This window comes from Acomys russatus, chromosome 29 (genome assembly GCF_903995435.1).
Source record: "Acomys russatus chromosome 29, mAcoRus1.1, whole genome shotgun sequence".
Classification (NCBI taxonomy): domain Eukaryota; kingdom Metazoa; phylum Chordata; class Mammalia; order Rodentia; family Muridae; genus Acomys; species Acomys russatus.
This window is the reverse complement of record NC_067165.1, coordinates 16445794-16557722: the sequence shown is the minus strand read 5'-3', so window position 1 is coordinate 16557722 and position 111929 is coordinate 16445794. Positions and strand designations below refer to the sequence as shown.

General features: G+C 44.7%; 1 protein-coding gene across 4 annotated transcripts; it reads left to right on the top strand.

Moving 5' to 3' along the window:
- The first annotated feature begins 29567 nt into the window (after positions 1–29567).
- Nfyc (nuclear transcription factor Y subunit gamma) lies at positions 29568–101159 on the top strand. 4 transcript variants are annotated; one of them, XM_051171584.1, is made up of 10 exons: positions 29568–29752; positions 66568–66680; positions 77166–77237; positions 79181–79294; positions 84094–84189; positions 89100–89273; positions 92646–92804; positions 96660–96767; positions 99279–99338; positions 100348–101159. In XM_051171584.1, exons 2-10 carry the CDS (start codon positions 66576–66578, stop codon positions 100465–100467), a joined length of 1008 nt encoding a protein of 335 aa, XP_051027541.1. In that variant the 5' UTR covers positions 29568–29752; positions 66568–66575; the 3' UTR covers positions 100468–101159. The 4 variants fall into 4 exon arrangements, with proteins under 4 accessions (XP_051027541.1, XP_051027544.1, XP_051027542.1 ...); XM_051171585.1 differs by lacking the exon at positions 29568–29752 and adding an exon at positions 40958–41076; XM_051171586.1 differs by lacking the exon at positions 29568–29752 and adding an exon at positions 44415–44550.
- Positions 101160–111929: the final 10770 nt, after the last annotated feature.

Genomic DNA, 111929 nt, shown 5'->3' with positions numbered 1-111929 from the left:
CTTGGTCCACAAAGCGAGTCTAGGACAGCCCAAGGATACACAGAGAAACCCTGTCTCGAAAAACCAAAACCAAAACCAAAACAGGTTATAAAGTCCATGTGGATAACACAGTATGGTAGCAAAGCAGGACTAGTCAGATCCATGAAACAAAACGGAAGACAGAAACGGAAGCACTGATGACTATAGTCACAGGGAAATGAAGTATTTCCTAAATCTCTAGAAGAGAGAAACTTGAGGTCTCCAAACACAAAGCAATGCTAAAGAGATGGAAATGTTAAGCGCCCTGACTTACCCAGGACCTACCGTACACGTGCTGAGCTAGCACACTGTCCTACATAAATAGACACAATTAGTGTGTGCTAACAAAATGTTTTTAATGTTTAATGGAGAGGGAAATGCTAACTACCCTAATCTGATCACCACACACTGTTTACATGTATTGAATTATGGCTCTCTGCCCCATAAATTTGTAGGATAACTAAATGAAAGAAATAGGCCCAGCCACACTGGGGAAATTCATTCGCCAAAGATGGGGCCTCAGATAAACTGGGGAACGGGGCTGGGATGGGCAAGGTGGGTCAAGCTTGTAATCTCAGCACCTGGGAGGCTGAGAGGGAAGGGACCGGGGAGTTGGACGGTAGCCTGAGCTACATAGAAAGACCTGTCTCAAGAAAACAACGGTGGAGAAATAGAGGGGAGGAAATCGCTCTTTCATCACATGGGGAAACAGAAGAAAGCAGCGTCACACGGGCAGGGAAAGAAACTCCAAACGGAGCACGTTACTTAAATGATAGTAACACATATTACATCTGAAGAAAAACACGGGAGGATATTTTGATTATCTGGAGATCAGAGACTTTCCATAAGCTGAGAAGTTGTAACTGAAAACAGAGACATTCGACTTCCTTGCCTACCAAAGAAATGACCATAATAGCAAATGCCCTCCACTCTGCCGCTCTGGCCTAAGCCTAGAGAGAATACACAGGAGAACCTGTGAAAGTCCAGACCAAGCGCGTTGAGGAGACTCTTCCTAAGGCATCCCGGCCAGCGCCCACCTGTTCCAGGATAGGGAAGGCCTGGAAACCCCAGCTCTGCCATCTGGGTCCTCTGCAGGTGACAAGGCTGAGCCAGAGTCCGCCAGCACGCTGCTCACCACTTCCCTCACGTGGCTATTATGGGAACTGCTAATTCAGTTCAAGCTACTTCACTTCTATCTTTTCTTGGCCTCACTATGTAGTCCGGGCTGTTATGAAACTCGCTTTGTATGCCAAGATGGCTTTGAACTCACAGAGATCCGTCTGCTTCTGCCTCCTGAGTGTTGGCATTAAAGGTGTGACCCACCGTGCTCAGCCAGAGAGGAGAAGCTTTTGTTGTTGTTGTTTTAGATTTATTTATTTACTTTGTATAGTGTTCTGCCTGCATGTACACCTGGCGACCAGAAGAGGGCATCAGAGCACGTTATAGAGGGTTGTGAACCACCGTGTGGTTGCTGGGAATTCAACTCAGGACCTCTGGAAGAGCCATCAGTGCTTTTAACCTCTGAGCCATCTCTCCAATCCCGCGAAACTTTTTTTTTTTAAGCTAACAGTCTTTTCCACCCTTAAGAGAGCGAAGTATTGGCTTTCATATGGTTGTGCTCTCTCTCTCGCTCTCTCTCTCTCTCTCTCTCTCTCTCTCTCTCTCTCTTCTCTCTTCTCTCTCTCTCGCTCTCTCGCTCTGTGTGTGTGTGTGTGTGTGTGTGTGTGTGCGCGCGCGTGCAGGTCAGAGGAAAGTCCTATGATGTCAGTTTCTCTTTCCATCTTTGTGTAAGTTCCAGGGATTGAACTCAGATGGTCAGGCTTGTAGAGCAAACACCTTCACACTGCTGAGTCATCTCTTGTACCCCATGGTTTCAAAACAAAAATTCACTTACTGTGTGTGATGTCTGTGTCTGTGTCTGTGTCTGTGGGGTGGCATCAAAAGCCATTGGTTTCTACCTACCATGTAGGTCCTGGGGATTGAACTCAGGTCAGATGTGGCTGCACGTGGCTTTACCCCCTGAGGCTTCTCATTGATTTTCGTTCTCAAGCAATGGCTTTATTTTTAAGTGACCCGACAAAACTTCCTTATGAAAATGCCTGGGTCCTAAGCACAGCACACTGAGAACAGGGGAAACTTAAATATGAGTTCACTGGAAGAAATGCCCTCCAAGGGGATCCTATGAGCACTCCTTCCTCTTTGTCTCTTCTTCTTGCTGGCCTTGGAATAAGCAGTTTTGAGGTACTGTGTGGCCCATGATGTGCCTCCCTGAGCCAAATAACCATGGACTGTGACTGAGGCAAAATGAGCCTTTGTAATTTTTTTTGGTTTTGTTTGTTTGTTGTCCAAGACAGGGTTTCTCTGTGTAGCCTTGGCTCTCCTGGACTCACTTTGTAGACCAAGCTGGCCTCTAACTCCCAGTGATTCCCCTGCCTTTGCCTCCTGAGTGCTGGGATTAAAGGCATGCGCCACCACTGTCTGGTGAGCCTTTTTAATTTTTAAATTTAGTATGTGTGTGTGTGTGCGTGTGCGTGTGCGTGTGCGTGTGCGTGTGCGTGTGTGTGTGTGTGTGTATGAGAGAGAGAGAGAGAGAGAGAGAGAGAGAGAGAGAGAGAGAGAGAGATGTGTGGGAGTGCCAGTGTGCACATGCCAAAAGTGTTTGGAAGTCAAAGGACTATTTTCAGAAATCAATTCTCTCTCTACCATGGGTTCAGAGAATTCTCCTGGATACTTGCCCCGCCCCCAAAAGACAAGGTGTGGGGGGGGGGGCGGTACTGGAAAGAGAGATCAACAGTTAAAAGCACTTGTTGCTCTTGCAGAGGACCCAGGTTTGATTCCCAGTACCCACACGACAGCACATGACTGTTATTCCAGCTCCAGGAGATCTGACAGGCTCTTCTGTCCCTCGCAGGCACCAGGCAAGCTGTGCTACATATGCACACATGCAGGCAAACCATTCACACACACACACACACACACACACACACACACACACACACGTGCAAATAGTAAAATAAATTTCAGAAATTAAAAAGAAACAAAACTATGATACATGGGACAGGAGGGCTATGTGGCCTAAAGCGCTTGTCAGAAACCCCTTGGAGGCCACCTGTCACTCTTTCATCGCGCAGCTTGTAAGAGCCATGCACTCTGGAACACGGAAGAGTGAATAAGACCCAGCGTGGCCCTCCTGAAATTCACAGCCTAGAATAGATGTGGGGAAGCGCTCTAAAGCAGGCCTGGAAGTCGGGCAGAGTAGCACTTTCCCTCTACGCTTCCTCTGGCCTCGGGCTCACATTTTTTCCCCTAGGGGTAGAGACCCTCGCTGAGGGTTGTGAAGCATGCTGGGAGCTCAGCTCACACAGGTGGCTCCCTCTGGTTACAGTGTTCCCCTATCCTACCTCTGGCCCAGTGAGCTCTTGCTCAGTCTCAGCCCAGATGCCACCTCCCCTGGAAGGCCCCTGCTCTCTTGTCATCCCTGGCCAAGATGGCCCTCAGCGCGTGTACTTCAGGGTACAGGCTGCAAAACGCAGTATGAGCAGAGCAGGCTTTGGCAGCAGAGTCGCCCCGCTGTGCTGTTTATTTTCTGGGAACCGCTCTCTGAGTCTGTTTCCTTCAGCATGTGTGAAATGTGCTGCGGGCTCCAGAGGGGAGTTGTAAAGACGAGCAAGCAGATGCACACAAGCCGTGGCGATCAGGACCCAGTGCTGCTGAATAACAAGGAAAAGAAATGGTAACTCCACGGGGGAAAGTTCTAGACAAGAGCTTTGGACCCTTGAGCTCCAATCATGATCCTAGCAATGGTGTCATTTCTGCATGACTCAAGTGCACCCTGAGGAAAGCCACCCACTTTCAGTATCATCTCACGCATCCTGAGAGTCCATTCCAGGACCAAAGGCAGAGAGCTCCTAGAGATGCGGGCGTGCGCGCGCCAGCAGGAGGAGGATGCTGCCGACTGCCACCAACTGCCTCCTGTGTCTCCTTCTACTTCCATCTCCGGGACGAAACATGAGAATGAGACCAGAGGACCAGGGGGAGCACGTGGGGACTCCTCTGAGGCAAGAAGTGCTATTTCCAATATGAACTGCTGACATCTAACTGATGGCTTCACACAGGCCGCCTACAGTGTCCCTAGGATCAAAGAACAGGAGGAAGTTTTCAGGTGGCAGAGGAAAGCGAAGTAGAGAGGCCAAGTGGCTCTTTGTTCTATTTTATTTTTGGTTTTTTGAGACAGGGTCTCTCTGTGTTGTTTTGGCTGTCCGGGACTCATTTTGTAGACCAGGCTGGCTTCGAACTCACAGTGATCCACCAGCCTCTGCCTCCCGAGTGCTGGGATTAAAGACATGCACTACCACCCCTGGCTTTTTTTTTTTTTTTTTTTAAGATTTATTTATTTATTATTATGTATACACTGCTCTGCTTGCATGTACTCCTGCAAGTCAGAAGAGGGCGCCATACCACATTACAGATGGTTATGAGCCACAGTGTGGTTGCAGGAAATTGAACTCAGGCCCTTTGGGAGAGCAGGCGGCGCTCTTAACCACTGAGCCATCTCTCCAGTCCCCAAGTGGCTCTTGCGCAGTTGAGCCTCCTGCAAGCCAAGGTTAAGAGGCGGCAAGCACACTCTGGCAGCAGGGAGACCGCAGCATCCATTCATCCCTTTCTGTCTTAAAATTTAAAAAGAGGAGGAAGAGGAGGAGCAGGACCGGAAGTCAAATGAAAGTAGAAGGCTGCCCAGTAGAGGTACAGGGCAGAGGGGGCGATCTTGTCCTGAGATGGATCTGGAGAAGTGGATGGGGCAAGAAGAAAGTACGGTTAGAACGGAGTTAGACCTGCCTCCTGCCGGTCAGCTCCAGTTCTTAGGAGATGCTCCCGGTATGTGGGCCCACGGCTCCTGTCTTTTGCCGCTCAATCAGCCCTATTCCACTGTCATCTGGGCGGGGGGCCATCCCTCTTTAGAACTTGGTTTACCAAACTATCTACACAGTCTTCTCCAGATCAACGCTGTGTTTGAACACTGCGTAGAGGCAACGGGGTCTGCCGCTGGTAAATGAGACGAGGTTTACAACCCTGACACTCCAGCTCCCAAAATAGCTTGGTGGCTGGTTAGCGGATCCAGCACACACCTGGCTTTGAACCTCAGCCCCATTGCCCATTGATAGAATCGGCCTCCCGCTTCCATCATATCCTTTGTTGGATTACAAAGGAGAGGAAGAGCTCCGTGGTGTTCTTGGCAGCATCTTCCGGCTGCTAAATGCCCTACCTGCCCCCTTAACACCTCCCTGGACCTGCTTTAGGCTCTCCGACAACTTCAGTGCCAGGTTTGTTCCAAAGAAAGTGCCACTCCAGGAAGAATTTAAGACAAAGAAAGTTTTCTTCTTCAGTGTTGACGTTTCCTGCCTTCCAGCTGCTTGGCTCTCGGCCTGTGCCCTGCCTTCCTCCTTGGCTAGGAACCGCGGTGTTGGTGACATGTCCTTGCTTTTCTATGGTGCTTTGTACTTCTCAGAGACTTTTCACAGGCACCGTCTTATTTGCTAATCACAGAAACCCAGGGGAGGGCAAGAGAGAATAGAGGGCACCACTCCCCATCCCCCACCTTTCCTCTCCACTTAGAACTATATTTATTTATGGGCTTTAGAGAGTGTCTTATGTAGACCATGCTAGCCTTGAATTTAATAGGTAGCTGAGGTTGTAACTTTTGAGTGCCTGATCCTCCAGTTTCCATCTCCCAAGGGCTGCAATTATAGGTGTGTGACACTATGCCAGAAAAACAACTGACTTTAAAAAAACGTGGTTTTTTTTCGTACTTTTTCTGATGTGTCTAGGCTGGTCTCTAACTTATTATCCTCCTATCTCATCCTCCTTCATAGTGGGGTTACAGGCACGCAATGCCGTGCCTGGCTGTTTAAAAAAAAAAAAAAAACATACTGGTTTTCCAAGACAGGGTTTCTCCGTGTAGCCCTGGCTGTCCTGGAACTCAATCTGTAGACCAGGCTGACTTCTACCTGCCTCTGCCTCTAGAGTGCTGTGATTTAAAGCATGTGCACCACTGCCTAGCTTAAAAATAATTTTTATTATCCCTATGCTACCCTTAGAACAGGCACGGTGGCACATTCCTAATCTTAACAGTTAGGAGACAGAGGCAAGCAAATCTCTGTGAGTCCCAGGCCAGCCTGGTCTACACAATGAGTTCCAGGCCAGCCTGGTCTACACAATGAGTTCCAGGCCAGGCGGAGCTACATAGCTGCATACCCTCCCTCAAACAAACAAACAAATCAACCAATGAAAATATGGAAATTGAGTTTCTTTCTTTCTTTCTTTTTGTTTTGTTTTCTTTTCTAGACAGGGTTTCTCTGTGTATCCTTGGCTGTCCTAGACTCGCTTTGTAGACCAGGCTGGCCTCAAACTCACAGCGATCCTCCTGCCTCTGCTTCCCGAGTGCTGGGATTAAAGACATGCACCACTACGCCCGACTGAAATTGAGTTTCTTTCTTTCTTTCTTTCTTTTTTTCTTTCTTTTTTTTGGTTTTTCGAGACAGGGTTTCTCTGTGTAGCCTTGGCCATCCTGGACTCACTTTGTAGACCAGTGTTTCTTAATGACTTGTCCACGATCGCACAGCAAGTGAATGGCTCAGTAGAATCGAGGTGGTTTCCAGTCAAGGGTCACACTTAAATGTAGTTATCTTCTCAGCATTCGCCTGAGCCCAGCTTGCACAATGGCACTGACGTGGCAACGCCACTATGAGATGCAGCATTCCTGTGGCTGCTGGGTCGGGGTCCTGACTACCCCATGATGACCGGGGGAGCACCAAGAGATCACAGAAGAAATCTGAGTTGGATGCAACTCAGGGTTTTGGAACAGCTCCACCGGTGTTGGCAAGGATAAATGCTGCTGAGACACTTATTGTCCTGATGGCAGAGAACAGCAGTGAGAGGTAAAACAACATTGAGAAGGCCTCTAGTCTGCCCCTCTGTCAACACTGCAGGAAACAAACAAACAAACAAACAAAAACCCCAAAACAAGCAAATGTAATAGTCTTTGACTCCCCTCTCTCCCTAAACTCTACTTTGTGACAAACACACACTTTCCTGTCCTCTCTGTTTTGGGATCTCCTGTTAATTGTGTCCAGGGGTCTATCTGGTCATTTTTGGAGCCCATTGAAGCTGCCACAGCAGAGTCAAATTATCTCACGAGGCAAGCCTAGAACTTCCCATAAGACAGTCCTAGGGTGGGTGTGTAGCTCAGGTGATAGAGCAATTATCTGGGATGCACAAAGCCCTAGTTTGATCCCCAGCATAGAAGAAATCTAGCATAGAGTCACATGCCTACAACCCCAGCACTTACAAGGTGGGAAGAGGCAGGAGGACCAGAAATTCAAGGTCGTCCTTGACAATGTAGCAAATCTGAGATATGCCTAGACTACCAGAGACCCTGTCTCAAGCAAAGCAAAATGAAAGGACAGTTCCCATGGCAGAGGGGAGGGGAGGGCTCACTTAGAAGGGAGGAGGCAGTTCCCCAGTACTTGTTGGGGGGTCTGCCCTCACTTCTTTCCGGTGCTCAATGCGCCCCTCTGACAGCATTACCCAGTTCCACAGCGGTCAGGCCTCACTGCCAGGGAGGTGGCCATTTCTGTCAGTTTTTTTTTTTTTTTCATACAGGAAGCCACTGACCGACTGTGACAGTGGTCCACCTCCAACCCTTCCAGAGTCTCCAAGGTCTTCACACCCTAAGCACTAGCTGCTGCCAGAAGCAACCGCAGCTGCAGAGAGAATAAGAGCTTTGCTTTTCTAACCTCCAGCCCCTCTTCAGGCATACAGGTTCCCACCGGAACTTTCTATTTGTCAACATGACAAGAAGCCAGGTGGCAGGAGGAATCTGGGAAATGTTATTTTGTTGGGGGTGTGAGGGGTGTGTGTGTGTGTGTGTGTGTGTTCAGCATCCTTCAGTACAAAGCAGTGTAGGGTGGCTTGTGTGAAGCTAACGGCAAACAGATGAATAATACTATTCATAAATACTATTGAAACTTTCAACTCATTTTGGCATCATTCTTAGAGTCTGTAATGTACTGGAAGTGGGGTGATGCTAGGGATCAAACTAGGAGTTTTCACAAGCTAAATAAGTGTTCTACTTTTGAGCTACACCTTTGCTATGTATTATGTATTGGCTAATCTATCTATCTATCTATCTATCTATCTATCTATCTATCTATGTGTGTTGTTGTTGTTGTTTGAAATAGGGTCTTGCTCTGTAGCCCAGGCTGGAATTCTCTCCAGTGCTGAACTTGCAGGTATGAGCTACAATGCCCCCAACCACACTTTTCCCTTTCCACTGGCCCCTCAAGACCTTTCCAGGACCTGCGTATTATTAGGAGGCTTGTTCCATCTGATAGAACCGGTTCAAATCAATCAGAGCACTCAATACTTCTTCTGGCTGCAGTGATTAACCAATTGGGCATATGAACTGAGGCGGTCCTATCAGAGTGAATCTCTGAAGATGGTTTGCTAGGGAGTCTGGCCGAAAGACTCTCTTCCTTGCTACTTGTAAATGGAAATGTGTCACATTTAGAACTATGGATGGGTGTCTTGGGCCAACACGGAGAGTGGAAACCAAGAAGGTAGAATAACCCTGAAGACTAGGGGATGGTGATGATAGTGGTGGTAGTGGTGGTGGTGATGGTGGGGGTGGGGGTGATGATGATGATGATGGTGGTGGTAGTGGTGGATTTGTGTGTGATTCACTGTAGCCACCAGAGGGAATTCCAGCATAGTGGGCCAGGGTCATGCATCATATAGTGTTTCATCAGTTGTTGAGTATGAGCAAGCAGCTGGGCGTGGTAGCATGTGGAGAGCTGCGAAGTGCCGTGCCCTGACACGGCACCGGTTTCCGCCTTCCGCCTTCCCGCTGGCGAGTGCTCTCCAGGATAAACAAGTCCTCATATGGTGAAGGGCTGTGCAGGGGTAACGGACAATCTTGTGACGAGCGGCCTTGCTCTGACTTTGACCTATGAGGAGTTAGCACCTGGCAAAAGCTGATTGGTACTTGGTTGTTACTTAAGCTCTGTCCTTCCCTCCTTCGGGGCCATTCCTGCTTAGCAAAATCCTGAGTAAAGATCTAGAGAAGAAGTCTGGTTGTCGGTGTCTTATTTCCGCTGGACGGTGCGGCGCCGACAGTAGCACACGCCTTTAATCCCAGCACTTGGGAGGCAGAGGCAAGTGAATCTCTGTGAGTTCAAGGCCAGCCTGGTCTTCAAAGGGAGTCCAGGACAGCCAAGACTACACAGAGAAACCCTGTCTTGAGAAACTAAATAAATAAATAAATAGGGATCTGGAGAGATGGCTCAGAGGTTAAGAGCTCTGGCTGCTCCTTCAAAGGTCCTGAGTTCAATTCTCAGCAACCACACGGTGGCTTACAACCATCTATAATGACATCTAGTGCCCTCTTCTGGCATGCATGAGTACATGCAGGCAAAAAAAACATTGTATATATAATAAATAAATCTTAAAAACAAAGAAACAAATAAGGGCTAGAGAGGGTTCAGTTTTCAGCACCCACATGGCAGCTCACAACTGTCTGTTAACTTCAGCTCCAGAGGATTATACATGCACACATGCAGGTAGAACACCAATACACATAACATAAAAATAAACAATAAATCACTAAATAAATTACATTGTGACCGGTGCTACTCTATGCTATCCTTTTCCATCTTTTAAAATAAAAGCTGGCTCAACCACCTCAATGATTTCATGATCTATTAATATCTTGTGACCTGCAACTTGAACCATATCCTCCTATACGTTGCCAACATCAAGTGCTTCAAATTTTAACTCTTCTCTCTCTCTCTCTCTCTCTCTCTCTCTCTCTCTCTCTCTCTCTCTCTCTCTCTCTCTTCCTCTCCCTCTCTCAGTCTTTTTTGGGGCAGAATCCTGCTATGCAGGCCCAACTGATCTAGAACCAAATTGGTCACAATTCTGTGGCAATCTTCCTGCCTCGGTCTCCCAAGTGCTGTGATTACAAGCATGTGCCACCATACCCAACCAAAACCTGGATTTTGGGTATTCTAAACTTTACCAACTGTTCTGCGTCTCACATATTCTCCGTTATTATTTACTCCACTGCTGTGTCCCAGCTCCTATCAGAGATGAACCTCTCCCATGACCTATGCTCAGGGCCTCAAGATCCTACCCTTACCTCTGTGGGATGCTTGACCTCACTAGTTCCACCCCCCTCAATTTTTCAGCACTCACTCAGGAAGCAGAAGGCAGGTGGATCTTTTTGAGTTTGAGGCCAGGCTGATCTACAAAGTGAATTCCAGGACAGCCAGAGCTACATAGTGAGACCTTGTCTCATGAAAATAAATAAATAGGCGATGATAGCTAACTAGAACACTTATTTTATTTTTAATTATGTATATGTATGTCTCTGTGTGGATGTACACACAGGAGTGCAGGTGTCTAAGAAGTGTTTGTGAACCTCCTAACATGGGTGCTGGGAACTGAGCTCAAGTCTTGCAAGAAGAGCAAGTGTTCTTAACCACTGAGCCATCTGTGCAGCCCTGTAGCTTTCCCCTTACATTGCCAATTACCCCTTGGCTGCCATAATATTTAGCCTGCTCACCTGCTCTAGACCCTCTAAAAAAGCAAAAATAAATCAACAAAAAGCCCTTAAGATGTGGTCGAATGAAGCAGGGATGGGGTAGATCAGCAGGAGGGATAGAGCAGGACCAGCGGTAGAAAGCAAGAGTGAATTTTGATCCCAGAGTAGCCTTCCTTAAGCTCTCCTTTCGGGACAGTCCGCTCTCTAGCTCCCACCCTTTAGTTCCCCAAGGCTGATGTCTGGAGTCAGGTAAGCTTACATTCAACACCACTCCTGTCATTTCTGAGTGGAAGGACTTTGGATAAATTCCATCTCTTCTTTATACCTGTCAACTTAACCTAACAAAACCCATCCTGCTTGGAATAGTGGTGCAGCCGTGTAATCATAGCATTTTGGAGGCAGACGCAGCAGGACCGGGAATTCTCAGCTACCTAGTGAGCTCAAGGCGAGCTGAAGCTTCAGGAAGCTCTGTCTCAGCCAGAAAAACCAAACAGCAAAATCATCTCATTAAGTTGGTTTAGGGATAAAATGACAGCAGTTCATGCCAACTCTCGCTATTGTCCCCGCCCCCCCATCCCCTCAGCTCCCCCCCCACCCCGCTAATATTAATTACCACAGCGATTGCTTGTTGATCAAGTCCTCCGTGCCAGGCAACATTCTAAGGACCTCAGACAGAAAGGGTTTTCAAGCCCAGGATTTCTAAGTACTCTCTCTGATAACCTAATTAGCATTAACTACTGGAGTATGTGCCACATAACCGAGAGTGGGTTGGTTTTACTTACATCAAATGGATGCTAATCACCACTAATATGTCAGATACTTACAAGGTCTGGCGTTCCCAAGGTGCTCTTAGTCCTCGGCTTCAAAGGGCTCATGACCTGGCTGGCACGGTGAGAGCTATGTAACAGGAATGGGCTATGAGATCTTTTCCCGTACGTACGTCCTTGTTACCCCTGTTTTAGTTATAGACCTTCCAACTGACAGTGCTTTGGCTTCTCTTTTTCAGTGTTTACCTTTGAGTCCTACCTTCACGTGCCTTTGAATTTTGTGACCAATAAGATTAGGAGAGAATTTTTGCATTCCCAATAGGCTTCCAAACTGAATTTAGCACGGACAAAAATAAATAAATAAATAAATAAAATAAAGAGATACCTGGAATGGATTTTGTTTGTTTGGAGCCGGGCGTGGTGGTGCACGCCTTTAATCCCAGCACTCGGGAGGCAGAGGCAGGCGGATCGCTGTGAGTTCGAGGCCAGCCTGGTCTACAATGCGAGTCCAGGATGGCCAAGGCTACACAGAGAAACCCTGTCTCAAAAAAACCAAAAAAAAAAAAAAAAAAAAAAGATTTTGTTTGTTTGTTTGTTTGTTTGGGTTTTGTTGTTGTTTCCAGACAGTTTCTCTGTGTATCCCTGGCTGTCCTGGAACTCACTCTGTAGACCAGGCTGGCCTCAAACTCACATAGATCCATGTACCTCTGCCTCCCAAGTGCTGGGACTAAAGGCGTATGCCACCATACCTGGCTAAGGCCACACCTCTTAATCCCTCCCACAGAGTTCTACTAACTGGGGACCAAGTACTGAAACATAAGAGCCCATGGAACCTGTTCTATTTGAGACCACGACGTTGCCAAACCCAGTGAAGTAGTCGTGTGTGGGGCACGTGGGAGCTTAGAGGGGGGTCATGTCCAAACTCTGCAAATCTAATCTTAAGATTGGCAGGAGAGAGACGGCTCAGAGGTTAAGAGCACTGTCTGCTTTTCCAAAGGACCTGAGTTCAATTCCCAGCAACCACATACATGGTGGCTCACAACCATCTGTAATGAGATCTGGTGGCCTCTTCTGGTGTACAGGTGTACATGCAAGAAGAATACTGTTTGTGTGTGTGTGTGTGTGTGTGTGTGTGTGTGTGTGTGTGTGTGTACACATATATAAAACAAAAAGATTGGCAGGAGTAAGGGCCGCTCCCTCCCTGTTCTGTGCCTGTGACTACCACAGGATTCTTGAGGAAGTCACACAGTCCAGCACCTAAATTCCCCTCCACACAGATGAAGCATTCCCAGCACCTCATCCCCAGTCAGTGGAGTTCAAAAACTCCTACCCACTTCCCCAAGGTTTATATAGCCCTCACCCCCACCTCCCCCAATAAAGAGAGCTGTGTCACTGGAAGAGCTGTGTAGTGAAAGGGCTGTAACACCAGTCTAGCATGCATCGCACCTGGACACCCTGAAGGGAAGAAGCAGACCCCGGGCTCTGGACCGACAGCCATCCTGCTGTAGACCTTCCATCCTTTCTCCCCCTGTGGTACAGCATGCCACTGGGCAACTGCTGTTTGCATCTCTCAGTTCTCTAGCTCAGGGAAGTAAATGGAGCTGAGGCTCAAAACCAAATCAGACTGACTCCAAGTCACATTCTGTAACTAATACTCCCTTATACCTCCTGACATAAATCAAAAGTCTGAGCGCTCTCCACTGTGCTCTCTACCATATGCAGCTCTTTAAGTTTTCTAAGGGTCTTGGACATCCTAAGCAAGTGGTAAGCAAGTGCTCTACCATTGCGCTTTTTTTTTTTTTTTTTTTTTAAAGATAAGTCCTTATCATGCAGCTCAGGTTGCTCTTAAAATTATGATCCTCCCACTTTCACCTCTGGCATGCTGGGATTACAGATGTATACCACAGTCTAGGCTAAATCGAAATTAAGTTAGATTAAAATTTCCGTTTCTTAGTGTGATGGCTGGCCTTGGTTGTCAACTTGACTGCATCTGTAATTAAAGCCTGAGTAGCTGGCCACACCTGAGAGTGATTCATTCCTGATGGGGTCATTTGAGGTTGGAAGACCCACCCTAAACTGGGCCATACTTGGTGGCTGCCTATAAAGAGGACATGGAAGAGGGGAGCAGAGTGGGGAAGGGAAGGACGGAGGGAGGGAGGGAGAAAGGGAGGGGGGAGAGGGGGGGAGAGAGGGGGAGAGGGGGGGAGAGAGGGGGAGAGAGAGAGAGAGAGAGAGAGAGAGAGAGAGAGAGAGAGAGAGAGAGAGAGAGACATCAGCAGTTAAGAGACCTGCTTGCTTTCATTCTCATTGCTAAGTTTACTGGCATTAGAGCCCATTTCTTTGGGATTCCAATGTATACTGAAGACTAGTTGAGACATCCAGACTCCTAGACTGAACAACCGCTGGATTCTTGGAGCTTCTGTTGGTAGACAGCCATTGTTGGGCAAGCCAGACCACAGCCTGTAAGCTGCTATAATACATCCCACATATTCAGTCATTCTGTCAGCTCTGTTCCTCAAGAGAAGCCTGACTAACACACTCAGGCGCATCATCCCTCAAGTCCTCACTAATGGCCACTGTGTTGGACAAAGCAGATAGAAAGTATTTCTGCCCTCACATGAAGCTCAATTCATAGCATTTTATTTTCATTATTTATTGAAATTTTTTATTGCATTTTAGTGTGTGTCAGAGGCCATCTTGTGGGAGTTAGTTCTTGTCTTTCACCATTTGGGTCCCTGAGATCCAACTCAGGTCATCAGACTCTGCGTCTTTACTACCCACTGAGCCATGTTGACAGCTCCCACTGCGAGATTCAGGAGGATGATTATTGTAGCTATATCTCTGTGTGTGTCATTTCATATGATATGATATATATGACATGAGTATATATACACATCATGCACACACAGGAGAGAGAGAAAGAGAGAGACTCACACTGTATCCCAGGGTGACCCAGGATTTGCTATGTAGCCCATGTTGGCTACATTGATCTTGTTTGTCAACTTGACTGGATCTAGGTCAATGGAGAGACAGTCATCAGACAGGGCTGTGAGGGTATTTCCTGGAAGGATTAACTGAAGGACAAAGACCCTCCCTAACACCAGGCAGCACTTTTTGGAGGCCCAGACATAAAGGGGTCTGGGGGAAAAGCAGGCCTCCCTTTGCCTGCCTGCTTTTCCTTCCTGCTGGTGAGTGCATCTAGTCTGTTGTTGCTGATGCTGTGGCTGGAAACCTTTGCTGACATTGGAATTCAGCTTCCCCAGCCTTCCAGTGTGGGCAGAAAACCAACAGTTCTCCAGGAATCCTCTGGGCTTTCAGAGGCAGACTGGGGACTGCTGAGGTACCTACCTCTCTGCACTGAGCAGCTACTGGCATCTCAGTATCTCACATTGCTCACAGCCATTGTTAGATGTAGAGACAAATTTGGAATTTTAGTTTTAAAAATACCCACGGAGATGTTGTAAGGATTTGACCATGTTTTAATCCCAAGTGTGAGGACATGGGGCTGTTTCCCAGCAGCTGACTACAATTTGCCTCATGCCCTAGCAGAGGTGTGGTTTTGCCAACTGCAGAATATTTCTCTGATTGTGTGATGTTTGGGATTCTGGGGACTTTTTAGAGGCTGTATAAATGCTAGGACCCCGAGAGAGGCAGGGTATGTTGTTGGTTCCTGTTGGTTGTGGTTTGTTAAGTAGTCATGTTGAATAAAGAAACAACAAGAGGAAGAAATTAGATATCCTGACGGTGAAAAACAAACTTACCCCAAGGATGTCAGTGCCCGTAAGCAGCAGGGTGGGTAGTCTAACCACAGCGTTTGTCCCCTTTCCGACCCCTGACTTTATCCAGGGATTCTTTTCTGTCCTCTCTATCCTCTCTTCTCTCTTATCTAGTGTTAGGGAGTTGAAAGGGTAGAAGAAAAGGGCTGGAGAAGGGTGGAAGAAAGAAGAAACACAAAGTAGAAAAGACCGGTTATGGTTTGACCGTAAGCCAATATAATAAATCGTGTGTGTGTGTGTGTGTGTGTGTGTGTGTGTGTGTGTGTTCGCTCTACTGGTTCTGTCCCTTTCTGTATTTTTTGAGACAGGGTTTCTCTGTGTAGTGTTGACTGTTTTAGATTCGCTTTGTAGACTAGGCTGGCCTCAAACTCACAACCTGTGGGTTGTGACCCTTTGGGTATCTGATATCCTGTAAACCAGACATTTACATTATAATTCATAATAGTAGCAAAATTATAGTTATAAAGTAGCAACCTGTATGTTGGACATTTATGCTATAATTCATAATAGTAGCAAAGTGACAGCTATAAAGTAGCAACAAAATTAATTTTTTGTTTTGTTGAGACAAGGTTTCTCGGTGTCGCTCTGGCTGTCCTAGACTCACTCCTTAGGTCAGGCTGGCCTAAAACTCACAGCTATCCACTTTAATCCCAAGTGCTGGGATTAAAGGCTTGCGCCACCGCCGCCCAGCTCAACAACATAATCTTCTGATGTGAGGGAGTGTGCTACCAGGGTAGGGACGTTTCAGAAGAAGACCAAGATAGACTGTCTGTGTTTGTCCCACGGTGGCCTCGGACAGCAAGCACAAGTAGCTCTGCTCACTTTGTCGCTTTTGCCTTTGGCAGAGGTGGATCAAGTGGCTAGTGGCTTGGAAACCAAATGATGCTGAGGTTCTGAAGAAGCACCGGACTAAAATGTGGCTCAATCAATATGTTTGGTCAGGTAGAGCATAGGAGAGCAACTCCAGAAGGAAGCCTCTTCTCATGTCAGTGCACATCCTCAGAAAGCCAGAAACCAAGACAGCAGCATAATGCAAGAAACTCATCAACAGCCGGGCGGTGGTGGCGCACGCCTTTAATCCCAGCACTCGGGAGGCAGAGGCAGGCGGATCTCTGTGAGTTCGAGGCCAGCCTGGTCTACAAAGTGAGTCCAGGATGGCCAAGGCTACACAGAGAAACCCTGTCTCGAAAAAACAAAAAAAAAAAAAAAAAAACCCTCATCAAAACAAGCAAGCAAACAAAGCATCTATGAGAGAAAATGGGCACGAAGTAGGAAAGACTAGGGGAGCTGGGGAAGGCAGTGATGCAGGAGGATTAACACTGAGTGAAGGACAGAGGAAGGAAGAAGTTCAGAGGGAACCATCTAGAGAGCAGTGTGGTTGTTGAAAAAGGCTGGTGAGGGCACAGAGGTATCCTTGAGTCAAGGTAATCCATCAGAAAAGCACTGCTTATTCTGTCTTCCCTAAAACGCTTGTCTGTGTCCTTAGCTGGGAGCAGCCTGTGTGGAGGAAGGCCTCAGAGTAAGGGACAATGGATTTCAGAGCTCTGTAGCTGCCAGTTGATTAATGACGATTCCCCTGGCCAGAGATCTGAGAGTTACACTCATGTGGCTTTATGCTCTCTGAGGCTGGAACACACAGAGGTGAAGGATGGCTCTACATCCTAAAAAGGGTGGAGGTAGGGGGAGTAGAGTGTGATTAACCACGTGAAGGAGTGCATCGAAAGTTCCAGGCCAGCCTGGGCTACATGTAACCCCCGTCTCAAAAAAGGAAAGGAAACAGTTGTGTTACCAGTTGGAAGGGTGAAGGGATATCAGTTGTGCCTTGAGACAGGAGGTGTCTAACCCACAAGCTGCTTGTAATTGAAATGTCACATGCCAAGTTTTACGAACTTAGCCTCCGTCTGCAGCAAACCTATCATTGTTCCAGATGTGAAATCTGAGGGTCATACCAACACCCTTGTCTTCTGTCCCCTCAATGGTCATCAACAGCCAATTCCTTTTAATTCCACCTCGGTGATAACCCTCTTTGCATCCATATCCTCTTCCTGGATTCTCGCTGCTGTCCTCATTCAGGTCCGCATTACGTCTTGTTCAAACTATTGTAGGATTCCCAACTGACCACACTGCAATGTTAGTCCATTTGACTCTGGTTTCTGGATTGTCTTTAAACACGGTTTTGACCATACCACACTCATCTTTAGAAAATCTTCCATTAGCAGGCTGGAGTGAAGCATGCCTTTAATCCCAGCACTCCAGGAGGCAGAGGTAGGTGGATCGCTGTGAGTTTGAGGCCAGCAAAGTGAGTCCAGGACACAAAGAAATTCTGTCTCAAAGAATGAGAGAGAGAGAGAGAGAGAGAGAGGGAGGGAGGGAGGGAGGGAGGGAGAGAGGGAGAGAGAGAGAGAGAGAGAGAGAGAGAGAGAGAGAGAGAGAGAGAGAGAGAGAGAGAGAGAGAGAGAGAGGAGAACCTTTTCTGCTGGGAATGTTAAATAGTTTAGACACTAGAAATAATGGCTTACCATATAACTCACAAAGTCACTTGTAGATATGGACCCCAAGAGAGCTGAAAGAACTCCAAAACACACTACATCAAGTTTTGTTGTGGTTGTCTTGAAACAGGGTCTCATTCTGTAGCCCACACTAGCCTTGAACTCACAGAACTTCTGTCTCAGCTTCCCAAGTATGAACTACCACACTCTACTTGTACACTGCTACTCACACTGCGTGATTCACAGCGTCCAAAAGGTGAGAATAACTCAATTGTCCTTCACTGGATAAACTGATAAACAAAACTGTACTATATTCACACATTAAATAAATATTAATAGACAAGAGAAACATGGTTACCAGGCGTGGTGGCACACTTTCATTCCAGCACTCAGGAGAGAGAGGCATGCAGATCTCTGAGTTCTAGTCAGTTCTGTTCAGGCCGTTCAGTTGAGAGTGAGTTGAGAGGCGGTGCAGTGGAGATGAGTTCATAGCAGTTCAGTTCATGGAGTTTGAAGGCAGTTTCGCCAGGACAGCTTTACAGAGAGAGGTTGAACAGAGAACAAGTTAGACGCAGGTGAAGACAGAATGAGCCAGAGAATGAGAAGGAGCCGGAAGATTAGAACATGTTGCCAAAGTTAGTATGAGACCAAGATGGTCAGTTCAGTCAGAGGCTGAGAGAGAAGCCAGATTGAAATCAGTCAGCTTGGTGAGGGTTTTGAACCAGAATAGTTAAGATGAACCAGCCAGCAGGAGTTCAGAAAGAACTAGAAAGGGTGAGCTTATTCAGCAATAAGTCTCTAAAGCTAAAAACATCCTAAGCCTAGATTATATCATATGGAAGCTAGAAACTTCCAGGCCTAGGCCTAGGTTAGTAGATGGAGGCAGTAAGCCTCAGCGATGACAATTAGATCAGGCAAATAAAAGATACCATTATGCTGATGACTCGGTGGATACAATTCTTTCAGTGTGTGATGGTTGGTTTTAATGTCAACTTGCCCCAAATTAGCATCACCCAAGTAGGGAGCTGTGCATCTCCTTGCCTTAATTGATGTGGGAAGACCCAGCAGGTGTATATAGGAGGCACCCTCTGGGAGCAGCCCTGACTTAAAAGGGGTACAACCGAGGAAGGAAGGTTTGTTTGTCTTTTGCTTTCAGGGCTTTCCCTCTTGCCTGGTTAGCTTGCCTTTTGGCTACTGAGTTGATTTATCCTATTGTTGCTGATATCAGAACCAACATTTCCAGCTCTCCATTATTGACTAACAGCCAGTGGCTCTCCAGGAACCTTCCAGGTTTCCAGCACCAGATTGGGACTGCTTAGGCATCCACTGAATTGGGTTGTCAGCCTGTGCAGTGAGACAGCCACTATGGGACTAATCCAACTAAATGAGGCACCCACCATTAAAGAACGAGCAGCTGCTGGGCTCTCAGCCTCTCAGGAGTGAGACAGCTCCTACTACTCAAACAGAAGGAAATGTGATGCATTCTTTTACTATTTATAATGTACATATTATGTATATATGTGTGTGTGTGTGTGTGTGTGTGTGTATATATACACACACACACACATACACATATACATGCACACACAGCCATAGGTATGCATGCAAACATACATTTCACATACAGAGATACACCAGAAAAATATAAAAAACAAACTACCCCCAAATTAAAAAAAAAAAAAATCTTATTTGTTATGCTCCTCTAGAGAACCCTGGCTAATTCACTGTGGAAGCATAAGGGCCAGCATTCCCCCCAGCACTCACAGAAACACTGGGAGGGTATGGCAGTCCACCTGTAATTCCAACCGTTGGAAGGCAGAAAATCCCTGAGAAAAGCCAACTAGCCTTACTCGCCATTTCAGTGCACTCTGGGTTTAGTCGAGGGACCCTACCTCAGTGAATAATATGGAGAGAGAACGAAGAACTTGTCTAATGTCAGCTTTGGACCTCCACACGTATATGTACACACATGCAAACACAGCTATATACACACATGCAAACATATATTTCACAAACAACCCCTACATCAAAACAAAACCAACCAACTAAATAATAAAATGAATTTAAAAAAAAAGCAAAACCAGAAATAACTTGAAACAAAACAAAACCTAACCAACCAAAATCTCCCACCAGCTCTCCCTAGCAGGAACTAACCCTCAAGAGCCTCAATTTGAGCCGGGCGTGGTGGCGCACACCTTTAATCCCAGCACTCGGGAGGCAGAGGCAGGTGGATCGCTGTGAGTTCGAGGCCAGCCTGGTCTACAAAGTGAGTCCAGGACAGCCAAGGCTACACAGAGAAACCCTGTCTCGAAAAACCAAAAAAAAAAAAAAAAAAAGAGCCTCAATTTGACCCTTTCCTTTTTCAAGATCTAGTTCAATGTCACATCCTTGCTAGTCTTGCCCAAGTTCCCTCCAGTATTTCATATCAGGTGACTGTAATCTCTCTCTCTGTCTCTCTCTTTCCCAACAGCATATCACCTCTTCCTCTCAAATCAAAAACAGCACACCCTGAAGAGAAGTGGTTTCAGAAACCCAGCTGGTCTTCTTCCAGACAGACCTCTCTGGAGTGCTTAGGAAACTTACCGTGGCCTGAGCTGATCTTTAACTTTTCAAACTCACAAGCCTGATCTTTACAGTGAGCAGAGAGTGAGTGTGTAGAACCAAATATTGGGGAGCTTTGATGGCCACGTGCTCACAGAAACTCTGTGTGTGTGTGTGTGTGTGTGTGTGTGTGTGTGTGTGTGTGTGTGTGTGTGTGTATCGGAATCTGATTAATTTATGAAGAACAGCTCAAGGAGTTTTGGCTTTAGTGGCACATACCTGCAGTCCTAGCTACTAAGGAGGCTGAGGTGGAGGGTGTTTTGAGCCCAGGCATTTGAAGACCAGCCCCAGCATGTTGGCTCTGTTTCTTAACAATTAAACTTTATTATACAACCCAACTAGCTTACACAAAAGGGAAAAAAGGTTAAAGGAAAACAAGAGTGAACCTTCCGGTATTTGTTCCACGGACAGGTCCCTAGGTGTCTCTGGCCTGCGCGCTGATCCGACCTGTTCACTGATCCTCTTCCCAATCCACATGGGCTCAAGACTAGTCTGAACCTGCTGCTCCTCTCTGTCCTCCCCACCTGCCTGTCTCTCACGTGCAAGGGGCGGTCTCCATCTGTCATTGAGGGTCAATTAGAAACACAATATCCAGGTGGAGTCCCCTTCCTGAATTCCAGGCCAGGATGGCTCCACCCAGACTATCTCAAGGTTAATCTCAGGGAGTATCCATGGTGTGTCCAAGGGCAAAGCCCGCCAAGACTGCTTTCACCTGTGGCAAAGCTTACACTCCTTCCCACACCAGAAAGACATTATCTGTTAAAGAAACTTTTACTCACCTGTTACAATTGTTTCAGAGAAGTACTGTCTCCTTCTGCTCACCTAGGCCTAGTCCTAGTCCTGGAAGCTTCTAGCCTCTGTACCTCTAACCTAGACCTAGAGTATTTTCAGCCTCTGAGACTTCAGCTTAGTAAAAGTAAACTCACCCTTTCTTGTTCTTTCTGAAATCTGGGCTGGCTGGTTCAACTCAACTGCTCTGGCTCAAACTCCTCTCTCAGCTGATTTATTCAATCTGGCTTTTCTCTTGGCTTCCAAATTGCTTGGCCTCAAACTAACTTCAACAGTCTGCTCTCTAATCTCCTGACTCCTTCTCATTCTCTGGCTCATTCTGTCTTCACCTGAGTTGTCTCTCTGCAACCTGTCTCTCTATTACTGTCCTGGTAAAACTGCCACTTCTCTCTCTGCATTTCCCCTAAGTAGCTTTCCTTTCCTCTCTCTTCTCATGAGAGTTGAGCATATTCTAGTCTGTCAAAACCTTTTCTGATTTGTCATTTTCCTTTTCTGCCACTCAATTAGACATCATTTTCAAACATGAGTGCTTCCTTCTACAAACTAACTTTTATCTTCATTGCTTGGGATTAAAGGCATGTACCGTATGCCTGGACCATCTAAACTTTACCTGATATTTGCTCTATACTAGGCTGGCCTTGAATTCAGATCCATGTGCCTCCATCTCCTGGATTAAAGGCCTGTTTGTTTGTATTCCAGCCAGATCACATAGACCTATAAGGTCTTTGGATATGATCTCTTGCCAGAACAGCCATGTTCTGAATTTAAATTCCTCTACAACTACCTCTAATAGACGTTTGCTGGGTCAACATGCAATCACATCAGGAAAGCACGTGTAATGACTTTTTTTTTTTTTTTTTTTTTTTGGTTTTTCGAGACAGGGTTTCTCTGTGTAGTGATTATTCTTGGTTGTCATCTTGGCTACATCTGGAATTAACTAAAACCCAAGTGGCTCAGTATACCTGTAAGGGATTAAAAAAAAAAAAATCTTTTGAGATGGGAAATCTGTTATCCCAAAGACCAACAGGAGTCCAAAGCCCTATGCAAAAGCAAAGATCTTTTATTTCTGCAGAAGTCCAGCATGTAGGGGTCACCTTGAGGTGAGCTTGCAGGCTTTTTTTTTTTTTTTTTTTTTTAAAGGGAGGGGTTAGCATCCTTGAACATGATTGGAGCATTCAAACTGAAAAAGCGAAGGCCGACTAAAAAGGTACGGCCAACCTTAATCAGTGGTCATGAGTTAGTCATAAGACAAGATATTTCCAGACCAGGAGTAGTAAACTGACATTAAGAAATCTTATCTTCCCCGGGCCAGGTGGCTAGGCTGTCCCTGATTGGCTACTGTTTTCTGTAACCGCTGACCTCATTTCTTGCTCAAAGCTAACAAGACTGAAGCCTGTCATGGGTTGGCTAGACTTACTTAACCAGGCCTCCTCAGACCAACCCTACATCCAGATCTTTTTCTTTCTTTTTTTTTGGGTGGGGGTTTCGAGACAGGGTTTCTCTGTGTAGTCTTGGCCATCCTGGACTCACTTTGTAGACCAGGCTGGCCTCGAACTTACAGCGATCCGCCTGCCTCTGCCTCCCGAGTGCTGGGATTAAAGGCGTGCGCCACCACGCCCGGCTACATCCAGATCTTTTGAGGTGGGGTGATTCACCTTAAATCTGGGCCACAGCTTCTGGTGGCAGTCTGTGCAAAGGAAGCTTTTGGTCTTTGCCTGGTTGTTGTCGGCTGGTCACTGGTATTAGATCTCACTAGATTTGGATCCTATTAGATTTGGACTTAGACTGAAGGTCCGCTGAGCCACCCAGCCTTGTGGGTTACTGGCTTCTTTCCGTTGGGACACAGCCATTGTTGGACTAGCCGGACTACACAGCCTGTAAGCCACTCTAATAAGTTATACATATTAATATATACATATATGTGTATATATATATACACATACATATATACTGACTAATAAACAAATACAACATGGGAATCCTTCCCCCATCCCCTTTCTTTCTCTATTAATCAGGGATAATTCTTTACTCTTTGGAGCAGTTGAGACAACCTGGCATAAGCACAAAGAGAAATGTTTGTGGCTTATGTAGCTGGGAAGGGTAGAGGTAAGGCTTCCTTATGTACAGCTTGACGCCCAGGACTGGAGGACAGTCTAGCCATCTGTTTTCCCTTACAACTCTGCGCCATCTGACTCCTTCCCAGGCTTGGTTTCTGCTCTCAATTCATTACGTTGGGGAAAGACGTGGCAGCAGGTTTGGGACAGGGGCCAGAAACAAGAAGCTGGCTGGTCACATTGTTGCTTGCTGATCTTCAAATTAAGAAAAATAAATTTATTCACAGGTTTGCATGTGTGCCTGTGTGAATGTATGGCACATGTGTGCAGGTCCCCCACAGAGTTCAGAAGAAGGTCTCAGATCTCCTGGAGCTGAGGTTATAGGTACTTCTGAGCCAACTGACTTGAGTGCTGGGAACCAAACTCAGGTCCTCAGGAAGAGCAGCAATGGCTCTTAACCACTGAACCATCTCTCCAGCCCCCCGCATGCTGATCTTAAGAGACGCTTCTTAGCAAAGGCTGCTTGAGATACTTATCTGTCACGTGGGTAACACTGGGTGCAAAATTCCCAGTGTTCAATGTGCAGTGTCCAATGCTAATGTTACATCCTGGGTCTACCTTGATTTAGGATGCCATGGTTGATCAAGCCCTTCAGTTCAAAGTATCTCTCCTACCAGAGTATAGTTGGACCTCTCTCTGTTTTTGTTTGTGTTTTTGTTTTTTTGAGACACAGTTTCTCTGTGTAATAGTCCTAGCTGTCCTGGAACTCTTTGTAAACCAGGCTGACCTCAAACTCACAGAGATCCACTTGCCTCTGCCTTCTGAGTCCTGGGATTAAAGGTGTGCACCACCACACCTGGCTATAATTGGACCTCTTGACAAAATCATAAGCTTCTGTTTCTTTTTTGTTTTTGTTTTTGTTTTTCGAGACAGGGTTTCTCTGTGTAGCCATGGCTGTCCTGGACTCCCTTTGTAGACTAGGCTGGCCTCGAACTCACAGCGATCCGCCTGCCTCTGCCTTCCAAGTGCTGGGATTAAAGGCGTGCGCCACCACGCCTGGCTAAGCTTCTGTTTCTTTTTTTTTTTTTTTTTTTTTTTTTTTGGTTTTTTGAGACAGGGTTTCTCTGTGTAGCCTTGGCCATCCTGGACTCACTTTGTAGACCAGGCTGGCCTCGAACTCACAGCGATCTGCCTGCCTCTGCCTCCCGAGTGCTGGGATTAAAGGTGTGCACCACCACGCCCGGCTAAGCTTCTGTTTCTTAAAGTATGCTCACACTTGCGGTCTTTAAGATTCTTCGCATCTAACTTGACCAGAGTTTGTCTTGTCTTGTGATTGTATTTGTAGATAAGCTCTTGGCTTACCCCCAGAGAGAGCTGTGCTTTGTAAGAACAAAGATTTATTTCTTACTCAAATGATGTTACATATCATATGTGTTAGCTGTGCACACCTTTATTCTTGGAGAAGCAGCAGCTTTAATTTGGCAGAGGAAAAATAATAAGGCAGGAGCATAGACAGTTCATACATTTCTGCTTGGAAGTGTTTCAAGCCAGCAGTCGGGAGGCAGAAGTAGGAGGGTCTGAAGTTCAAGGTTATCTTTGACAATTTAGCAAATTCTGGTTAATCTGAGCTGCATGAAGCCCCATCTTTAAAAACAAACTAAAAAATACAGTTAGTGCTCCGTGCCCCCACGCTGACTCCTACTACTGGGCCAAGGCCCTGTGCATGCTGGGAAAGAACTAGGCTAACACTGTGCTACCAGTTGTATCCCTGGTCTTCTATTCATGTTTCCTTGATCAAAACAAGGCTGGGCCAAGGTTGTTGTCACACGCCTAGCACTAGAGAAGTGGAGGCAAAGGAGTTCCGACCTTGTTTCAAACAAAACCAAACTAAGCCAGGTACCACATCTCAAGCACATGATCTAAGCAGGCCGGAAGTAGAAACAGGAAGATCAGGAGCTCATCTTCAGCTACATAGCAAGTTAGGTACCAGCCCGGGCTACTTGAGACCCTGTTTAAACAGAGATCCAGGCTGTGGACATGTTGGGTGGGTAACGTGCTTGCCTTGCGATCATGGAGACCTGAGTTTGAATTCTCGGCACCCTAGTAGAGATCAGATGTCAGTCATCCAGTGTAGGAGGGGCAGAGAGAGGCCCACCTCCGGAGCTTTCTCGCCAGCCTTTCTAGCCCAAACTGATGACTGCTTCAAGGAGTGAGATGAAGAACAATTTAGGAAGGCACACTCTGGCTTCCACAGGGCATGGAAATAGGTACACATGTGTACATGTTACAAAGACACAAATAAAACATTTTAACTAAAGATAAACTAAAACCAACCAACCAATGGAAAAAAAATCCAATCAACCGATGAGCTAAACTTCAAAACAAGGCCTTTCTTACTGAGAATAGGGTCTGAAGTTCAGTTCCTTAGAGGCCTGCCACACAGGAAGAGTTTTAGAAAGGGAGGCACAGAGATTGTGGACAGTCCACAGCAAGGCCTCATGTTTATCTCAGATATCAGTTGTACCACTGACCATTAAATCACTGAAATACTTTAGTATTGGCAAATAGCTACTGTCTCATGCCCCTTCCTGTGATCCCCTGGGAAACAGTATTCAGAAACCAGCAAGAGAAGGGTTAAGAAGTAGCATAGGAGCCGGGCATGGTAGTGCAAGCCTTTAATCCCAGCACTTGGGAGGCAGAGGCAGGCAGATCGCTGTGAGTTCGAGGCCCAGCCTGGTCTACAAAGTGAGTCCAGGATGGCCAAGGCTACACAGAGAGACCCTGTCTCGAAAAACAAAACAAAAAAAGAAGTAGCATAAGGCCGGGTATGGTTACTGGTTATGATGGCCTTTAATCCCAGCACTCAGGAGGCAGAGGCAGGCAGATCTCTGTGAGTTCGAGGCCAGCGTGGTCTACAAAGAGAGTTTAGGACAGCCAAGGCTACATAGGGAAACCCTGTCTCACAAAACAAAAGAAGAAGAAGAAGAAGAAGAAGAAGAAGAAGAAGAAGAAGAAGAAGAAGAAGAAGAAGAGGAGGAAGAGGAAGAGGAGGAGGAGGAGGAGGAGGAGGAAGAAGAAGAAGAAGAAGAAGAAGAAGAAGAAGAAGAAGAAGAAGAAGAAGAAGAAGAAGAAAGAAGTAACGTAGGATACTTTTAGGACCCTAAATGGACTCTCTCTTTTCTTCCTCCTAGTATTCCTGTGGTGGGGATCCACCTGAAGCTGCTGTGCACAGGCTGCATGCTCTATCATGGAACTACATGCCCAGTCCTCTAAGTGGGCTTCTTTTTATTATTTTCAGTTGATGTGTCTGTGCGTGGGTATGTACAGGTAAGCTGTGGAGTTCAGAAGAGGGAGTTGGATCCCCCAGAGCCATAGTTACAAGTGGTCGGGCACTCACCCATTGGGTGCTGGGAACTGAACTCAGGTCCTTTGCAAAAGCAGCCCACAGTCTTAATGGCTGAGCCATCTTGACAGGCCCTCTAAATGGATTTCTTGGTTGCTTGGACAGTGTTCCAGCATGGTTTCTTTTCTTTTTTTTCTTTTTCTTTTTTTTCCCCCAAGACAGGTTTTTCCTGTGTAGCCTTGCCTGTCCTGTAGACCAGGCTGGCCTTGAATTCACAGAGATCTGCCTACCTCTGGCTCCCTCAGTGCTGGGATTAAAGGTGTGTGTCACCACGCCCGGCTCCAAGTGTTATTTCTTAAGTAGGTAGTTGTTGGCTAATTTCCTCTACTATGTAGATGTGCATTTAATTTAATCCTAAGAGTAACCTAACTTTCAGACTCCACAGGGAAAAAAATATGTAGCCTCTGCATATTGTCCATATTTGATTACAGTATAATGCTCATAATTTGGGCTGTTTTATACAATATTCACACTTTTCATAAACATGATTTTCCTTCTTTCTTCTTCTTTTTTTCTTTCTCAAGACAGGGTTTCTCTAGCCAGGTGTGGTGGTGGACACCTTTAATCCCAGCACTCCAGAGGCAGAGGCAGGTGGATTTCTGTGAGTTCAAGGCCAGCCTGGTGTACAAAGTGAGTCCAGGACAGCTAAGGCTACACAGAGAAACCCTGTCTAGAAAAAACAACCAACCAAACAAACAAAAAAAGACTCTCTGTTGTAGCCTTGGCTGTCCTGGACTCCCTTTGCAGACCAGGCTGTCCTTGAACTCACATCGACTCACCTGCCTCTCGAGAGCTGGGATTAAAAGTGTGTGCCACCACGCCCAGCTTACAAACGTAATTTTCTAATAAATGTTTGCAGACTTACCAAGTTCTTTTCTCTAAATCAACCTCCTATCCCTTAAATATAGCAGAGGATTACCTTGACTAACATTTTTTCCTCATTATGTGTGTGTGTGTGTGTGTGTGTGTGTGTGTGTGTGTGTGTGACACAGTGTAGTTGTGGAAGAAGAGCTGTATGAGTCTGGTCTTTCCTTCTACCACTTGGGCCTCAGGTACTGATTTCAAATTATCTGGCTTGGAGGTAAGTGTCTTTACTGGCTGAACCATTTAATTAACTACCTTGATTTTGAGTCCCGTCCCCACCCCCTGCCCCTCCCAGTTTTTCTCTGTGTAGCCCTGGCTGTCCTAGAACTCACTCTGTAGACCAGGCTAACTTTGAACTCGAGATCTGTCTCTACATCCCGAGGGTCATGTGCCACCACATCGATATTTTGAACTTTTTTTTCCCCCAGGCAAGACAGAGTTTCTTTGTGTAGGCTTAGTTGTCCTGGATTCCCTTTGTAGACCAGGCTGGTCTCAAACTCACAGCGATCCACCTGCCTCTGCCTCTTGAGTGCTGGGATTAAAGGCGTGTGCCTTTGAACTTCTTTTTAGGATTAAAGGCATTTAACCAGCTACCCCACATTTTATGTCATGCTGAGGTCCGAGCCCAGTGCTTCCATACCAGGCTAGCACTCTGCCGCTGCACCCCATCCTCAGGCCTGGCTCCTTCCTTCAGTTTCTGCTGCTGGAGCTTGACCCCAGGGTCTGAAGCATTTTAATTATTCACTTTACCCCTCAGCTATATCTACAGCTCAACCAAAATACAATTTCTTATTTGGGGTCTGTTATATTTAAAGAATAATGCAGTAAGATATAAGGCGATAAGGTATAAGAAGGTACCAGGCAGCGGATATTATGTTGTAGAGGAGTTTATTAAATGAGCACAGGGAATGGGGGGGGGGGGAGGAAAAAAGGGAGGGGTACGGGGGGGGGAGAGAAAGTAAGTGGGTAGAGCAGGCAGATGGGGTCGAGAGAGAAGAGGAAGTAGAAAGAGAGAGTGAGAGAGACTTCGTAGTTTATGCCTATAATCCCAGGCTCCTGGGGGCTAAGCAAGATAGTTTGCTGCGTTTAAGGTCAGCATGGACTACAGAATGAGCACCAAAGCAAGCAGTTATAGCAAGAGCCTGTGAAATATTGCACCCTCCACCCCCGCCAAATGGCTGGCTTCCATAGTCAGCTTCCTGGGTGGTGGGATTAGAGGTGTGTTTCTCCATACCTCGCCCTACATTCTGCGTTAGTGTACGTGCATCGGTATGCGTGTGCCATAGAAGGCAACATCTCCATGTCTTCAATGGCAACTTCACTTTTTTTTTTTTTTTTTTTTTTTTTTTTGGACACAGGATTTCCCTGTGTTAACTCTGGCAGCCCTGGAACTCGATTCCTAGACAAGGCTAGCCTCGAACTCAGAGAGTTCCTCTTGCTTCTGCCTCCCAGGTGCTGGGATTAAAGGTGTATACCACCATGCCAGGCCCCAACCTGTTTTTATAGACTGGGCCTCTCACTGACACGGGAGTTTGCGGAGTCCGCTAGGCTGGCTGGTTTCCTTTCAAGCCCTGCAATTATGGGAGGATCTTATATGGTGTTGTGGGGATCTAACCCAGGTCTTCATGCTTGTGGGAAGCATTTTAGTGAACCACCTCCCAACCCCATCTTTAATCTGTCATGCCAATTCTCACGTTTGAAAACGGCATCACCTTTTTGGTCCTGTTTTAAAATTATATTTATCTACTTATTGGTGTGTGAGCGTGCACCGCGTCACTCGTATTATAGGACACCTTTCAGGAGTCCGTTCTTCCTGTCCATCATGGGTTCTATGGATCGAATTCAGGTAGACAGGTTTGCTGAGCCTTTTTGCCGGTCCCTGGCAGGTTTTTAAGCTTGGCATGTTGGCAAAGTCCTTCTTACCCTACCATTCATTTTCTTTAAAAACAAATCACGGAACACTATTTCCTAAGATTCAGAATCAAGTGCATGAAATCTGAAATCTTCAAGGCTAGAACGTCCTCGGAGGAAACGCCTCCCGAGGCCCTGAAAAGGGGAGGGGTGAGAAGAGTCTCAGCTCTCACTATTCCGTTTTGCCCCCGCAGTCGGGCCTTCTCAATTCTCGCGAGACTTCAGGCGGCTAAACTGCGCGCTACGCGGCGCGGGGAGTCAAGGCGCGGAGGGGGGGGATGGGGTTGGGGGGGGGGAAGAGAGACGGTACAAACGGCGCGGCCGCCATCTTGTTTGCGCCCCCGCTCCGCGCGCGCGCTCCGTTTTCCGTGACGCACGCTTCCCCCTCCCCTCCCCTCCGCAGCGCCCGGGCCTCTGCATTGCCCGACGGCGCAGTAGCGCGGGGGCGGCTGGTTTCTTCGCTGGACTCCGGAGCAGAGGCTTGTGAGTGTTATGGGACCTTGGGCGACGAGAGTGGAGAGGGCGGCGGCGGCCAGCAGTGGGGGGGGGGCGGTGCTTCCCGCATCTGGCGAAGATCTCACTTCCCTCTGCGGCCGCCGCTGCACTTCGGTCGGCCTCCCCGCCGCCATGTTATGTCTTCGCCGGGCCCGCCGCTGTCGCCGCGGCTGCGCTCGCGGGGTCCGTGCGCCTGGGCCCGCGGGCTTTCTCCCATTGGCGGAAGGCGACTGCGGGGGGGCTCGCTCGTGATTGGTCGGCAGCGGGGAGGCCGCGGACCTGGCACCTTATTGGTCACGCCGGCTCCGGCCTTGGCGGGGGGGGGGGGCCGGGGGGCGGGCGGGGGTGATGAAGGAATTGGCTTTTGGGAGGGATGTAAGCTGCTCGGGCTCTAGAGACCGGGGCGACGATTCCGCTAATGCCAGCGTGGCGAGGAGACTCCGGGACGAAGCCGGAGGCCCTAAGGAGAAAGAGAGAGAGTGGTGGCCTGGCTTGTGGCCTGCAAAAGGGTGTACTCGTAATCCCAGAGGCACTCAGCCAACTACAAGATGGGGGCCTTTGAGCTCTAGGGGTACTGAACTTGGAGCGTGAACCAGCTTGGGAATGACCCACAATAGGAGTCTTGAGTGCATGGTATGGGAGTAGAGGGAGTGAGGACCCGAAGCACAGAATCAGATTAGGGATTCTGCTGTTAAATTCGGGTTTTCAAACCTGGAGGGTTTGGGTGGAACTCCAGAGGCCAGTCTTGGGTCCTGTAATGGGGTGTAAGAAACAGATAAACAGAAAGAGGGATCCTATTGGACAGGTGTGCCGAGTTTTAGAAACTGAACTCCAAATTCAGCATTACATTAAATAGTATCAGAAAGTCAGTTCTAGAAGATAGCTCTAGAAGATAGGCGTATGGTTTTGAAGTTACGGGTTACAGGATTTGGGATCATGGCGAGTTTTGAGATGTTAGCATACGAAATTTTCCTGCTTTAAGAATACAAGGCCAGAGCTTTGTGCATGCTAGATACTCTACCAGCCGAGCTACACCCCGCCCCCCCTTCCCCAAAATTGCTCTTGTTTCTTTTGGTTCAAAGGTAGGGAATCACTAAGGGTCCGGGAATCAAACTCAGGACTAATAGACCACTTACTACTTCGCATTGAGTGCTTACATTGTACCAGCTGGGGTATGCGTGCATTTTACATATCACATAGATAATAGCAGTACCACTCTCATTCTCTGAGGACACAAGAGTTCAGTAATTTGCTGGAGCCAGGTGCCCTTGCCCCAGTGTGCAGGCGAAGGTGGGAGGGTTGCTTGAGCCCAGGAATTTGAGGTCAGCCTGTAAGAGATGGTGAGACTTCCTAAAAACAAAACTTCCCTTCTCCATCTTCTTGTCGCTTCCTCCTCTCCCTTTAGCTCTTCTTTTGAGGTAAGCACGTGTGCTCTAGGCTGCTCTTGAGCTCACTCTATAGCTGGTAATGATCTTTCATTTTTCATTCTTCTGGCTCCACCTCCTAACCAATGAGGTTACCTACGCTTGCATCTTGGAGCTCTTGATTCTTTTTAATTTTGAAATTACGATGTTTTAATTTATTACATACGTGTGGGTATGTGAGCCAGGGCATGGTTGAGGTCAGAGGACAGCTTGTGGGTGTATGTTACATCTACTACAGTGTGAAACCAACATACTGCCTTCCAGTCCTCAGGCTTTGTGGCAAGAGCTCTTATCAGGGGAGCCATCTTGCCAACCTGGAGCTTTGTTTTGTTTTGTTTTGAGACAGGGTTTCTCTGTTAGCCCTGGCTGTCTTGGACTCACTTTGTAGACCAGGCTGGCGTCAAACTCACAGGGATCTGCCTGCCTCTGCCTCCCAAGTGCTGGGACTAAAGGCGTGCGATACCGCGCTCAACTGGACCCCTTATTTTTAAACTATATTACCTTGATACTATAGACTGTTGTGGGAGCAGAAAAACCCTTGTGTCTTAGTTCAGAAACTTACCTTCAGCTGTTTCTAGGCATGTTCTTTGTGCTGAGGTCCTAAAGAAAGGACTGTGTCAAAGTCACTTAGCTTTGCAAACATAAGCCATGTTTATCCTCAGTCAGTGGATAGCATTGCCTCACCTATGGAAGTGTTGACTTATTGGTAGGGAATGCCCTTTAAAGGCCGGCATTTGGGCTGGGGATGTACCTCAGTTGGTAGGGTATGAGCCTAGCGTGGACTAAGCCTCGGATTTGCTGCATACTTGTAATCCCAGCACCTAGGAGGTAGGGAAGTAGGGTCAGGAGATGGAGGCCAGCTTAGAATATATGAGACTCTATCTCTAAATTAACTAATTAAAATGAAATAAAAAGAGGCAGAGTCGTCCTAGGTAGCTGGAGCTATCATCTAACTTGGGATTCTCTTGAATATTGAAGCTACAGGGTATGAGTTGACTTTTCTTTAACCCCTTTGGTACAGTGCCCAGAGTCACATGTCAGGAAAGTGCACTACCACGTGATTCTAGTGATGACTTTAAGTAATAAGTCCAAGTTTGCCTCATTCATTGGAAGGAGGATGGCAGAGGATATACTTAGGGTCACAAATGACTTTGAATTTTACTCCAGTCTCATATTACAATCTTTTAATTTAAAAAAAAAACCTTTTTTGTTTTGTTTTGGTTTTTCGAGACAGAGTTTCTCTGTGTAATAGCCCTGGCTGACCTGGAACTCTCTTTGTAGACCAGGTGGGCCTTGAACTCACAGAGATCCACCTGCCTCTGCCTCCCTGAGTACTGGGATTAAAGCTGTGCACCACCATGCCTGGCAACATTTTTGTCTTTTTGTTTTTGGTTTTTCGAGGCAGGGTTTCTCTGTGTAGCCTTGGCCATCCTGGACTCACTTTGTAGACCAGGCTAGCCTCGAACTCACAGCGATCCGCCTGCCTCTGCCTCCCGAGTGCTGGGATTAAAGGCATGCGCCGCCACGCCCAGCTCATTTTTGTTTTTTGAGATAGAGTTTCTCAGTGTAGCCTTGGCTGTCTGGACTCATAGACTCTGCTGCTTCTGTCTCTCTTGAGTGCCGGGATTAAAAGTGTACCACCACGCCCAGCTCAGATATTACAGAGTAGGGACATTCCTTAGCTAGCAGGTTGTTCTTTTCCATTCTACTTGTTTCCGAGGAAATTAGTTGTGAGTTATCTGATGTTTTATAGTCCCTCTTTTGTTTACTCAGTTTTTCATGCATAGACTGTGACAAGTTAGTTCATTTTAGTATTTTCCCTGCAGAGACTTAAAGCACCCAACATATTTTAAGTGGGTCATTTGAAGGAGGAAATGGATTCCGTCTTTGACCACAAAGTGCCTGTGGGAAGGTGCTGTAAAGCAGCTGATTTTGAATTTGGACCTAGGAAAGAATTGTGTCTCTGCAGTTTCTTCAGTCTCTCCTTTGTGTGCTGGAGTAGTCTTGACGGAGTTTTAGTGGGTTTTTTCCCCCTCTCCTTTTCTTTGTAAAGTAGTAGTTATAAGAAATGAGTGTAATAGCATATGAGAAGATAATATTGTCAACCTTAATAAATGAGAGAACTCATTATTTTCTTCTTGGAACAGCATAAAATGTGCCATTCTAGCTGACATTCAGTTAAAGCCTCATCAACAAGGAGGTCTTTTAGAGCTTTCTCCTCCATTGTGTGCAGCAGGATTGCACACTGAGGAGCAACCACTTGAAAGGAAAGAGAAACCTAAGTCCTTTGGGCTGTTGTGGCTTAGAAGCTGATTTTCCACTGGCAAGTGTAAAGTCAGCCTTAAACTTCTACATGCTCAAAGTGGTTGGGTAATTTGTTTCAGGGAAAAGTTGTCTCATGATACCTTGTGCCAACTCCCAGTTGCAGCAAGGTAAATAAAGATGGTAGTGGGATGAAAAGCTTTTCATATATACCAAAAGCAGTTATTAAAGTTAGAGCAACCAGTATTATTCTGTCCAGAAATTTGTGTTATAGTGGTTTTTTTCTTTCAGTTTTTCTAATGTAGAAAACATTACTTGATACAGGATTTTTTTTTTTTTTAAGTAAGCAGAAGAAAAAAATCTTCCTGCCTACAACCCTTTTGGCAGGTTGCAAGATTGTTGCACCTCTCTCACTTTTTATGTTTCTCTTGTGTCTGTGTGGTCTCAGTGAGATAGAGAGGACTAACTCCCTCCTCTTTCTTTTCTTTCTTTCTTTTTTCTTTCAAGACAGGGTTTCTCTATGTTACTTCAGCTGTCCTGGACTCACTTTGTAGATCAGGCTGGCGTCGAACTCACAGAGACCCACCTGCCTCTGCCTCCTGAGTGTTGGGATTAAAGGCGTGTGCCACCACACCCGGCTCTTTTCTTTCTTTTTTTTTTGTGGGGGGGGGTGGGGGGCTTTTTTTTTTGTAGCCCTGGCTATCCTGGACTTGCTTTAGACCAGGCTGGCCTTGAACTCACAGAGACCCACCTGTCTCTGCCTCTGCCTCCCAAGTGTTGGGACTAAGGGGGTGCGCCACCATGCCCAGCTCAGAGCTTTCTAACTATTTTATTTAATTTTAATTTATGTGCATTGGTGTGAGGGTGTCAGATCTTGGAGTTACAGAGAGTTGTGAGCTGCCATGTGGGTGCTGGGAACTGAACCCAGGTCCTCTGGAAGAGCAGGCAGTGCTCTTAACCACTGAGCCATCTCTCCAGCCCCAAGAGCTTTCTAATGGATAAACTTCACATGTAGTTTAGAGAGGTGAACTGCAGTCTATCTTTTCTGCATTTGAATGTTTCTAGACTAGGTTAAACTAAAGTTTTCAATGTCTCAGGTACATAAAGGTATCCTATTTAAGCTATACTGTCCATTTAAGATCAATATGTAAGATTAAAGGATTGCTCTAAGTATGAATCATAAACAGTGATCTTTTTGGTTTTTCCAGACATAGTTTCTCTGTGCAGCCTTGGCTGTCCTGGACTCACTTTGTAGACCAGGCTGGCATTGAACTCACAATGATCTGCCTGTCTCTGCCTCCCCAGTTCTGGGATTACAGACATGCACCACCATGTCTGGCATAAACAGTGAGACTCGGGAAATGATACAACCATATACCGTGTTTTATATTGTGCCACTGATGGAAAGCCATGAGTTTCTGAAGCTGTTTGTGGTATCTAATTGCTCCAATCCCAGTGAGTTGTATGGAGTGAAAATTTTTGCCCATGATGTGTCCATTTTAAAAGAATGAGGGCTAATGAGGTTTATATTTTCACAGTTGAATATTTTTGTTACTTTAAACTGTCTTTAAAAAATTACTGCTCTCCCTGGAGGGCATTATGAAATGGCACAGTTTAGGAAACAGTGTGTGCTTGGTTAGCAGTAATTTGGAAGGAAAAATACTTTGTTTATGGTGGTATTTAATGTCATTTTCAGTAATCCTAAACTTAAGAAGGAAAACAATGCATACTAAACCTTATTTATTTGTTAGTTTGTTATGGCAGGGTCTGTATCCTGGAACTCACTATGTAGACCCAGGCTGGCCTTGAACTCACAGAGATCCTCTTCTGTCTCCCGAGTGCTGGGGCTAAAGGAATGTCCTACTACGACCAGCTAGTGCATTAAACTCTTAACTATTTTAGAAAGCTATGTGAATAGAGTTGCCTGGAGCCTTTCTACAAAAATGTGTTACTAAAGAGTGACTAAGTGGAAAAAAAAAAAAAAAAAAAAAGAGTGACCAAGTGAAATATAGTTTCTTGTTTTACAATTAGTCAGGCCTTTGTACATGTGTGTTTGTGAGAACTAAAAAATGTTGTGTTATCATTATGTAGTGAGCTCAGGTGAGCAGTTCTAGGGTAGTCTGTGAATTAAATATTCTATGGGAAAGGATTTTTCTGAGAATGAAATATGTCTTCAAAAGTGACATAGATGCTTACAGATTAATATTTCAAAGATTATCCAATCTAATTGATAGTAATTGTATAATTAATGGTGGCTTTTGGGGGGGTTAGTTTTTTTTTTGTTTTGTTGTTGTTGTTTTGAGTTTGTATGGGGCACATTGTTGTTACTTTGTATGTGTCATTAGCCACTGTACCCCATTGCCACCCAAATGATGCACTGGGTGGAGAGTGTTGCCATGCAAGCCCAGTGACCCAAGTTTGCTCTTAGAACCGATGGTGGAAAGAGAGAACCTACAACAACTTCCAGAAGTTGTTTTCTGACCTCCACAACCCATACATGAAGTAGTAATTAGTAACATTACAACCACTGAGTCTTACTGATTCTTCAAAAAAATCTTAATAGTTCCCTTTTCCACCCCTGCTTCCTCCACTCCCTCTCCTCTCTTTCCTCTCTCCCCCTTTCTCACTGGCCTCCCCCCGCCCCTTTATTTTTATTTTTGTACTTTAAACGGGTTCTATTTAGGCCTGGTTGTCCTGGAACTCACTGTGTAGATCAGTCTGGCCTAGAACTCATAGAGATCCTCTCCTGCCTTCCTACTGAATCTTGGGATTAAAGGTCTGCATCACAGTGCCTGGCCATGATCTAGTATATAGTCTTCTGAGTGATGAGCACGCACGCACACACGCGCGCGCGCACACACGTCACCGTGCTTAGCTTCCTGTTCATATTTTTAACTTTGCTGCCATACCAAGGGTTCTTACTCTTAAGATCTTAACTCCCCCAAGGAGGCTCCAAAAAAGCCCACTGTGAGGTCCTCTGCTTATAGCTTCCTGTAGCAATGTTTGTATGTCCTTATAACTCTTAACACAACGTCGTGATCTCTGGGTTAAGTTTCTGATAATAGACTCTAACCCCATTGAGGATAGACATTTTGTCTGGTTTGGGATTTGGGGCTTAGCAGTGTGTCTGTGCTCTGTACCTGTATTTATTAAACAAACAAAATTATCCTAATCCCCTAACCTTGTAAGATATTGCAGTACAGGAGAGTGGCTGCAGTAGAGCTGTAAGTAACAAGCTTGGGGCCATCATCAGCTGCACAGTCATGAGGAGGAGGAATTGGAGTCTAAATCTGTCTAGGTGCAAGGTCTGGGCTTTTTTGTGTGCTACTCCTCATGGCTGTGCTTTTCCTTTTCTTGGCTTTACATATCCTTGTCAAGCCTGTAACTGACTAACAACCCCATTCATAGTTTTCCAAGCAGCTTGTCCCCATGTTTGGACAGCTGAGAGCTGAAGTAAATTTCTCCAGAATAATTTTAATCCATTGGTCTCATTTTATGCCTTGGAGTCTCTGCCTGTCCCCCTCCCCTTGTGTGTTTTAATTTTAGCAGTCACTATGTATCCCTGGCTAGCTTGGAACTTACCATGTAGTTCAGGCTGGCCTTGGGGGGGAAATTTTTTTTTTACCGGAATAATTTACAATTTATAATCTACCTAAAGTCTTTTTTTTTTTTCCTTCCATTCATTCATTGAGTAACCGTTTTTTAAGCACTATTATTTTGATGATATTTATTGCTCTAAGTGTTCCTGGGCTGCCTTTGGGGAATATCTTAAAAACTAGTGGTTAGGGTAGGTTTTGTTATTGTTTTGTAGTTAGAATTGAACCTAGGGACCTGTGTGTGCAGGCAAGTGCTCCCTCACTAAGCCACTAGCCGTTCCCTTAGTACTTCTTACATTTTTAAATGGTAGTTCACTAAATTGCCTAGTCTGGCCTTGACCTTACCTATCACCCTACTGCCTTACCCTGTAGCTGGGATTATAGACCTGTAGCTAGGTTTGGCTATTTTTGTTTTCTTTTGAAAATATGCTGACACTTAAAAAAAAAAAAAACCCTTGAGGTGAGTTTGATTTGGGTGGTAGCTAATAGTTGTTCAGAACTAAATCAGGGGGGAATGTGGGTCAGAAGCTGTAATCCTGCGAATAGGTTCTGGTTTTTTCTTTCATTTGCTTATAACTTTTCAAGACTGGGTCTTTCTATATAGAACAGGTTGGCCTTGAACTCACAGAGATCTGTCTGGCTCTGTCTCTTAAATCCTGGGATTTAAGGCATGTACTACTGTGCCCAGCCTAATTTACTTATAACTTTTAAAAATATTTGAAACAAACATTAAAATACATAGATTTGACATTAAAATAATCTGACTTTTGTGTCTTTAAAAAATCTGGAACTCAGGGTCAGGGGTGGTGGCACACACCTTTAATCCCAGCACTTGGGAGGCAGAGGCAGGTGGTTCTTTGTGAGTTTGAGGCCAGCCTCAGTCTAGGACAGCCAAGGCTACACAGAGAAACCCTGTCTCAAAACAACAACAACAAAACCAACCAACCAACCAACCAAACAAACAAAAAACGTGGAGCTCACAGTGTGATAGACCAATATTCCCACCACCATTTTTGTTAGAGCTGATAGTGTTTGCCCCTTTAGATAGACTGTTCACTCTGCAGTGTTCCTCAGTTCTTTCTATCTTATTTACTGACACTGTGGCCTAAGTCAAGATTGGTTTATGTCTTTTCAGGGGCATAGGAGGGACTTGGTTTTGTTTTTTGTTGTTGTTGTTTTTGTTTTTTTGAGACAGAATCTAGTGTAGCTCTGGTTGGTCTGGTGTTTGCTGTGTGCAGTCAGAGTATCCTTGAACTCATGGAAATCCTCCTGTTTCATCCTCCAGAGTACAAGGATTACAAATGTGTGCCTGATTTATGTATTCATGCTGAGCATTGGGAATAAATGTAAGAAAGGCACAGTTGCTGCCTTGAAGAATCTTCTAAAAAGATGTTTTAGAAATAAATTATAGTAATATAAAATACGGTAGTAAATGCATGTTTAGGTATTTATTGAGTACCTGCTATATTACAGATTTGCTTAGTGCTCTTGTTTATCTCAACACTCCTGTGAATTCATACTATTTTATCATTTTCAACAAGAAATAATCTCAGGAGTGGTTAAGTAACTTGGCTAATAGCAAACAGCTAATGAGGAGGTAGCTTCAAGTCAGAACTTAGTGTTGTGGCCAAGAGCATGAGATCTCAGCCTTCTGTGAGAGCAGTGAAGCTTGAACCTGTGTTACCTGAGTTACTGGTTTTCTGTCTTAGAGATGAGAATGCTCTTCAGGGTGAGGTGATGCAATTGTGTGGTATAGAGGGCTGCCAAGACGCAGGGCCAGGAAAGAATGCAAGTTAGAGTCCCAGGTAGCCCACGAGGCACTTAGTCTACAGTAACATCAGCTAGGGAGGAGAAAAGCTATAGTAAGTGAGTGGGTCAGGTTGCCAAATGGAAATTCAAGGATAATTTGTGTTCTCTTCCCACTGTGGTTTGAATTCGACTGTGGTGACTGCTGATGAGAAATAGGAGTTGAAATGTTTTTCTTGTAAACTGCCAAGAACTAATAAAAACTATGCCCAAGACCTTCACAGAGTAGCACAGGACTTGATTAGTTTAATCTGGTACATCAAAAGCAGAGTTGAAGGGCAGACTTCTGGAACAGTAACCAGACCTCGCTGTGACTGGTGGTGAAAGGCCTGGATTTCCGGCCTAAAAACCAGGGATTTTTAGTTCCAGCTGGGAGTCCTCTTACCCAGCTCTTCACAGCTGAGGAATTGCTTGCTGCAGGAGTACATGGCATAGAAGAGAAATGACTGCAAAGTAGCTTTAGGGCCTTAACACAAGGCTTGTTTCCTTCTGCATGGTGTCCTCTCTGTAAAAAGCAGAAGTAGAATTGGATGGCATTCAAGCAGTTTGCTTTTTCAGTGCTTCTTCAAGCACAGCATAATGTACTATATAACTCATTTAGTCCCTACAGTGTACATTTACACGCTGTGTTACAGTAGCTCAAGCTTAGTCTGTGTCATACAATTAAAAGCTAGATAGTAGAGCCCAAAGTCTATAGGCAACCCTGGTGACCTTCAACGCCTTGGAATGTTTCCAGAAACAACAGTAGCCTAGTAAAACTTTTTTTTTTTTGGTTTTTCGAGACAGGGTTTCTCTGTGTAGCCTTGGCCATCCTGGACTCACTTTGTAGACCAGGCTGGCCTCGAACTCACAGCGATCCACCTGCCTCTGCCTCCCGAGTGCTGGGATTAAAGGCGTGCGCCACCACGACCGGCCCCTAGTAAAACTATTAATCTCTCCTGAGATCAATCGTGCTACTTATTTAACAAATAAAGCAAAAAACCCAGAATCTTTCTTTGTAGATCGCACTGGAATTCTGAATTTTTTTGCATCATCCTTCCTGCTGGATAGATGGATTACATGTGTGTGCGCCCATGCCTAGGTCAGTTTTGATGTCATAGAAAGCATTTTCTCCCCATTATACTTTGAATAAATTGGAGTGGAACATTGTGGTCAGCTTCTTTTAAAATGTTACCGTCTCTACCACCAACTTCATACATTACCCCTAAATCCTATTTTGGTTTGTTGGTGTTTTAAAATAAAATGCATTGCCTTGGCAATAATCTGTGCTTTTAAAATTACTATGAAGACAAAGGCACGTGCCTTTAGAAAGCCTAAAAACTGTTGTATAGGTATAGCTTCACTTCCATATTCAGAAGGGTGGTTTTTCTTTGATTAACCCAACCACGTTTTATTCTGTTAACAATGATACAAAAACCTGGAAGTAGCTGGTTACAACTTTCTAACCTTGTGCACATTGCTTCTCTGGTTTACTGCCATAGGTTACTGTAGCAATATCTTACAGACACCATTCATAGCCAATCAGAAGCAGTGAAGTTAACCTACAGTTTTTTTAAATGGAACTCCATAGCCAATAGGAAATCCTTTAGGTGGGAAATGTAGCGACCCTTTCCTTTGGGTTTTTTTTTTTTTAAGGAACAGTAATACATTTGCTCTCCCCGCTGCTTTAGAATCGCATGAGACCGTATGTGTCTGTTTTGTTCATTTGCTAGATATTTCTACTCCTTAAGTTCTTGGGTTTGAAGTGAAGAATCTGACCCCTGTTCTGCTTCTCAAGGTAACTTTAAAACAGGAAGTGTACAAAGGAGGTAACTGATGACGTGAACAGCCAATCATGGCTTTGTATTCTTAGCCGATAAAGCAGCTCATCCAATGAGACTGCTTTGGAGGCAAGGTTTGGTGTCAAATAGCAGGCTAGATTGAATGCCTTTGACTGTTAAAGTGGAAGGAGGCTGCAGGGCTTCATTGGAGCCTCAGAGTTTTTCACTGAGGCAGGGGTCAGCTGAAAGACAAAGAAAAATGGCGAATAGTTTGCTGGGGGGTGGGAGGACAGCTGTTCGGGTTTTCACTGGAGTGAACATTCCAGACTCAGGATTCTGCATCTTCTCCTTCCTTTTGTCCTCCGTTCTTTTTTTGGGGCGGGGGGAGGGCGGTTAGGAGTGACTTAAATTCTCCCTGTCCGAGGAGATATAAATAACTCCATGTAAAATTAATGCAGTTCTCGGTAAGTTTAATTCTTTGTTTTGTGTTGAGATGATAGAGACTGTTGGCTTCAGAGAATGTAGACAAGTTGCACTGTTTCAGAAAATGGCCACTTGACATTGCATGCACACCTTCTGGGTGCACCTACCTGCCTTGCTCCGCTTAGATTTTGCATGTCCTTCAACTAGCATTTTCGTAGTTTAATAACGGCAAGACAGATGCAAAAAAGGCTAATTATTTTTCATGGGCATATAGAAGCAAAGCACTTTGTCTTTGCATTGGGTAAACTTAACTGTTTTCCAAATAATTTTCCTTTGTTCAAGTGCACTGAAGCTTTTCTGCAGAATAAGCTGAGTTGTTTTAAGAGTTTTTCTATTTCCATGCACTTTGTTGACATATACGTTTTAAAGATAGAAGCCACATTATTGCTCTTTCAATTTGTTTGAAAATATGATTTGCGACTGATGCAGATTCTAATGGGGAAGGCCCACATGCCAGCCTGAAATTCTTCTGTAACTTTCTCGATCTACCTGTCTGCCTCTAGATTCTAATAGCTATCAGTTGAGAAGTCTTTGTTGTAATTATGTTCGTTTTAGTTTAATATGCTGATTAGAGTCCAGTTAATATTGGAAGTGAGGAGCTTATGTTTTTGTCAGCTGTTGATTTGGTTCTTTAAGATGATTTAAACAGATGCTTTTTGTTTTCGGTATGAAACAGAGAAGGTGTTTCCTTGCAGTTTGTGACTAGAAAAGTTAAGTATGTGGATGGCCTTTTTGCCCTTGATATTTACCACCTTTAAGGATGTAAAGCTAATGTAGGTTGCTCATCAGTAACAGGTCAGCTCTGTGGCTGGTGGGATCATCAGTCCTATGTACTAAGATCTGTAATATGCCTGATTTTTACAGAGCAATTCTGTTATTCTGCTTATTTGCAAATACTGAATGAAGGTCATTCGAACATTCCTGCTGCAGATTGAGTGTAGAGCAGAGAGGCAGCAGCAGTTTCTGTACAGGGAAAGAAGCAGGCCTGGCTAGGGGAGAAGTTTGGAAGGTGTTGATCTGCCTTCCCTTGCCTCCTCTTGAGGGGAGGGTTTACCTGAAAAGGACCCATTGGGGGCTAAGGTCAGAGGCTCGCAGCTGGAGTTAACAGCCCAAGTCCCTAGATGCAGGCCGCTGTCGCTGCTCTGAAAAGTGACCTTGAAACACTGCCGAGGAGTTGAAAGATTGAAGGACAAAGTTTTGTTTATTCGGATTTGAACTGAAAAGCTCTCTTAAGATGAAAGACGGTACTTTTGGATGTTCTAGTCCAGTGGTTACTAGGAATTTGTTACAGTTCAGATTAGGAGTTCTTAGGAGCAGGAGGCCTGCACCCATCCTCTCCTTCCCCTGCCATTTCTTTACTCACTCCCACTCCCAGGGAAAAAACGTCTAAATCTTTCTGATATGATAGTTGAGTGAATTACCTAACAGATTCAGAATTCTTTGCATGTCACTCTCACCCTTGTAATCTAGAGGGTTCTCACTGAAGAAAATGGTATGTTAGGAGTGCAAATAGTTGTATTTGTAAAACTCCTTTTGGAGGATTGGAATGCTGATGGTAAGAAAAAGTTATATTTGGGGTAATTTTAAGTCCTAAGAAAAAGGAGTATGTGTTAAATATTTTTTTAAGTGATACTTAAATTAATGTGTTTAGTGTAGGCTGTTGGTATATATTAGTTGTTTCAAGTTATATGTATGATTTAAAAAAAATGCAGGTATTCAGTGACCTTATTGGCTCTGAGAGAGGTCTGGAACAGAGGGATAAAAAAATGAATGTGGAAGAAAAGAGGAGCATGAGATAAAACTCTGTATACTTTAGAACTTTGTGGTGTTAGTTGCTTAGCCAAGTTTTTTATCTTTATAAGGTCATCTACTACCTGGGAAAACACAGGCACTTCTGTGTAAAAAAACCTGAAGCAGCAAAGTTATTTCCTGTATGTTGAATGGCATTTGTTTTGATACTTTTTTGAATGGCACTTCTGCAATTCCCTCATTTAATAAATTAGACTTGAAAACATTTTCTAGACAAAGGAGGAAAACTTTATATCCAGAAAGAGCAAAAAGCTTATGGAATTAACCATGACTCAGACTGGAAGTGGCAGAAGGGGTTAGGTCAGGGGGGCTTGGATAGAGCCTAATACCTGGACCTTTTTAGTTTGTCTCTGACAGACATTTTTTTTTTTTTTTTTTCCTGAGACAGGGTTTCTCTGTGTAGCCTTGGCTGTCCTGGACTCACTTTGTAGACTAGGCTGGCCTTGAACTCACAGCGATCCGCCTGCCTCTGCCTCCCGATTGTTGGGATTAAAGGCGTGCGCCACCACGCTTGACCTACAGACAATATTTTGAGGCAGTAGAATATAAACTACTTAAAACCAAGAGTCCTGTGTTCAGATCCCACTCAGCTTTGTGTGTATGGGCAAGTCACCTGTTTAGAGTCAGCTTATAAAACCTGGGACCTAACAGGCTGTAGCTGTAGCTCAGTTGGTAGAGTGCCTGACTAGCTTATAGGAAACCTAGTCCTAGCACTTCATAAACCAGGCGTGGTGGCCCATACCTGTAATTCCAGTACTTGGGAATGGGGAGACGGAGGATCAGAAGTGCAGGGTCATTCAGAACCAGCCTGGGCAATGTCTCAAGAAAGAGACCTAGAAAGAGCAGTTTGGTGAGTGGGATGCTGTGTGTGTGAGCTGTGTACACACACCTTCATGTGTGTTTACAAGCAGGCCTGCTCACCCGCCTGACTTCTGACATGGATGCTGTGTATCCAAACTCAGATCTTTAGGCTGTACACACTTGCTCTCTGAGCCATATTTCTATCCCCCACACTTTTTTTTTTTACTTTCTAAATTTCTTTATTACATTTTATTGTGTGTGTGTGGGGGGGGGGTCATGATCATGCCATGGTACACATGTAGAGGTTAGAGTACAGTTTCAGAGTGGGTTATCTCCTACCATGTGGGATCTAGGGGTTGAGTTTATGTTGAAAGGCTTGGAGGCAAGGTCGTTTACCTGTGTGCGCTCACTCGCGCCTGATGTCTGTCTGTCTCTGTCTCTCTCCCTCTCTCCCCTCCCCCCACTCAGTCTCCCTCCCTCCCTCCTTTTCTCCTTCCCTCCCTCCCTCCTTTTCTCCTTCCCTCCCTCCCTCCCTCCCTCCCTCCCTCCATATCCCTCTCCACCTCCCCTACCACACACACACACACACACACACACACACACACACACACACACACACACACACACACACACACAGCCTTATTTTAGGACAGAACTTTATGTAGTCCAGGCAAGCTTTGGATATTTTAGTTAAGGATGACCTTGAACTCCTGACCTTTCTCTACCTCCTGGGTACTGAGATTATTGATGTATACCACCTGGCATCAGAGGAAGGCAGCTAGGACCTTGTGCCTGCAAGGCAAATGCTCTACCTGAGCTACATCCCTGCAGCATCTTACTTAGAGGTGAGTCTTGAATGAGATTTTATATGTTGAAAATTCAATGCATGTTATGAAGTACTGCATAAATATTGCCTGTTACTGATGCAGGCCAGTGGAGGGACTAAAGTGTTTATGGAGGTAGGTGTGACATCAAAGAAAAAAATGCTGGTGTTGTGATATATTTATAAAATAATGTTTGATTCCCTCACCTGCATATTTCTGTTTGTGTTAACAGGATCCTGTTTTTAAATTGATGTATTTATTATTTTGCATATGTGTGTAAGTGTGGTCATGCATATGAAATGGCATATGTGTGGAAGTCAGAGGACATCTTTCAGTAATCAGTTTTCTACATCTACCATGGGTTTCAGAGATGAAACTCAGATCTCAACAAGGACCTGCTGAGACATCCCACCAGCTGGATCCTGTCTATTTAATACCTGTGTTGACATTATTAAACTATCATCCATCAAGGTTCTCATGAAGGAATTTTAAACTTTTTGTTAAAAATTAAGGGTCTCAGCTAGAGGAATCAGGAGTTTATCACCCTGTGTTCAGTAGAGCGTTCAGGGTTAACCTGAGCTACAGGAAGGTGGCCTCAAAAAACCAAAATAAACAACAAACTAAGGACCTCAGAACAGGTAGTGCTCCGTTTCGTTTTGTTTCTAAAATTTGTGTGCATTTGTATGTGAGTGCACACACGCAAATCAGAGGGTAGCCACTTATATATGGAGTTCAGACATTAAACTCAGGTCCTCGGGCTTGCCTGGCAAGTGCTTTTACCCACTTATCCATCTCCTGGCCTTTTTTTTTTTTTAATTGAAATGCTGCTTTTACGAATATCATTAAATTTAGGAGCTTCTTGGAGTAAAGACTGGAAGCCTGTTCTAATCATACACTGAGGTGTGCATTTTATATTAATGTGGGTAAGTTGTTATCATTGCTGATTGCTTAGCAGAGATAGTATTTTTCAGTTTGTGTGCCAAATTTTTATGAAACACACTGGAGCCTTTTTTTGTTTGAAGTCATCTTTCTGCAGTTCTTTGGGAGCTTGAGAAATAGTTACACTTTGTAGAATAGTAGCGAGTAAGTAAATGTTGAAGAAAACAGGACTCATTAAAATCTAAGCATGAACATAAATTTAACACAGTTGATACTGTGTGATGCTTCTGTAGCATACGTGCTAGAACCCATGGAAGCGTCTTTCACACGTATTTTACATGTCTAGTGTTACCTACTTTTGGGGTTGTGTGTGCCCCATCCCGGTTGATACTTTGTGATTTTTGATTTCCTGTCCTGTTACTTCTTCTCAGGCATGGTCAATATGAGGCATTGACACTGTTGTTTTGTTTTGTTTTTTTAATTTATTTTTTGTGCATTGAAAAACTTAATTCGGACAGAATAAAATTCAGCAAACTTAACATTACCTTAGCTAAGTAACACTCCAGTTCCTGGCCAGTGTATACTTAAAAACAGCAGCCTTGATCACTGGACTTTTTAAAAAGATTAGTCCACCTTTTCAAGAAGCTGTGTTCTGGGGCTGGAGAGGTGGCTCAGTGGTTAAGAGCATTTGCTGCTCTTACAGAGGACCCGTCTCAGTGTACAGCCTCTCCTACATGGTGGCTCACAACCACCTGTAACTCCAGAATGGCCCTCGTCTTCCAGCCTCTACAGACACTTGCCATGCATGTGGTTCATATACATAAGTGCAGGTAAAATACACATACATGTGAAATAAAAATAAATAAGCATACAAAGGGTAAAAAGAAATAACAGGAAAAGACTAAGTTGTATACTTTTGTGGGGGCTTCAGGATCTAAAAAGCATTATTGCTGCTCCCCTCTTTTTTTCTTTCCTCTCTTTTCCTTTTTTCGAGGATCAAATCTAGGGCCTTGTAAAGCTTAGGCTAATGCTCTACTACTGAGCTACATTCCATAGCCTCTAAAAACCATTCTTGAAGTGGATCATGGATGTCTTTGTGAATCAGATTATTTTTGCCCATACTTATCCCCAGAGTTTGATTGGTGCTAAATTAGGCTGATAGAATAATTTAGACACACATTCTAACACATCTGCAGCCCCTCTTGGAGTCATGGGATCTAGTCTAGTTTTTCTTGGAACAATTGAGGCCAGAGAGTGTTGGAGCTCTATTAAGATCTCAGCTTTTTTTTTTTTTTTTTTTGGTTTTTCGAGACAGGGTTTCTCTGTGTAGCCTTGGCCATCCTGGACTCACTTTGTAGACCAGGCTGGCCCCGAACTCACAGCGATCCGCCTGCCTCTGCCTCCCGAGTGCTGGGATTAAAGGCGTGCACCACCACGCCCGGCTAAGATCTCAGCTTTTTAGTGGCTAGCCTGTATGAGATCAGTGCTTTTACTCCCACTCAGTGCACTGGCATCTTTTTTATTTTAATTCTTCTGGCTGGTTTTGTTTTTCATGTTTCTTTTTCTTTTGGTACACCTGTACAGGACATAGAAAGAACAGAGAAGTAGGCCATGGAGGAGGCTCAGTGGTCTACACTTGGGCCTGTTGGTTAGGATGTTTGCTGTCGCAGCAGATAGTGTCCCTTTGGGATTGAAAATCTCTTGCCTCAGCCAGTTGCTTGTTCTGAAAACTGAGACTCAGCTAGGAAGCTAATGGTACCCACCTGGCTGAGGTGTCCCAGAGAACTGGGTGACTTATACATTACAGAGACGTAAAATAAAGGGCGTAAGCGGAGTACCTGCATGCCAGCTCCTGTTGTTTGTTACTGCTCCTCACGAGCAAGCTGTTCTCACACATGTTTGGCTCTAGTTCTCCAAGTGAGTCCTTAAGGTGACATCTTAATGAAATAAAGATTTTAACAAGTGACAGGACTAAAGTAGGAATCCTTGTTTATGTATGCCCAGAGTAATACTTTGACTATGCCAGCTTCCCCTACTCCAGCAAAATGGTATCAATGTATGTGCTCATGGGTAATTGTGAATTTTTGTTGTTTGTTTATTTTTGGTAACCTGTTTTTGAAATTTAGAAGTTTTTCTAACCACTACCATATATTTGAATAAAAATTAGTTTATTGAAAGAATGAGGGATTGAATCATGTAACTTACACAATATTAACTTCTGAAGTGTACTGTTGATTGAAGTTGGTTGTAGACATAGCTGGGTAGTATGTTCTTCATGTCTGCACTATACAAAACTTTTCTTTTTAATCTGTTCTTAGCATTAGGACCAACTCCTTAGAGCCTGGCCAGTTTCTGCTTCCTTTTTTGGTTTTTCGAGACAGGGTTTCTCTGTGTAGCCTTGGCTGTCCTGGACTCACTTTGTAGACCAGGCTGGCCTCGAACTCACAGCAATCCGCCTGCCTCTGCCTCCCAAGTGCTGGGATTAAAGGCGTGCGCCACCACGCCCGGCCAGTTTCTGCTTCTTTATGACTCTCATCTCCTTTCTCTCCATTCAGTAATTGACCCAAAGTTTAAGTATTGTAAGTTATTCATTTCAGCACCTTGTAATACAAGAGGGCAGCTAAGGATAAATAGATAAAATCCAGTGTAAAAGAAGAACTAAAGGAAGAAAACACCATGTAAGTAACATTAAATTACGCATAACATAGCTTATAACTTTGTGTTCCTTTGTTCAAAGGGAGAAAGATGGCATAAATAACCACATCCACCTGCAGCGCTGACTTACTTCATGATCTGTTGTTGTTGTTGTTGAAAGTATTTGTCATTTGGCTCCCATTTCCGTGGTGTTAATTACATAGGAAACTAAATGGAAGACTGCATGACTAGAAATACTCAGATAAAACAAGGTTTTTCTTTCTCTCCCTATCCTATACAATTCTTACCTTTGAGTATCATCCTGAAGTTAGATGCCTTACACATTACATATTCTTTTTTTTTTTTTTGGTTTTTTGAGACAGGGTTTCTCTGTGTATCCTTGCTGTCCTGGACTCACTTTGTAGACCAGGCTGGCCTCGAACTCACAGCGATCCACCTGCCTCTGCCTCCCAAGTGCTGGGATTATGGGCATGAGCCACCACGCCCGGCTGCCTTACACATTCTTTTTCACCAGTTCATTATGTCTGCGTATTTTTTTGTGTAGAAATTTGAGATGCACATGTAAAATTTTACTGCAGATCTAACAGGTAAGGAGACTTAGGATGTACACAAATATTAGGAACTGATGTGGAGAGTGCAAGGGAAGTACATAGAATTCAAAGGATGTGTTGTGTATTAGAATGTGGTCCAGCTGGTAGAGCACCTGCCTAACATTCGTAAAACTTAGCCCAAGTGGTAGCATGACTCTGTAATCCTAGCACAGGGGTAGGGCATGGGGTAGATACTGGAGGATCAGAAGTTCAAGGTCATTTTCTCTCTCTCTTTTCCTTTTTTTAAATTAATTAATTAATTTTTTTATTATTTTGTTTTGATTTTTTTGATTGTTTTGAGATAAGGTTTCTCTGTGTAGCCTTGCTTTGTAGACCATGCTGGCCTTGAACTCTCCTGCATCTGCCTCCCTGAGTGCTGAGATTACAGGTATGCAACACCATGATGGCTCAAGGTCATTTTCAAAGCTAGCCTACGCTTAAAATCAAGAGAGGAGACTTCTGTTTAGGAAGGCAGACAGTTGAACTGGTTCTATCAAACTTCAGGAAGTAGGAACAAGACCATCTGAGGCATAAGGAACAGTAAGAACAAGGTCATGATTCACAGAGTGCAACTTTAGCACTGAGGAGAGCAATAAATAGGTCACTTTGCTCAGAGCATAAAGAAATGAGTGAACGACAGGACGGAATGGTAAAAGAGACACACCTGAGGAAGTTGGGATCAGGTGTTGGAAAGGCTTGACACTGAGGTTGACTTCTGCTTGACATGAGTGACCGTTGAAGATCTAGGGTAGAAGATTGGTGTGGCTTTATCACTAATGTTCTTTTACTAAACTTGTTGCATATCCTATGTAAAAATGAAGATGCTACTAGAGATTTTGTGATTTTTATTTTAACCTGATCTTTCCTTGAACATAAACTTTGTAGATGACAGTGTCACTTGTTAATGTCACAATGCCATATGTCTGCAGAGGCTTGTGAGGAGGGTTATAATAGTAATGGCTTAGAATTATACTTGGCCCACAGTAATGGCTAAATGGATATCAGCTATTGTCAATGTAATCACTATTTTTATTATCTCATGGGGGTTATGGAGGCCTGAATAAGATGGTGGCAGCATGAAGAAAGGTCAGGTGTGGACACTAGTGTTGGGCACTGTTGTTACTTAGCAGTTCATGGAGCTTGAGGGACAGCCCGAATGACTAGCAGATAGAAACTGAAAAGGGAATGGAGCAGGTTTAAAGAAAAGATAATTTTGAGTTTGGACATGAGAAATTTCAGTTTTGTTTAGCTTAGCTTTTTAGTTGGAAATATCCAGTGGGTAGATTGTACGTTTAGGACTGGTCATTGGAGAAATATCAGAATGGACAGCCTCATTGACTTCTCCCTCTTCTGTGACAATCCTGGGAGTTGAATCTATGGCTCTGTGCCTGTAGGCAAGTATATTACCATTGAGCTATAGCCCTAGCCAATAATAATTGTTATTTAAACTCACCATAGTTTATAGCTAGTCTGGGTGACAGATAAGAGAAAACCAAGGGAGAGAAATGGACAGAATTTACCAAGCTTCATATCAGAGATAGAAACAAACAAAATATTAGAACCCTGGTATAATGGCACATGCCTTCAATCTTAACACTCGGGAGGCAGGTGATTCCCTAATTTGAGGCCAACATGGTCTAAATAGAGAATTTGAGGCCAGCCAGGGCTCTACATATATTGTCTTAAAAAACAAGCAAGCCAGAGACAGTCTATAACTAGGTATCCATAACAAGGTAGACATGTTAATTTAGTTCTCATCTTGTGTCTTTAACTGCAAGAGAAATACATCTCTAGAACCTGGTAGTCTTCATTTTCTCTAAAGATGTGCAATATTTCCTTGAGGTCTTACTGAGTAGTTCGTTAAAATGTGTGTATACAGAAGTGTACATTTCCATCCAGTGCAAAAATTAGATTCCTGGGTTTCACTGGATTTAGTGTTACTGATACTAACTTTGACAAGTCTGAAATGTGTGTAAGAATTTAGCAGTGTTTGTTTAGCAAATAATTCACATCCCAAAGGGGGCTCATCCCAAAACACAGACATGTTTACATCACTACACTTGACTCACATGTTGAGAACCGCTGATCTATAGGATCTAACAGAATTTTCACTATGTATCACCTGTATTTAGTTTCTAGGTTAAATATGTTGTAATAATCTTCAGTTTTAAAAAAAGACAGTAAGAAATTTGTCACTAGAGAAATAATGGTAAATTTCCAGCTGTCTTACTTGGTTATTTTTATCCTGAACTCTTGTGGGTTTTTTTCTTTTTTTTCTCCTGGTAATTAACTGGCCAGATGCCCATGCAGCGCTACTCTAAATGATAACTAAGCTTGAAACATTGTACAGTATTGATGTGACTCAGTACTTCACATCAAGTGATCTTGTACTCTTATTTGGTATTTACTAATGTAAGCAGGACAGAAAATGATCTCTATTTTGAGGGTGAGGAAGTAGACACGAGAGCCTGAAGAAACGAGCCTTGTGTTTTTTACAATGAACGACCCTACTGTATATAGAAAAGTCTGTTTACAGGACTTGGGATCCTCTCTGTTTCCCCTTTCTTGTGTGGACTCCTACCCAAAGACATAGGCTTTTGTTTTTAAGTGGGAACCGCTCATGTCCATATGTTATTACTTGGGAAGTTGAAGAAGAGGATTACCAAAAATCTAAGACCATTTTGTTTTATAGAGTAAGACCCCATCTTAAGCCGTGCGTGGTGTCGCATGCCTTTAATCCCAGCACTCGGGAGGCAGAGGCAGGCGGATCGCTGTGAGTTCGAGACCAGCCTGGTCTACAAAATGAGTCCAGGATGGCCAAGCCTACACAGAGAAACCCTGTCTCGGAAAAAAAAAAAAAGAGGCCCCACCTAAAAAAAAAAAAAAAAAAAGGACAGAAAAAAACCAGGTGGTTGGTTGCAGGTGCCTTTAATCCCTTATCCCAGCACTGGCGATCTCTGAGTTCAAGGCCAGCTTATTCTACAGAGTGAGTTCCAGGATAATCAGGGTTACACAGAGAAACCCTGTCTCCCATTCCCATGCCCCCCCCCCCCATATAGGGTTTCTGTGTAGCCTTTGCTTTCCTGGACTTGCTTTGTAGACCAGGCTGGCCTCAAACTCACAGGATCCACCTGCCTCTGCCTCCTGAGTACTGGGATTAAAGGCGTGTGCCACCACGCCCAACTGAGAAACCTTGTCTTGATAAAAACAATAACAAAAATTCCAAACAAAGGGAACACAAACTTCTCGAGTTTCTCTCTCTCTCTCTCTCTCTCTCTCTCTCCTTTTCTCAAGACAGCGTTTCTCTGTGTATCCTTGGCTGTCCTGGACTCACTTTGTAGACCAGGCTGGCCTAGAACTCAGAGATCTGCTTGCCTCTGCCCCGGGGCGCCCCCCCCCCCCCCACTGCTGGGGAGTTCTCAGTCTTGTATTATGTAAATGATCACTTAAGTTTGTTTGTTTGTTTATTTGGTTTTTTGAGACAGAGTCTTTCTGTGTAGCCTTGGCTGTGCTGGACTTGCTTTGTAGACCAGGCTGCCCTCAAACTCAGAGATCCGCCTGCATCTGCCTCCCGAGTGCTGGGATTAAAGGTGTGCACCACCACGCCTGGCTACTTAAGTTGATTTTAAAAGGAACAAATACATAGTAAAATTGATTTACTTTAAAAGGCGTAATTGAAAAATGGTGGCCTTAGCCACATTTCAGAACAAATTACAGGTAGCTACTTTGGGCAGTTAATATACATTTAGGGAATTGCCTTCTGTGAATCAATCCTAAATTCACTACAGTCATACAAATAGATGTTTTCTAAAATAGATACTTGGTTAGATTAGGGTTAGGAATTCTGTGGGGTTTTTTCCAGCCATGTAGGTACACGGTTTATACTATGTATTAGGCTCTTCACTTAAACTACAGAGATCAGTATTTTTAGATGAGTAATAGCTAAACAGTCTGCTTTAGACAGACATCTTAGCTGAGATGTATAATCTTTGGTTTACCCATAGTGGAGTAATTAGAACAAAGGGAATCTGTGCAGCTAGTGAACCATCTGTAATGGAGGGGTGACTAAGGCTGTTGGGTATTATAGTAAAAGCCCATCAAGCCCCAGAAAATGAACTGGGTCTACACGGCCTTTTCATTTCCATTCTTATTGACTGCTAGCCCCATGGTCTGCTCTCACTCCTTGAAGGATTTCCACCTTACCAAACTTGGAAACTTTAAGCTTAAAATAACCACTTTCTACCTTAAAAGGTATATAGCTTTGCATTTTAGATCCCTATTTTTCAGAATGTTAGCAATAAAGATAGAAACAATAAAATAAAGGTAGATATGTGTTCCAGAACGAGAAAACCTACAAGTTTTAAAGTTTTATTTACCAAGTAAAGAAAAATGTATTTTTATTTAACTATATATATGTGCATGGGCTCACAGAAGCCAGGAGAGGACACCAGATCCCTTGAAGCTGGAGTCACATGCTGGGTGAGCGGCCTGATTGGATGATGAGAACTAAGCCCTGGTCCTCTGCCAGAGCAGCAAGCACTCATAACTCTGAGCTATCTTTCTTTGGTTGTTGTTTTGAGACAGGGTCTCACTATGTAGCCCTGGCTTGCCTATAATTCTCCACTTAAACTAGGCTGGCATTAAACTCACAGAAATTCACCTACCTTTGCCTCCTGAGTACTGGAATTAAAGGTGTGCACCACCTTGAATAACCAGTCTTAACAAAAGAGAGCTTGAACAAAGGAACACAGGACTAGCCAGGCAAGAGGATGACTGCAGGTTTGAGGCCAGCCTGGGATATAAAACAGCTGGGTGTGGTGGCATTTTCCTGTAATCTCAGTGCTGGAAAGAAAGGTGGAGACAGGAGGATTGGAGCCTGCTGGCCAGCCGCTCCAGATGAGTCATGGACTCCAGGTTCAGTGAGAAGTGCTATGGTAGCATCTGGAGAGCAATTATGAACACTGATCATTTCTTCCAGAGGACCTGGGCTCAATTCGCAGCACCCTCACTTGAATGGCTCACAACTTTCTATAGTCTAGTTCCAGGGGGTCCAGTGACCTTTTCTGGCCTCTGTGGGTACCAGACATGCATGCAGGCAAAAAAACCACGAGCACACACTTTTTTTGGGGGGGGGGGCTCGAGACAAGGTTTCTCTGTGTAGTCTTGGCTGTCTTGGACTCACTTTGTAGACCAGGCTGGCCTCGAACTCACAGCGATCCACCTGCCTCTGCCTCCCGAGTGCTGGGATTAAAGGCGTGCGCCACCACGCCCGGCTACTTTTTTTTTTTTTTTTTTTAAGTGAAAACATGGTAGTAAGGTCTGGAGATACAGCTTCGTTAGGGTGTTTGTGTAGCATATATAGCCTTGGGTTTGATTTCACCAACAAACTGGGTCTGGTGGTACATTCCTGTAATCCCAACACTTGGAAGGTAGAGGCAGAAAGGATCAGAAGTTTAAGCATGTATTGTTATGATTAATAAAAAGAAAATAAGATGATAAGATAATAAGATGCCAGGCAGCAGATATTATGTTGTAGAGGAGTTTATTAAGTGAGCATGGGGGGAGAAGGAAAAGAGGGTAACCAGAATGAGACAGAGAGTGAGAAGAGAGAGGAAGAGTAAGAGGGGTAAGAGAGAGACCTCATGGAGGGTCTGTTCTTTTATATGACCCCGGACAGGGCCACACTTCCGTGGCAGGTAAGCGATGACATCACAGGTGTGTGGACTGAAGCCGAATCCTAACATGTATAACAAGTTCAGGGGGCACAGGACATGGGCTCAAGTTACAGCTCTGACACAGACTTATCACTTGGCCCTGGCCAAGTCTCTCAGTCTACCCAGATTCATTTGTCAGATGGGAATAGTTGTATCTGAGCTCACTTTCTTATGTTTGTAGTGAGGACAAAATAAGTGAATGTGAGGCTAGTTAAAAATAAAAGATAGGACTGGAGAAGTTGCTCACTTAGTAATGTTCTTTGCACAAACACGAGTGTGGGTTCCCAGCACTCAACTTCAAAAGCGAGGTGTGGCGTTGTGTACCTTTAACCCCAGCAAGGGAGAGGCGGAGGCAGCAGGATCTGTGAGGCTTGTTGTAGACAACCAGTCCAAAAAACAGATCTTAAAAAATAGAGATCGAAGCCGGGCGTGGTGGCGCACGCCTTTAATCCCAGCACTCGGGAGGCAGAGGCAGGCGGATCGCTGTGAGTTCGAGGCCAGCCTGGTCTACAAAGTGAGTTCAGGATGGCCAAGGCTACACAGAGAAACCCTGTCTCGAAAAACAAAAAAACAAAACAAAACAAAAATAGAGATCGAGGAAGACACCTAGTGTCAACTTCCAACCTTCATTTACATGAATGCATCCATGCACACACTTACACACAAAAGTGTAAAAGATGTACAATTGTTAGAGACTAATATAACCACATATTGTTTTACAAGTGGAAGACTTCGGTTGTCTTGGAGGATTAGTTTTCCCCACTCTTAACAATCAGTGTAATCAGCTCTGTATTGACATCCTTGTAAAACCTGGGGGTTCTGGACAGATTGCTCGGTGGTTAAAAGTATTGGCTGCTCTTCTAGCTCACGCAGGTTCAATTCCCAGCACCCGGCCCCGCCGTTGCCCCCCATGATATCTTAACAGCAATCTGTAACTCTAGTACTCAAGGAACTGGTGTTCTCTTTTGGCTTCTGTACACAGGTAGTGCACAGGCATACATAGCCCCCACCCCCCACCCCCCAAAAAAAAGAGAGAGAGAGATACATAAAATAAAAATGTGATTTTTAAGAAAGAAAGAAAACCTTTAAACCCTCCAGGTCTTTAATTGAGAATTACTATCTCTTTGCTGTTTTTAGACCTATTAATTTACCACCAATCTTTTGTTTTCCAGGAAAGCCTTGATTAGCTATTGGACTGCATTTCTAAAAGAGAACAGCGCCTCCCCATCTCTGTCCTTTTCTTCCTTACTGCTATTTTTTTATTCTTCTCTTGGATTACTGCACAGAAGTTTCTATACCAATGAACACAAGTACTTAAGAAGGAATCTCCGTGCAAAATTTAAAGACCTGAGGCCAAGGATTCTTGAGATCTTAGAGTAGTTCTTAAGGATCCTGCAGTGGTCATTGGGTACATGGCCACTCCACTATATGGAAGGAATGTTTGTTTTGAGTGTGTGTTAGAAACAGCTGGTTATTTAAGAGCCCACCCAGCTTTAATCAGTTTTTTGGAATTAGAACATTCTGTTTTAACTTGAGTAATTTAAAAGGGTCTTAACTATTTGATATTTATAAAAGAGATGGTCTCTATTTCAATTTATATCTCTGTGCATATGAAACAGGGCCTTTTAAAGAAAAAAAGTAAAGCTGGTAAACAGAGAAAAGAGCGCTGATGCCTGAGAGGAATTGTTGGAATCAGGCATGGTGCTGTCCTGGAACTGTTGAGGCCAGGAGTAAGTGTCTGTTGCTGAGTAAGCAATAATGGCTCTAAGAAGTTAAGTGATCTTTGCCCAAGATCATAAACCTACAGGAATCGTTAATAAAGACCCCCTGTCCAGTGTATTTTGTTTTAACTTGTACTTTACTGCCCTCCGCTCCTGCTGTTCACAGCTTAATACTTAATAGATGCCAATCTGCCAAGAAAATTGGGAAGGGAAAGGATAAAGAAAAAGTGACAGAATGAAAGGAAAGCTAAGGAGAGCAGGTGTGGTGTGGTTTGTGTGTGTAGTCCCACCACTTGAGAGGCTGAGATGGGAAGATCACTTGAGACCATAAATTGGATACTACCTTGGCCAACATAGTGAGACCCCATGGAGGAGAGGGAGAGAAATGAAGGCTACAGGGATGCTGGGAGCAAGGGATGTTCGGTCTAAGGATTTAAGTCAATAATCCCATGCTGAGACTGTTCATCTTTGAATATTCTGAAAATATACCTGAAAACAGGAGAGACAGAGGCACACAGAGAGGAGAAAGACAGAGGGGGGAGGGACAGAGAGACAGAGATTGACTTAACAAGCTATGCAAAGAGCAGAGCTTTAGAGTTCTTACATTCTAACTCTCCTATGAAGCTTAAGCTTTCATCCCATGTTTCTTGATAGAAAGTAGAACAAATGAGGATTGCATCTTAAAGGAAACTTCATTTATAAAACCAAACGACATGTGTATCTGCTTTGTGGGCAGTACTTGCTAAGCTCATGATTTAGCATTCTTCACTCAATATTTGGTCCTTTTACACCATCCTGCAAAATCCCAAAAGTAGTATTTTACTACTGTCATACATTTGGGTTACGATTGCAGTTTGAGCACTCAAATAGGGGTGAGAAATGTGGAATATCTTTCTCTCTCTCTCTCTCACACACACACACATACACACTATTATCTATTCCATAGCAACAAAACTTAAAGTATCCTCTCCACACCATAGTTGCTCTACCTCTTTCTTTTCCTGTTACAACCCAGCTATATTATCTGCCCCTTGTTTCAGAGATCATATTGTCATAGATAGCAAACAGAAACACTGTGTTGAAGGAGAAAAAGTGGCTCTGTTGCCAGTTTTGAAATATGTCCTTGTGAGCAGATCTTTAAGGAGAATGTGTATAGCCAAACCCAACCTTAGAGCTAGACACACCCTCTGCTGTTGACTTTGACAGTAAGCAGTCTCCCTTCACTTTTGTAGTAGTGACTATGATGGACTGTGGTAGACAAGTCTGTCTGTCTTTCTCAGCTTCCTAGATCTTTAAATTATAGTTTATGTATATGAGTGTTTGCCTGCATATATGTATGTGCACCATGTTTTTGAGTGGTGTCCAAGGTCAGAAGAGGGTGGGTCTCTGAGAACTTGAGTTAGCCATAGTTGTGAACCACCATGTAGATGCTGGGGATTGAACCCAGGTCCTCTGCTAGAGCAGCAAGTGCTCTTAACCTCTGAGTTGTTCTCCAGCCATCACAAACAACTCTCTTAATGTGTAGAACAATGTTACCTTTTTTCCTTCTGAAGTTGTCAGTTTGTGATTGATTTTATGGTAGAAAACTGAAGGCTTAAAATGATTTTTAGCCAACGTGGTTGATAATGGCATGTATCCTAAGGTCCTACTTTATAAATATGAGAAGCAGATTATTGGTAGAATTGTTTATTTAGAAATTCTGAGTTTTCAAATTCACTTTTACTTTCTGTCATAATTTAGATGCTAATGTAGCATGCACAAATTAGCTTCAGTCCTACCTTTCTTCCTCATCTGTTTATTTAGATAACCGTTCTTTTCCCTTCATTGCTTGGTTACTGTTTTAAATATAGCACCGCAACAATTTTGCCTGGTTCATATAGAGAAATTGGAGTTAATGACTTCACTGAATATTTAAGCGGAGCTGGTACTAAAAGTACTTATAACAGTGACAGAGGAAGACATGGTCAGAAAAGAGAGCAAAATGATGTGAAGGTGGAGCAGTTGCCTGACATGCGCAGTCCCAATACTTAGGGGTGGGAGTTGAACCCAGGTGTAATCTTAGCCCTTAGGAAGCTGGTGCAGATGGGTGTTGAGGCAAGCGGTGAACTCCACATCACATCGTTCCTTGGAGGTCAGCCCCACAGTAACATAACAACCAAAGCTGCACAGTGTTGCAAGAACAGTGACCAATGAGGAATGAGGATAAGGGCTTTCTTATTTTATTCTTTTTACTTGGTTAATTGATTGATTTATGTGTGTGTCAGAAGACAACTTGTAGGAATTGGTACTCTCTTTCCAATATATGAGTCCAGGGAAAGAAACTCAAGTTACCAGGCTTGGTGACACATTCCTTTACCCACTGTGCTCTTGTCTTGCCCACCCAAGCAAGATAGATGATTTAAAAATATTTGTTGGTTTATGTTAAGTTGGAGGCAATGAAATGGTTGGTGATAACAGTCCAAAGGGCCTATGTAAGCAGGATTGGAGGCATTAATCTCTCTCTCTCTCCCTCTTCCTCCCTCTTTCTTTCTTTCTTTCTTTCTTTCTTTCTTTCTTTCTTTCTTTTCTTTCTTTCTTTCTTTTTTTCTTTCTTTCTCTTTTTTCTTTTCTTTCTTTCTTTCTTTCTTTCTTTCTTTCTTTCTTTCTTTCTTTCTTTCTTTCTTTCTTTTTTTCTTTCTATAAGGGTTCTCTATGCAGCTGTGGCTGTCCTGGAACATACCATGTAGACTAGGCTGGCCTTAGACTCACAGAGATATGCCCACCTCTGCCTCTCAAGTGCTGGGATTAAAGATGCATATCATCATGCCCAGCTAAAATTTATTTAAAATTATATTCATTCGTGTGTGTGTGTGTGTGTGTGTGTGTGTGTGTGTGTGTGTATTTTATGTGTAGGGGTACTCATATGCCATGGAATGTGTAGAGGTCAAAAAGTTGGTTGTCTCCTTTCGCTTTGTGGGTTCCAGTAATCAACTTCAGATTGCTAGGCTCACAGCAAGTTTCTCAGTCTACTGAACAGTCTTACCACCAAAGCCAAAGGCTCTTTGTATCTTTGCTTACTTAGTGGAATTCATTATAGCCTCCAATTTGCAGTGATCCTTCTACCAACAGCCTCTGGAGTGCTGGATTACGGGAGTGGAACACAACTCTTATTTATTTTTTAATTTTGATTTTTGAGACAGGATCTTGCTCTGTAGCCAGATAGCCTAGCTTTATTTCTCATATTTTGTGAGGCTGGTTTTTGGTACATCCCATTACCATGTCCAGTTACCACTGGTGATTGGATGAGAATGGCTCCATTTAAAACCAAGAACATGAGCTGGGTGCACTGGCACACGCCTGTAATCCCAGCACTCAGGGATGCAGAGGCAGGTGGATCTCTGAGTTTGATGCCAGCCTGGCCTACAAAGCGTAGTACAGGACAGACAGGGCTACACAGAGAAACCTTGTCTCAACCACCCCCCACCCCGACCTCACGCCAAAAAAAACCCAAAACCAAAACCAAAAACAAACCAAATACCAAGAGAGCCATCCCCCTTGTGCTAGGTGTGCTCTACACTGAATTACATGCCTTGGCATGTTTGAGAGCTCTTCGTAGTCCCCTTCCCCCCAAGTAATGACAAAGTAACGTGTTATTTGCTAGATATTTACTCTTTTTTTTGTTGTTGTTTTGTTTTGTTTTTTGAGACAGGGTTTCTCTGTGTAGCCCTGGCTGTCCTAGACTTCTCTTTGTAGACCAGGCTGACCTCGAACTCACAGTGATCCACCTGCCTCTGCCTCCTGAGTGCTGGGATTAAAGGCATGTGCCAGCATGCCCAGCTCTAGATATTTACTCTTAATGATCCAATTGAATCGTACTGTTTTTTGCTTTGATGGTTTTTGCTGCAGTTTTGGATTGACTATAAGAGTACTGTGAACCTAGGCCTCATGAGTATTGACAAAGTATTCTGCAATTAACCTCTGCCATTCATAGCCCTCAATGGGGCCTTGTGCTCTCTCTGTACTGTAGCCCAGGCAGGACTTGAACTTGTGATCCTTCTGCTCTTGCTGAGGTTGCAGGCCTGCACCACTAAGCCCAGCTGTGGTTTTCTTACTTTATTGGTAATCTTTAGCCAGACAGAGGTATTGGCCCCTCCTCCTTACCAACTTCTTTATGAAGTGCCTTTTGAGAAGAGGCTCTACTTTCAAAACAGCTGATGTTATCAAGGGCATGCATCCTGTGCTTCTTGCATCCTCAGCTGCCTTACAAATGCCAAGGCAAAATTCTTGGACTTGTGTGGTTCTATCATCTCTTTTGTCTTAAGTTCACCTCAGATAGATTTTTTTTTTAAAAGAGAGTATTGGATCCTGTGGAGCTGGTTACAGGTGTTGGTTGCAAGCTGCCTGATATGGTGCTGGTTGTAGAACTCAGGTCTTCTGAATGAGCAGTCGTTTTTTTAACTACCGAGCCATTGTTTCTGTCCCTAGGAGGATTTTTTCCCCTATGACTTTAAAGAGCCTGGCTGACCTGAAAACTCAACAGAGATTTGTCTGCCTCTGCCTCCCAAGTGCTGCAGTTACAGGTGTGTTCCATACCACCTAGGCACTGAGTTCAGGAAGGCAAGCACCTTACTTGCTGAGTCATCTTACCAGCCTGAGAAAACCCTTTATTCTGAGGTTCCTGTAGAACCACTTCTCTTGGTTGTTGAGGCAGTCCTTGTTAAGTACTCTTTCAGGCCAAGCTGTCCAGGTTTCCCTTTTTCCTGCAGAGACCATACTACCACGTTCACAGGGACTCTTTCCCATCACAGTAGCTACCATTGCTAATTGCTGTGGTGGAACCAGAGATGACTCCTACTTAGATCAGACTCCAGGAAGAACTACTAGGCGAGGGAGGATATTTAGAGAAGTGTTTGTGGAGATGTTGAGTATTAGAGAAACAACATTTTAAGATGGACTTTGAGTATTTGGAAAGGACTTAGCTTTGGAAAGAAACCATTTATAAAATCAGTTAATTTAAAATCAGACTATTAATTAATAGATACTGGGAGTTGAAGCTACTTCCATCAATGGCTATTGAATACTTCAGCTCATTAGACAGGAAGTCTTATTCAAGTACTTTAAAAGTAATTAATGAACATGAATAATAAATCGAATATCAATAATGAATTAAATCTGAGGAATTCTATATTGCATTTTTCATAAGAGTGATGCAAGTTAATGTGCTTGGTCTAAAGACAATGTTTTGTCAATGTTACATAAATAGCTTTATCCTGTGGTTGGTAGTGACTTAACATAGAATGAAAAGAATCCTAAAGCTCCCAATTCCCCCTAACCTCCCACATGGTCTTACTATGTAGCCCAGGCTAGCCTCAAACTTGCCCATTCTCCTGCTTCTGCTTCCCGAATGCTGGTGTTGGGAATAATTCTTTTAATTTAAATGTGTTTCATCACCCAGATAAACCCTGCATGGTTTTTCATGGGGGTGTAGAGATTATAAATGAGCTAATTTTGTAGCAAGATAAATTCAGTTGCCACTTATGGGTTAATTACTAAAATAAGTAACTCAGGTTCTCCCCCCACCCCCATTTTGAGCCAGCAGAACTGGTTTATAGTTAGGCTGTGTTACTTTAATATTAAATCATCCTTCAGTGAGTAAATACTGAAAACAAAGTTTGTTGTTTATGAACTATATTGCTTGAAATACAGTGTAAATTTTAAAGCCCGTCTAGGTGACTCATGTCACCAGTTAAAGGAAGAATATACACTGTTTGTTGTAAAAGTGCTTCTTGAATTATGTACCCTAATGATATATTGTGTACTTTGTAGGTAGATCAGGAAACAATTAAAGCATATCAAACTTTAAATCTCACAAGTGTCTGTGCTCCAGTGAACTTTAGTCAGGTGAAGAAAAGGCATTCCTATAAGTGGTGTGGAGTCTCCCTTAGCTAGGCAGCAGTCTTCGTGGCAGTATGCTCAAGCCACACTTGCCAGGGTTCCCTGCAACAAAAGTTAGGTTGTTTTCTGCTTTTTCAGATATGCCCTCACTCAGTAGCCCTAGCTGACCCCCCACTCCAGATAATCCTTCCCAGTCCCCCAGCTGCTGAGATGATATGTATGAGCCCCCATACTTCGTTTTGTTTCTTTGTGTGTATGTTTATTTGCATAAGCCACCACACTTGACTGAATTGTTCACAGTTGACTGATTTGTTTCTTTAGTTATTTTAGATTTATTTATTTTATATGCATGCATGTTTTGCTTGCATGTATTTTATGTGTACCATGTCCATAGCTGGTACCCTTGGAGGTCAGAAGAGGGTATAGGATCCCTCTGGAAGTAGAGTTAACATATGTTTTTGAGTTACCATGTATATCCTGGAAACCAAATTGGAGTCCTCTACAAAAGCAACGGGCACTCTTGCTTATTAACCACTTTCTTCAGTCTCCAATACTCAAATTGTAGATGTACATCTCAGGGACCTTTTATGTATATGATAATTGTAGAAGCAAAAGTATTATCCCATTTTCTAGATGAGAACATTAAGGCACAAAGAAATATTCTTAGTGTCTAGATAGAAGCAGATCCTAGACTGTCTGACTCCAGACCAGACGGCCTCTTTTTTTTTTTTTTTTTTTTTTTTTTTTTTTTTTTTTTTTTTTTTTTTTTTTTTTTGCATACCCTTGGTTTCTCTATGTAGCCTTGGCTGCCCTGGACTTATTTTGTAGACCATGCTGGCCTTGAACTCACAGTGATCCACCTGCCTCAGCCTCCCAAGTTCTGGGATTAAAGGCGTGCACTACCATGCCCGGCTTCAGACAGCCTTTTTTATAGTATTGCTTCCCTGCAGTGGTTCTCAGTCTTCCTAACATTGTGCCCCTTTAATTCAGTTCTTCATGTTGTGGTGACTTCTAAGCATAAAATTATTTTCATTACTACATAACTGTAATTTTTCTGCTGTTATGAGCTGTAATGTAAATATCTGATATGCAGGATATCTGCTATGTGACTCCTGTGAAAGGGTTCTTTGACCCCCCACAAAAAGGTTGTAACCCAAATTGACTTTTAAAACCCTTCAGCTAGGGGCTGGAGAGATGACTCTGTGGTTAAAAGCCCTGGCTGCTCGTTGAGAGGACCCAGGTTCAAATCCTAACACCCACATAACAGCTCACAACTTTCTCTTAATTCCAGTTCCAGGGGACCTGACACCCTCACACAAGCATACATGTATATACATATATACACAAAGTAAAAATAAATAAATTTAAAAGCAATAAAATATATAAAAGCAAGAATAAAACCCAATCCTTCAGCTACTATGAAAGTTGATCGTTTCTGGGCCTGTTAAGGACATTGAATCCAAAGATAAACTCTCAGTGAGTTTTCCCTTTGCCCTTTTCTCAGCACTCATTTTAAATACGATATTTTTGTGTGCGATGCTAGGGAAGTCAGAGCCATGTGAATGCCAGGCAGCGCTTGACCATTGAGCCATGTACCCATTTCTTCATCACTTCACCACATTCTTTTTTTTTTTTGTAGCCCAGGCTAGCTCTGAGCTCTGGCCCTCTCTCTTAGCCTTCTGAAGGCTGCAGTTACAGTGTGCACTGCTACCACATCTTGACTAGAAAAAAATTTTGCCTATTTAACAAAAGGTTGATTCTCATTCTCTTGTCATGAATATTTCATAGGAAATTATTAATACAACTAAATTAAAATTCTCTCCATGGAGCTGAGATGTAGTTCAGTAGAATGTTTAACTAGTAGGCACCAAGCCTGAGTTTGGTGCCCAACACCACATATACTGCACGAGGTGACATGTCCTTATAATGCCAGCACTCTGGAAGTGGAGGCAAGGGGATTCGAAGTTCAAGGTCATCTTCTGGTGTGTAGAGAGTTCTAGGCTAGCCTGCACCATGTGCAATGGCTGTCTCAAAACACTTTTTTCCTAATGATTTATTTCTGTGTTTGGACACATTTGAAGTACAGTATAGGTCCTGTGGTGATGAGTGCCATGGAGCTGTGTTGTGGGGGATCTCTGTGGGTATTTAGGACTTGAGATTTTTATCTAATCATTTTCAACGTGATTCAACGCTTCCCTTTAACTCTTTCCAGAAACTCTAAGATCACATTGTGTCCCAGATACTTAAAGAGTTCTTGTTGATGTATAGAGCTGTTTATAGTTCCAGCATCAGGAATTGGCTCCAACCATTTTTCCCATTACATCATCACCTACTAATGTCATTACATCAGAGTGAATCTGTTTTGAAGTCTTAATGGTTGTGCCTTCCCCCCAACTCTTTATCTTTAAAAAGGGAAATGGAAAATGCTCAGACAGTGCTAGACAAACATTTAGCAGTGATTTGAGCATCCTCACAGTTTAAAAATGGATTACCAGCCCTTCCACACCGCTAGTGGACAGTTGCCTGCCCCGCTGAACACATGAAGCCTAGGAAGTTACCCATCTCAAGCCTGGCCAACCTGGTCTACATAGTGAATTTCAGGACGGCCAGAGGTACATAGTGAGACCCTCGTCTCTGAAAAAACAAGACAGAAAGTTACCTGTTTGATCCTGTGATACCTGGCTCTCGTATTTTTAGCCCTGTAGAATTAGTTCTAAATAATTTATGCAGTAGCTGGGCGTGGTGGAGCACGCCTTTAATCCCAGCACTTGGGAGGCAGAGGCAGGTGGATTGCTGTGAGTTCAAGGCCAGCCTGGTCTACAAAGCGAGTCCAGGACAACCAAAACCAATCCCCGCCCCCCAAAAAAACTTACGTAACTTTTTACTAGCGGCCTCTCACTGGCATATTAGACTTTTTCAATTCCCTGCAATAGGAATTCTTTAGGAGATCAAAAGTTTCTTGTCCTTCAGTTGTTGAGCTGTTCCTTGCTTGCTTGCCAGGTGTTTTAGCTAGAGGTTTTAAAAATACTTTGTTTCTGTAAACCTTTTTAAGGCATTACATTATTATTTACAGTTCTGGCTACTGGGAGGATGTTTTCATTTTCCTTACTATATTACAAAGTATCTAGACCAATGTAGGTTCTGACCTTCCTCTTATCATCCTGATATTAATCCACCATTTCTTTCATCTTTCTTTTTTTTAACCCCCAACATTTATTTTTGTATGTGTGTGCTTTAGTTTCATGTGGAAAACTTGAGGAAAATGGATACCCACTGAACCATCTCACCCTCCCAACTTTTTTTTTTTTTTTTTAAGACAGAGTTTCTCTGTAGCCTTGACTGTCTTGGACTCGCTTTGTAGACCAGGCTGGCCTCGAACTCACAGCAATCTGCCTGCCTGTGTCCCCCGCTCCGCCCCCCACCCAGTGCTGGGATTAAAGGCGTGTGCCTCCATGCCTGGCTCCTCCTTTTTTTCTTAACACAACAAACACAAACAACAAACAAAAGTTTCATGTACCCCAGGTTGGCAAACTATTTAACCAAAGTTGACCTTGAACTTCTCATTCTCATTCTCCTGCCTCCACTTCACACATTGCAGGATTATGGCTTCAACTGTGTTTAAAGCTTCTAATTGTTGGTGTGCTTTGTTTGGTGTTATGCCAAATCAAACATGGAGTTATGAAACTATCAGGGAATGCTCAATTTTAATTCTCAATTTTAGTTCAGAGATTTCATACTCCCCACTTAACTACTAGTCTTTCTTTTAGCACTTCTAATATCCTTATTTAAAACAAATTTATTGGCAATCAGAAGGAATAATCACCATCAGAAACTCAGAGAAATGGAGTCTAACAAATAAATAAATGAAAACGTTAAGTGTCACTGACTGCTAATTTTCCAAAACTCTTTAGTTTTCTGTTCTGTATTTATCACCAAACGTGCGTGCGTGCGTGCGTGCGTGCACGTGCGTGCATGCGTGTGTGTGTGCGTGTGTGTGTGCGTGTGTGTGTGTGTGTGCGCGTGCGCGGCGCCATAGGCTATATATGTATGAGGCGGTATGGATAATGTAGAAGGTTTTGAAGATAACGATCCTGAAAGGTATGGAGTAGAGTGGGGCCAGAGACTCGCATTCTGTGGGGACATTCCCATGTGTTAAAACTTGTGCAGTTGGCTTTTCTCAAAACTTGATTTACTTCTCCTTCTCTTAACTTCTTTTCAGACAGGGTTTCTCTGTGTAACAGCCCTGTCTGTCCTGGAACTCATTTTGTAGACCAGGCTAGCTTCAAACTCAAAGTGACCCACCTGCCTCTGCGTCCCAAGTGCTGGGATTAGAAGTGTACACTACCACTACTTGGTTCAAAACTTGAATTTCTAAGTTGGAACTTTTTGACAGTCTGTAGTAATAGTCCAAGAAAATTTTGCTCCAAATGTTTTTTGTGAAGATGTAATAAATCTGTGCCAGAAAGCCTGACAGCACAACATACACCTTAATACGTCGAAACAATTAAACCAGTGAAAACATCTATAGAAAGACAGACAGCTAACCTGGACAGCAGGTATGACTTTATTATGTCTAATGTGCTTTGTGTCTGTGTGTGTTTTCAGTTGTGAAAATGTCCACAGAAGGAGGGTTTGGCGGGACCAGCAGCAGTGATGCCCAGCAGAGCCTCCAGTCCTTCTGGCCCAGAGTCATGGAAGAAATCCGGAACTTAACAGTGGTAAGGAGGAGCAACGAGTGTCTAAAGCGATCAGCAGAAACAAGATGCAGACACTTTCATCTTCAAGCACGTTCACAGAGTCACACTGCACTTCTGACCTGTCTGTTGGGAAATGAGAATAGAGTTTACTTTGCACAAGACAAGACCAGGATGTGTTTGTGACTGAGTGGCTGTCTGTTCAGATGCTCTGTTGGGGGCAGGCTCGTGTGAAACTGCTCTTTTAGGTCATACAGAGAAGCAGAGATTGCACCTTCCTTTACTAGTCCAGCCTGTTTCTTTAGTTACAGTCTAATTTATTGGCTGCACCAGATTTCTATAATTTGGTGAAAACTGTTGGAGGGCTTATTCAGCAGCAGATCTACTATGAGCCAGCACTGAGATACACTTAGTTAAAAGGGACACTTAGATCAAGGTTCCTCAGTAGCAGCATTATGACATCTTTGTTCTTAGGATGCCCTATGTATTTTAGGTTATTTAGCAGTATCCTGGCCTCTGCTTACTACCTGCCAACAGCATTTTTTTTCTTACTTGTGACAAACACAAAAAATACCTTCGTATATTGGCATGTGTCCCCTTGAGCTAAAATCATCTCCTATTGATAACTGTGAAGTTAGAAAAATCAGATATAACCCCATCTTTGAGAAGCTTACAGTCTTCTAATTACAACTAGAATAAATCAGTCAATAGTTATTTACTCAGTACTTATGTGCACAGTCACAGTAATGTCCTGAGCAAGAAAGGGAACATGCTATGGGAGCCCCGAAGATAGTGTCAAGCCTGTTTCTCTCTGGTTGAGCTAGGAACGGCTTTAAATGACAGCATATAGGGCTGTTGAGGTGGCCCAGCAGGTAAAGTACTTGAGCTTTAATAAAACTTAATAAGAAGCAAGCAAACAAAAGAACAGCATGGGGCTGGAGAGATGGCTCAGAGGCTAAGAGCACTGTCTGTTCTTCCAAAGGTCCTGAGTTCAATTCCCAGAAACTACATGGTGGCTCACAACCATCTGTAGTGAGATCTGGTGCCCTCTTCTGGTGTGAAGGCACATATACAGGCAGAATATTATATAAATAATAAATAAATCTTTAAAAGAAAAAAAAAAAAGAACAGCATGTTTATTTGTATTATGTCTTGAAATGTGAGTGATTAGCCACATGGATGGGATGGGGAAATAGTTTTATCCTAGGCATCAAAAAGAGCATGTGCAAAGGCTTGGAGTCCCACAGGAAAGGACCTGTGTTTAGAGGAAAAACAGGCAGCTCAGTATGATTAAGGTTGGGGTAGGAACGCAGTGTGTGGTACAGAGGTAGTAGCAGTAGGATAAAGGCAGGGTAAAACAGAAGTATTTCCAAAATACATTGTCTTAGTTTGGTTTGGTTTGGCTTGTTTTCCAAGACAGAGTTTCTCTGCGCCTTGGCTGTCCTGGGTTCACTTTGAAGACCAGGCTGGCCTCAAACTTACAGAGATCTGCCTGCCTCTGCCTCTGCCTCCCGAGTGCTGGGATTACAGGAATGCCCAACCACACCTGGCTAGCATTGTCATGTTTTTAATGAAAAACACTTAGTCTGGTGTCTTAACAAGTACTGAAGGAACTCCCTGTGTCTTGTGCCAGTGTGCTGCCTTGGAGGTAGCAGTATAGTGGCAGAGCAGATGCTAGAGTTTTTTTCCTGACATGGAGCTAATGTCCTGGGTTTAATGGCCTTTATATTCTGGTAAACAAGATCAACTTATTTGTTTATATGTTTAATTAACAAATTCCTATTTTTCACCTACTTTGACCTTTACTGCGTTCTGTGGCTCTAATAATACACCTGACAGACTAGATCATTGCTCTTGTGGGGAATGTGTTCTCACAAGACAGACTATAAATAAGTACTGACATCAGGGTATTAATGTTCTGAATGTACCACTGGGTGGTGTTTCTTTACACAAAGGGGGTTTTGGGTTATTGAGCTTGGCTGAGCCCTTTCTGAGTGGCCTGTGTTTAGAGTGGATTTCCAGAGAGATGTTTCTTTTCAGTATTCCCAAGTGTTAGTTATCTGTGCTGTTTCAGATCGAGTAAACAGGGGATAACAATGAAATTATAGCTGGGCGTGGTGGCACTCGCCTTTAATCCCAGCACTCGGGAGGCAGAGGCAGGCAGATCGCTGTGAGTTCGAGGCCAGCCTGGTCTACAAAGTGAGTCCAGGACAGCCAAGGCTACACAGAGAAACCCTGTCTGGAAAAACCAAAAAAAAAAAAAAAAAAAAAAAAAAAGAAGAAGAAGAAAGAAATTAAAAAGTCAAAAGTGTGGTGTGTTTTGCACACATTTTTGGAAGATAATCTTTATTAGTCAGTGTTCTCTAAAAGAACACACAAAACATACATACACACGCTTATTAGATTGGCTTATAGGACAGAACACAGGGAGTCCAACAATGAACACTGGAGAAGCCAAGAATCTGGCAGTTGCTCAGGCCCATTCTGGTGCTGAAGGCCTGGAGGGTTCCTGGAAGGCTGCTTCATTTTTGCTGGAATCCTGAAGAAGTCAGTTCTAATATCAGCAAAGGAATGCTGCAGCAAGATAAATGAGCTTGCCACTGACGTGAGGGCAAACAGACAGAAAGCAAAAGCTCTTTCCTCTACGTCCTTTTATATGTGCTGCCAGAAAGTGCCACCCAGATTTCAGGTGGGCGTGATCAAGAACATCCTTCACAGGAGTGCCCCAGCAGTTTGTATTTTAGTTGATCGCAGATTCAGTAAAACTGACAGCCAGAATTAGCCATCATGGAACCCACTGGCTATATTTCCTTGATTTTATGTACTTACTTGATTTGGATCAGGCAGGTGCAATATGAGTACCCTTCTGGTTCACATTTTGTAGGTGAAGAGAAGGAAATACAAGAAGGGGCTGGAGAGACGGCTCAGTGGTTAAGAGCACTGTCTGCTCTTCCAGAGGTCATGAGTTCAATTCCCAGCAACCACATGGTGGCTCACAACCATCTATAATGTGATCTGATGTCCTCCTCTGCCTGCAGGTGTACATGCAGGCAGAGCACTGTATACATAATAATAAAAAATAAATAAATCTTAAAAAAAGGAGGGGGTGCTAGAGAGATGGCTCAGAGGTTAAGAGCACTGACTCCTCCTCCAGAGGCAACCACATAGTGGCTCACCTCCTCTATAATGTGCTCTGATGCCCTCTTCTGCAGGTGTACACGCAGGCAGAGAATTGTATGCACATTAATAAACAAATCTTTAAAAAACAAGAAAAGAAAAGGAAAGCAGTACAAAACGGAAGTTTCCTTTGCTTGTTCCTCTATTGGCTTAACTAAAATTTTCTCTCCATGTACCTCTGAAAGATTCCTTAGATCTCTACTGTGCTGCAACATCTTAGGAGAATGATTGACGCATAATAGCTGCGTTAGGAATGATTGAATGAATCAGACTCCTCCACTTCAGACTTAGTATGGAGAGCATCAGTTCCAAGTTTTCATGAGAGTGAAGTTGGGGTGCTTGTTTCCTTTCTAATAGTACAGCCTGTGGTTAGTTCTAGGGCCTGCAGCACAGGAAGACCTCTCCTTCTCTGACTGTGCAGCATTTTACCTCTTAATTTGTGTCTTTCCAGAACTCAGTGGTGCTTAAAATTAGTCTTTTGAGAAAAAGGAGTTGAGGTAAGGTCTTGCTATATAGCCCTGAGCAGTCTAGACTTGTGCTTTGTCTATGTCTGTCTCCCGAGTGTACCAGCACAGCCACATTGATAGCAGACTTTCTCAGATGTGCCAGATCCTCTTAGGTTGATACTTCAAAATGTTGAGCAGATTTTTAAAAATCTATTGTGTTTAAATTATTCCAAATATAAGTAGAAGAAGAATGTTTGTAAAAGTGGTGTTGTCTAAATTGGAACTCAGGCTGTTCCAAAGCAAGTAACTGAACCTTGACAGGTGGTGTATTTCATGATGTATTGAACATACCTGTCCTTAGTCATTTTAGTCTGATTTAAGTAATAGCAATTTGTCTTTCATCTCAACTTGACCATCCGTTCCTGCACTCTTAACAGCTCTGTAATTGTCCATGAATCCAAGTGCTCAGATGGGAATGAAGTTGGTTACAGATCCTACAAGTAACCATACCCCTCAGTGATTACATAAAACATTATATGCTCTGGGAACAGTCAGTAACAGATTTCTTTCCTACCCTTTTAAGTGGTGGTGGCAGTCTCATAGGATCCAGATTTCCCTCTACCCTCTGTCCTTTCAGCCTCCCAAACACTAGAATTACAAGCATTCAACGCCATGTAAAGTCATAGTAGACATCTTGTCATTGAGTTTTGTAATTGTAGGGACCTCTTTGAGAGTCAAGGAGAGAAAGCTGACTTAATCTTTGGGGATAGTGATTTGGGCGGGAGTAGACGGGGCAAATGGCGAGAATCCTGAATCTTGAGAAATGTAATCTTCTCTGACTTACTCTCAGTGTCCAGTTTAGCCTTCAGATAGCTATAATTTAGTAATTAACTAATTTTTCTTTTCATGCTGTAACACTTCTAAGTTGGAGAGTGACATTTCTTTTTCTTTTTTCTTTCTTTTTTTTTTTACACAGGGTTTCTCTGTGTAGCCTTGGCTGTCCTGGACTCGCTTTGTAGACCAGGCTGGCTTCAAACTCATAGAGATCCACCTGCCTCTGCTCCTGACTGCTGGGATTACAGGTGTGTACCACCACCGCCTGGAGACAATGACATTTCTAACAGGACAGTCAAATCATGTAATCAAGCAAGATCATGGAAGGCTGGTGGACTGTTAAAAGATAGTCCCTGAGGACTGGAGAGATGGCTCAGTGTTTAAGAGCACTGGTTGCTCTTCCTGAGGACCTGGATTCAACTCCCAGCATCCACATAGCAGCTCACAGCCATCTGTAACTTCAGTCTTAGGGGATGCAACACCCTCTGCTGGTCTCTGTGGGCAGCAGGCACTCTTGTAGTCCATAGACATATGTAGGCAAAGTACTCATGCACATAAAATGAGTAAAAATAAATTAATCTTTAAGACAAACAGGCAAGGTAGCTTCCTTTAATCCCATCACTTGGGAAGTAGAGCCAGGAGTTCTAAGACAAAGCCAGCCTGGTCTGCATAGCAGTTCCAGACCAGCTACATAGTGAAGCCCTGTATTGATAACAACCCATCAAACAAGCCGGGTGCTGTAAGTTCTTCCAGTACACCTGTGCTTTACAGATTTAATGCCTGTGAGAGCTCAGGAGGTAAGCAGGTAAAAATTAATTCTGATTTAAAAATCTGCAATGGATCTTCAGTCTGTTTCCTTTGCATTCTCAAGGTAATTCCATTACATGTCTAAGGATGGCATTTGAGTAATAAGTCCTAGTTAAAAGAGTAACCATTAACCCTCACTCTTGATGACAGTTTTGAAGCGAGTTTTTTAAAAAAGGCTTGATGTTAAGGATTCTACCTCTGAGTTCTATTGTGTCTCAGTCTACAGCAAAGCCCATGCAACTTGATTTTTGAAAGCGTCCCCCAAACATTGCCAAAATGAAGCCAGTTTTGAGAATTACTGCTTTCAGAAGGGTGAGAATCTTGACTTTCTGGAGTGTCTTAGTGGGCTGAGTAGTTGAAACTTTGGATTCTGTAGTGCAGCTTAAAGAATTTACTGACTTTGGCTTTCCATTTGCGTAATTTCAAGTCTCTTGAAACTTGGCACATTAACATGGCAATAATGTAAATACAGTTCTCCACCTGTAGTCAGGAACATGAGAATGTTCAGAGAGAGTCTACTCTGTAACTTAATGATCCAGTTCCTAAAACGTAGACTAGTCTGCATGTTAGTCCTTCCTCCTGAGTCAACTGGGAGAGGAGTCAGTGCTGTTCTCTCTGACGTGAAAGTCAGTGTGGGGCTTCAGTAAGCTGACAGTAGAGAGACCCCCTCTTCCTGCAAACTGACTTTGGCTTCGTATTTGTTTCTAGAAAACTAGAGTGGAATTATAGAAAACTAGGCTGTTGTCAGGAACAATTAATCTCACCCCTAACAAACCATTTTTTATACACTGTTGCTTTAGAAAAAATTTTCAAGATTTATTTTGATGTATATGAGTTTTATTTTGCCTGCATGTATGTATATGCACTACATATCTGTTTGGCACTTGTGGGTGTCAGAAAAATGTCCCCTGGAACTGGAGGTACAGATGCTCGTGGGCTACTGTGTAGTGCTGGGAACTGAAGCCATATCTTTTACACAGCAGCCAGTGCTCTCAAATATGAGCTATCTTTCCAGCCCCACATACTCCCTTTTTTGAGAAGGCGAGTTCAGGCTTGGGGATCATCACATTCACACACACACACACACACACACACACACACACACACACACACACACACACACACACACAGACACTCTCTCTCTTCTCTCTCTCTCTCTCTCTCTCTCTCTCTCTCTCTCTCTCTCTCTCTCTCTCTCTCTCTCTCTCTCTCTCTCTCTCTCTCTCTCTCTCTCTCTCTCTCACACACACACACACACACACACACACACACACACACACACACACACGGATTGGGTAGGTTAGCTCCAGGGAATTTGATGTTCTCTCTCTTCTGGCCTCTGCAGGTGCTCATATACATGGGACATACAGATAAACATGAGTACATTAAAAAAAAAATCTTTAAAAAAATTCTTTGACATTTTCATAATGTGTATACAATGCATCTTGATTATATCCACCCCAGATCTCCCCTCCCAGTCCCTCCATATCTCCCTAAACATTCCCCTTTCGCCTTCAAGTCCTTTAAAAAAAGAAAGAACTCCCTGTTTCCAGTTACCTGCATTGGCATGGGTGTGGAACCATCCATGGGAGCTTGGGTAACCTAGTAGTGGCCACACTCCCCTGCAGCAGGCCTGTTACCAATAACTCCTCTGTTAGAGCTGGAGCCTCATGAGCCATCTCATCCATGACAGAATGTTGACTGGCTTGATCTTATAGGTCTTGTTTGTACAAGTAGCCATAGGTGCTGTGAATTCATAAGTTCAACAGCCATGTCATATCCAGAAGACAGCATTCCACAATATTCCTCCCAATCCTCCAGGTCTTTTTTTTTTTTTCCCCCCTTCTTCTTCTTAACCCTTTTCCCACAATGTCCCTGGGCCTTGGAGGGGTTGACATAAATGTCTTATGAGAGCTACGTCCTCAATAGTCAGTTGTTCTCAGCACATTATGACCCACTGTAAAAAGAGCTTCTCGGACCAAGGTTGAAAGCAGCGTTAACCTGTGGATAGAAATGTAAATATTTAGAAGGTAGTTTTACATTAAAACAACAACAAAAACAAAGCCAACAGTAATAGGGTCTGTCGTTTGCGCCTCCTCCCCCTCCCCCTGCCCCCAGGTCGTCATCGTCTTTCCCCCCTTTAAACCAGATCTAGAGTTGTAGACAAGAATTCCTTCCTGCAGAGCAGCTTCCAATTCAGTCAGAAAGCTGCTGGTTACCACCATATAGTCTTGCCGCTATTGCAGTAGTAGGCACAACCTGCCTTTCAGGCCAGGGTTAGGCCGTGCACCATCTATCACTCAGTAAGTCAGTTGATAACTTCTCTTGCATAGCACCCTAAGGCACTATTAAAGCTAGTCAGCATGGAGGTCAGTCTTAGTTAAATTTCTCTTTCCTTCAATCAAAATGTGTTGTGTCTTTAGCAATAGGAGCTTACTATCTAACTCCAGTGGGCAACCAAGAACAAGAGCAGTAGCCTGTATTGTCTGGGGAACCTCTGAGGCTCCCCTGACTATTATTAACTCGTAGGGAGGTATTCCACACCTGGCACTGAAAATTTCATTTAGTAACCGATGATTTCTGACAGAAGTGTGGCCCATTCAGGTAGGCACCTCCATTCATACTCCCTTGTTGGGGGGGGGGGGAGCAAAAACAAAAGTAAACCAAGGTTTTTTTGTTGTTGTTTTGTTTTTTGTTTGTTTTTTTAAAGCTTACATGAGGCCTTTTTGAGGGGTGCAGGTGGTGATGAGGATCTCGATGTAGACAAGACTGGCCTTGAGCTCATAAAAGACATGCCTGCCTCTTGAGTGCTAGGATTAAAGGTGTCTGTCACCACACCTTCAGTTTTGGATAGCTCATCATTCTTTCATCCTCCTTCATCCCCCCTCCCCCCCCCCACCCCCCACCCCCGTCCCTTCTTCAACTCCTGTGTTCCTGCACTCTATTTTCATAGTATCTGTGTTCTGCTAGTCTACTTGTTGTTGGCTTTAAATCAGGAATCATCTCCTAGAACTTTCAAAGTGATATTACACTCTTTTCAAGTTGGAAAAAGTTTCATTTTGGGGTTTTGTTTCTTTTGGGGGGTTTTTGTTTTGAGACAGTCCTAGTGACCCAATCTAGTCTTAGAATCAGCCTTTTGAGGTATGGGGTGGTGTGCACTACTATGCTTGGATCGTCTCTTTGTGTGGTTGTTCTGCGATTAGGATCTTGCTATGGTGCCCTGGCTGCCCTGGAACTTGAAGTAGTCATTTTGCCTTTGCCTCTTCAGTGCTGGGATTACAGGCATGTGCTGCCACACTGGTTTAAGAGGGCTTTTTGATTTGGGGATGTGTGTTTGTGTGTGTGCACATGCGCACATGCTAGATAACTCTGGGCTTTGGTTACATAATTCTGGAAAAATCTTGTGGACATGAAATTAAATGACAAATGGCAAGACATTTGCAAGAGAGCTAACTCTTATGGTCATGTGCTGTGTGTATCCAGGGGGCACTTTAAGAGTTACATCCCTCACATTTTCTCTTACATTTCTGAGCATTATTATCTTGTGAGATGTGCCACACTAGTAAGAGGGCAAGGGATAGATTGCTGTGATTAAACATTTAAAAAAATGTGTTCAAGTGTCTGGCTCTAATCTAACTCCTTCTTTGCTTTTGCTGTCCTCGCTCTTGAGCCATGCTTCTGACGCTACAGGTGGTATTTGGTACTTACTGTTCTTTCTGTGAGAGTGCAAGTCGTAGTGTCACTAAACAGCATTTCTGTGTCACCTTTTCTGTGGAACAATTCGCAGCTCTTCTTTCCCTCTAGCCCCAATTTGCCAGCTGGTTAGTGGCTTCCTTCCTTGTGTCCCTGTGGGACTTACACACTTTCTCTAGTGTAAGATGGGGACTATATAATATTTCTGATATGACTATCTTTGACAAATTACAAGTTCTTCAAAAATAGGAATAGGATTTTACTTTTACATAGTTACAGGTTAGGCTACAGGGATGAGTTAAATGAAAGAGGAGCAGAAACAAGGTTAGACAGAGGATGTCCACTGTCTCTTTGTAAAGTAGTAATAAACTGGATGTCTTGGCCTCTACCACTCCAAGGTTAGTTATAATAGAGGCTTCATGGAGAATGCTACCAGATTTGAAAAGAAAAAGATGAAAAAGTGATATTTGAATTTGTAGAACTGAGTGTAGCCAAGAAGCTTGTTGGCCTATGTAGGGACATTAGGAACCTTTTTTTCAGATTCTGCCTTGAAGGTATTCCTCTGTGCTGCCAGTTCTTTTAGACTTTTTTGGGGGTGGAGGGTGGGGTGTCAAAACAGAGTTTCTCTGTGTAGTCCTGGCTGTCCTGGAACTCACTCTATAGACCAGGCTGGCCTCAAACTCATATAGATCTTCCTGCCTCTGCTTCCCAAGTGCTGGGATAATAGGCTTGCACCACCACTGCCCAGCTCAAAGTTAATTTTTATTTCTAGAATTATATCCACTCTTGGACATGTGTTTAAATAGCAGCAGTTTCAAATAGGAAGAAGAAGAAGAAGAAGAAGAAGAAGAAGAAGAGGAGGAGGAGGAGGAGGAGGAGGAGGAGGAGGAGGAGGAGGAGGAGGAGGAGGAGGAGAAGGAGGAGGAAGAGCTTAAATGGCACATAAGTGGAGTGGTGATATTCAGAAAAACCCTTTCTTAAATCCCAGCTGATGTGGTGTATATTTTCCATCCCATTTTTGTTAAGAGGAAAGTAGCAGGCCTGTTTCTAGAAAACAGCTGCTTGGTTTACTCTTACCCTTAGGTTCCCACAGAACAAAGAGCTGCCAGGAGGCACTCTGGAGGCAAAGGCAGAGAGACTTCTGTGAATCTGAAGCTAGCCAGTAAGACCCTGTCTCAAACAAAAAAAGAACCCATAGGATAGGGAGGACCTTGGAGGCAGAGATTTTATCTCTTAATCTGCATGTTGTACGTGAGTAAACTTGGTTACAGAAGAAGAAAGAAGAGGAGATACTTGAAATGAACCTACTGAGCAGAGGCGAAGAACCTGTTAGAGGCTGTCTTTCCTTCAGGAGTGCACACTGAGGGTTTGCAGCTCTGCAAGGCCTAAGTGAAGAACTTTGTTTGGAGTTTGTATTTTGTTAATCTATCCGTTCTTCTTCCCCTGCCATATTTCCTGAACTGGGGCTATATACCGGTCTGTCTGCTATTGCCTGTGCTCTGCCACTTTGCTGGCAACCCCACACTCATGTGCCTCTTGTTGCTCATTTCAGAAAGATTTCCGAGTACAGGAACTCCCGCTGGCTCGCATTAAGAAGATTATGAAACTGGATGAAGATGTGAAGGTGAATGAATTCACATTAATTTCTAAAGCAATGAGTACTTATCGTTCCTCTAGACCTCACGGTTTAACAAAGATGAAAATATGATATATTGCCTATGGTTTTATTTGGCTTTTGTTTAAAATGAAGTGACCTTTAATTGAACAGCTTTAATTATTAAATGATGTCTCTTTGAAAATCAGGGATATTGTGGGACTTCACCCCCCACCCCACCCCCCAAGATACTTAGTGTTTACTTTTGAGATCAGGTGCTGCCCCTGATTCTTTTCACTACAGAGTGTAAACATCTGTGTACATCAGCTCTACAGAACACTGCTGTCCTCTTAGCATCCGTGTACATCAGCTCCACAGAACACTGCTGTCCTCAGCATCTGTGGCATTTTCTAGCTTCTTCTGAGCTGTGAGAAATTTCTCATGGTGATACTATACTGCCTTAGTTACTTTTCTGTTGCTGTTTTAAGACAATTCTAGTGTTACTAAGGGAAATAAGTGGGGGTAGCCTGTGTACCCAGCACAGTGCCTGACATGTACTAAACTGCCTTAATATGTGTGACTTCCAAGTTCAACCAAAGCTGTAAAGAGCTACAGAAACAGACCAGCTATAGAGTTAAAGATACATAAAATGAGAACTAGAATCTTGGTTCTACCAACATACATGGTCATTTCACTTTTGTGCATACTTCCATAACTGTAAAATGTGTAGGGGTGTTGGCACATGCTTATAATCCCAGCACTCAGGAGGCAGAGACAGGATAACCAAGAGTTCTGGGCAAACCTGGGCTATATGATGAGGCGACACCTGTCATAACAGAACACAAACAAATAGAATATTTATCCCATTAAATCCCATAGAGTTAGTCGAGGAAGGATGCTAATAAAAGGGGGAATGTTATACTAACTGTTAGTTTTCCTTGCAAATTCAACGCCATCTACATTTTGAGAGGTAAAGAGACAGAATTCTTCTTCCCTGAGAATCATAATTAGAGGTGAATTCCTAGGAATAGAAAAATGGCCAGGGATTAATCCTCGCACAAGTATAATCCACTAATGGCTTTTTTATTTGTTTGTTTGTTTGCTTGCTTGCTTGCTTGCTTTTTAAAAGCTCAGACTATCAGAAAGGTACATGTGCCGGTTGGAATGAGAGAGGCCTCCATAGAGCTCATACATTTAAATGCTTGAGTCTCAGTGGGTAGAATTGTTTGGGAAGGATTGGGGTTTTTTGTTTGTTTGTTTGGTTGGTTTTTTCTTTGTTTGTTTGTTTTTCAAGACAGGGTTTCTCTGTGTAACAGCCCTGGCTGTCCTGGACTCACTTTGTAGATCAGGCTGGCCTTGAACTCACAGAGATCCACCTGCCTCTGCCTCCTGAGTGCTGGGATTATAGATGCGTGCCACCATGTCCAGCTTTGGGGAAGGATTTGGTCATGTGGCCTCATTGGAAGAAGTGTTTCAAAAGCCCGTATCACTCCAGTCTCTGCCTGATGCTTGTGTCTTAAGGTATAAGCTCCAGCTGGGAGATGGTGGCTCACACCTTTAATCCCAGACAGAGTCAGGCAGATCTCTGAGTTCAAGGCCAGCCTGGTCTACACAGAGAGCTCCAGGACAGCTAGAATAACAGAAAAACTGTTTTAGAAACCAAAAAAAGCACACCAGAATGCCTATAACCTCAGCATTGGGTGTTGGCAGGAGGAGAAACAAGTATCTAAGGAGTCTGGCTTATATGACAGGGGAGACTGACTAAGGCAAAAAACAAAAAACAAAAACAAAAACAAAATAACAACAACAAAAAAGCATTCTTCTCCTCTTCCTGTCACCTGTCTTACTCCTGCTCTGGCATCTGTTTTGCTCTAGAGGCCAGCACCTTCTGTTTTAGCTCTTGTCCCAAGGTAGGTGTTGATGCAAGAGACTGACTGGATTGAATGACAGTGTGGGCCTACAATCTCTTACAGATGATCAGTGCAGAAGCCCCTGTTCTCTTTGCAAAGGCAGCCCAGATTTTTATCACTGAGCTGACTCTTCGAGCCTGGATCCACACAGAGGATAACAAGCGCCGTACTCTTCAGGTAATGCAGACTCATATTGAGGAAAAAACTAGGGCAAGCAACTGCCTTCACCTGCCTTTTTCTCTCCTGTGCTTTGGACCAGTGGACCCCCACCAAGCTGGTATGTAATTGTGATCTTTCTCTTTTGGAACAGGTATACTTTGTAGACACAATGATGGTATTTCCTTTCTAAGAATATTAGTTTCTAGTTCTCACATGATTTTCACAGCTTAGTGATGGAGTTCTCCCTTTACTTGCCGCACTAGCAACAAAGTGTAAGAGATCCAGAATTTGTCTGTTTCCAGATGTGATTTCTGGTTAGAAGCTAGGAGCTGTCAGGAAAAGGCAATCCCCAAAAGAATTCAAGGACTCACTAATGTGCGCTAGGTTTTTGTTGTTGTTTTTGTTTTGTTTTCTTTTTTACCTTGTCTGCGTTCCTTGAAATTGCTTCCAGTGTTCTCTTGTATGTGTTTGTTTGATTCAGAGTCTCATCAGATAACTGTGGCTAGTCTAGAACTCACTGTGCAGACCACACTGACCTTGAGCTCACTGAGAGATCCACCTGTCAGTGTTCTCTTTATTTTAACCTGCAAGTCAAAATCCTTTCTTATTAACTAGGCACTAGCCCTTAGAGCAGTGGTTTTCAACCTATTGCTCATACCCTTTGAGGGGTGCACATCAGAGGTTTTACAGTATGGTTCATAACAGTAGCAAAATTACAGTTACAAAGTAGCAATAAAATAATTTTATGGACAGGGGTCACCACAGCACGGGGAACTGTATTAAAGGGTCACAGCATTGTGAAGGTTGAGAACTACTGTTCTAGAAGAAAGGTTTTTCCAGATACCCCCCCCCGCAAAAGTGATGGATACAAAATATTGAAAGTATTTTTAATAAAGCCATTGAGTTCCTTACTTTTTCTTAACTACAAAATTGGAAATGTATACGCCTACTCATTTCTAATGGGAAATGTTTACTGGACATGTACAACATGACACGCACTGTTACAGGCTCTATCTGTCAGCAGTGTTTAAAACAGACACAAATCATATGCTTGTGGAGTCTCCATCCAGTGCAGATGGACACTGAGTGCAAGTTAAGATTTGTATCTGGGCGTGATAGTGCAAGCCTGTCATTCCACCCTCAATAGACAGGGGCAGGAGGATCATTGGGAGTCTGTAGCCAGTCTGGTCTATACAGTAAATTTCAGGTAAATCGGCTACATAGTAAGACCTCATCTCAAAAAATAAGTAAATAGAAAGGATTGGGAGACGGCTCAGTAGGTAAAGTAAGTGCTTGCGTCGTAAGCATCAGCTCTGTAGAGCCCATGTAAAAAGCCATACGTGGTAGTCTGCTTCTCTGACAGGAATGACAGGTGGTCCCTGGAGCTCATTTTTCAGCCAGTTTCATTGAGTTCCAGATTCTGTGAAAGACTGTCTGAAAAAAAAGAATTAAGGTGGAGAGAGACTTAGGAAGACCCTGATCAATCCTGGCCTCTGCATGCATTCACACATACGTACACCACATACACACAAGTTAAGATTTGTATGCTCTGCTATTTATTTAATTTTGGGACACAGTCTTTGTGTGGTCCAGGCTGCCCTGGAATTATCTTCCCTGTTCCACTTATTTAAAAAGACTGTGCGCACCTGCTTGCATGCTTGCTGTGGAAGCCAGAAGAAGGCAACGGATTTCTTGGAGCTGGAGTTAATAGGTGGGTGCTAGGAACCAAACTTGGATCCTCTGAATGAACAGAATGTACTCTTAACCACTGAGCTACCTCTGCAACTCTAGGCCTGGAATGTTTGGTCCTCCTGAGTACCAAGGTTATAGGCATGTGCCACTATGCCCAACCACTATGCAAAAAAGTTAAATTAAAAAAAAATATGCATGGTGTCGGCACACTGTCTCCTACTCTCATATATACGTATATACATATATATGTATGATACATATACATACATATATATATATATATATATATATATATATATATATATATATATATGATCTTATAAAGGCTACTGTCTAGGTCAGTTCAGATTAAAAAGTAAAACAGAGAGCCAGGCACAGTGGGACACACCTGTAATCCCAGCACTAGGGAGGCAGAGGCAGGCAGATCTCTGAGTTCGAGGCCCGCCTGGTCTACAAAGCGAGTCCAGGACAGCCATGGCTACACAGAGAAACCCTGCCTAAAAAATAAATAAATAAAGTAAAATGAAAGGTGGTGGTCAGTAAGCCCGTGTGCAGCATCACCAGTCATCTGTGAATAACAGCTTAAAAATGCAGCAAATGCTGGTGTGATCTGCCAGAATAACTTAAAGTCAGAGAGAAATAATTTCAAGTATTCGTGTAAAATGTATCCAAAGTTACCTCTGGCCAGATTTTAGACTGGTGCAATCATTCTTGAAAACCTACTTGGCAATTTGGAATAGAGTTAAACACATGATCACTCTAACATGGCTATTCCACTCCTAGATTTGCATCCAGAAATGTAGACATCTTACATAAGAGTATTTATAGTAACCGTATTTGTAATAGCTCCCAACTGGAAACAGCATAGGAACCCATCAGAAATATATAAACAAATTCTGATACATCAAGAAATGTATTAGGACTCAGGATACAAAGACTACTACATCACACAACACAGCAAAACTAAAAACTGTATGAAAGTGAAGACCCTAGAGAAAACTGTCTAATGTATGATGTCAAAGCAGTGCCACCTTCAGTGGTGACCACTGCTGTTGCCTCTGCTGTAGGGCGTGCTGTTAACTTCCTGGGTGTATGCGCTCATCAAAATCCAAACAGCTTAAATTTCCAGATTTCACTGAAATGAGTATAACTTGGTAAAATATTAAGGGAGGCACAGTAAGCCAGGTGGTGGCGCATGCCTTTAATCCCAGCACTCAGGAGGCAGAGGCAGGAGGATCTCTGAGTTTTAGACCAGCCTGGTCTACAGAGTGAGTTTCAGGTCAGCCAGGGCTACACAGAGAAATTCTGTCTCAAAACAAAACAAAACACCAAACAAAAATTTTAAAGGGAAGGCACAGTAAAATGGGTATAGTATATACTTGAAATCTTAACACTTGGAAGGTAGAGGCAGGACGTTCCAGAGTACAAGGTCGTCCTTGGCTATATAGCAAGTTCAAGGCTAACCTGGACTATGAGAAGGGTAAAAAAAAAAAAAAGATCTATTTAAAGTATATTTATATTAACAGAAGACTCCAGAAAAATTTTGCCTGTGTATATGTGTGGAGGCATTGTTTATTTTTCTCCTTCATTCTATCCATGGATGAGCTGTTTAGTTAGCTTGAATAGGTGACATTGTCAAGAATGCGATACTATTGTACGCATCCTGGATGAGTTCTGGCAGATTTTAAGATATGCATTGCTTTAGTTAGGGTTTATTATCGGGCTGGGAGTTGGCAAGAAGGGTGGATTGGAGGCTTGCATTTCAGTGGCTTGGGGCCATGACAGATACCAGGGAAGAAAAAAACAGGAATTTTCCATCCTTCCTGTTTGGTCTCATGGGTCCCCTTTGCTTAAGATGTGGGTTATAGAGGTTGATGACTGTTTTTATGAGTTTGTTTGCTTTTCTTTGTTATGTTATAGTGAAGGATTTCAAACATCAAGTTTGTAGTGAGTACCTGTATATTTTCTTCCCAAGTTCTGTCATTAAATTTTTACTCTATGGGGGCTGGAGAGATGGCTCAGTGGATAAGAGCACTGTCTGCTCTTCCAGGGGTCCTGAGTTCAATCCCCAGCAACCACATGGAGGCTGTAATGTGATCTAATGCGCACTGTATACATAATAAATCTTTAAAAAAAATTTTTTTTTTTTTTACTCTAACAAGTTCCAGGATAGCCGGGGCCACACAGAGGAACCCTGTCTTGAAAAATAAAACAAATTTATTGCACCCCTTACTTCATTCAGCTATCAAGTAGTTAATCTTTAAATACATTTCATGGTTTACTTTCCTCTATATACTTAAAGTTTATCACTCACTTGAGCTTAGTGTTTTTTCTTTTACCTTGACACTTTCAATAAGATACTCAGATCTTACCCCCAAGAAGCGTCTGTTTTTATTAATTCAAGGGAAGAGGACCAGCAGACTTGAAGAGAGAGCCCACCTGAGCAAGCTGTAACATTCTTGTCAGCTGACTCCTATGTTCTCTACCTACCTATAGTCAATTCAGGCTTGATCATCCAGGCCCAAGTTCAGATTTAAACTATGCATTAAGCAGTATCATTTTGCATTCTAAATTAAAATCCATAGCTAACATATAAAGATTAAGTAGCTTGATTATAAGTGCCTATAAAAAAATTGTGTGTAGGTCCTTGAGAAGGTCAACAAGTGACTGATGGGCTGACCCTGCTGACCACAGAATGCCAATTGAGATTGCTGGCTCTGTCCTGAGTTAGTTAGAGGATGGTACTTTGACAGTTTTACGGAGGATTTTGACACCAGAACAAGCAGAAAAGTGAGTCGGGCTCAGATATCCCACCCTACAGCACAAGATACCTGTATCTTTTTCATTGATTTCTGTCCAACAAGTCTGATAGAAGTTTAGCTGTTCTTATTTTTAGCTCTGGATACACCTAGGGATATTTAGTGCAGCCTAAAAATGATCTCCTTAGGCTGTGGAATATCTCAGTTTAGAACATATGCCTAGCTTATATAAGACCATAGGCTTAATCCCAGATATTGGGGGCTGGGGGGCCGGGGAGGTTACCCTATCTTACTTGAAGAATAACAAAGCCAAAAGAACTAGATTCTTCCTAGGCCAGTTTTTTACTCTGTTTTTCTTTGTTACAGAGGAATGATATTGCTATGGCAATTACAAAATTTGATCAGTTCGACTTTCTCATCGATATTGTTCCAAGAGATGAACTGAAACCTCCAAAGCGCCAGGTGAGCAGGGAGGGCGTGCCCAGTGCTGCCTGCAGGGCCCGGGCAAAGTGCTGTCCAGGGCTCCTTCCACCCACTGGAGGCATTTGCTGTTCCTGTCGCTTCTCTCCAGTCCATCCTCAACATCTCCTTCTCATTGATGGGTACTTTTAACTCAGTGCCTCTGGAGTGGCGTTGCATTGAAAACAAAGTGAATGTTAAAGCCTAGTCACAGACAGTGGGATGAAGCTATTTCAGGATTTCTTGATCTAAAATAAATCTTTCTCAGCTAGTCAGACTTGAGATTCTAAGAAACAGCTTCTCTTGTGCGTAGTGATGGGATTGGAGCATGTGGCCTTGCTTGTCTTGCTCTGTGCTATCTCTGTAGTGTGCTGGCTCTGCCCTTCCTCCACCGAGTCAGAGCCTATGATACCATGACCCCAGGAATCAATAACATTTAAAGCTCCTCAGATGCTTTAGTGGCCAGCTGAGTTTTAGAACCACTGTTTACATTTTTCTCTCCATTACAAGAACAGAGTATCTGCCCTCACTTCTTTCTGCCTGTTCACCTCCAAAGATCACACCAATTGCTTGGTTCAGCATTTGGGTGCATACAACTCTTAATTGTGATTGTGGTAGACCCCTGTCTTATAGAACTAATTGTTTCACTCACACAGTTTGCATGGAAAGTAGTGGCAGAGCCTCGTAGAAGCAAAGCCATACCATGTCCTGCTTGTTTTTATTTTATTCAACAAATTATTTTGTAATATGCTGTCTGGAGTCATTTAATGACAACCATTCTCCCCATGCTGACCTGTACTAGTAATCAGTCAGAAAGTGTGTTGGAGAAGTGGACATTCTATTTGACACTAATTCTGACCCTGCATGACAGTTTTGGGGTTACCAAGCCCTGGGTCACCTCTATATGGGAGCAGGGTGTTCCTCAGTGAAGCTCTTTATTTTGGGGGGCAGTCTTTGCTACTGTAAACATCCTTGACTGGAAGCTGTAAGGTGTTGAGAGGAGCTTTCAGTCGGATGTTTACAGCGGCAGGCTGCCACAGTCGTCCCCGGCTGCGCTCATCGGCTTTGAGACATTCAGGTTTGTGCTCATGAACAGGACTCCTTTTCTTGGGGTGATTCCTTTCTCTCTGAGAAGTCACAAGAACTCAGACTGCTTCTGTTCCTTTGTAGCTAATAACACCATGAGTTTGCTTTCCTTGTTGGAGTTTTGCTCCCATGTGTCCACCAGGAGCCACCTTTAAAAACAAGGTGGTAAGATCTGTGACGTGATCAGGCCTTGCACTTACTGTAGGAACTTATTGTTCACTGTGGGCTGCCTGCTGAATAGACTGACTAAAGAGAAGGAAGGGTGTGGTCTTACACCAGTGGGTCTCAGCCTTCCTAATACTGCAGCCCTTTAACACAGTTCTTCATGTTGTGGTGGCCCCCGGCCAAACAATTCTGTTGCTACTTCAGAACTGTACTTTTGCTGCTGTAGGGAATCATGAATATGTGGTTTCCATTAGTTTTAGATGAAAGCATTTTTAAAGATTTATTTATTTATTATGTATACAATATTCTGTCTGCATGTGTGCCTGACCACCAGAAGAGGCCACCACAGATCTCGTTATAGATGGTTGTGAGCCACCATATGGTTGCTGGGAACTGAACTTAGGACCTCTGGAAAAGCAGGCAGTGCTCTTAACCTCTGAGCCAGGTGAAAGGATCCTTGAACTCCCCCAAAGGCTCGCAACCTACAATTTGAGAGCCACTGTCCTACCTTTCTCCAAAATTGTGTGTCTTTCTGGCTCTCTTGGGGTATTAGACTTAAAGTGCTCTGATTCACACACCCCCCCCCCCTTTTTTTTTTTCTTTGCTTTGGTTTGGGTTTTTGCAACAGGGTCTCATTGTGTATCCCCGGGTAGACTGAAACTCTAGACCAGCCTATTCTGGAACTCAGAGAGAGCTGCCTGTCTCTGCTTCCCGAGTGCTGTGCTTCTACGATGCTTGGTCCAGCTCCCTTTAAAGAATATCCAGCAGGAGCACTCCTTAGGCTGCGTGGGTTTAGTTCTTTGTAGGTGTTTGAGCTATTGATTGGCACCCTATTCAGGACAGCTGCTGCCTAGCGTTTAAAGGTTGAGATTGCAGAAAGCAGGCCTGAAATTCTAAGATAGCATTTTTTAATTCTCTATAGACAACGAAGTTTTCCCAAGCTCCAAATTGGCTGGCACCTCCTGAAGTCCTTTAAAAGTGCCTACTCTCCAGAACACACCCTGTGAAGAAGGCAGCAGGTCACTCTGCTATTAAAGCAAATGTATTTTTTTCCCAATCTGGAGCTGGCTGCTCATCAGTGTAGTGACGACCCTGTGACGTGATGCTATTTGTTCACCTGCATTGTTTTTTAGTCTCCACCTTGGAGAAGGCAACTGTTAATATTGAGCAAATACCTGCTTCTGTATCATCCATGGACTATTCCATACCTGGAAAAGGGAAATACTAAATTGTGAGTTTATGGTTCTGACTTCTCAGAGATGATTTGGAATCTTTATTTCTCTTTTTTCCATGGAAGTAAGTAGACTGTGTGCAAGTAGAAGGTAGTTGAGGGCTGACTTCTTCCCCACTAGGCTAAGCTATGAGTTGAAAGTTCCTGCTCATTGAAATGTCATTACCGTGTCACCCATTTCTTTAAATCAAGCATTATCATTCCCTTGCTGGTTGGCCTTCATTTTCAGAATGAGTCTTCATAAAGTGGAAGAACTTACTTGTACCTCCTTCCATCACAGCGGTCTGAAAGCTGCCGAGCCTTGTCCTGACAACAGTGTCCTAGAAACTGTCTGGTTTGTTATTCCTGAGAGGGTGCAGTAGGAAGCATAGGAGAGGCGACCTGCCTGCCTGATAGCTTTTGTTAAAGCTGACTTTTGTGTTCTGGCAGAGGCATTTAAAGAATTTGCTTTTTGTCTTATTAAAAAAATGTTCAGTGCTTGTTAACTCTAACCATGGACACCTGGAGCTGTCACAGGTCAGAGGCAGGAAGTGCCAGTGTCTCTGCTGCCTCCTCAGCTGCTCTGCTGCTCAGTCCTTAGTGCTTTCACAGCCAAGAGCTTTTCTGTGTTAGGTCTGGTCTTCCTATTTATAAAATAGGAAGGGAGACCTCAGTGAGAGCAAAATAGATATTGAACTTATTTCCACAGCTTTGGAAAGAGTAGTTGGCCTCAGTTTTCTGGTGTAAAGGGGTATTGCTATGGCATTTGCTTAAAATGGGAAAAAAAAAACTGAAGTTGAAATGGACCTAGTTTACAATATTCTGGAAATTGAGACTAGGTGAAAATAAAAGGGATTCTCCTGCCCTCCTTTTGCCTCTGCATAATCATGCTGAGAACTGAAACTATTTAGGTTTGAAGCACAGAATACAATAACCCAGAAGGCCAGCTTACGGTTAAAGACTTGCTTATATAGCAAGAATATTAGCAGTAGTTTCCTGGTCTGGGTGGCTGACCATTAGGGAACCTTGCTATGTAGTGATTCCTGTGTCTCAGAGACTAGCTGTCCATGATTCCAATGACAGTATTAGCAGGCAAACACAAAAGCACTCAGGCCAGTACTACAAGGAGAGCTTTTCCCGTGTGCATGGTCACAGGATCTGAGGAGAACTATGGAGAGCTTAGGCACTGTGTCTAGAGTTAGCTTAATAGCTGTTGCGTTCAGAAGAATTTGTCCCACAGTTGGTATGCATTCAGAAAAGTACTTTTCTGTCTCTAGCTTTCTGCTTGTCTAAGTTAAGACTCATCACTGAGGCAGCATTTACCAGTACCTGTGTGGGAATACCAGGGATGGTAGCAAGCAAGGGACGGGCAGTATTTGCCCTCATAGGACTTATATTGGAGCAGAACTGGCAGTTAGTTGCCATGCAGGTACAAAATCTTGCAATGAGGACAGTGCCATGAGGTACACTTTGGAGAACATTAGGCAGTTAGGTCTCAGTTTAGAAGTGTCTCCTTTCTGAGACCTGACAGGCTTAGCTCTGTGTTAGGAAGTGAATAAAATTAGCTAATATTTTTACTCAGCCCATGTAGCCAAATGCTTCTGTTGTCTTAGACAGGGACACCATGTGTCACAGGTCACTTGGAATGAGATGCCGATCTCTGTGGGTGGTCAGGGGCCCACCAACCCCTGGGCTGTAACCATGTTGTAGTGTGTGTAAACATCCTACACTCTCAGCTGTGAGCTCAAAGTGGCTGGGAGAGGGTTGTTTACTCCTTCTGCCATGGAAAACGTCAGCTGAAGAACAATCTCTTCACCCAGCAGATGGACAGAATACTGCCTCCCTAGTCAGCCAAGGCAGCACCCCAGCGGAGAGCTATCATCAGGCCCCCTGGGTTGTACTTCTGTGGCTAAGTGCAACTAGACTCAAATGTGATGCTGGGGATACACACGTCTGTGGTGAGCACAGAGTTTTCAGTGTGCTGTGGAAAGCTGGCTCTGGAATTCTAACCCAGAAAAGGCCATTTCCCCTCTCCTTAATAAGTCCATCCTGGAATGGGGGGATGCTGTCTTTTATGGGACTCCATTGCTAGCAGGTAGCATGGTTCTTCCATCACAGGCCTTGTCAGAATCTACTGACAAGTGCTGCTGGTGCGTGGTTGTTGGTTACGGTAATTATTTGCCTGTTTGCAACTCATCACACAATGGATGATTACTCAGTGTTTCAGAAAGTTGGCTGTATGTTCTGTGAAGCTTATAGAAGCTGTTATTTTTAGTTTGATTTAGCACAACTGGTCTCCTCAAATTCCACTTTTCCTTTGACTGCAAATGTGGAGAGCTCAGCATTCGGCAGGCAACTGCACATAGCCTGTTTGGAGGAAGAGTGGAAATTCACTGTGACGGTTGCTGAGTCGGTTTTTTTCCCCTTACCTGCCTCTCCTTCCACCCGACAGGAGGAGGTGCGCCAGTCTGTGACTCCTGCGGAGCCTGTCCAGTACTACTTCACGCTGGCTCAGCAGCCCACTGCTGTCCAGGTCCAGGGGCAGCAGCAAGGCCAGCAGACCACCAGTTCCACGACCACCATCCAGCCTGGCCAGATCATCATTGCCCAGCCTCAGCAGGGTCAGGTCTGTGAGTGCCGAGGGTACCTGCCCAGCAACACAGTGCTCTTAGGTTTGGGTGGGGAAGGTGTGACCAGTGCAGAGAGGGGACATCATTTCTTTAAAGAGTGCTGCACTTGATGTCTGGAAACCTAAGCTTCTCCTCCATTGAATCACAGAAGCAAAATTATCACCCTGTTTCCCTCATAGGTCAGATGAGGAAAGTGCAGTAGACAAGATGCTCTCCAGGATCCCTTTGAGCTCATACATTTTAGAAGGAAAAATAAATTCTCTAATGCCCCCATGAGCAGTAGTAGGGTATCTGTATAAGGTCTTTCCAGTGGACTCCACACCTACTGTTTGTCTAAACCAGGACTGGAGTTTGTACTCTTAAAGGGGAGAGCAGTATGATTGCCAGCTTGCATACCTCTCCTTTCTGGCAGTTCTCTGTCCTACTGTATTTGTGTCAGGTGACCTTCTCTTTTGACAATAGTAATCAGAGGATTTTTTTCTCTCCCCCATAGTACTGTTGAGAGCAGTACCATCCGTTGGGAGTCATGAGAGGCTGCAGAGGACTCAGTACTGAGCTCTGAATCCAAATTCTGTCAGTCATTACTTTATTTATTCATCAGTGAGCATCCTCTGTGAGTAAAGTCTTACGTTAGGTATTGGGGACATAAGCATGGATAAAACAATCCTGATTTCCAAGAAATTCACAGTAGTCTTAGTTGGGGATACAAATATTTTTAAAGATTATACCACCACAGGGATGAGTAAGACTAAGACAGACTTAGAATTATATACAGAGTGTTATAAAAAATGAGAGGAATTGGTGGAAGACAAGGTGGTTAGAGGCTCCTGAAGAGAATAATGTAGCGTTTAGAGGGATCGCTGGAAGTGTTAATACAGTGGGTGTTGCTATTCAAAGGACCAGCATAGTCAGAGGCTTAGAGATGAGAAATAGCTGGACATGGTGGCATACACATAAAATCCCAGCACTCTGGACATGGGGTTAGAAGAGTTAGGAGTTAGAGACCAGACTCAGCTACTTGAGACCCTGTCTCAACAAGTAAAGCAAGCACACAGACAAAAAGTGAAAAACAGCAAAGGAAGTGGTGTGAGAATTTAATTAGCATGGAAGATATTTAGGCATGTCCAGGAAACACATCCTGGAGAGTCTTGTATATTCTAGTAAAGAGCTAAATTTGCCTAGAAGAAAAACACTGGGGTGGGATGGGTTTAAATATTAATTTTGACTTTAGGGTTTATTCCTTGCTCATTTATTTATACATAAAATAGAATTATATTGAGTGCTTTCTGTCAGACACTGCTAGGCAGATATAGCCCAGTCCTTGCCTCAGGCGGTCGCTGCACCCTGACGCCTCAGGGACTATCTTTGGCTCATTGTTTGTGCCTCTGCAGTGAGAGAGCTTTACCTGCCAAAGGCCTGGTACCTTTACTGAGTGAGCTTAAAGAGAGGGTTCCAAGGGATAGCCCTGATTGGCGATTATCCCAAGAAGCCCATGGCTGCTCTACTTACAGCAGGGCACACCATAGGTGATTTGGCAGCTGACATGCTAACACAAGCCCTTATTTTCCTAAAATGATTTAGAAATACCTTAGAAATCCTCTCAAAAATTGGGTTGATGGAATACAATGATGAATTGGCAGCATGCTTTTTTTTTTTTTTTTTTTTTTTTTTTTTTTTGGTCAGCAAAAATCTCTGTCTTCCTTCCAACCAAGACCTGCTGGGCTTGGAGCTGAGAAAGCTTGTGAGGTTGGTGAAGTTGAAGGTGGTCCCTTCCAGCTGTTGTTTTGCTGTCCGGCTGCTTCAGGGTATCCAGGGGCTGGGTCATACCTCTTTGGACCCATAGTGAATGGATAGTAAAGACTGTGCAGGTATCTTTCCTAAGATAGAATATACAGTATAGCAAAGTTGGAAGGAACGGTGGTGAAGTGAATTCAGTGTTTTCTGTTTCTAGTTGGGAACTTCTTTTTTCTGGGGATGTGGGATAGGTGGGTGGAACATCGTGCTAGACAGATAGAAGAGATGTTTGCTGTTGTCCTAGCCCACCAAGGAGACTTTTACTAAGACTGCTGTCTCTCCTCTTCCAGTTCAGAGTAATTTTTCCTTACCTAGTAATCTCTTAAATATCTTCTGTAGTTCCTAGCTACCAACCCCTTGCCCCATAGTTTTAGTTAGCACGTTGTTATGTCTGGGTCACCTGTGTAGTTGAGAGTTAACATCAGAATGGCAGACAGCATCATTTGAAGCCCATGATTCTTTGAGATTCCCCGTATCATCTGATTGACAGGATTCTTAGCTCAGAGCAGGGCAAATCATGTCTAATGTGTAGTTGTTCCACCTATCTCTTACCACTCCCACTACCTAATAAGTCGGATACACTGGGTTTATTTCTCTCTGTAAAAATCCTATTAAAGGAGCTGGGTAGTAGTGGCAGCACTTTAATCCCAGCACTTGGGAGGCAGAGGCAGGTGGATCTGGTCTACAGAGTGAATTCCAGGACACCTATACAGAGAAACCCTGTCTTGAATGCCCCTCCCCCAAGAAAAACCAAAAAAAAAACCAAAAAAAAAAAAAAAAAAAAACCAAAAAGCACATTTAGGGCTAAGGTCTTGAGATTCAGAGTTGGCTTCATAGTGACAAACTGTTAAGTGCAAGTCATGGTCATAAGGCAGAAGTTTCTTACACCTGAGCTCTTCCTTCTCTGCTGTTGAAGCTCTTGATTTACTGAGTACTGTTGAACGAGGGCAGCATCTGGTGTCCTTACTCTCTTCTGTGGTGAGCTATGTTATGTTCCATAGCAACTGCCGGGCTTAGGTGGCCAAGGCTCACTCTGCTGCTTGACGGTGAAAGCCTATGCGTACTAGGCCTGGCCTTAGAGATGAGCCTGTGTGCTTTATTTGCCTTTCAGTGTTTTTCATGTCTATGATGTAGTCTAGGACCCTAAGTATAATGCACTCGTGTAGGCTCCACTCTGTTTTACAGTGCTCTCCAGACTCACCTGCTCCTAATGTGACATGGGTCTGTTTGTATCAGTTGTTCTGGTTGCTTTGATTTTGTTTGTTTGTTTGTTTTGTTTTGTTTTCCTATGTTGTATGTACCTTGCCATCACAGAAGGACTATGGAGTTGCAGCAATTGAAGCCCGGGCATTTAAGTTTAGATTTAGGTAGCTATTCTGCACTTCAACCTGAAACTTGCTTTGGCTTTCTTGTTTCTATTTCAGACTTGACTCTAGCTGTGTTGTATATCCACTGGGCTGCGTGTTAAGAGGGTGACAAATGTAGGCATTAATGGAGTGTGTGTATACTCCCATTGTACTTCTGCAGGCTCTCAGCCAGAGCTCAAGCAGTTCTCTCTTGACTCTTCCTTCTAGACTACACCCGTGACCATGCAAGTTGGAGAAGGTCAGCAGGTACAGATTGTGCAGGCCCAACCTCAGGGTCAAGCCCAGCAGGCCCAGAGCAGCACTGGACAGACCATGCAGGTGATGCAGCAGATCATCACCAACACGGGAGAGATCCAACAGATCCCGGTAAGCCTGGCCCCGCTAGCCCCAGCTGCATGGATCTTTTCAGCTCATGGTGTCAGTATTTCCATTACACACCCAGCTTTGTTCAGTGTTTCGTTTCCGCTCCGCTTCAGTCCAGGTTTTGCCTCACCCCTGGTGTAGTTCTTCTCTGTTCCCCTCCTGTACCTACACAGAGAAATCGTGGTAGCTATATCTCATGCCTATCGCTGTTGTTATTATTGGCGGGGGTGGGGGTTGCTTTTTTGCTATTTTGAGACATGGTTTCTCTGTGTAGCCTTAGCTGTCTTGGAACTCACACTTTAGACCAAGCTGACCTAGAACTCACAGAGATCTGCTTGCCTCTGCCTCCCCAGTGCTGGGATTAAAGGCGAGCGCCACCATTGCCCTGCTTGTTATTATTGTTGTTGTTGTTAGTAGCAGTGTTGCTATTACTGCATTTATTTGCGTGTGCATGGGTAAGTATGCTGCTTTGTGTGTGTTTGGAAATTGGGACAGCTGTGTGTCATGAGGTTTTTCAAGGACTTTCATCTGTACAAGTGGTTCAGGGTTTTAGCTGAAAGCTTCAGTATGTATTTGGCAGGGAACTTGGGCACCACAACTTTTTCTTCCACCATGTGGGTCCTAGGGATAAAACTCAGGCCATCAGGCTTGGCAGCAGGAGCCACTTCACCACCCCCAGACCTGTCTTTTGATTAGCAGAGAGTAAGAGAGAGGTATGTAGGGAAGGCCATACGTAACACCTGCTGCACATTCATGAGTCAGTTCCCAGGGGAGCCTGCAGCAACGCTTATTTTTGACCTTCATTTAACTCACCCATTCCTTTACTGTAGACTGCAGCTTCTTGCTTGCCTTGAGGGATTTCACTCCTTAGGTTTTTTGTTTTTGTTTGTTTTAACCTGTATTTGTTTGTTTTTAATTCGTATACATACGGATGCTCTGTTTGAATATATGTCTGTACACCATGTCCATGCAGTTGTACCTGGTGCCTGTGGAAGCCAGAAGAAGGCATATTGGAACTAGCGTTAGAGACGGTTGTGAGCTGTTGTGTTGGTACTGGAAATTGAACCTATGTCCTCTGGAAGAGCAGCTGAACCATTCTAGCCCTCTGTCCTTTCATTTAAAAACACAAACACACACACACACACACACACACACACACACACACACACGGAAAACACTGTCTAAGCACTAGCAAAGACTCTGCATTGATCATTTTGCGATCAGAATGGGAAGGAGTGGAATAGTCCCTTATGAAATGTAGGCTGATAGGAACCCACTTGGACTTGCTTTGCCACTTCTTCTCTGAAAGAAAGCCCAAAGAGCACCCTTTCTTCAGCTTAGGAACTTTTCTTAAGTTGTAAAGTAACAGACCAAGCAAAACCTTAGGAAACTAAAGTTTGTAAGTACATCTCTCCTCTCCCTCTTCTGTCTCTCATACACAGACATACTAGTAATTCCAGATACCTGCCTTCTACCTTGTATCATTGTTTCAGCCACCAGTTCTAAGACCTTCCTCCTAAATGGCTCTCTTTTTTTGTATGAATGTTTTGTATGAACCAAAATAAGGTCACATAAACCAGAGTTCCCATCTTGGAGTAGGGACTTTACCCCTCTGTGGAACAAAGTATTGGTTAGAAGATTTGGTACAGAGCTCAGTACTTGATTTTCGCTGCTGTCAGACGCCTTCTAAGAAGAAGTTGACATTTCCAGACTCTTGAGGCCACTCAGCAGTTCTGTAATAGTGGTGACTTTCAAAGCAGAACCTTTACTTCCCTCAGGAAAGCTAAAGAAGAGGCTTGCTGAGGAACTTGGGCAGCAAAGCCACGAGGAGCGGTCGAGCTGCTGTGTCGCAGAGGACCGAGGCACAGAGCAACTCTAGTCTAGGTTTCTCAAGCCTAAGAACAAAGCAGATCACCTGGCAGCCCTAGTTGTTGCAGTGTCATCTCCTGCTAGAAGGTCGTGACCACCTGTGATTGTTAGGAGCCTTACCTACACCTGGAACAAGGCATTAATTTTTCACCCTAGGATTCTTGGCTCGCCTTCTAGATTTCCAAACCACTTTCATCCACAGAAGTGGCTTGATGTCAACAGGAAACAGCAATATAGATTTGGTAAGGAATTCAAGCACAACTTCCCAACAGTTCCTATTGGCTCTGGAAGGAAGTGATGCAGGTCACAGTACACTTCTGTATTTCTATTGAATCGGACGTTCAACAGATTTAAGTGCTGTGACTCCCCTATCTTGCCTCAAGCAGATAACTTTGGAATTGTTCGCCAAGAACTTGAGTTCTGGGCTAGGGGTGCAGCACTATTAGTAGAGTGCTGGCCAGGCGTGCCTGAAGCCCTTGGTTCGATCCTTCCCTCTGTACAAACTGCATGCTCTTAATCCCAGCACTTGGGAGGTAGAGGCAGGAAGATTAGTGTTCAGTGTTGGCTAGTAGTGAGTTCAGAGTCAGCCTGTGGTGCATGGTGTGTGTGTGTGTGTGTGTGTGTGTGTGTGTGTGTGTGTGTGTGTGTGTTTTGTTTAAAGGAACTTCTGTTTTTCTTGATGCTTCAAATCCTTTGAGGCCAGCATTTCAGAGAAGCATTTGGTATAGCACTGCATGTAGGGCACAACTTTATCCTGTCAGCATTTTCCTCATGGAAGTTAGATTCCTGCAATGAAGTTAGCTTTTGAAAGCCAGGAAGAAGCTTGTGCCAGTACAATGGTGTGATGCTGTATGCCTGAGGAAGTTCTTCCTTGCAAAAGAAGCGAGCTGACAGCTAGGAGCGTGCTTTCTGGCTTGTGCTTGTGCTCCCAGGAACTAACTGCCTTTCTTTCCTTTTTTGTTTGTGTTTTTGTTTGTTTGTTTATTGTTGTTGGTTTTTTTTTTTTTTTTCTTTTTTGAGACAGAGCTCCTCTGTGTAGCCTTGGCTGTCCTGGACTCACTTTGTAGACAGGCTGGCCTCGAACTCACAGTGATCCACCTGCCTCTGCCTCCGAGTGCTGGGATTAAAGGTGTGCGCCACCACGCCCGGCTACTCCCAGGAACTTTCAACCCCAGAGTTATGGGCTTGCACAGCCACTAACCTCAGCTACCCTTTATCTCTGTGGAGCCACAGGTCTCAGTAACTATCTCATTCCTCCCTTCAGCCCCAGCTCAAAGCGACAGCATGTTCACGGCACAATGGAACTCTAAGAGCCTGAGTTAAGGCTTTCAGCACACAATTAAACACAGGCTGCTGTGCTGCCAGTTACCTGAGGCATCATTGTGAGCATAAAGAACTCCAAGGATTTTGTACAGAATCCCATGGAGGGGTTTTCTGTGAGAGTTTTATTGACCCTGCTTCCACTGGGGAGGATTTGGCCAGAAGCTAATGCTGAACATCAAGAATCTTCAAGGTCCACAGATCCCCCGTCATGTGCCCACACCCACACCATTGGTCCTGGATCTTGGGGACAGGGATAGTAAAGCAGGCCAGGCTTTTTCTCCAAGATGTGCTGAATGGCTCAGATTGACGGCCATCTGTTTTGGGCTTCTAGCAAACCTTGGAACTGTTGACAGTGTCTAAAGATGATGGGAGAAGCCTACACTTAAAGCTCAGTCATTCTGAAGTATCGGGCAGTCTAAGGAAAGCCTCAGATAAGCTCTGGTCAAATAGCCAACTGCCAGCAGATGATGAGTGTGTGGCCGTGTTAGGGTGTGTTCTTTTTTGTATGTTTTTCTTGTTCTGGCCTCTGTTTAAAAGGACTTTTTCAGGGTAGATTTCTTCGAGGGACTTGGAGGGCATGGGCAGTCCCTAACTCTAGTCATAGGAAGTATGTGTATTTGAGATTGTGCTCAGTCCCCTATGGTTTCTATCTCTGTCCTGTCCTAGGTGCAGCTGAATGCCGGCCAGCTGCAGTATATCCGCTTAGCCCAGCCTGTATCAGGCACCCAAGTCGTGCAGGGGCAGATCCAGACACTTGCCACCAACGCCCAACAGGTATGTACACACCAGAGGCAAGGATCAGTGGCTGCCACCTTGTAGGAAAGAGAGTGCCCGACACAGAACCCTCATCACCTCATCCTTCAGCAAGAACCATTTATCCCAAACCTTTATCTGTGTGGCATCCAAGGGCAGATGGGATTGACTGGACAATTGGATTCAATGTTTCTTACCATTTTGCTCTTGAAGGGTGAAAGAACAAACAGAGAGGTCTCAAGAGTACCAGAAGAAGTGTGTACACTCAGGCTGGAGGAAGCCTAGTTGCCAGGCTATGTTCCCAATGGCAGTAGTGTCCTGGTATTCTTGAACCCTTGGAAAAGCCTACTTCTCTACCTCCATAGATAGCCTCAGCCAGAGAAACATGCCCCCCCAACACACACACACACACACACACACACACACACACACACACACACACACACACATTCTCCTTATAGTCTTTAAGGCTGAGTCCTAAGTGCCAAGGGGGTTACTCACCCCAGGCCTTGGGCCTGAGGGCCGTGGTCATCCTTTGCAGATCATGGGGGACAGTGGTGAAGGGGATGCATTGTTAATGGATCCTTTTGCCTCAGACCCAAAAAAAGCAGCAATCGTTTAAGAGCTGGACCCGTCTGCCCAGTTACATTTCTGGTGATGTATCTATTGACAGTGGTGACAGAGCTGAGTTACAGCAGGTCTCCAAAGATCTTATTTGAGCAAATGTAAGGAATGAGCCAAAAGTAAGATGTCTGAGCTCGGGACCATCTCTGGAATCATTAAAGGACCCTTTCCATCCCCACTACCTGCTTATGGGAACATAAATTTCTTGGGTTTCTTGTTAATGCCCATGAGCCCATCACCCTTTTTTTCTTTAAAAGCATATGAATTGGGGCTGGAGCGATGCCTCAGGTTAAGAGCACTGGCTGCTCTTCCAGAGGTCCTGAGTTCAATCCCCAGCAACCACATGGTGGTTCACAACCATTTATGTCCTCTAATGGCCTCTTCTGACATGCAGGTGTATGCGCAGATAAAACACTCATGTGCATAAAATAAATAAAAGCATATGAATTGAGTCGGTGTGGTGGTGCATGCCTTTAATCCCAGGCTGAGACAAGTGGATCTCTGTGAGTTTCGAGGCCAGCCTGGTCTACAGAGCAAGTCCAGGACAGCCAAGGATGCACAGTGAAACCTTGTCTGGAAAAACAACAAAAAAAGCATTTAAGATACTTGTGATCCAAGAAGCCTTTTATTGCATGGAAACAGAAGGAGGAAGTGAGAAGGGTTTGTGGTTCCTCAGAGACCAATCGGGGGAATAGAAACCAGAAAGTTGGAGAAGGGGAGGTTTAAAAAGTGGGTACTTTGAGGCCACTTAAAATTTCCATGATATAAATTTTACAACTTGGCACCTAGTAGGTGCTCAATGAATGTTTGTTGCATGCATGCTGGATAAAATACATGTGATTTAAAGGTAAATTAAACTTTTCAGCTGCTGTGAATAACAATTTTGCTGGCCACAAGGCACAGTTAGCCTTAATTGGTGAGAATTGTCATTTGTCTCAGGCTTATTTGTTTATCCTGCCGGCATTTATGCCAGAGGGACTTTCCACTAGAGAAGTGCATGGATTAACCAGAGCTGCTGTCCTCAAACATCTTAAGGACTTAAGGAAGGAAGACCTAGGATGAGGAGCAGTAAGAAGTAGCCCTTCACACCTGCTCCCCTCTTGGTCTTTACAGCGTCCTTGGTAGGCTCGCAGGAGCTGTTTGGACCTTTTAGGACGCATGAGAGGACAAGCTTTACCTCATAGATTGGCTCTGATTGTTCCAAAAGCTGGTCCAGAGGCTGCTGCAAATCACATGTTCCACAGACCTGAATGCACACACCCTGGTCTTCCCAGCTTGCCCAACTCTTCCCAGCCACTGTCGTTTTTATGCTGTAGCTCTGCTTGTCAGTATTAAGTCCTTCTGTAGGATGTGAAGTGTGTGGAGTAAATGTGGTTTTTTTTTTTTTTTGCCGCACACATCTCTCTTCCTTGGCCCAGAAGGTGCATACCGAGTGTCGGAAAAAAGTACTTCATGACTTGCTGTGAGAGCTTGTGAGGGCCAAGGCTGCTGCTCAGGGTGTTTCATATTGCAGTCAGATAATCTGGGTGATACAGGTTTGGTTTGGAGCCCACCTTCCAAGGACAAAAGGGACCACTCACCTCTTTGCCCTTTATTTTCCAATCTGCTTTCACTTGCTGAGAAATAAACTTAGGGCTTCTTTTCAAAGCCGTAACTTTAAAGCTGAGGAGCTGTGTTTTCTCATTGAGCCTCAGACCTTGAAGGAAGAGAGTGGTTCTGATGTGCCTTTGTAGGGCCAGGTCTTTGCTAGCCCTCAGTGCAAGGAGACTGGGAAGGACTCGCTGTACACCTGCTTGCTGTTATCCTTCGTTCTGAGCACTTGGTAGGCTTTGTGTTGTTCAATCTTCATGTGGTGGGCTAATAAAACCTGTAGCTAACATGCCTGATCTCTCCTTTTGTGTCCCACAGATCACACAGACAGAGGTCCAACAAGGGCAGCAGCAGTTCAGCCAGTTCACAGATGGACAGGTAGGGACCCAGCCTAAGCTGGGTAGGGTCCAGGGACGCAGACTGGATGGGTAGGGCTGTGGACAGAACGCTGTTACACAAGTAGAAGGCCTTTAGAGCTGCAGGCTGTGGATCCACAAACAAACAAACAAAAAGCCTTAAGCATTATGTAGCCCACACTGCCATCTCTCAGGTGAGTGAACTAAGCCCTGTGGGTGGGGCGTGCCTCTTCCAGGTTCACTCGCATATTCATACAGAGCCGGTGCTAGTCTGCAGGGTTTCTCTTTGTTCCTCTAGGACTGTTTCCTAAGCCAGTATACTTAATGTGTAGATTAGTTCAAATGAAGGAACATAGGACCTTTTAAGCACTCTTAGACCCCTAAGAAAGAGGGGCCTTCTCTGCTAGCCTGCTTTTCTCTCACAGCATGGTCCTAGGGTCCACTGAGGATGAGATAGGTGACATGTCCAAATTTATGTTTTATGCTGCCCAAAGAGAAAGGAGTTGGCCTCTGGCCCCTCTGGTCTCTACTAAGATGAGCGGTAGGCTCCTGGGCCAGAGCTCCTCTGGGGGTTTCTTTTAAGGACCCCAAGAAACAAGGAGGCTAGCCTGCCCTTCACTCTGACAGGCTTGGTTTTAGTAAAGGGTTAACTGAGCTTCCTTGCAGAACTCTTGGGGGAAAGGAGGTGGGAAAGTTCTGGTTTGCAAGGTGCTAGTACCCTGGTCAAGTGCTTGTAGTTGTCAGAGCAGAAAAGAGTGCTGCAAGTTTGAGCTAGCTAGAGAGCACAGAGACATGAACAACTCAGGCAATGCAGCTCCCCTGTCCAGTAAACTATCTCACATGGCAGTCTGATGTCTCCTGTGTCTGCTGCTGTTGTCTCCCTCCCACTACAAAGACTGCTACTCTATCCTGCTTTTCTCTGACAGTGGGTAGTAGTTAAGGTATCTGGGACCCCACCCAATTGGAATCCTACAGAGAGCTGCCTGCCTCTACCCTAGGAGTGACCTCACTCTTTTCTCTACCTCTTGCAGCAGCTGTACCAGATCCAGCAAGTCACCATGCCTGCAGGCCAGGAGCTCACCCAGCCCATGTTCATTCAGTCAGCCAGCCAGCCCTCCGATGGGCAGACTCCCCAAGTGACTGCAGACTGAGGGCCTGAGCTGGCAAGGCCAAGGACACCCAACACATGTTTGCCATAGAGACCCAGGCTATGGGGACATACCTTCCCTCACCAGAGGACCTGGGACTTCAGTGCCTCCTGCAGGCTAAGATACTGGTGCACTACTTTCCATGCCTGGGGACTGAGATTCTACAACAGAAAGATGCAATATTTTTTTTTCCATTTTTGTCTCCAAGGAATCATATTTCAGTATATCGAGCTGTGTGTCCAATTATATGAAACAAGAATATTAAATAACATATTTATGGCATTTTCTTGAAGTGTGTAGCTGAGGAAAATTCTCTGTGTGTTTCTGGCTTGGGCACTCAACCGCCAGTGCTAAGCAGCAGCCCGTGCTCCCCCTTCTAGGGGTGCGTAGGGTTTCCACTCTGCCAGTTCTGTCTTCAGAGCAAGTCAGACCCTTTCCCACCAGCGTTCCTCTCTGCCCCTTCCCTACAGCCAGCCCTCCGGATCCAGAAGCTGTGGAAACATTTCTTGCCCATGGGCCATGAACTCATTCCCCACTGAGAGCTGGTTTCCTCCCAGCCCTTCTCTCCAGGACCCAGGAGAGCTAGGACGTTGTGCATTGCTCTGCCCACTATTTTATTTTTTGAATACATTAAAGATTGTGCTCATCTCCATTGCTGCATGGACTTCCAACTGCATGAAATGCAATAAATCTTGTTTTAGGTATTTGAGAGTCTGTTTCTATGTCTGAGACATTATTGGGACCACTCACTTGGGATAGGCTTGGACGAGTTGATTTGTTTCCAGGTTGGATGCCAGGAAAGGTGGCCCACTTGTAAGGAGCAGGTATACAGAGCCAAGGGAACCCACACAGTGGCTTGCAACTGAGGTTCTTGACTTGTTTACAGATGAACTTCATCAGAGCACATTTCCTCTTCAGAATAGATGGACCACACTGTGTGGCATCATGGGGACTTCTCTCCTGGAGTACACTGGCTGCTCCTGCAAACAAGGACCTCAGGAAATCTCTGCAGTCTTCCCTGGCATGCAGTGGCTCTTGACACTGCCTGCTGTAATTCTCATTACCAAAGGCCTGCATCTGCCATGGAGGGCAGCCCAAGGCCCTTGTCACCTGTCACATGAAGCCTTCTATAACCAGCTTCTGCTTCCTGTCTATTGAAGCAGGTGCAACAGAAAAGAGAACCGTCTTTCTGATGGCTTTGCCTTTTTACAAGCGTAGTCACACCTGCTCTCACAGTGTAGGCAATTCCCTGGGCTCTGGGCTCAAAGGGTAACCTTGCACAAGTAAAGGGCTAGTTAGTACTAGACTCTTCCATCGGAGGCCTGCTATCCTTAGGATTTCCTTAACACAGATGGCTCGCTGGAAACCTGCGTGGTAGAGTATGCATTGGCATAGGAAAACCAGGAGAGACTCCTGGCTCACACTGGCTATTTTGCAGGTTCTGAGGCTATGTTACACTCAAGTCTGGCCAAACCGCCCTTGGATGGAGAATACTATTGTCCATGTTGACCATTTGCTCAAGTATACCTTACATGATTTTATAAAACAAACTAGGATTAAGAAGGTGACACACACCTTTAATTCCAGCACTTGGGAGGCAGAGGCAGGCGGATCACTGTGAGTTCAAGGCCATCCTGGTCTACAAAATGAGTCCAGGACAACCAAGACTACACAGAGAAACCCTGTCTCGAGAAAAGAAAAAATTGAATAGGAAATTGGGATCCTAAGAATAGGAATAGCTATCAAGAATAAGAATAGCTATCAAGGCCTACATAATTTTGAAATGATTTGCTGTGCTTTCTGGCCACCAAAGCAAAAAGCTAGGACCAAGTAAGGAAGTCATTAACAGTATAGGCAAGAAAAGTAAGTTTGGGGCTGGAGAGATGCCTCAGAGGTTAAGAGCATTGGCTCTTCCAGAGGTCCTGAGTTCAATTCCCAGCAACCACATGGTGGCTCACAACCATCTAGAATGAAATCTGATGCCCTCTTCTGGCCTGCAGGTGTACATGCAGGCAGAGCACTGTACACATAATAATAAATCTTTAGTAAAAACAGTTTTACAAAAGCAGTTTTAAGGTGTTGGGTAGGTACAGTTACCTTATCAGAAGATAAAGTAAGTGACCTCACCATTAACTCAGTAAGTAGGGTTAGGAAAGCCTCTGTGCTTCTAACTCCCAAATTACTCTCCTCCTGCCCTGGCCTCCCCCATTCATCAATCTTCATCCAGTTCTGTCTCAATAAAGGAAGCATCTTCTGGCCTTCCCATTTGGCCACACTCAGACCCTCCAGAGTGGGATGTCCCATCAGTGAACAGGTGGGGCGGGGGTGGTCTGGTCACAGTAACGGAGCAAACCAGTTCCTTGGTACCCTCTGTCTCATCTGCTGCTCTTCTACTCAATTTTGAATGTCCAATTACCACCTGCCTTAACTCAGACTACATTCTTGTTTTGTAAGTATTTCAATCGATCACTGTGATTGGCAAAAGCAGCTTCTGTGCACAGCGCGTTTCCTTTAAATGGCCCTGCCAGCAGGGCCCATTCAGATGTAAACAAATGCTTTGGTGAAGCCCCAAAGAGCCCCTATCTAATCCCCAGCAAGATCCCCTTACATCTATCTGGAGCACTCTGAGCATTTCCTCACATCATCCTGTCTGGCTACGATCTTCACGGTGACCCTTCAGAAGCCAGGAAGAGGGAGCACAGTCCGTGTGGTGGCTTGAAAGGCCCAGTGCAATGACTTGTCCAAGGTCATTCCAACCCCTGTTCATCACCACTTGCTTTATCTGAAGGTGGGATGTGTAAGAAAGCTTTAGATAATGTCGTTCCCCCCCCCCCCCATTGGCCTTTTCTCAGCTCCCCAGGCCTTCTGCTCCAGCCCTGGGTGTATATGGTGTAGTAATAAAGTCGTTAATGCTGCTCTTGGGTGACTGGGTAAGGATTGGAGGAGACCCCTGGGATTATGAGAAGACAGTCTGGATGATGCCTTGCCGCCCAGGTTGTCCAAAGCCACAAGGGGGCAGCATACAGCCCTTACCCAAATCCTTATCGTGGAGTCCATGTCCTCTTGTCAATTTGAGATAGTTCTAGGAAATACAGGGGGTATAGCTGTCCCTTTTCTGCTAAGACTCCAACAAACCCCTTGAAGAGAGGGCCCTCTGATAACAGCAGGACTGGAAACTACCCTCCTTGGAGTTGTGTATGCAGGTAAGTAGTCCGTCCATGGTCCTCTTGTTTCTTTGCATCCTCTTGGCCCCCGCTGCCCACTGCACTCCGTGTTCTTGTTCTGACCGTTGGTCTGGTTCCTGAACTTGTGGCCATATTTTCAGAATGTGCTGGCCCGGGTGCCTGGAAAGCCCTTCTCACTCATTGATCTCTTATACATCCATCAAAGCCCAAGTGACATGGCTCTCGGGGAGAAACTTCTAATTCCTTGAGCGGAGTCAGCGAGGACTCTTTCAGTGTTCCTGCATCGACGTCTACAGACTATTATTAGAGCTCACATACACAGCTCTGCAGCAGGGATTTCTTTGGCACCCTGTGCGCATGTCAGCTACTGTTTGGGACTTTCTGAATCCAGCTGAAAACAAGCCAGGTGAGGTCCCTGCTAGAGGTTGTGGACTCTAGCATTTGCACACACCCACCAACTCTCAGATGCTCACCATGACTGTTTGTTTGTTTGTTTGTTCGTTTTATAACAGCGCTGATGTTCTGCTAGGCAAGGCCCTCTGGGATAGACCTTGTAAGGAATTATTGTGTAAGAAAATAGAGCTAGGGTAGGGAATAGAGCGCTCGCCTAATGTATAAAGCCTTGGGTTTGATCCCCAGCTCACGATAAATTGGGCATAAATAGTACACACCTCTAATTCTAGCATCTGGAAGGTGAAGGCAGGGACAGGAAGTCCAAGGTTATTCTTGGCCACAGAGCAAGTTGAGACCAGTCTGGGCTACATGAGACCCTGACTCAAAAAGGGGGGAGGGGAGTACTACATTGACTCTCATTTCAAAATCATACCATCAATAAGTGAGCAGTCTCCCCCATTTTATAAGGAAGAAACTAAGATAACAAAGAAGCTAAGGAATTGCTCAAGCCAGGCAGCGGTGGTGCATGTCTTTAATCCCAGCACTCAGGATGCAGAGGCCAGTACAAAGGGAGTTCAGGACAGCCAGGGTTACACAAAGAAATTCTGTCTCAAAAAAAGAAAAACAAAGAAAAGAAAAGAAGAAGAAGAAAAAAAAAGCAAAAAGGAAATTGCTCAAGGGCACCAGCTGCAGGCTGTCAGTCTCATGTGGCCTGGCTTCTATTGATTGTGTCCCTTTCCACAGTACCAGCTACACATAGGGCTTTCTAGGGTGACATCTGAGCTATCTAGAGAAGACCCTATGGTGGTCAAGTGCCCAGTCACATGAGTAGCTTGGACATGGCCTCTTCACAGCCCCAGGGCCAAGCCAGCGGTATCACCCCTGGCATTCAAGAGGGGAAAGTGTGAGCTGGGCCCCAGCTGGGTCATGCTGGCCTGGGTTCCTCTGTCTGGCCAGTGCTGAGGTAAGATCCGAAAAGGGCTCCAGCTGGCCTGCATATCAGAGCCTCTTGCCCCTCCTTGGAGACTTGGCCTCCACTGATCCTCAAGGCACCTGTGAGCTCCCAGCCGCTCCCTCTAGGCCCTGTGCCTTTTTTTTGTTGTTGTTGTTGTTTTTGTTTTTGTTTTTGTTTTTGTTTTCGAGACAGGGTTTCTCTGTGTAGCCTTGGCCATCCCGGACTCACTTTGTAGACCAGGCTGGCCTCGAACTCACAGCGATCCGCCTGCCTCTGCCTCCCGAGTGCTGGGAGTAAAGGCGTGCGCCACCACGCCCGGCTTTTTTACAGGGGAGGTCTGTGGGACAAAAGCTTTCTAAGATACTGCACATGTCCAAATATCTTTATTTTGCCCTTTGATTTAAACGATAGTTTGGCAATAGATGCAAACGAAGGTTCACAATTCTTTGCCCTCAGCACTCTGAAGATGTTCTTCCACTGTCTTTTGGCATCTATTGTTGCTGATGAGAAGTTTACTGTCAATTCAATTATTGGACCTTTGTAGATAAGCAATCTTTTCTCTCTGGTGGCTTTTAGAATTTCCTCCTTATGCTTGATATTCTACACTTTTGTATAAAAGGTGTCTAGATGTAGTTTTTTTGTTTTTGCTCTTGTTGTTTTTGTAATGTCTTACTAGGCAGTCTGTAGACCTTCAAACTAGAAATTCATGTGTCGGTTTTGGAAAGAGCTTGGTCACTCTTCAGTATCTCCTGAGTAATAATATGCACACTGGAGATTGCCATTTGTTCCGTGAGGTCTCTTGTTTCCCAGTTTGATTCCCTTATTCTACACTTCATCCTGAAAGGTTTCACCAGTTCTAGTTTCTAATCCAATGACTCTCTCTCTCCAGCTCTGTTTACTAATTTGCCTATTGGGTTTGTTATATTTTTCAATTTCAACGGCTTTGGTTCCTTAAAAATTGAAGACAGTTGTGCTCACTTCTGCTGTACATGTCTGCTTGGTGTCTTTCTGATTTTCTTTTATAGATGCTGATTCTTCTTTTATCTTCCTAAAGAATTTTAACTATCAAATTTCCTTTTAGACTGTCCCATTTTCTCTAGTCCTTTAGGTATGATTTTTCCACGGGCGTGGGGGAGGGGGGTTGTTCTTCAAATTACCATGCTGCTCATTTGCTAGGAAGTTTGTTCTTGAGATTATTTTCAACACATTTTTCCTGGCTGTACCCTTGAATGTAGCAGTCATCCTAAGGAGAGATTTCTTGAACAGACGTGCCCAAGTCATGTGGGAGGAGCGCCTGCTGCTGGTGTCTAGGCTTGGAGTATTTGCATCCTGTGGCTATCAGGGCCTGAGTCTCCAATGAATATGAGGCAGCTGAGGTGTCACATTCACATGGGACGCTTTCTACCTAAAGCTATTGCTGGCAGGAAGAGATGGATTAGCACTGCTCTGGAGCTAGCAGAGACAGGGAGTCTACTGTAGCCCTCCATTCCACTCATGTGGGCCAGCTATACCACTTTCCTCCCTGGAACATGGAGTCCCCTAAGGTACAGCTTCTATTCTTGCTCATAGGAAGAGTTGCCCTCTCACTTCTGCTCTTACGGAGCCTCTGTCTTGCCTTAGTGCTTGGATAAGTATTGTTAAAAAGAAAAGCCCCACGACTCTCTCTTTGGGAAGCCCACACCCATGCTCTGGGCTGTGTCTTTCTTTCTAACCATCTTCTTTTTCTTAACTTTGTGCTGAAGATGTATATTTAAAAATTTTTTAAATAATCATCCAATAAATTCTCCAAGTTGGGTGTGGTGGCTCATAACTGCAATCCCAGCACTCAGGAGGCAGAGGCAGGAGAATTGCAGCAAGTTGGAGGCTAGCCAAGTTTATGGTGAGTTTCAGACCACCCACAGATACATAACCGGACCCTGTCTAAAAACAAAAACAACAACAACAAATCCTAGCATTTTTCTCTCATATCTACTTTTCTTTGTTTTTGGTTTTGTTTTGTTTGTTTGTTTTTTTGAAACAAGGTTTCTTTGTGTAACCTTGGCTGTCCTGGACTCACTTTGTAGACCAGGTTGGTTTTGAACTAACAAGGATCCACCTGCCTCTGCCTCCTGAGTACTGGGATTAAAGGCGTGTGCCACAACACTCAGCTTCCATACCTAATATTTCAAGAAAAAGTTTCTATCGATGTTTGATGAGGTTTGAAGTCAGAAATGAGGAAGGCTCCAGAAGCCTGAGATAGCTCAAGACCAAGCTTGCCCAGAAAGTACTGCTCCTCTGTCCTTCTCAACACTGGCACCAAGCCTCTTGCCTCCTGTAAGACTCCCTAAACTTCCATCTCCCTCACCAGATATCAGCCAGTCCTTTTCTGAATCCCCTCCCTTACCCCTCATGGTTGTCAGTCCCTCCTACTCTCAAAATCTGCCTCCTAACAGAAGTTTATTTTGCCAGGAAAGCTAGCTAGCTACCCTGCTTGCTTGCTTGCTTGTTTGCTTGTACTGGGATTTGAACTCAGATCCGTGTACATGTTAGGCAAGCACTCTACCACTGACTACATCCTCAGTCCTGATTTTGTGTTTTATTTGGATGCGAGGTCTCACTAAAGTTACTCAGGCTTGCCTTGCGCTCCAGCGCTTGTGATCTTCCTGTGTCAGCCTCCTGAGTAGCTGGGATGGCAGTCCTGGGCCTCCAGGAGACACCTGGTGACTCAACACAACCCTTCCTCTGTATTCCGACAACAGCTCTAATGTTCCAGTGACTCTTGCTGCTGTGACCAGAGAGAGACCTACCTGCCAGGAGGCTGCCCAAGACCAAGGATAGCCCTCCTCCCTCAGCTAGGGAAGGAGGAAGAGATGCAAGGGCAGAAAAGGAGCCTGTGTGTTAGGAAAAGATTTGACCTTTGTTTCCACACCTGTCTCTGTCTTTGTTTTCTTCAGGTGGGTGCCCCCCACCCCCCTGCGCCTTAAGATCAATGGGGGATACTCTTGCCCTGTGAACACCTGAATGGTAAGATAAGTGTCTTCTATTTGTATAGCCCTGGCTGGCCTGTGGCTTTGTGCATTATTGTGTCTAGCCCTCCTCAGGCCTCCTCAGCTCCGCGCCTAGGCTCAGGCCCCATCTGCTCTCGGGACTCTTCCGCCTCCTTTGCTAAGCCACATGTCTTCTGCCTTCCCTGTGCCCCGGAACACCTTCCCCATCCCAGGCCCTACCACTCCATACATACTGTAGCCTAAAGCTCTCTTGGGCAAGTCTCCACCCAGCCTGAGGCCGCCTGACAGGCGTGACTCTCCTGAGCTCCAGGAATGTTTGCGGATGTGCTGAAGGAGAAGGGAGCCGCGGTCGGTCGTGCTGAGGGTTATGATAAGAGCTCTTCCTCTCCAGGTCTTCTCCATTCTAGCCCCGAAGAAGGCTTCTTCTGTCGTTGCCCGTGGCACCTGCTCCTGCCTTGTGCCTCCAGCCATCCAGCAGCTATAAGAAAACTCAGAGGAAAGCCAAGTGAGGTGGTGCACACTGATATCCCCCAGCACTGGGGGAGGGGGGAGCAGGCAGGTGGATTGCCACAAATACCAGACCACCTGGTCTACACAGCCAGCTGCACAGGGGGGAAAAAAAGTCAGATTGAGGAGAAATAGGCAGGTGAAGCCCCCACCTCAACCATTCTTTACCAGCTTATGATTCTGTCTGGAAAGAGAAGAAGAAGAAGAAGAAGAAGAAGAAGAAGAAGAAGAAGAAGAAGAAGAAGAAGAAGAAGAAAGACTCCCAGTGCTGACAGAGGCTGAAAACTGCTGAGGGAAGCCAACCCTCCCACTCCAGCAAGGAATCTGAGCCGTGAAGTGACCTGAGGTCACAACAAGAGTCAATACCAGGATTGAAGCTACCCCCAAGAACCAAGGTGCCAGCTACTCCTAGACTTCAGTCCTTTCAGATCTGGGCATCCTACCCCCTGCCAGGAGCCAGTGCTAGAGACCCAGAATGATCTCTTAGCATCCCTTCTCCCTGGCACTCAGGGCCCAGCGTTCAAGTTCTGGGAAGGCACGTGGGCACTGGCAGCCTGAGCTCACTTCCTGGTTGTATATGCTTAGGTGAGAGTCTCCCTACCTCTGGGCCCATTTCCCACAAAGCACAGGGCTCTGTTCTTTGTAAAGGGTTAGGACCTGGCCAGTAGCCGGTGTTCGGCAAACGGGAACATCCACCCTCCCCTCCCTTCCTCTCATCAGTACCTGTGCCACAGATGGATGATGGAGACAGTGATGGATTACGGCAGGCTAGGGAGTTGGCCTCTTCTTATACTGCCCTGGAAGCTCAGAGGCAGCGAGAAGCATGGGGCAGGATGTGAGCTGAAACAGAGCGGAGAGGACTAGGCAGGGTTGCCAAGGAGTTGGGGTGAGAAGTCGTTGAGGGTGGAGTCAGGGGATAGAAGATGAGGGGGCGGGAGTCAGAGAATAATACCCCACCTCCCTCCAGTAGGGAAGCCAGGTCAGCTGTTTGCTCACAAAAGTGGCTTTGTAGATCAGGCTGGCCTCAAACTCAGTGATCTGCCTGCCTCTGCCTCCGGAGTGCTGGGATTAAAGGTGTGCGCGCCACCACGCGGCCAGGCTTCATAAAAGCGTCTTAATCACTAAAGGTTGCAATGTAGAAAGGCCGTTCTTTGTCAGGTCCTGGGAATCCAGATGGGCACACACAGGAAGGCCACTGAGTGACACTCAGAGTGTCCATCTGTCCTCTTTGCACTCTCTCCTCTGCCTCCTCCACACACTCATACACCGCAGCTCAACTTCGCCAGGTCCTCCCGTCGCCACCTCCCCCACCCCTCAGGAGGAACTGTCTCCCCACACTCGTTAGCAGTGGACACGACCCTCCATGAGATGGTCTCTGGGACTTCTTCCGGAGGTGCCTCTGAAATCTATCTTCCATCCCTACAAGCTCTTACCTGCCCCCACCCCAACCCTTGAGGGGTAAGGTAGAGAGCTTGAGTTGCAGAAAGAAGGGGAGACCCTCTCCCTGCAGAGTTGGGCTCATAGAAGGAAAGGAAGGTTGACAGCCCCGGCGTGGGAAGAGAAGCCTAGGTTCATAGGTGGTGCTGAACTGGAAGATCGGATTTCCCAGAACAGACCCAATTTTAGATATTCCGAGTGCTGATAAGGGCAACCTGAATTCAAGTTCCATTTCAGGCAAGATCAAAGCCTTAACAGACCCCAGCGGCCACTTTGCATTGTGCAGTTTGAATCCCTGACTTGAGCCCCACCCACCCCTGGGCCCCTGATGGAGAGTACTGCCAATTACAGTCAGGAGAGGCAATGCCATATATGGGGAGGGGGATATACTGGCTTCAGCTTATAGGGCCACATCTAGCACTGGCACTGCATCCACAGTGGGGCCCTGAGGTCTAGAAACCACCAGGCCTCAGTAGGTCAGGGCGCGACCCTCGCAGGAGCACCAGGTCCCGTGTACTTCCTGCACCAGCCGCAGCAAGAGAGATTCAGGTCAGACCTCAGAATGCATCCCAGCTGGTCAGGAGGGGAAAAGGTCACTAGGGGTTGGTGTACGGCTGGCTGGCCGCGCCTACCTAGGGGACCTCGGATCCTAATATGCCCTCCTGGCCCACAGCCCTCTCTCCCGCCCTCCCTCCCATTCGGGCGCTCAGCAGATCAATGCTGCCTTTGCTGACAGCTGAGAATCGAGCTCGCAGCCCGCCCTCTCCCCCGCCCCTCCGGCTAGCTGTGTCCCCCGAGATCCTCCCCCGAGGAGCGAGAAGCGGAGAAGAGTTTGCTGTGGAAGCGCTTCACCCCGGGGCACGGCCTGCAGAGAGAGTGGCTGGTTTAGCCATCGCTTTAGGCTGAGGAAGAGTGAATGAGGGTTAGCAAACCCGAATCACCACCTAGCACAGGGGACAGAAGAGCGAAGGGAAGGGGCTAGCCAGCCCACGGCTGGAGGTGGATGGAGGTCAGGCTCTGAGAACTTCGTGCTGGAGAAAGTCCGGGAGGGATGCTATGGGCCTTTGGGAGAGCTCTGTCCAGTCCCCCTAATATTGTCTCAGCGTTTACTTCTGTACTTCCTACCAGCCCTAAACAAGGTTCCCTGGCTACAGAGTGGGAGAAGGGGGGAATCCCACTCAGGCGGAGATGGGGTGGGGAGGTGAAGGCGGGTTCGTGATCAGGGAGAGGAGCGTCTCCTCAGCTCAGGGTGGTCTCATTCCTCATCACCAAGAAAGGAAACTTGGAGGAGAGACGCACCTAGGCCCAGCTGTGAGCTACACCACCCTCCACATCTCGGTAGCTGTAGGACACCAGCCCCTTCAAGAAGCAGCGGGAGGAGCGGCAACTTCTGTCCCAACCTCTCTCAGCACTCAGCGCACTTTAAACACCCTTAACTAGAAACCAAGGGCACGACCCGATAGGCACACCTCCTCGCGCTGCACTGCCTGGCTCTGCACACCCATCTTCACTCTCTCATCCATCCATCCACTCACACTGAACCCACACAGACCCCCACAGCTGGCCAGCTAGCGCGCACAAGTAGCCACTTCTTTGGACACATACACCTCCACTCCACGGTATGAGTGTCCCTTGAGCGACCGTAGCCACAACTCCATACTCCACGCCCCACTTTCCACAACCACTCACGAGGCGTCCCAACCTCCCTCCCCAGCGTCGGCCACCAGAGCCACCACTCGCACACGCCCGGCTTCGGGGCCCCGCGCGCTGCCTGCGCCACGCGCTCTGGGCCGGGACACACCGACTGGGCGGACCGCGCGCCTTGCCCCGCCGCGTCGAGCGCGGGTCCCCTCCCCGTGCTCGCCTCTCTCGCTCCCTCCCGATTTGGGAAGGCGGCCGTGGGGCGGGCGGGGGAGGGGCGGGGCGGGGCGGGGGAGGGTGACATGTGAGCGGCGCGCCGGCGGCAGGTGGAAAGGCGAGCGGCATGGAGCGCGTAATAAG

Bases quoted from the DNA above. Each gene is read 5' to 3' on its own strand.
- Nfyc (XM_051171584.1), top strand. From the start codon at position 66,576: ATGTCCACAGAAGGAGGGTTTGGCGGGACCAGCAGCAGTGATGCCCAG. The intron at 77,238-79,180 runs GTGAATGAATTC...AATCTCTTACAG, and splicing joins AACTGGATGAAGATGTGAAG to ATGATCAGTGCAGAAGCCCC. The intron at 92,805-96,659 runs GTAAGCCTGGCC...GTCCTGTCCTAG, and splicing joins GAGAGATCCAACAGATCCCG to GTGCAGCTGAATGCCGGCCA.